The 121,896-nt window shown below is 39.3% G+C and overlaps 1 protein-coding gene, 1 long non-coding RNA gene and 1 pseudogene across 2 annotated transcripts; 2 read left to right on the top strand and 1 right to left on the bottom strand.

Annotated features, from left to right (window-relative positions):
- Positions 1-304: 304 nt before the first annotated feature.
- Positions 305-68,360, top strand: LOC119544322. Its single transcript, XR_005218816.1, has 6 exons — positions 305-346; positions 1,293-1,378; positions 21,904-22,014; positions 45,324-45,515; positions 67,080-67,245; positions 68,216-68,360. It is a non-coding gene; the product is annotated as an uncharacterized LOC119544322 (long non-coding RNA).
- On the bottom strand, positions 7,966-8,639 carry LOC119544320 (annotated as a pseudogene).
- Positions 68,361-91,433: 23,073 nt separating the features above from the next.
- On the top strand, positions 91,434-96,781 carry SCG2 (secretogranin II). Its single transcript, XM_037849703.1, has 2 exons — positions 91,434-91,589; positions 94,473-96,781. The coding sequence occupies exon 2, from the start codon at positions 94,487-94,489 to the stop codon at positions 96,344-96,346; it is 1,860 nt and encodes a 619-aa protein (XP_037705631.1). The 5' UTR covers positions 91,434-91,589; positions 94,473-94,486; the 3' UTR covers positions 96,347-96,781.
- The last annotated feature ends 25,115 nt before the right edge of the window (positions 96,782-121,896 follow it).

Here is a 121,896-nt window from a genome sequence, read left to right as displayed (position 1 = left end):
ATTTTACTGAAATCTCTGAGGAGAGAAGCATGAACTTATATAAGCCAAATCACAGTAGTGATAAAATGATGGGTATTTCTGTGTGTGTTTACGTTTCTTTATTTCTTAAAGTGTTATGTTGACCTTTTTAGGTTCTAAAGAATTGGGGTAGCTGGTGGTAGATACCTGAAACTGTCAAACTACAACCCAGAACCCATGAATCTCGAAGACAATTGTATAAAAATGGAGCTTATGAGGGGTGACAATGGGATTGGGAAAGCCATAAGGACCACACTCCACTTTGTCTAGTTTATGGATGGACGAGTAGAAAAATAGGGGAAGGAAACAAACAAACAAACAGACAAAGGTACCCAGTGTTCTTTTTTACTTCAATTGCTCTTTTTCACTTTAATTATTATTCTTGTTATTTTTGTGTGTGTGCTAACGAAGGTATCAGGGATTGATTTAGGTGATGAATGTACAACTATGTAATGGTACTGTGAACAATTGAATGTACGATTTGTTTTGTATGACTGCGTGGTATGTGAATATATCTCAATAAAATGAAGATAAAAAAAGTGTTATATTGAATGCATACTACTTTTGTAATTAAGTAAATTAATTGTATACAAGAAAAATTATGGAAACCTAATTGCTCTGCAACATTTGTATATCAGTTTTGATTCTAACAATGGATTGGATATGGCTGCATGTGCACAAAGGCAATACAGATTCAAACAGTATGTTTGGGAAGAGAAGGTGAAATGTTTTGAGAAACCTGAGACAATTTATGATCAATTTCTAAATCATATGGTGCAGATAACAGTTGCTATAGCAATCTAGGGAAGGGATCTAATATATACTTATTCCAGTAACAGGCAATCTTTAACTCTTGCTGCCCTGAATTTTTCCAATTTATTTATCTGATGCTGCTCCCATCATCTCCTTCCACTGCTGCAGCTATTTCTTTAAATGTTTGAGCAGCTGGCTTGTCAGTTTCTTCTGGCTTAAATTTAAGTCTGAATTGTCCCTTACCAATTAGGATTACTACATAATGTTGGAAGAGAGTGACTGATGAGTACAGAAAAATTACAGATAAATGTGATGCTTTTAAGGGCAGGGTTTTCTGATGTAGTTTCTAGAAAAACTCTCCATCAATAAGTAGAATCTTCCTTTATAACCTATAAATGGCTGTATAGTGTACTAGCTGAGAGCACAGACTCTGAGCTAGGCTTTGAATGTTCTCTAGCTGTGTAATATCAGCAATTTGCTTAACCTCTGTGTCTGATCTGTTTATTTCAACTGTAAAACAGATATTAACAGTAGCGTCATCGTGTGGTTGTAATGAAGATGAAATGAGTCATATACGCAGAGTGCTTTGCACAGTGCCTGGCACATGGTAAGTTGTTCCCTGAACACTAGCTACTATACATGGGTGCTTTATTAAATGCTTCTACCTTTTGGGGTTGCTTCTTCACCATGTAATTGAGTTCCTACATATAGAAGCTGTTTGTTCATGGTAAACAGTACTCGTAGTTCCATTCTGGGAGATCTCAAAAGATAATTTGGTAAACTAAGCTACAAAATAGCCTTGGGAACACTCCTGTCAGCCTGACTCTGGGTGGCAGCTGAGGATATTCCCAGCTTCCAAGCCAGTTTCTCAGTCCTATCCAGTCTATGGGGCTTGTTGTCATGCATATACTTGTTGGACTAACGTGGGATGAATGTCAAGTCATATACAGCAGAAAACCTATCATGGGGTAAAAGAATTACATGTTTTAGTGAGAACAAGAACTGAATGAGCAGAGACAACTAAACCATTTGTCTCACAAAATGGTTTGACTTGCTAATAAGATTTGCTAGGTTATGCGTCATTTTGAGGGGATATCATAAAACTCAGAAATCTGAAGTACTTCTTTCACTTGCTTGTCATGTAGACAGACGAATGGAAAGGGATCTAAAAAACAAAGAGAAAATAATTGTAGGATTAGAAAATATCTTCTCACTATCTTCATGTCTTACTTTGCTTTATAAAGAAGTATGTATTCATCATGGATATGCCTCCAAGTGTTTCGTATATATAAGAGAACAAAATGTAACAGAAATTTAAGACCATCATTACCTTTGACAAGGAGATTTTGATATTTTACATTTATTGGACAAAAGTGCTAAACATTTTGTAGACTCTGAGCTTGCATATTTTATGATGTTGGGTGTTGCATTGTTTCCATGATTGGCTTTTTCAAATAGTGTAATTTCCTCTTAATACATATGGATTCATATGCCTCACAGAGAGAGTGCAAAGATTATTTTACTGCATTCATGACTTTCCTGATTTTAATGTTTCATGATCAATGCAGATGTTTATTTGAAAGAAACAGAAGAATATCAAAACATCTTGGCTTTTGAGAGAGAGCTTCACTATTAGGTTGGATACAAAATCATGGGATCCAGAAATGTGTTTTCCAAATTATGTTGGAAAATAAAGATCTTAACAACAGAAATAGTTTTCAGTAACTTTACTTCCCAATGTTCAAACTGCATGTCAGCTAAATACACCATCATATGACTCATTTCCTTCAGTTAGTCACTGAGTCACAGCTCATCTTTGCTCATTAAGATCTACGCAAATGGTCTCAGGATGAACTCTGAAGTACCTTGCGTTCTTTTTATCCAGCTTGAGAAGTTTCTTAGTTTATTCCCTTTTTCTTTCAAATATATATTAAGTGACATTGATGGGCAGCAACATGAAATATCATTAAATGTTGACTAGACGGTTCAGATGGTACAAATTCTTTTTCCTCATTTCCTTTCTTGTAAACTTTTTCTCTTTTAGACTATCTCTAGCCTTCATATTACCCCTCTCCCTCCAACACAATCTAAGTAAACTAATCTTGTTGGTTGGAACCCATTAGAGATTTGTCCATGCCTGAGATCAAGTCTTAAAATTGAATCAAAAATTCATATCCATTCTCATATTCCTTTTTCTCACATTCACCAGTTATTTCTCTTTAGTTACCTGACAATTACTCTACCTACCTTTTGGATTCAGTATCTGCACAAATAATGTCTCCTCTGTCGTGTCCTAATGCCCTACCACCAGCAAGAAGTCTAGTTGTTGAGATGAGACGATAAAGCCATTTCTAAGAGGACATTGTTGCTGTATTGAAAATACAGAGGAAGAAGTCTGAGATGCAGATGACTTGAATTTCCTCTTGTAATCTTTGTGAGCAGTCTTTACCATCTGAGTGACTCTCCATTTTGTCTATTGGAAAGAAGGAAACTTTAGAGAAAATTTGGGTTTAATGTCTAGGAAAGAGTAGAAACAATGTGTACTGGATTTTATGGAATTGGGAACCTCAGAAGAAGCTCAAAATAGATTGGAACATATTTTCCAAAAGTATTTGTTCTTTTTCTGAATGAACACAAAACTGCCTTCTTAATCAGAATGAATGCCTTTTGGGGGCAAGAAACAGCCTTTTTAAAAGGATAAGCTTTGGGTCCAATATAGCTTCCCGCTTGGCTTGTTCCAAGAGTTTGTACAAGGTCTTTTTGAAGAATACACCCCACAGTTTCTTTTTCTTTAAAACAGAGATGACGTTAGTTAGAGAACATTTAAAATCTTTGACTGACAAACGAAACATAGGGTGGAAAGATCAGGGTAAGTAATCGTTTTTCTTGATCACATTCTACAAATGTGGTGTCTTTTCAACCATGACTTTATAAAGAATAACATATTAACTCAACAGGTAAAGCTAAGGTTAGAACATGCTAGAAAAAACCAAGGCTGCATCATAGAGAGAAGATAGTTATGGGGGTGGGGCTTGTTTTTTATACATATGCTATCCCTTCCACCAAGGACACAGATCCCCTGCCCCCCTGCCCCATCCCAAGGATTGTTCCTCCTGAAGTTTATAATTTATTTGTGTCTTAGATGACAATGTGGGCACATAAGGAAATGAGATCTCAACTCTGCCTGTATCAAGAGAACAGTGGGAATCTGTACTCCCAAATGCAGAGAGGAAACAAAGTCCTTGGCTTCCTTCTCCAAATTGTCCCTGTAAGCTGATGTTTCAAGGAGATTACTTCTTTAGCCTGCCCCAGGTGGTTGCTGAGGCCATACGCCTTGGCAGACAACTCCTATCATCTTGCTATGAGTATTTCCTTTAGCTTTGTGAAATACATTGATTTTTCTCAGTCCTTAGAAAAACTCATCTCCCAGCTCCCTCAAAGTGATCCCAATATTGATGTGAAAATGATTTGTTTATTTCTAAACCCCAGGGGTCAGATCACAGATCATGGTGTTCTCTAGCCTGAATCATCAAATGAAAGGTAAACGCATTACCTGTTCCTTAATGAAGAGCAAGGGTATGAGATTTCCCAGAAGTTCCTGTGATTCAGGAGAAATAAATGAAAAGGATGGCTTTATGGAACAGTATTAATTCAATTGATCTTTTCTTCTGGTAATTACAAGGCCTCAATCTCATTTGGGTTCAGCATTTTCAATGAAGGAAGATCAGTCTCTATGGAGAATCATTTCATTTAAATAGATGAGCTAATAACTTGTACTAATGAAAAGCATCTTTTATCTATGGGAATTACACTTTTCATTTAGTTAGCTTTTTTTAAAAAAGCTTGCTATACTCTCAAAAGCATCTGATGTCTCAAAATGCTTTTGAGGATGGCACCCATTTTAAGACTGGGAACCAAAAAAGGAAATTTGGAAAACTTTTTATTAAGTGGTGACAGATCTGGCATAGACAGTGATATAATGTTAGGGCTATGAATGTATAATTAAAATAAACTGAATCCTATCACAGTCTTTAAAAAAAGTCTATTTCCTCTTTGTGATACATTGCCATTACTCAATGATGATGTCATTCACCATTTTGCATTTGGGGATTCTAAGAATAACTCTAAAAAGCAAAGGGAGTTCATGATTATAATAAAATTTCATAATAAGAAAGAGACTAAAATAGACTAAGATTTTAATCTTTTTTTTTCTTTTGAACAGATAAATGTAAAACATGATCAAAACACATGCACAGAACTGCTACACATAATTATGGTATCCATGTGTTTGTCAAGATCTGAAAATATTTGAACATATCCAAAAGTTTCAGCCCTTTGGAAAGCATTTGTTCATTGCAGAAATTCAGTTTGACTGTTAGCCAGGGTCACTTATCAGAAGCAGGTGGAGTAAGCAATCTGTGGATGAACTAATGTGACTTGAAATAGAAACACTGGAAAACTAAACCATTCTTGCCTTGTGCTAAAGTAGCAGTTAAAGCTCATTTATGTTAGATGGAAACATTCTGTCAGAAGCAAAGAAGGAGCTCAAATTTTTGTCAAGCTGTAAGTTCTTTCTGATTAGGTGAAATGAAATCTCAGTGACCATAGGGCTGGGTAACTGCCTAGCTATTGTTCTATTGACTTAAATGTAGACTGGAGTAGAGGAGGGTGTAGGATTTCCTTACTTTATTGCGTTGCTGTTCACAACATAGAGGTGGTTTTTCAAGCTGCTCTCTATGATCTGGGGTTATTAACCTAACTGCTCATCAGACACTTGGGAGACTTCTAAAAACAGATGTCTGGGCCCCACCCAGATCTATTGTATATCAATTTTGGTGGGCAGAGTCTGGCATCCATAATTTTGAAAATCTCCAATGATTATTCAGAAGGGAGGCTAAAGTTAAGAATTTATACACTGGGATTCTATGGATGGATATGGGTGGAGGCCTACTACCCTTTCCCCATTGTCTTCAGTTGGAGAACAGCTAAGTCTACATCTTTTTACATATTGAGTTTTCTTGTGTGAGGGGTTAAAATCATTGATGTGAAGGGGTTCACCGCTTTCCCACTCCCCTGTTCCCTGCATAGCTTCTTCTCGCTCCTCTCACTCTCTTAGGAAAGAGAGGAGACAAAGTATGAGAAGGTAGAGCACTGTGGAGAGGAAAGAAGGACTCAAGGGACCTAGATGGTGGGGCCAAGTGACATGGATGAGACAATTCTTTATTTTTGATGGGGGGCAGGGATGAACGTTGGAAGCGGAGGTGAAGATTGGGGTACAAGAGTTTACATATTAGTCTTTATGGACTAACTCTTTCACAATATTAAATGTTTGAAAGGGAATAAAAATTGAGACTTCTAACTGGGTCATGCTTCTTTAAATGTAATTCCTCTCTGCAGTGGATTCTTGGGGAGAGAGGGCTATCAGGTTGGAATGCAGAAAGCATTTGTGGGCTTCTTAACAATGACGTCAAGGACCCAGGGTCTTTCCATCACTCCACTCCATCAGCCTTAGAGCACTGGCCTTTTATCTTTATTCTTGGCCCTCCATAGTCACAAGATGGTGTCACATCCAGGTTCAAGGTAGGGAGAAGGGGGAAGGTGTAAGCCAGGAGCAAGTAGCTTGCACAAACCCTTTTTATGAAGAATAAAGTTTCCCAGTCCCACTAGCAAGTAGGTTCCCTTTTGACCCATTGGTTTTGGATAAGACCTGGGGTTTACCTTGTCAATAACCCTCTCAGGTGATTCTGATGCAGGAGGTCTGTGGACCACACATCCCACACATGAAGAAATACTCTTAATAAGAGACAGGCTAACGTCAGTTCAGTGATTCTCAAACTGACTGAATGTTAGAATCATTAGGGAAGCTTTTTTTTTTTTTTTGCACAAATTAATGTTCATTCAACCTTTGTGTCATATTCCTGGATCCTTCACCAACGTTACATGAAGGAAAAAACAAAAGCAAAACAAAATGAATAACTGAAATCAGAATCACTAATGTTATCAAGTAGGGAAACAAATAAATTAAAATCTTGCAGCCATCAGCAAAAGTACAGCAGAGACAATGCTGTAAAAAGAAACAAAGAAAATTGCTGGAAAACTGTATTCATCATTGTGCCAGTTTGAATGTATTATGTCCCCCAAATGCCATTATCTTTGATGCAATCTTGTGGGGCAGACATTTTAGTGCTGATAGATTGGAATTCTTTGAGTGTTTCCATGGACTGTGCCCCACCCAACTGTAGGTGATAACTCTGATTAGATATTTCCATGGAGGCGTGGCCCCACCCGTTCAGGGTGGGCCTTGATCAGTGGGGCTATATAACTGAGCCAACAGGCAGAGGGAACTCAGTGCAGCAGTGAGTGATGTTTGAAGAGGAGATATAGCCAAGAGGGACACTTTGAAGAATGCCCAGGAGCTGAGAGAGGAGCTTCAGCTTACAGAGACATTTTGGAGATGGCCTTTGAAAGCAGACTCTCACTTTGGAGAAGCTAAGAGAGGACAAATGCCCCAAGAGCAACTAAGAGTGACATTTTTGAGGAGCTGCAGCCTAGAGAGGAACGCCCTGGGAGAAAGCCATTTTGAAGCCAGAACTTGGAGCCGGCCATGTGCCTTCCCAGCTAACAGAGGTTTTCCAGACACCATTGGTTATCCTCCAGTTAAGGTACTCGACTGTTGATGCGTTACCTTGGACACTTTATGGCCTTAACACTGTAACTTTGTAACCAAATAACCCCCCTTTTATAAAAGCCAGTCCATCGCTGGTGTTTTGCGTTCCAGCAGCATTAGCAAACTAGAATAATCATATTCTTCCAAACCAGCAAAATATGCTCCTGCATACAAAGGAACATTGAATTTTTTTTTCCTTTAGGTATAGAAATGCAAGTTCTTTTTTGAATATTGTGGATGGGTAAATGTGTTTGTAATGTAATTCTACTAAGCTATTACAGAGTGGGCCAAGAACACATTTATGGATTCTGGGGACGATGTGTACTGTAATTGATTGGGATAGTGGGTATGCTAGACAAAATTAAAAAAAATAATAATATATGAACACAGATGTACCGGACAAAGGCAAATGAGACTCTTCTTATATCTTAGCAACATTTAGATGGAAATCAAATTTAAATGCAGTCCACTCTGCTTTTGAAGAGGCTTTGGTTCAGCTCCCAAATCTCAATTGCTTGACGCTGTCTCCTATGAGAATACTCAGAAGGTGTCTTCCTAAACAACAAACCTATTTTTAGTGGTGGAGCCACTCTTAGTAGCTGTGTCTGCATGGAACTGATAACCAATCACTATCTTTGGAGGAAGTCCTAACCTTTCCTTGTGTACCCTCCCTATATGTATAACAGCTTCTCTTTTTCACATTCAGTAGTCCATATTGCTAGCTTATCACCTTTAGTTCTAACATTAATAAGGGCTCCACATACATCATCACTGTAGTCATCAAAAGATTCCTCAATAAGGTGCAGCGCTCTAGCCAAAAGCGATCGAGGTCACTTTGTGTCTGCTGTTTGTTCAATGTAATTAGCCATCGTCCTCCTCTTTTGTTTTTTTCATCTTCCCACATAGGCTCAATACCATCCTTAAAAAGTGAGTAGTCACAGCCAGGCATTAAATTACTAGACAACTGGATATGGTGTACAGAGCCCAAAAGTCTTCAACAGTATCAAACTTAGGGATCAGTTGAAGGTTTGCTTGCCAAGTTTTGCTTTTATCATTTTTAAAAAACCAAAGCTCCCATCTGTTCTGTAGTGGATGTTTAATACAGTGTTCTGGGTTAGCAACCTCCTGATTAGATTGTTTTCTCTTCTTCTGTAGGTGGGGGATTAGGAGTTGGGGTGGTTTCCGGTTCCACAGTTGCCATCTTAGATTGATTGAGGGAAGGTTTTTAAAAATTTCAAAGCAATGCTTTTGCATGGACCTTTTCCCCAGTAATTAAATTAGAAAATCTGGGGTTGAGAGATCAGCATCATTTAAAATTCCCCAAGTTGATTCTAATATGCAATCAGGGTTGTGAATCATTGAACTTAAAGACTCCATAGACAGACAAGTTTCTTGCACAAATACTGAAGTTAGGAGGAGCTGGGGTTGCAGGAAGTAGGCACCACTTTCCATGATGGTTCTTGGAAAACTTTGAAAGGAGTGGATATGGAGGAAAGAGCAAAACAGGTGGCAACCTTAGATAAAGTAAATAGTAACTGACATACAAGACATAAATGATGAAAAGTGAGGCATCTCACAACAACCCAGTCTTTCAGGTTATTCAATACTGGTTTTAAATCCAATACTGGTTTTAAATTCTAGTTTTAGATGTGAGCTTTTATTTATGTATTTATTTATTTTGAGATGCAAGCCTCTAAATATGGATTTAAAAATATCATTTACTATAGTTTGTCAATAGAGTACAAGTTTATTAATATTTATGTGGATGTTGTAATTAAGGGTTAATTTTATTTAGATAAAAGAAATCTTGTTAGAAGTGGCAGTCTCTGGAATCCTCTGCAGCCATATTTCTAGAGATAAACTTCCCTATTGGCAGCAATGCCACCTAGTATAGACTAGATTAAGCTTCAAAAAACACTGGCTTCTTGGGATCTGAAAAGGCTCTAGAATTCAGAGGCACATTTAGCAGATTAAATATGACAATTGCAAATTCTTTAGAGTAAACCTGAGGGCATTCTGCTGATAGATATAGAATTTAAAGTATTTGTATAACTACCTAAGACCCTAGGCTGGCATTCTGGAACAAGTGCCTTCGATTGTGAGACTTGTTGCCTGTGCAGACAAAATGCCAGCCACAATGCTAAGAAATGTGGTTATTTTGTGCCTGTTATCAAACCAGCTCCATCGGGATGCATATTCCCAAGGAAAGAACACCTTTTTGGGTATTGCTAGTTCCAGCTTCCTGGCAAGAAACAAAGAATGAAAAAGTTACTACATGAGAAGAAACTCAAAGAAGAGGTTAAAATTCCATTCCACAAATACTGACAAGGCCTCAACTATGTGTAAGGTAACATTCATGAAGAGAATGTGAAGATGCATATGAAACAAATGCTACCTTCAGGAGAAAAACACACACGGCAAATGATGAGGAAACACAGAAATGTTTTAAAAAACATGACACATTTGAAAGTCATTCAAGGACGCTGTAAATTCAGAGAAGAGTGTGCTGGTTTGTATATACTATGTCCCCCAGAAAAAGCCACATTCTTTAATGCAGTCTTGTGGGGGTAGACGTATTAGTGTGGATTAGTTTGGAATCTATTGGTTCAGTATTCCCGTGGAGGTGTGGCCACTCCCATTCAGCGTGGGCCTTGATTAGTTTACTAGAGTCTTATATAAGCTCAGACATAAGGAGCTCATTGCTGTAGCTGAGACAGACATTTTGAAGATGGCCGTTGGAAGCTGATGCAGACATTTTGGGGAAGGCCATTTGGAAACATAACCTGGGAGCAAGCATACGCCAGCCATGTGCCTTCCCACCCAACAGAGGTTTTCCAGACATCCTTGGCCATCCTCCAGTGAAGGTACAGGATTGTTGATGCATTACTTTGGATACTTTATGGCCTTAAGACTGTAACTGTGTAACCAAATAAACCTTTTATAAAAAAGCCAATCCATTTCTGGTGTTTTGCATTCTGGCAGCATTAGCAAACTAGAATAGAGAGGAACTGACATTCTACCATAAAGTTTGGGGGAATTTTTAAAGTAAAGTGCTGGTTTTTGATGTAAGAATTGAGGCGATATATTGATTTGATAGGCATTTAGGAGACAGACAGGCCTGGTGGGAGAGAGCAGCAAAAACAAAGACATTGAGGCAAGGCTTAGATTCGCTTCTCAGCTGCTAAAACAAATACTGTACAAGGGATTGGCTTTAACAACAGAAATTTATTGGCTCATAGTTTTGAGGCTAAGAGAAGTCCAAAATCAAGGCCATCAGCAAGACACTGTTTGCTTCTTGAAGACGGTGGTGTTCTGGGGCTGGTTCCCAGCAATCTGTGGTCCTTGGTTTTTCTGTCACATGGCAGTGCACGTCTTCTCCTTTCTCTTCTGGTTCCGTTGACTTTTGGCTTCTTCCCATGGTTTTCTCCCTCTATGTCTGAAAATCATTCTGCTTATAAAGGATTCCAGTAATCTGAATTAAAACCCAACCTGATTCAGTAGTGCCACACCTTAACTGAAATAACATCCTCAAAGGGTCCTATTTGCAATGGGTCTACATCCAACAGAATGTGAGCTAAGACCAAGAACATGTCCAAAAGGGTAACAATTCAATCCACCACAGGCATGTTCTGGTAATAAAGGTAGGTAGCTGAGACATATGGTTAATGTGTGTGTGCCAGTTTGAATGTATTATGTCTCCCAAATGCCATTATCTTTGATGTAATCTTGTGTGGGCAGACCTATCAGTGTTAGATTGTAATTCTTTGAGTGTTTACATGGAATGTGCCCCACTCAACTTTGGGTGATAACTCTGATGAGATCATTTCCATGGAGGTGTGGCCCCACCCATTCAGGGTGGGTCTTGATCAGTGGAGCCATATAAATGAGCTGACGGGCAGAGGGAGCTCAGTGCCGCTGAGAGTGAACTTTTGAAGAGGAGCTACAGCCAAGAGGGACACTTCAAAGACAGCACAGGAGCTGCAGATGAGAGACAGTTTGAAGATGGCCATTGAAAGCAGACTCTTGCTCCAGAGATGCTAAGAGAGGACAAATACCCCAAGTGCAATTAAGAGTGACATTTTTGAGGAACTGCAGCCTAGAGAGGAACGTCCTGGGAGAAAGCCATTCTGAAACCAGAACTTTGGAGCAGACACCAGCCACGTGCCTTCCCAGCTAACAGAGGTTTTCTGGGCACCACTGGCCATCCTCCAGTGAAGGTACCCAATTGTTGATGACTTACCTTGGACACTTTGTGGCCTTAAGGCTGTAACTTTGTAACCAAATAAACTTCCTTTTATAAAAGCCAATCCATCTCTGGTGTTTTGCATTCCAGCGGCATTAGCAAACTAGAACAGTGTGTCCATGGGGGAAAGGTAAAGAATGGCCAGAAAGGTTATGTTTTGGGAATATTGTTAAGGGCCTTCAATGATTTGTTAATGATTATGGACTTTTTTCTTTGATTACTGAGGAGCTGTTGAATGTTTCCAGTTGGGGGGAAGTCAGAGGCTTAGAGCTATCTTTTTCTTTTCTTTTTTTTTTTTTTTATTAAATCTACAAGAAAGGTTTTTTGGAGAAAAATATCTGAGGACATGTTCATGTAGCCCAGTGTTTGGAAACTAACAAACCCCCTTAAGGCTGTAAATGATATAGACTTATTTCTGCCAGTCAATCATATGGAATACCCACATGCTGTTGTCTCATATCTCATCTTTAGCAAATGCCACTGTGCTACTTTGTAGGGAAGTATTTCCTAACAGACCCACTGTCTCTTGATTGTATCAGAAATTAATTATGCAAATATTGCAGATTCCTGGCTTCCTGCATATAGTTAGCAAATGTACAGAACAATTGGTCAGCATTGAAGTTTAAAAGGAGGGTACATATCTGGAGAACTGGAAGGAATATTTCTGTTTGTGATATACCTCATCTATAAAATCAGGGTAATGATACAGAAGAATCTGTCACATAATTTTGTTGTGAAGATTAAATGAGATGTTGTATGTAATATGCTTAAAGAGTGCTCAGTAACTGTTAGATTTTATTACGGGTAGAACTGGTGGAGCTGGGATTCAAATTCCTATTTCCTTGACTCCAAATTCTGTGTTCTTTCTACCCCTCCACTCTATTTCCCAAGTGCTGCTGCCCTGCAACAATCACAGGCTTTATGCTTCTTCACTCTTAGTTGTTTCTTTTCATGGCATTATCTCTGGACACATGTCATGGCAGTGTCTTTCCATGTAGACCCCTCATCCATAACAATGACAACACTCAAGGGCTTGGCATCAGAGAGTAGCACTGGGAGCTGCCAGCATGATAAACAAGCTGGTGGTGGCTGCTTGTGTCTGGCACAATTGCTGTATTGATGGATCTGAGCTGAACCGACTGCTCTCTGGGGAGGCTGGAATTCCCAGACAGCGGCAGCTCTTGCAGATTGCACATTGCTGCAGAAGGCATATTCTTGCAATTCTCTGAAAGAGGCTTTTTCTTATGGTATCTTAAGAAAATCTCATCCTCATGAGTGCTATTAACAAATTATGGCTGGAAAATAAAAACAACTGGGCATCTGATTAAGAGTGTAACAACATCTGGCAAGAGGTTTATTGCTGCCAAGGACTCTTCTTGCTTGCCTCTGCAAGTGATATTTGTAAGTAGAAGATCTTTGCTTGGCATCCTTGCAGATGGTTGATTGCTTAGGAGTTTGATATGCACAGTGACTGAAGTTCATAAGGAAGGCTGTAGCTAGGAGTTGCTTTACTTACAAACAAAGCACTCATCAACTGAGTTTCCATGTCAGTCAGAAGATGCTAGGTTATATAGCAGTAACAAACATTCCCCAAATATTCATGGCTTATTACAACAAAGGTTTATTTCTCACTCTCACTTGGGAGAACTTCAGGGAATTTAGAGTTCTTCTTCCTCTTAGTTTCACCTATTTTTTATTATCTACAGAGTGACAATCACAAGACTAATACTTCATATATTCTTTAATCTCAAATGACTCTGTGAGGTTGGTATTATCTCCTTTTTGCAGATATGAAAATTTAAGCTCAAGTTCAATGAGTAAGTTGAAGACGGGATTTTGGATCCAGGTTTTTCTAATGCTAAAACCTGATATTTAAACTACTACATTATGCTGCATTTTTAAACATAACTTTAAGATGTTTAAGTAAGTGTTTATCACCAATGACCCTGAGTAGTCCTGGAGGATGATTCTCATTATGCTGCAAAAAGAAGGAAACTTCAGGAATCACTAACCTTGGCCTTCACTCCTCTTCCAGCTCTGTTGCCTTTAGGCCCTGCTGTCAGTTAAAGTTGAAAAACCCTTGGGGAGGGGCAAGGTTGAAACTGCATCTCTGCTGATGATTTTGCCCAGAGAGAATGCCTAGAATTGAAGGTTGAATTTGAGAGCATTATGGACTTGCTGATTAAACTCCAACTGCAGCCTTAGCTGTGCATGAATAAACTGTTGCCCTTATAGTATCTTCAGATCTAGATTTCTAAGAAGGCAATTAGCTTAATTAGTTGAGTAATGAATAATGTTAACCTTTATAATATCATTATAGAGCCCACAATGCCTGTTTACTTCTCTCCTCCAATTTCATATGCCATTTGAAATTGAGATGGATGTGGTGTCTTCATAACCCAAAACAACTACTTAGTTAGGCAGGGGTAGGGGACTGAAAAATAATGCCAAATTGGTGGATCAAAGGCAAAAATAGCTGATGGATTATTTAAATCTTTTATATTTCAAATATGTCTGTTCCAGAATTGTGGCAAGATTCATTAAAAGTCAAGATGATATACTTTGATTTTTTCCTGAAAAGCCATTGGATGGTTGTAGTTTGGTTTACCAAAAGTTGATTTGATTGTGTCATTTTCACTGCTTATAAGTCAGAGTTTTCAAATTAGGTTTCTGTTAGTTTTTGAAAGTTGGGGACTTTTTATTTTAAAATCATTATTATTTTATTATTTTTAGTTTTCTTTTGGGCCCTTTTAAATGCTGCAGATCCCCTCCTCCATGCTGAAAATCTGTATTTTAATCTACTCCTTGGGTCACTTTTATGAAAGCAATATAACCCTCATGCATAAGCCACCACCTTCTTTAAGTTAATGACTCCAAAACAGTTGGCAAATATCACTATTTAGGTCTTAGAATGTTGCCTATAGAAGTTGGGTTACTTAGATTTGTCCAGTCTTAAAATAATTCTCCTTCATCAAAGCAAAAGGACTGCTTTTTAAAAAATTAAGTAATTTAATTAATTTATGTTTCCAAAAATCTCTAAAGTTGATTTTCCAGTAAAAGTGACCCATTGTGCCCTAAAATGCAAAAACTAGTCACTCTACAGCAAACTAACAGGTTAATGAAGTAACTGTTAACTTCAGGAAGTGAGACTTTCACCCAAAAGATACGAACCTTATTTGGTGACTACATACAATGAATAGAGTGGGACTTCAGACAGTTTTACATAACCTACCCAGCAATTTAGCAGGCACTTTTGTCTAAGACTTGACAAAATCACTGTTCTCTGCCTTTTTGATATTTTTCTGTATCAGAAGCAGTTCACACCCATAGCTTCCCTAATCCTTTGAAGGAACCCAGAGAACATTCTTCAATCATTGGTTTAATGTTTCAGAAGCACAGTAAGTCACTTCCTAAGATGTGGATTGACTTATGTGATTTAATTATCTTTAAAATTCTACAGCTAACACCAAAATAATTTAATGATTGTTAGAACCTGTATTAATCAGGGTTCTCCAGGGAAACAGAACCAATGGGATATGTATGTATGTATATGTGTGTGCGTGTGTTGTGTGTGTGTGTGTGTGTGTGTGTGTGTGTGTGTATATATATATATAAGATTTATTATAGGGATTGGCTCATGGAACCATGGGCATTGGCAAGCCCAAATTCTATAGGGCAGACAGCAAGCTGGGAACTCCATTGAAGTTTTCAATGAATTTCCCAGGAAAGGCTGGCCGGCTGAAAGAGATAGAAAATCTTTCTGACTGCCAAAATCATCAATTCTCCCTTTAAGGCCATCTACTGGTTGGATGAGACTTCTCTCATTGATGATAGCAGTCTCCTTTGTTGATTGCAGAGATAATCAGCCATAAATGCTATCAACTGACTGATGATTAAAATGCAGGAAATATCCTCATAGTAACAATCAGGCCAGTGCTTGCTTGACCAAATGATTGGGCATGATAACCTAGCCAAGTTGATACATGAATTTAGCCATCACAGAACCCCTGTTAATTTACATTGGCAACTTAGTGAATATATATATGTGTAAATAAATAATATAGTATAAATGATACAATATAAATAATATAATATAGTGATATAACATATCATATATATCCATATCTATACTTTTATATCAATACATCTTTATATTAATTTCATATAATTTTTATAGCAAAATTATATATTTATAATAAATATATATTTTTATAATACAATATTTGATAATATATTACTACAATTCTTACACTAAATCCTTAGAGAATGGTATGTGTCAAATATAATATTATGTTGTCCCCAAATTAGAAATGTTATGGTTCATAAGATCATTTGGAAGTCAGTTACTTGGAACAATGCATTATTTCTGATATTTTTTATTAATTCTTATTGTATTAAATATATGTACTTTATATCATAAGAATAATAACATGTAATAATATTGTGTTTTTATATATAATATATAATTTGTTATAATATGTTATTATTTTATAACATAGTTAGCCAGGGTTAGCCCACATATCTATTTATGTTTCTGAAATACTTTATATTTGGCAGCAGCATTTTTTCATTACTTTTCATTTCTGCGACCTGGTTGCACAATTAAGCTATAAGCTAAATACGCTTTGAAGGTCTCATTGAGATACACAACTAATAGTTTCTACACTACATTTCATAATGAAAAATGTCCTGTCATCAAAGGAAATGTGGTGGCTTAGGAACTACTTCTGGAGGGGAATTCTAGAGATTTCAACTAAGGGAGTCCCCACTGGGGCATGGTCTCACCGTTTGTTGATGCTGATGTTTAAAAGCCCTGTCCTTTTACACAAGGGAGAATCTGCCTTGATAGAACTATTAATGGTGATAATAATAAAATCAAGAATAATATTTACTAAGTGCTTATTACATGCAGACACTATGCTAAGATCTTAAAATATATTATTTTACTCAATAATCAGCCAATCTTTGATGATTGTGCTGGTTTGGATGTATTATGACCTCCAAAATGCCATTATCTTTGATGCAGTCTTGGCGGGGCTTGGAAACGTATTGATGCTGATTGGGTTGGAGACTTTTGATTGGATATTTCCATGGAGATGTGATCACTCAACTGTGGGTGAGATTTCTCACTGGATAATTTCCATGGAGGTGTGGCCCTGCACATTCAGCATGGGTATTGATTAGTTTACTGGAGCACTATATAAGCTCAGACAGAAGGAGCAAGCTTGCTACAGGCAAGAGGGACACTTTGAAGAATGCACAGGAGTTGAGAGAGGAGCTGCAGATGAGAGACAGTTTGAAGAGGGCCGTTGAAAGCAGACTCTTGCTCCAACGATGCTAAGAGAGGAAAAACACCCCAAGAGCAACTAAGAGTGACATTTTGAGGAGCTGAAGCCTAGAGAGGAACATCCTGGGAGAAAGCCGTTTTGAAACCAGAACTTTGGAGCAGACACCAGTCATGTGCCTTCCCAGCTAACAGAGGTTTTCCAGACACCATTGGCCATCCTCCAGTGAAGGTACCTGACTGTTGATGACTTACCTTGAATACTTTATGGCCTTAAGACTATAACTTTGTAACCAAATAAACCTCCTTTATAAAAGCTGATCCATTTCTGGTGTTTTGCATTCCGGCAGCATTAGCAAACTGGAACAATGATGGAGAAAACTGAGACTTTGGGAGGTTAAGTGACTTCCCAAGGTCATCAAGCAAAGCCAGTACTTGATCCAACCTGTTTCAGTCAGTAGCTTAAGTGCTTCTCCATTGTGCTCTAATGTTTGCTTATACTATACTACTATTTTTTAAAAAGTTATACTTTATGCATTTTGTAGAAAAAATAGTAAAAATTTAAGACTAGGAGGACAAAATCTCACATTACCATTCAAAGATAACTACTGTTAATGTTTTTTATACATACCTTTTAAGAGTGTTCTCAACCTATATGGAAATATATAATATAAATGTGAAATTATAATATGAATAATGATATTACATTCTCATTACAAGAGTCTAATACTGTATAATTATAATATAATTCTAAATATGTAATTATAATATAAATATATACATATCTAATATCTATAAAAATATATATTAGAAAATTAGCATCAGAATATGCATATAATCTGTACCTACTTTTCTTTGCTAATAATAGACTATGGTCACATCTCCTTGTCAATAAATATAGACAGATATCTGTATTGTTACTGGATGTTAGTTCTATTGTACATATAAACCATTTATTTAACCCTATTCCAATTATTTAACATACAGGTTCTATTATTTCTATAAAATTACTTTGATAAACATTCTATATATTTACTTTGTTAATGTCTCCAATTATTTCCTTTGGTCTAAATGTGTAAGAATTTTTCAGGATTTTGACACAAGTTCCTAAATTGGCCTGCAGACGACTATAACAGAGTAAACTCCCAATAGTGTTGTGTGAGAATGCCTGTATCCCCTGTTGAGAGATGAATCGTACTGTACACAAGACATGTTCAAATCTTAATCCATATTTCTGTGGGTGGGAACCCATTTGTAAATAGAAACTTTGAAGAGGTATTATTAGTTAAGGCACAGACTCATTTGTGAATAGGATCTTTGAGGATCCTATTTAAATAAGGCCAAATTAAATCAGGGTGGGCCTTAGCACACATGGCTGGAGTCCTTAGAAGCAAAAGAAATTCAGGCACAGCCAGGAAAGTGAAAGCCAGGAGTCAATAGAACCTGTTGGTGATTATCTAGTAGCAATCTCCTGACAACTTAAAGTATTTAATTACTAGTAGATCTCTTCTTAGTTTGTTGTTTATCAGGAAGTTCTGAACTGTTGCATAGTGACAGTCAAATCTGAAAAATCTCACACTGACATAGCTGAATGGCTGATTGGTCTTTAGAAATGACAGTTTGGGGATTAATTAGAAATAAAAACAGCATATCACTTCACATCTAAAGCTGGGAATGCTCCATCTAAACTTCCTTCTCTGATAATTGAAATGTGATTTGTAACCCCAGTTGATTTGGTTTGGTTTGTTTGTTTTTGTCAGAGATGTTATCTCCAGAAGATTTTCATCAATGCAAATTATTGTTACTTGCAGATATTAACTTTTATGTTACAGCATTTTAATGAGGGAAGGGAAACAAACCATAACATCTTTATTTTGTGGATAAAACAAATTCTCTTCAAAAATATTAAAAGTTGTACGTGTGGCTCCTTGATTTAGAAAAATACTAGGTGTCCAACCCAGATTAGCCCCAAGACCAAAGAACATGCCTGGCACGGAGTTACCCATGAGTTTAATTAGGGACTTACACACTGGAGACAAATCTTCCCAATTGCGGCAGGTTGGGAGAGTAAAGTCAGCATTCCACAGAGAGAGAGAGAGAGAGGCGTGCCAAGGGGGCACCTTAGCACCTTACAAAGGTTTGTGACAGCAGAGTGTCTCACGAGATTTGGTTACAAAAAGGTCTCGTGAGGTTTGGTTACAATAGGATCTTGCGAGATTTGGTTATGATAAAGTCTCCTGTGATTTGGTTGCTAACAGTGATTAGGGGAGGGAAGTTTTAATGCTCCCCCCTGGGGGGAGGGGCCTGCTGCCTAGTCATGTAGGTGGCTGAGTGTATCTCATAATGGGGGCCCTGGGTCCTCACAATGCACCCCCATGCAGCAGGTTGCAGGATAAGAGACAATGGAACACCAGTGGCCCTCCTACACAGAAATAACAACTCCACATTGATAGAAAATGTTTGAACATGTGTCCTGGGTATATACCAAGGTTGGGGTGTCAATGATAACATCTGGAGAGGATGGCATGGGGAAAGGTGAATGGAAGAGGCTATGACAGTAGCATATACCATTTTATTTCTTAAAAAAGGAGAGAAATCTGAAGAAAATTTGGCTAAATATAAATGTGCTAAAGCTGGGCTATAGTTCGGGTGGGTATTTATTGAATATCCTAGTATACTACTTTCTGAATGTTTGTATTTATAAATTTTATATTAAAAACAAAAGCATTCAATTAAATTTTCTGTGTTTGTAACACTGTTCAAATGAAAGTGCTAAAATGGTGAGTTTGGTCTCTCCTAATTTTGTATTATGATGACTTTCTTAAAATTAATTTCCTAAAGTATCCTCAAATATGTACCCCCACTGAGTAGGATACCAGATGTAACAGTTCTAGTTTAATCTAGGAATATATGACTATAAATTTGGGATGCATTATGATAATAAAAGTACAGTTGAAGACTGCACGTAATCACAATTATGTCAGAAAGGCTGTGCATTTGAACCATTCAATCCACAAACCTGAACATTTAACCTTTAGTATTGAAAAGAATAGTTAGAAAAGAAATTCTAAATAATTTAAGGATAAGATTGAAAGTTAAATATCTGGAGTCAAATTACCCATGTTCCAAAGTGGGTTCTATTACATTTACTCCCTTCATAGCCATAGGCAATTTACATTTTCATATGGGAACTCTGTAAGTTCCACTCAATTCTTCTGTAAATCTATAAATGCTCTAAAAAATAGAATCTTCTAATTTAAAACCATTAAAAAAAATTACAGTTTCCTTTTAGCAGTCACTGCTAATAGACCCAACTCTGCTTTTTTCATGTATATTTTTCTTAGGGCACTTCATGCTCTTAGTGTAATTGTGTTAAACTCTAATTGTGGTGACCTAGGGACAGGTTTCTTTTCCATATTGAAAGTAAGTTATTGCACGTAGCTGCCTACACAACCGGGACAGAAGTTAAAGGTCACCAGGCCTCCTCAGGGAAGAACATATGTATAGATGGTATTGTAAACCACTTATCTTATAAAGCACTGAAACTCCCCTCCCCTGATCACTGTTGATAACAAATCTCCAGATCCTGTTAAAACTCTGTCCTCATATACTATGGAATGTCTTTGTCCTAAACCCTTTTAAGCTGCCTCTTTGCACACCCACCTTCATTGAGTGCTACTTCCATTCCCAAATGGCCGCCACCAGGAAGAATCTTCTCCTGTTAGTAAGTCCTAATAAACCCATGTCTGACTATGTCTACCGTGTTCTTTGGTCTTGGGGCTGTGCTGATCTGAGCCCCTCAAGAGCTGGGTTGGAACACTAATGCTCCATCTTTGTTAGCATATCGTTTTCCTTCATTTTTATTTATATAAATTTATTTTCTGATGCATCTTTGTCTGGTGCATATACCCACTGTTTTTAATACATTTTAACAATATTTTGCCAATCTTAAGTGAAGAATTGTGGTTAACAAGTAATCAATAGTTAATTATTGATGAAACCCACACAATTTTTATTTTGTACAAATTTTCAGGAAATCTGACATGGTTTATTTGTGATTGTTATCTTTTTAGATGACATGAATGTATGGTCATGAATGTTCTTAATGTTTGGTTGGATAAAAAAATACTTTTCATACAGACCTTGTAATCTCTGTGAATTAAAGTGAGTAATTACTAAATCTACATACCCTTGTTCTCTAGGAGTTATAGGTGGAAGAGAAAAATCCATCTTCACATTCATTGTGGACCAAAGCCTCTGCCAATTCTCCATTTTTGTTTTGCATTTTTGAAAATACCATTTAAAAATTTGCATATATGAACATTTATGCTCTTTGTTGGCAATTGGAATACTGAATGAATTTAGCATTAATGATTTTTTTCTTTGCCTTGATCAAGGTAGCTCAGTTACATAGGATATATTTTTATGCACCTAACAAGAACGCAAGGCAAACTCAGCTGCCTCTTAACAATGAGGGTGAACTCAGATAAAAATATTTTCATAGGCTTTGTTTTTTTATTTTTTTCTTCAGATTTTATAAAAATTTAAAATATTGTATATTTTGTATACTATTATGTTTTGAAAGACAAGAAGTGTAAGGGTTATTAAATGTATCCACAAACAAACAAAAAAATATAGAGCAGCAATTAAGAGCCTTTCCAAGCTCATTGACAGGGAAGTTACAGAGAGCTGTTAAGATGTCATCACCAGATCTCACTCACCCTCCCCCCTTTTTCTATTGCATGCCATTCTACAACCTCTTGAAGATATTAAGTCTAATGAAAAGGCCAGCCATATCTTAAACCCAGAAACTGGGAACAAGGTTCTCCAGATGCTTATCAGAACAGGAATTCTCAGTGTCAGGGCCCCCTCCCCCAAGATGGATAACAACTACGCTCAACTTGTTTAAATTTGTCTGTCTTCTCTGATGCAACTTAGGGTGTGCAGAGCTGTCATCTATCGACCCCAGTCCTGGAGCAGTTTGGGCCACCCTGAAAGACGAGCCCTGATAGGATTTCTTCCCCTGTTCCTTTGGACTCTTTATTCTGTGTAAGTAACAAAGAGGTTATTTCCCCTTTCTGGACTCTTTATACTGTGCAAGTAATAAAGACATCATTTTCTGGAAGTTTCTATTGTGCCCTGAGCATATGTTTCCATGACATATCATTAGAGCAACTGCTCCACACACTGGGAAACAAATTAGGAGTATTTTATCAATTAGCATTGCAAGATCTCTTGCTTTTGAGACTCCCTGTAGCAGAGTTAATGTTTAGATTATTGAAAATTCAGTGGTGGTTAATAAGGCAATTTTAAGTACTTTCTCATTTCCTGACTGCATCAGATTTTCTTTAGGCAGTTTTTCAGTTATTCTAGCTGTTTTCTTTTTTAAATTGGTTTTCTAATTTCATTGCAATTTCAAGTGAGTATTTTAGCACCTTAACTCATTTTTTTTTGCAATTATGCCACAGGCTACCAATTGATATTTTCATATTCCCAAACCAAAATGTTAGGAGCAGAAAGACTAAATTCCCCTCATTTCTTAAAAATCAAATTCCCCAGTCTCTTTCGTGGCCCTACTCTCAACTGCAAGGAAAATACAGATTCTCTAATTTCATTCATTTCTTTTAACAAATGTATTCTTGATAGAAATTGCCTTCATAATTTACAAACAGTTGTTCATCTCATACTGTTTGAGAAGCATATGAAATGTACACAGAGAATGCAGAAGTTTCTAAGGCAAGGTCTGGCTCTTAAAGAGATCACAGCCAATTGGAGCAGACAGTCACATAAACAAACATTGACAGTGCAACTATATAAGGAGGAAAACGGAGCTGCTAGAACAAAGACTTGGCTGTATGCCTTTAGCCTGGAAGGGGAGTCTCTGGAAAAGTCTACTAGGGAAATAAGATCTGAGGCAAGACTTAAAGAAAGTGAAGGAGTTTGTCAAGCAAAAGAGACCAAGGGTAGGTGGAGAAAAGGGAACTGTGTGTGTTATAAAATCAATTATTTATTTAAAGTGTCTTCCTAAGTCCATGGACTGCACTAAGAGACATTCCATGACCCAGATAATCCTACTCATCATGAATCATTGCTCACCATTAGTTATCTTTGCTTTTATCAATTAATTTCCCCCTTTGCCACTTTTCCTTTTTCATGCCTATAGCAGCAAGTACTTTACATAAGAGCTCTTTAAAATGCTTTTCCCCATGCATTTCAGATTTTGCCATGTGACTTTTTGCAATTAAAACATATCCTGATGTCTCCTGTAGATTGGAAAAGGAAAGGCTCTGTGCTACTTTACTTTTACAGCCCCAGGACCTGCATCATCTCCTTCTCTTTTCTCATTGTTTCAGGCCCCATTTCTTGGAATACTATGATGTTCTTATTTGGGTTATATAACTACCTTGAATGCCTGCTCATTTGAGTATGTGGTCTGTGATCCCCAAGTCTCCTGGCTTAGTTATAGCATCCCCAAACCAAGCAATGAGCTTTCATGTTTAAACATGTGTTTTTCCCCTTTTCCTACATAATTCCTTTTTGGAGAGCTTTTCTCTCTCAGTTGCTGGGGTTACACTCATCCAATTCAACATTTAAGTTTATTCTGTTTGACTTGCCAATCCTTGATAGTGCCGGCAGGTCTTCTTTGTTATTTAGAGGTTTGTTTTGGTTTGGTAAATCTCTTAGAATGCAATATACCAAAAATGGACTGGCTTTTAACAATGTGGATTTATTAGCTTGTAAGTTTACAATCCTAAGGATTTGAAAATGTCCAAATTAAGGCATCAACGGGATGATACCTTCTCTGAAGAAAGGTTGCTGGCATCCGGGACACCTCTGTCACATGGGAAGGCAAATGATCTGCTGGTCCTTCTCCCCCAGGTTTCATTACTTCTAGCTTCTGGCTTCAGTGGCTTCCTCTATCAGCTTCTATGGATGTGTCCTTTTCTGTCATCTTCTCTGGTTTTGTTTTTGTTTGTTTGTTTGTTTGTTTTTCTGTGCGCTTCTCTGGGTTTTCTGTGTGGCTTTTATCCTCTTATGAAGGACTTCAGTCCTTCAACTGAAATAACCTAATCAAAATGTCCCACTTATAATAGGTCTGCACCCTCAGGAATGGATTAAAAGAAAACTGCTTTTCCTGGGGTACATAATAACTTCAAACTACCACAGGGTTATATCGTGTCTTCCTGTCTAAGTCACTCAACTTCTTCTTTTAAAGAAATGTAATTCCATTTCCGTAACATACAGAGCTGAGAATTCTGCGTCAATCTCTGCCAGTTGTACAGCAACAGGGATGAAGGGCTTCTGATGGTTTTCAGAGAACATGAAATGATTAGTTGCATGTTTTCTCCAAATTGTGCCCTTTTCCCCACTAGTCTCAGAATCATCTTGTCATTTTTGTTACCCTTCCTTGCATAAGACAGAGAGATGAAATATTCAATTTTCTCCTTTATTCAGTTAGGATTCTATCATTTTATAGATGATGCACCTAAAGATGAGTGGGCTATATGACTTATTTAATGCATCACATCTTGCATAAAGTAAGCAAGTGGTGACCTTGGGAATGATACTTAACCTTCCTTGCATCAGTTTCTTTGTCAATAACATAGGATTAATAATAGTAGCTACTTCATAGTCATTCAGTCTAAAATGGCTATGGCTATCTGAAAAATCCCGAGGGTTCTCTGGGATTTTCTCACACTGTTCCAAAAGTATTGGGGGAATTTTGTCTTGTAAGACCAACTTATTAATCTATAGTGCTTTAGAAGGAGTGGTTAGATCACACTGGATTATCCGGTGTCCAAGAGGATCCTCTAATAGGTTGCTTAAAATTAAAAAAAAAAAAAATGTTAATTAGCTGAGTGTTTTAAATTGTGCTAATTTTTGTTAAGAGAGTAACTTAAACATTTAATCAATCCCAGAATGGGTTTTGTTATTAAAGTCATTGGTAGTGTGTACACTTTTACTAAAGGGAAAGGCCTAGCACACTATTTGAGCACAGGAGACACTCAATTTATGTTGAACTAAAGAGGAGACTTCATGAAAAGTCACCAACTTCACTGCACATTGTAGAAACATTGCTCAATGGGAGAATCTAGCCCAGAGCTATGCATCTATTACCCACTCAGCATGGGTTGATTACATGATGGATTTGTGTTTGGGTCTTAAATCAGTCATACAAATGTTGTCTGTGACAGCTCTTATCTCCCTCATTTATGTCCAGGATGGATATCTTGTTTACTCCTGCATTTCCATTTGACTCAGACATTTTAAAGTGGGCACCAAAGGTATGTTCAAGTCAAAACATGGGGTGTTTAAAAAATCTAAAAGTATATTCAGGTCCACTACTAATTTTCTACTGAGATTAAGATCAATATTCGTAGCAGAGTTGTGACAGATTTTTTGGGGTGATTCAATATAAAGTTTTCAACATCTGTGCTATGCTTAGATCTTTCAAAGTGACCTATTTTTCATTTTGTGTATGTGATGTGCCTTATATTTTAAGACTTAGAGGATATGATTATGAAAGACATTCTTTCATGACTAATTGCAAATGCCATCTACCTAGTGTGAAAAGCCAGGCTATAGAAAGCATTTTTATTCCCTAATACTTTAGAACACATCCTTTAGAGCAATCTCAGATTTGATTAAAAGAGGGCAAAGTCCTGTAACTTCCAAGGAGAAAGCTGAAGTATTAATCAATTTTGTAGTCTTTGTTCAGACATTCAACTCATCTTATGACCTTCTTACTGTATCTGTTGCTATGTGGATAATAGCCTCTGGCTCAGAAGGTCAATAGTTAAGTTCTATCATAATCAATTCCAATAGCCCATTTAAGTAAACATTGAGCAGTTTGTTTTTGACTGATTGCAAACTTCTCCAAGAATTCTTAAAACACCAATCCAATATCTCATTTCCTTATCTGTTTTCCCAGCCCTGGCTCAGACCTTGATTGTCAAGCAGCTGGACCATTGCATTGATCTGCTAAATAATTCTAGGATTTATCTCTTAGGCTAGAATCGCCTGATATGCCCTACAATATAATAGGTGCTTTGTCTCATTCACCACCATATGTCCAGTACCTGGAATAGTACTGGTACATTGTTAACATTCAAACATGGTTTTTTTTTTTTTTTTTGAGTGAAATGATATCTGATTATGTTGTCCCCCTATTTATGAAAAGGAAAAAGTAAACACCAAACAAATGTTTTCCTATTGCATTTACAGAATTAAGCTTGCAATCCTTTGTTCAGCATTCAGGACCCATCCTGATCTAATTCCAATCTAACTATTTAGTCTCATTTCCCATCTGTCTTGTACTCCAGTCCACCCCACTTATACTCCTTTATCCTTATCTAGGGGCTTTCTGTTCCACAAACATGCTCTCCTTCTGCTTTGATCCTTCCTTAAACCCTTCTTATCACCTGAGATATCTTTAATCAAAATCCACAAATCAAGTTCTGCCCACCTTTCAAAGGTCAGCCCAGTAGAATCTACTTCAGAAAATCCCCCCAGCTACCATCTGAATCTGTTATCTAATTCTGTGTTCCACATACCTCTTCTGGAATTTTTGCCTTATCACATGCCTACACATCTACATGTGACTCTCTTCCCACAAGGTTGTAAGTTCCACATTTTTTGCATCTCTGCTCCTGACTTCCTGGCTCAGAAATGAGAACACCAGAGTTTCTCAGATAAATGTTGAGTACACTCTCCCACCAACCTGCCTAAAATGCTGTCCATTAAATTCAGATCTTAAGGGGCTTTTGGAGATAATGAATTTAATTAGAACAAGGCACTAAATTTTTTAGATCACCTGGGAGGGTTACCATAGTAATTCATCAATAAATCACTTGGGATTTGACAGTTTGATTAAGAAATTATGCATCTCAAGACACTCATATATAAGCCAAACCTTACACAATATATATAATATATAGCAGAGGTTCTCAATACCAGCTGATTATCAAAATCACCTGAGTTATTTAAAAAATCTAGCTTCCTGCATGTTCTGATTTGGTAGGTCTAGGAACAGGACCAGGGAAATATTTGTAAAAAACTCTCCTGGTGATTCTAATACCGGCCTGATTTGGCACCTATCAGGCCACAGGATTTGATTAAGGGAGAAGTTCTGATTAAGATGCAGATGAGAAAAATGTAAGAAAATTGGGTACATTGGGTGCAAGGAAACAGGCAGAAGGCAAACCAAAGGAAAGATGAAGGGAAATTCAAGTACTGAATCGCCCAGGCAGTGGGAGGTGCTGAGATTCCACTGTGAGCAAAGGCTCTGCTCTAACTAATGTTGCTTGATAAGGGAGACAAATGGTCCAGGTCCTAGAATGGGAGAAATACAGGGTGCTTTAGAGTACATGTGTGCATGTGCAGGGTTTTGGAAAGGGAAGGCTTCCAGAGAAAGAGGGACCTAAGGGGAGATGTGAAGTAAGGCTAAGTATGGGTCAGAGACTGGGAGACCATTAAAAGAGTCAAGTGAGACTGGGAGATCATTAAAAATATGGTAAACTTGGGAAACAAATTCAGAAACGTTGGAAGGTGGGAGTAGGCAGGGAGGGGCAAGCGAGGAAGGGGATGTGAGAACTGCTCAGAATGACGTTTTAAGATGAGCATTCTCACTACAAAGTGGAGAACGAATTGGAAAGGGCTCTGTGACAGTCATCTAGGTGAGAGATAATGACCTAAAGCAGTATGGTGGCAGTGATGATGGAAAGGGGAGAGAGAGAGTCAGGAGGTAGATTGTAGGAGATTTGGAACTGGTCAAAGAGTAAGAGAAGTCGGGGATGCACCCCATGTCTCTGGCCTGGACAATTGCCTAAGCAGGTTTCCCATTATCTAAGTTCAAGAGCACAGAAGGATGAGCACGCTGGGAAAAGGGAGGGTAGATGATCATTTTAAGTTTTGATTTCTTGGGTTCGAGTGGCCTGTGGGACTTCAAGTTCAGTTATTGAATATCCAATTGGATAAAAAGTCCTAACTCCCAGAAGAGATTCTGTCCAGACAAGTGGGCTTGAAATTAATAATAAAAACTGCAATCTGAAAGTTTATTATACATAGGGATTGTTTTAAGTGCTTTATATTTATCTCTTTCCTCACAACAACCCTAGGAGGTAGAAACTATTATTATCCCTATCATCCAAATGTGGTGTTTTGGTTTGCTAAAGCTGCCAAAATGCAATACACCAGAAATGGACTGGCTTTTAACAATGGGGATTTATTAGCTTATAAACTTACAGTTCTGAGGCAGTTAAAATGTGAAAATCAAGGCATCATCAGGTAATACCTGGAATCCTCTGTCACATGGCAAGGCTCATGGTGAAGTCTGCTGAGCCTTCTCTCCTGGGTTTTGTTGTTTTTAGCTTCCGGCTGCTCCATCTGTGGTTTGCTTTCTGAGCTACTATATGTGTCTTTCTCTCTCGGCTTCTGTGTCCTCTCTGTCTTCTCTGTGTTTCTGTTTTTCATCCTTTTATAAAGGACTCCAGTAAGAGGATTAAGACCCACCTGGGGCATGCCCCAACTGAAATAACCTAATCAAAAGGTCCCACCTACAATAGGTTTACACACTCAGGAATGGATTAGCTTTAAGAACATGATTTTTTGGGGGGTTCATTCAGTGTAAACCATTACATGTGGAAACTGAGGAATTAAGTAGCTTGCCAAGGAATATAGCTGGTGGTTAGTGGTAAAATCTGGAATAAATCCAGGTAGTTTCATTCTGCAGTACACTTATCTCCTTAACACCCACATGGTCATTGAAGTCGTGAGAGTAGAGATCACTCAGGAAGTTTGTAAGTCTGCGGGTAGCTGAGCTTGTGCCTCAGCTTGCCAGGCCTGGGCCAGGGGACCTGATCACCCCCTGGGGAGGGTAGTAGGTACGGGCGTGAGTGCCCTCTGCAGCCCCCCCGAGCCTGAGGAGCGAGGTCAAGGCAGCTCCCTTTTCCTCACCCAAAATGCCACTGGCAGGGGAGGCTTGCCGGAGGAAACCGCCTTTCTCCCAACTGCCCTTTCCCCACTTCCTTATCTTACCCACATACTCCCTTGTGCCAAGGCCACTCCTGCCACCGCCAGTGCGCATGCACCGTGGCCAAAACAACCCCCGCCCGTTGCAACGGCTCCTGCGTCCTCTCAGAACCAATCCTAGCCCCTCTCCCTTCAATATTGCCATTTAAGGCTGCTTCACCTCCTTTCCAGCCCTGCCCTTCTTACCAGCCTATATAACCTGTAATCACCCCTGAATAAATCTCTTTGGCGCATACTCCTACTGGATGAAGAGTGTTTTTTGTCCTTATCGCCGCCCTCCACACCTTGCACGCCTCTCGCCGAGGACCCTGGCCACGTCCTCCGCCTCGCCCTCGCCTCCGGGAAAGAGCCCCCGCCGCCGGTACCCTTTAAGCAGCCCCGAGAGCTGAGGGCTCGGCTACCGGCCGCCACTCCCCCTAGAAGCAGTAACCCCGACCGCAACTGGTGCCCCGTGTGAGGAAACGTCCCACACGACAGTTTGGCAGGTCGCCCGCTCGCCCGGACGCCCCTCCAGCTTCCCATTTCCTCGCCTGCAAGGTAAGGGCCGCCTCTCCCTCGCCGCTTCCGGAGCCGTGGGAGGTTCCTTGCTCCGAAGCCGCTCCTCCCTTCCCCCACGCTCTCTTCATCCAGTAGGAACTCCTCCCTTCCCCCACGCTCTCTTCGTCCTCTTGTATGCGCACTTCTATGACCCCCGTTCCTCCTAACACTCTCCCTCTTCCCCTCCATTACTTTGCTGTAGTTCTTTGTATCTTTCTTTCCTCATTTGGCACCGTGTGCCTCTTTGCAACCGCCCTCCCTGACTGCTCCCGTTGTCAAAGGGCACTGCTTTCTGCTCTCGCCGTCTCCTTCGGCCTTGCAGCCACAGTTTATCTCATTCTCTCTGCTCGGTAAACAACTCCTCCTCCTCCTCCCCGCCAGCCGGGCCGGCCCGGCTCGGGAACAACTCCCCCTCCTCTCCCCTCAGCTATGGGTAATCGTATATCTACATGTCAGGCACCTCAAGTTCGTGCTCTAGCGGGTCTCCTAGACACGCATCGCTGTAAAGTGTCTGTCCGGCAGCTGCAAATATACTGGGATCTCCTGCTGCCCTTTAACCCATGGCTCACCACTTGCCATCTTTGGGACCCTGTTACTTATGATCGTCTTATTGATCGAGTCACTAACGCCATGGAACATGAGAGCAAGCGTTTCCCTCCCGGCTTGCTCCCCACCTTAATAACCATCCGCTCCTGCCTTCAAGGCTCCCTCCCCCCTGATAGAGGCCCCGTTAAATCCAAGGAGGCACTATCAACCCAGCCAACAGATTCAGATAGCGATATTAATTCAAATCATGACTCGGACACGGAGTCCTTAGTCGAGCAGATTAACAACGCGCTCGAGGTGACTCCCAAAAAGCAAAATAACACTGCGCCACGCCAAGATGGCGAACTTCCTCCTTCTTCTTCCATCGAGGGGAGGAAATGCTCCGGCGATGACATCAGCCCTAAGCTGGGCCGGAAACCGCATACGCTTTACCCCGCCCTTCCACAGGGCGGAGCTAGTCCACCATCTTGTGCCTTGGGCCCCGCCCTTTCACAGGGCGGGGCTGATCCACCATCTTGTGTCTTAGCCACGCCTACCGCGCCGCCATCTTGCGACGCTTGGGGCCTCCCACTCCCGCCTCTCCCTCCGGCGAGCTCCCCTTCGGAGCCGCTACCGGCAGCTGCCGCCGTTCCTCCCACCCTGCCGACTAACAACCCCTGGCTGCCTTCAGCACCTCAAGGCAACCCTTGGGGCAACGCTCCCCCTACCCCCACTCCCGCGCCAAGTCCTCTGCAAGCGCGTCCTCCTTTCTCTCGTGCTTTTCGCTGCTTTCCTCTTAACCTTGCCCCCACCCCACAGAGGCCGCATGACTGGTATCCCATTGACTTAGATACTATCAAGCAGCTTCGCAGGGCCGTCAGGGAGGACGGGTTAGGTAGCCCATACGCTTCCCAAATACTGCAGGATCTCGGCATGGACTATTGCATCCCCCAAGACTGGGCCTCGCTTGCCCGTTCCATTCTTAACCCCGGTCAGTTTGTTGACTGGCGTGCTCACTTCCAGGCAGAAGCAGCTAAGCAAAGTGAGCAAGATGCAGCCATTGAAGTCTATCATCACCCCGAAGCCTACTTAGGCACGGGAGCGTTTATAAATGCATCTGCCTATATTAATGTACCTGTCACCTTTTGGCCTATCCTTTGGGGAATCGCCTTGCGAGCATTTGCCAATTGCTCTGCCTGTCGGCCTAATAAATTCACCAAGCTCTTCCAGGAGCCGAGTAAGCCTTTCGCCACCTTTGTCTCCAGAGTCAAAGAAACCTGCGCCAGAAAGGTAAGTAACCCCCAGGCCCAATATTACATGTGCCCATCCTCAAATCCTGAAAAATCGTACTGTAATTCCCCCAACAAGTACTACTGTGCATACTGGGGGTATGAAACATTAGCCACTAATTGGAAGCCTCCTGTTCCTGATCATTACCTTACCCTAAAGTGGGCCCCTACAAGGTGCAAACTCCCTACAGTTAACTGGCTCGGCCAAGAAAGTAAGGGATCCTGCACACATCTTAATCTTACAGTGCAGCTCCCCACTGATCCCTCCTGGTTACTCGGTCAAACTTGAGGCTTCAGAATCTATGAGAAAGGAACCGACCGAGGATCACTTATTCTAATAAAAAAGGAGGCTGCAAACCAACCAGGCCAAAATACTGCATTAAAAACACCCTCTGGCATAGGTCCCAACCAAGTCCTTAACCCCCTTTTTCCACAGCCCTCCAGCCGCACTTCAAGTACAAGCAGCGCATCCGGAGGCCGCACCTCAGCTACAAACAACGCATCGCCAACCCCACCACCCCAGCTTCCTCTGCCCCCTTCTCGTTATTCCTCTCCCCTCCTCAGCCTCATCCAAGCCGCCTTTGCCTCAGTGAACTCCTCCAACCCCAATTTTACCTCCTCTTGCTGGCTCTGCCTCTCCACCTCTTCCTCACTGTACGAGCCCGTTGCCTCCAACCTCTCCTTTTCAGAAAGCACAGAAAACAGCCCCTCGGAATGCAATTGGAATACCTCTGCCGTCCCCCTGACCTTTCATTCAGTCTCCTATACGGGAAAGTGCGTCCGCCCTCGCTCCAGTAACTCTCCCGACCTCACTGCCTGTGCCAGCTACTCATCTCCTAGCAGCTCGGCAAAATTTCTCATTCCTCATAATTCCTCCCAATGGCTCTGCTCCTCTACAGGACTTACCCCCTGTCTCAGCACAAATATCATCAGCGAATATAAAGAAACTTGCCTCCTAATTGTCCTTATCCCTAGGGTCTTATACCACAGCGAAGAAGACTTCTTCCTCCGCCTGGAAAGAACTGCAGCTCCTACCCCACTGCAAAAGCGAGAGCCCATCACCGTCCTCACAATTGCCTCCCTCCTAGGTCTTGCCGGCGCTGGCACCGGAATCGCTGCACTAGCCAGTCAAGGCTCCGCCCTAACTCACCTCAGGGCGGCTGTTGACGAGGACATTCGCCACCTACAAAACGCTATTTACCATCTAAAAAATTCTGTCAATTCCCTCTCTGAAGTCGTGCTCCAAAACCGCCGAGGTCTTGACCTTCTCCTCCTCAAAGAAGGAGGCCTCTGCGCCGCCCTAGGAGAAGAGTGCTATGTATATGCCAATTCCACAGGTCTCGTCGAGGACAGCCTGAAAAGGGTCCGAGAAGGACTGGAAAAGCGTAAAAGAGATCGTGAAGCCACCAGTTATTGGTCCAGTTTTTTCACTCCCATCCTCCCATACATCCTTCCTTTTCTTGGCCCCCTATTAATAATTATTCTAGCTCTCATCTTAGGACCCTGCCTCATCCGCAAAATTGTCCAGCTTGTAATGAAACAAACGAATGCCATTTTTTCCTCGTTCGTGCAAATCCAGTATCAGCAACTCGCCACCTCTGACGCCCCCCACTCCAAGATGACAGCCAACCCTCCGCGACCTCAACGCCACCGGTCGACTCGCCGACCGCGAGGCCCTTCTCAATCACCTGAACATCGCTCTCGCCTCGAGTTCCAGCTTCTCTGAACCCCTGAACTTTAAACCCCTGAACTTTAAACCCCTCACCTTCGCCCAACCCGCTGCAGCGAAGCCATTGTCAAGCGCCCGGGCACCACACCAACACTGAGCTCCAGCCTCGCTGAGCCACCGTCAACCCCTTTTTCCCTTCCCTTACCTCCCCCTTCCCTCACCCTTAGCGGCCTCTCCGGTAAAGCCTCTTCCTCTAATTAGAAAAGAAAGGGGAATTGCGGGTAGCTGAGCTTGTGCCTCAGCTTGCCAGGCCTGGGCCAGGGGACCTGATCACCCCCTGGGGAGGGTAGTAGGTACGGGCGTGAGTGCCCTCTGCAGCCCCCCCGAGCCTGAGGAGCGAGGTCAAGGCAGCTCCCTTTTCCTCACCCAAAATGCCACTGGCAGGGGAGGCTTGCCGGAGGAAACCGCCTTTCTCCCAACTGCCCTTTCCCCACTTCCTTATCTTACCCACATACTCCCTTGTGCCAAGGCCACTCCTGCCACCGCCAGTGCGCATGCACCGTGGCCAAAACAACCCCCGCCCGTTGCAACGGCTCCTGCGTCCTCTCAGAACCAATCCTAGCCCCTCTCCCTTCAATATTGCCATTTAAGGCTGCTTCACCTCCTTTCCAGCCCTGCCCTTCTTACCAGCCTATATAACCTGTAATCACCCCTGAATAAATCTCTTTGGCGCATACTCCTACTGGATGAAGAGTGTTTTTTGTCCTTATCGCCGCCCTCCACACCTTGCACGCCTCTCGCCGAGGACCCTGGCCACGTCCTCCGCCTCGCCCTCGCCTCCGGGAAAGAGCCCCCGCCGCCGGTACCCTTTAAGCAGCCCCGAGAGCTGAGGGCTCGGCTACCGGCCGCCACTCCCCCTAGAAGCAGTAACCCCGACCGCATAAGTCTGTACGTAGTAAGATGAAAAGAGGGTCTTGAACAGTGAATAATGGAGGTGGGTGTCAGATTTCAGTGGTTTGAGGTGTGAATGGAGTTTTTTTTTGTTTTTTTGTTTTTTTGTTTTTTGCTGTGAATGGGGAGAACAGAGATGGGAGGGGGGGATGGAGATATGCAGTAAAGGGAGAGATTTTTCTGTTTCCTTATTTTTATTGGGTAGATTTGAGCATGTTGATGGACTTACATGTTGTTATAATTAAGCTGCAGAGAAGGGGAGTTTGAAAATAGAATAGAGACGCACATACAGGAAGAAGGATCCTAGGGAAGAGAGAAAGGACAGGATCCATAATAGAGGTGAAAGGACTTATATTTAGGATGAGGGGCAACTTTTCCATTGCCACAGGAAGGAAGGAGAAACAACTTGTGGCAGATGGAATATATTTGTAGAGATGGTTTAGAAAATTGATGAGCTCTTCTCTGATAACATTTACTTTCCCTGCAAGGTAGGAGATGAGACAATTTTCATGGAGTGAGGAGGAGAAGTAGGCATCAGGGGATGAAGCAACATGGAGATTTAAAATATCCCCTCTGGGGAATGGAATAGAAGACCTGGCTGGGTGAACGGTCTGGAGAGATTAGGGTCCTAACTGTCAAATTGTCATTAGTGAGTTTCTTAGTTTCCTAAGACTGCTACAACAAAGTACCACACTGGGTGGCTTAAGACAACAGAAAATTTATTTTCTCACAATTCTAGAGGCTGGAAGTATGAAATCAAGGTGTTGGAAGGGCCATTCTTCCTGTGAAACATGTGGAGGAGAATCCTCCTTTGCCTCTCCCAGGCTTTTGGTGGTTTTTGGCAATCTTGTGTGTTCTTTGGCTTGTAGATATATCTCCCTCCATCTTCACTTGGTTTTCTCCTCCTGTTTGTCTGTGTCTCCTCTCCCTTTCTTATAAGGACACCACTCATGTTGGATTGAGGGTCCACACTACTCCAGTATGACCTCATTTTAACTTAATTCCATTTGCAATGACCCTGTTTCTATATAAGGTCACATTCCCAGGTACTGACGGTTAGGACTCAACGTATCTTTCCAGGGACATGATTCAATCTTTAACAGTGAGCATCCCTCATAGATGCTGTCTGATTTTGCCATTATCTCCAGCAGAGTCCAGTGGCCAGGCTATAGAAGAGGTGGATAATTGGATTGACTAAGATTCCAACATGGTTGATTGCTTATGTCATACTCACCAGCCTTCTCCCTTCCTCCTTCCCAAGGACACTGTTTTTGGTGAAGCGCCCACTTTCCTCAGATTAGCCATGTTCTTCAAGGGAGGCTGGACCATCGAAGCCAACCATGAGGGTCTCCTTACCAATGACTGGTTTGGGGAAGGGCATGAGCATGTGATGCATTTGTAGGCAGTTAGGGATAGGGAATTGTTTCCTTCCTTCTAACAAGAGGCAGAAGGAAATTATGGCACCCCCCCCGTTTTTTTTTTTTTTTTTTTTTTAGGTTGTTTTCTGAGTTTTATTGATTCATTTTCCCACTACAGTCCATATCGCAGTGAATATACTCAGAGCATTTTTGGTCCTCAATGAGTACATGGAAGTAAATATTTAAAAGTGAAAATGCCAGGAAGAAGGGTATTCAATTTTGATAGATTTTTGTTAGATGATGTGCCAAAATTTGCAGCATATTACATTTCCAAAATGATGCCCGCCCCCACATAATCTCATTATCTGGATTTATGTCTATAGCTCATTACTTTATTTGTATTTCTTTTGCCCTTTGCATGTTTGTTTCCCTCTCTCTGTTTAGACCTTCTTTTTTAGTTTAATTATTTATTCTAAGTGTTTTTTAACTTTTAATAATTTTATAGTTATATACTATATTTTAATTTTTTAAAAGAAACATAAACAAGCACACTTCATTAACTTATCAAATCTAAAGTTAATATATTTACCTTCTGAGAAGAAAGTGACCTTCAGTTAAGTAACTGCAAATGTTCCATCCTGATTTTTAAGCTAATTTTGTATTATTTTGTTTCTGAAACCCAATGACCCATTACTGACATTGTCTTACACATCCAATTTAGATTCCCTGCATACTTTGCACTTTCTTTATCATTTAGGGTCGCTGTCCTTCTTTCTGAAGTTTATCTCTCTGTGTTTCCTTTACCCGGAAAAGGGGATAATTTGGGGGAGGGTCCATTCCAAGATCAACATCACTTTGGGAGGGGTGACTAAGCAGAGATGGTGGGATTAGTGGAGAAAGTTTTCATCCCCTCCATAGCAGGCACCAGCCCCCCCCCCCTTTTTTTTTTTTTTAACCTTAGGGTGCTATCCTGCCTACAGGTGATGCTTGGTGAGTTAACTAAAGCCAAGGTGACATGTAGGGATGTAGGCTTGAAACATGGAAAGAACTTGGAGCTTGATAACATAATTGAACCAGCTGCCTTGTTGTTATGTGAGATAATTGGCTTTCCTAATTGTTTATGCTATCTTGAGTAGGTGTTTTGTTATTTCAAGCTGCAAGCATTCTCCTTGATACATCAGATGAACATGTTGGAACAACAGTGGCACAAAAGACATTGAGGATATTAGCTAGTTCCTGCTTGAGGATATGGATCCTGCAATATAAGATGGAGGGAGAAGGAAATGATGACAGGAGAGGGCTGATGTGTACAGAAAGTAGAGGGCTCTTGACACGGACATCACAAAGAAGTCAAAGAAGAAATGTTTGGGGAGTAACTGATGAGGAAGTTGGAAGAAACTAGAGAGAGGGGAAGGTCTGAACTTATTTAGATACATTGGGATTTTCCTAATGTCATTTTTAAAAAACAATTTTATTGAGATATATATATATTCAAATACCATACAATCATACAAAGTGTACAATCAATGGCTTTAAGAATAATCACAGAGTTGTGCATTCATCACCACAATAAATTTTAGAACAATTTCATTACTCCAGAAAGAAAAACCCCATATCCCTTAGCAGTTACCTCTCAATCCCTCTATGCTTCCCCAGCCCTACATAACCACTAATCTAATTCTGTCTTTATAGATTTATTAATATTTACATTTCATATCCATGGAATCATACAATGTCTAGTACTTTGTGTTTGGTTTCTGTCACTTAGCATAATGTTTTTTTAATTATTATTTTTTTTTAGAGAAGTATGTTTACAGAAAAGTCATGTAAAAAATAAATGTTCCCTTTGAATAGGAAGTGAGATATGGTAGGTCTGTATAGGTTAGAGTGAAATAGCAACATATACCAAAGTAATTTGGGCAGAGAATAAAAATATATATTTGGGCCCCCTCTGAGGAGCTAGGGAAGGATGCAGAGGTGTTGGACTTCCTCACCTGGTTTGTTGCTGATGTTCTCACAAACACTGGGGACTGATGACTTGACATGCTGAGCCTTCTGTCTTGGGGCTTGCCCATATGAGGCTCCTTACTGCAAAGGAGACGCTAAGCCTGTTTATAATTGTGCCTAAGAGTCTCCCCCTGAGTACCTCTTTGTTGCTCAGATGTGGCCCCCTCTCTCTAACTAAGCCACCTTGGCAGGTGAACTCACTGCCCTCCTCCTTACGTGGGACCTGACTCCCAGGGGTGTAAATCTCCCTGGCAATGCAGGATATGACTCCCGGGGATGAATCTGAACCCGCCATCGTGGGATTGAGAACATCTTCTTGACCAAAAGGGGGATGCGAAATGAAAAGAAATAAAGCTTCAGTGGCTGAGAGATTTCAAGTGGAGTCAAGAGGTCACTCTGGTGGACATTCTTACACACTATATAGATAACACTTTTTAGGTTTTAATGTATTGGAATAGCTAGAAGTAAATACCTGAAACTACCAAATTCCAACCGAGTAGCCTTGACTCTTGAAGACGATTGTATAACAATGTAGCTTACAAGGGGTGATGTGACTGTGATTGTAAAAACCTTGTGGATCACACTCCCTTTATCCAGTGTATGGATGGATGAGTAGAAAAACGGGGACAAAAACTAAATGAAAAATAGGGTAGGATGTGGGGGATGATTTGGGTCTTCTTTTTTATTTTTTTTTTTTATTCTTATTTTGATTCTTTCTGGTACAAGGAAAATGTTCAAAAATAGATTGGGATGATGAAATGCATAACTGTATGATGGTACTGTGAACAGTTGATTGTACACCATGGATGACTGTGTGGTATGTGAATATATCTCAATAAAACTGAATTAGGAAAAAAAAGGCAGTGCAGTGTCACGGGACAATATGCTTGAGTAACCATCTGGCCCTGATCCAGACTGAACTTGCAGCCATGACCTCATTTATATCGTGTTCTAGCCAAATCAGTGATAGAGGCTTTCATTCCTTACATGCCCTCATTCCTTCTATTCAATCATCCCTTACTGAGTGCTGCAAGGTACTAACCTGGGAACAAAGAGATAAAAATTATCATCCTTCTCCCCTCTGAGTTTTCACAGGTTAATAGGTGAGAGAGAAAACTGAACAGAAGTTTCCACACCATGCATCGTGAGAAGTACAATGACAAAGTAAGCACAGACTACTAAGAGAGTACAGACCAGGGGCACGTACATGATTTTCTCACTCTAGGACAGGAACAGTGTTTCACGTGCTAACTTTGATAAACATTCACATTTCATGTCCCTCCCACAAAAAGAGTCCCAGCCCCATAAGCGCATTCCTCCACTGATAATTGCAATAGTTCTTTTTTCCTACCAGCATCTACTTTTCATAATTCAAGTTAAAAAACAGTCTTTTCTTCCCAATAAAAAAATGTTGATCATATTGAAAAAAAAAAAAACGTTCCCATATACCTTCCTATTTTTGACACTTTGCATTAGTGTTGTACCTTTGTTACAGTTGATGAAAGAATATGAAAATATTACTGTTAACTATGGTCCATAGATTACATTAAATGTATTTTTCCCATATACCACCCTATTATTAATACCTTGTAATGTGTTGTTCATGAAAGAACATTCTTACACTTGTACTATTAACCACAGTCCATCAACTACAACAGGGCCCACTTTGTTATATGGTCCCATATTTTATCTTTTAACTTTCCTTCTAGTAATATACATCACCCAAAACTTCCTCTTTCAACCACATTCACAAACGTAATTGAGCACTGTTAATTATACTCACAATATGTGCTACCATCACCACTAACCATTTCCAAACATTTGCAATCAACCTAAATAGAAATTCTTCACAAATTAAGCACCAGCTCCCCATTCTCTTAATGATATTTAGTCTTCCAATCCATGAACATGGCATGTCTTTCCATTTATTTAGGTCTTATTTGATTTCTTTTAGCAACATTTTGTAGTTTTCTGTTTACAAGTCCTTTACATTCTTAGTTAAATTTATTCCTAGATATTTGATTCTTTTAGTTGCTATTATAAATAGAATTTTTTTCTTGATTTCCTCCTCAGATTATTCATTACTAGTGTTTAGAAACACTACTGATTTTTAAAAATATTTTGATTGTGAAATATATCATATATACATAAAAGTGATAAATTTCAAAGTACAACTTAACAAGTAGTTATAGAGCAAATTTCAAAGTATAGTATGGGTTACAGTTCCACACTTTCAGGTATTTCCTTCTGGCTGCTCTGATACCCTAGAAACTGAAAAGAAATATCTATATACTGATTCAGTAGTCATAACCATTTGTTGAATCCTAACTTCTCTGTTACAATTCCTTCCTCTCATTTGATCATTCTCTCAATCTTCAGGGATATTTGGGTGATGATCATTCTAACTTCTTCATGTTGAAAAGGGATGTTGATGTTATGGGGTAGGGGAATGCAACTGGTTGATGTCCTGGGAGAGATTGGTACCTCTAAGTTTCAGGATTTATCTGGCATAGGAGCGGTCTGGAGGTTTTGTGTCTGAAAAATAAACTTAATAAGTAAAACTTTTATAGAGTCTTAGAGCCCTGGGTTTTCTTTAGGATTTTCAGGAATACTGTTGGTTGGGGCTTGGCATAGCATGGAAGTTTGTAATATCTGGCTGAAGCTTGCATATAATTAACCTCCAGAATGACCTCTCAACTCTATCTGAAATCTTGTAGCCACTGAAACCTTATTTTGTTACATTTCTTTTCCCCCTTTTGGTCAAAAAGGCATTGTCAATGCCACGATGCTATCCCATGATGCTAGGGCCAGGCTCATCCCTGGGAGTCATGTCCCATGTTGCCAGGGAGACTTATACCCTTGAAAGCCATGTCCCACAAAGTGGGAAGGTAATGACTTTGAAACACTACTAATTTTTGTATGTTGATCTTGTATCCTGCCACTTTGCTGAACTTGTTTATTAGTTCTAGCAAATTTTTTTTGTAGACTTTTTGGGACTTTCTATATATAGACTCATGTTATCTGCAAATAGTGCAAGTTTTACTCCTTCCTTTCGAATTTGGATTTATTTCTTTTTCTTGCTTAACTGGTCTAGACAGAACTTCCAGCACAATTTGAATAACAGTGGTGACAGTGGGCATCCTTGTCTTGTTCCAGATCTTAGAGGGAAAGCTTTCAGTTTTTCACCATTGAGTATGATGTTAGCTGTGGGTTTTTCATCTATGCCCTTTATCATGTTGAGGAAGCTTCCTTCTATCCCTATTTTAAAAAGGCATTTTATTGAGAAAGAATGCTGGGTTTTGTCAAATGCTTTTTCTGCATCAATTGAAGTGATCATGGTTTTTTCCCCTCCTTGATTTATTTTTTTAAATTTGTTTTTATTGAGATATATTCACATACCATGCAGTCATACAAAGCCTACATTCAATTGTTCACAGTACCATTATATAGTTGTGCATTCATCACCAAAATTAATTTTTGAACATTTTCATTACCACACACACAAAAATAATAATAAAAATTAAAGTGAAAAAGACCAATTAAAGTAAAAAAGAACACTGGGTGCCTTTTGGTTTTTTTTGCCCCAATTTTTCTACTCATTCATCCATACGTTGGACAAAGGAGAGTGTGGTCCATATGGCTTTCCCAATCACATTGTCACCCCTCATAAGCTACATTTTTATGCAGTCATCTTCAAGATTCATGGATTCTGGGTTGTAGTTTGATAGTTTCAGGTATTTACTTCTAGCTATTCCAATTCATTAGAACCTAAACAGGGCTGTCTATATTGTGCGTAAGAGTGCCCACCAGAGTGAACTCTCAGCTCCTTTTGGAATCTCTCAGCCACTGAAACTTATTTCATTTCCCCTTGATTTATTAATGTGTATATTACATTAATTGATTTACTTGTGTTGAATCACCCTTGCATACCTGGGATAAAACACTTGATCATGTGTGTCATTCTTTTAACGTGATGTTGGATTCAATTTGCAAGTATTTTATTCTCTAACAGTGTCATTTTTGAGAATCCATTTGGTTTCCTATTTTGATAACTGTGAGTGTCTCTACAAAGGAATTAATATAGAGTCCTGACAGTACAACTGGGACAGATGAGAGTATCCTGTCACCTTTCAGATGCTTTGGAAGTAAAGAAGAAAAACGGTATGTTTCAGAGGACATTTGTGGTGTTTTGTGTCTAGTGAGGAGATTCACTTTTAATAGGTGGCTGAAAATTGTGTTTTTTTCTCCATCCATGCTCAATGCCAATTGGAGAAGATGATAATCATCAAGCCTCACTAATGTCCACACTCATGCATTTAATATTCCAGGCTTTTCCACATATGCCATTGTTGGAAAACAGAATAGTTGCTGTGAAGCAGAGCATTTTTATTTGAGTATTTACTTTTAATGGACAATTTTTTGCTATGGCATTCATAGCATAAGTGCCTGATTGCCACTGTCTTACCCATTTCTTCCAATGATGCCATTTTTATAACAGGTTATTCTTCTGGAGACAGGGCCTAATATTTTATTCATGCTTTACGTGAAACAAGGAGTGCTGAGTTCACAGAGAAGCTTTGCTTATGATTTTCTCTGTTCTTTATTAGAAAAGTTATGAGTTTGCAGAACAATCATGCATAAGATACAGGATTCCTGTATGTCCTGGTTTGAATAAGTTATATACAGATTAGTTTGTTTCCATGGAGATGTGACCTCACCGATTCAAGGTGGGTCTTAATTGTCTTTTCTGGAGTCCTTTTAGAGAGAATAAAAGGCAGAGACATTTTGGAGAGAGCTCAGAGAAGCTAAGATATATAATCCAGAGTTTGCCCCTGGGAGAAGCTAAAAGAGAAGCTAAGAGAGAGAAGCTAAGACAGAAGCCCAGAGACATTTTGAAGAAAGCCACAGAAACCAGAAGCTAAACCTGGTAGAGGACCAGCAGACATTGGCCACGTGCCTCCCCATGTGACAGAGGAACCCTGGATGCCATTGACCTTTCTTCAGAGAAGGTATCATCCTCTTGATGCCTTAATTGGGATGTTTTCATGGTCTTAGAACTGTAAATTTTTGAACTAATAACCTCCTATTGTAAAAGCCAATCCATTTCAGGTATATTGCATCTGGCAGCTTTAGCAATTCAAAACACCATACACCATCCCACCACCAATACCTTGCAATGGTGTGGATCATTTGTTACAACTGATGATAGCACTTTTTAATAATTGTACTATTAACTAAAATCCATGGTTTAACTTAGGGTTCACTGTTTGTGTAGTGTAGTTCAATGGATTTTAAAAAAATTTTTGTTCTGTTACCATATATACAATCTAACATTTCCCCTTTTAATCATATTTAGATATATATTTCAGTCCTGTTTAATGCATTCACAATGTTATGCTACCTTCACCACCACCCATTACCAAAATATTTCCATCATTTCAAATAGTAATCCTGTACATTTTAAACTTTAATTTCTCATTCCCTATGTCCCCCTCCCCTGTCCCCTGATAACCTATATTCTAGATTATGACTCTATGAGTTTGCTTATTCTAATTGCTTCAAATTGTTTCAAATCAGTGAGACCTTACAGTATTTGTCCTTTTGTTTCTGGCTTATTTCGCTCAACATGATGTCTTTATCCTTGTTGATGCACCCATCAGGACTTCATTCTTTTTTTATAGCTGAAAAATATTCCATTGAGTGTATGTACCACATTTTGTTTATCCATTCATTGGTTGATGGACACTTGGTTTGCTTCCACCTTCGGGCAATTGTGAATAATGCTGTTATGAACATCAGTGTGAAAATATCTGTTTGAACCCCTGCTTTTAATTCTTTTGGGTATATACCTAGTAGTGGGATTGTCAGGTCATATGGTAGTTCTATACTTAGCTCTCTGAGGAACTAACATACTGTCTTCCAGAGTGGCTGCACCATTTTACATTCCCACCAGCAATGAATGAGTGTCCCTATTTCTCTGCATCCTTTCCAACACCAGTTATTTTGTTTTTTAAATAGCAGTCATTCTAATGGGTGTGAAATGGTGCGTCACTGTGGTTTTTGATTTGCATTTCCCTGATGGCTAATAATGTTGATAATCTTTTCATGTGCTTTCTGGCCATTTGTATATCTTCTTTGGAGAGATGTCTGTTCAAGACATGGGGAATTCAATTCTACCATGTGCCTAGAAGGCAGAAAGCCAGAAATATTTAGTGAACAGAACCGATAATCTCCACAGAAGCAATGCACACTCATTGAAGAAAATTTGGAAAAGATTAAAAAAAGAGGTAAAAACAAATGTTGCCTACAGTTTAATTTCAGTAACAAGAAGGACTGACTAGAAAAGAAACCCTTCTCACTATAAATAACTGAAATGCTGGTTCAATTATGATAAACACTTTTATTTGCACTTGAAAGAAGGGAGCCCTCAAAGATTAAGAGGAAATTTGAGGCCAAAGGGGAAGCTTGGGGAGAAACTGATTTCCTAGGATATAGGTCCTAGAGGCTGGGGCTGGGATGTAACACCTACTGGAGAACAGGAAGAAAGGCTTAAAGGGGGAATTGAGATGGGGTTCATCTAAGAAAAGAGGACAGAAAATCTTTGCCCACTGACTTGGAGAAGTGGCAGGAAACTAGCTGTCCATCTGGAGGAGAGTTTCCTGTGACAAATTGAAACTCTAATCCTGTACTACAGGCTGCTGTGTAATCTGGCATTAATACCCACTTAGATCAGGATTCTAAGCAGAGAAATTAACATAAAAATTGATCTAAGTCATAAAAGAATTCTGGGTCCCCAAAAGAATATATTACAAATGATTCTTTAAGGAGCCTGGCATAATTACTGAGGGAAATCACTTGAAATTCTATCATCCAAAAACAAAATTGAATCAAGTGTTGGTAAAACTGACTCTAGTCAATTTTCTACATACAGATTTTTTTTTACATGGTTTCAACCCTAGAACTTTGAATCATGAAACACAGGATTTTCTGCAACAAAATTTTTGAGTCACTGAACATAGTTGAAATCCTGCAGTAAACATTTTTTCCCTGATTGCAGCACTTTCTTCTGACATAGCAAAAGTCTTGTTTCCTCTTTCTACCTAAGAAATGTGGCTCTCGGCTGTCAAAAAGAAAAAAGAAATTCACACCCAAAGAGGAATTTAGAGAAGGATCGAGAGAGAAAACCTGACTCAGTAAGAATCTGCAGAGCTTCTGCTGGCTCCAATCGCTCGGTTGATTTAAGCAGGTATTTCTCTCAGCAAAGGGATTTCTCTTTAACTCAACACTCGCCACATCCGAGTCTCCTGATTTCCGGCTTCACATCTAATTAGATTGGAAGATAGATATTTCTCCAGATTATCTTGTGGATATTTGTTGAAGGGATTATAAATCTGGAGGTTGTTTGGATGTGCTCAGTGACATACTTCTGTTTGTCCTGGAAGGAGTCAGAATGGACGGCCTGGGGGCAGGATGAGTGGGCATGAATGATGCGGCTATTGAGTAGCTCAGTCTCTCTTTGGAATTCTTCGTAGTTACATATGTGACCTTAGTCATAATGCATGATGTTTCCTTGAGCAGGGTGCATGAGGTCTACCCTCTGGCAATGATAAATCTATTTACACCAGGTGTGGATGGTTTGGGGGAAGCCAGCCACTCATGTCTTCCCCACAGGTTCTAGTCAGTTGAGGACAGACACAAAAGCCAAGTGGGGATTGAAAGATAGCATCTAGTTTTCAATGAAAAAAGCTGGTCGGAAGAATTCTACAGAGCATCCTCTCCCTTAAAACTAGGCCTCCAGACTCCTAACCTCTGACTTTCCCACTTAGTTGCAAAAGAAGAGATTAGAACAGAGAGCGAGCTGATTATTAGGCTGTGTCCACTAATTCTGCGTATTGCCTTGTGGCACACATTTCTATGCTCATCAGTATTTTTCCCATTCCTCTGCCACTTCCTCAACACATGGAAGATCATATTTCTTAACCTTCTTTGCAGCTTGGGTGAACCATGCAACTAGCTCTGGCCAATGGGCTGCAGCAGTGACTGTTGGGCTGAAGCATTGAGGGCACAATTCTTTACGCTCCCTGGCTGGAGTCCAGGACACCAGATTGAATCTACCTAGAATGCTGAGCCACCACCTGGAAAACAGTAACCCTGGAGACAGTCCCAGACCCAAAGCAGACTTTGGTGAGTAAGAAGTAAACTTTGGTTGCGTTAAACCACTGGGATTTTGGTGCTAATTTTTACTACAGCCACATGAAAGCTTATCCTAACTGATATGTGCATGAGACTAGAAGTGCTAATACCTATCTTTCCTTGCACTGTTGTCCAAGAGGGCAAAAGGATGAAAAAGAGAGTGATTTTCAGTGCAGACACCCTCTTGTTTACATGGTCCAATGAATGCCAGACTCTCAAATCATATCGGTTATTTGTCCCAAAGAGAAAGAGCAAGTGGGGAGGTGGCAAATGGGCAGAGGAGCATTAATACAATGTTGTTCCCTTTGGGGAAGCAAATCAGAAATCCTGAGGTGAATATTGTGCTATTCCACCCTTGGGTATGAGGGTTTGTATCACCTCACCAAGCAAGCCACCGAGATTGGCAGAGGTGCTAACCAAGGGTGAAGGGAATCTACAATGGGTGGTGGAGGTGGGGGATGAGAGGATCTGTTATGACATCTGATCAAATGCAACAGCAGGAACTATAGTTTGTCTCACTAACCCTTCTAAATTCCCCAGGAGATAAGAGCAGTCCGAATCTTGGAGAAGCTGTTTCCAGAAGTATCAAACTTACTATACCAAATGAGTCTGAGTGGCACAAGGGGTCAATTCTGAGGTGCTCCACCCAAATCCCCATTTTAGGACTAATGCACCCGTTCCCCAGCAGATTGGAATTTCGGCTGCTTACAACTCACAATTGTGTCTGTCACGAGGAATTGCTCTCAGCTGTAGGTAACTGCCTTGCCCAAAGCTATGCCCTTTCTCAGCAAGATGGCCCATCATCAATGCTTGGCTGTTGTGGGAATACAAAGTCCCGGCCCCTTTGTCTCAATCTGGGACAAGCCTGACTGTCTGCCTGGCTCCAGAGCTCCCATAGGATAGGCTGAGGCCTCAGGTGCAATTGCTTTGCAGGTCAGCTCCTCTCCCTGTCTATTCCTGACCTCCCCACTTCTTACAGGTCTATCTCCTGAGAATCCCAATAAACCTTCTGCACACCTTTCTCCATCTCAACATGTGGTCCCAGGGAAACCAACCTAAGGAGACTTCCCTCTGTGAAAAGTTTAAAGGGAGAGTTCATGTTGCCTTCCAATACTAGGATTCCCTATATACAGAGAACTTAGGGAAGGAAATAAACATATATGATGAAGACCTAACATTTTCTCTGCACCAAGCTAGATTATGTTTTTCATGTTATTTGCACATCCTGGTATAGAAACTGAGCTTAAGGAGTGACTTGCCCAAAGTCATTCCTTGACTGACTGAAACTGTCCCTATTTTTCTTTTCTCTGTTGTGAGAAGTTTTTTCCAGAAGAAAATGTGTTGTATTCAAAATCTCATCAATATGGCCCTGAAAGAAATGAGATTCCCCAGTTCCAAAATAGCCTTTCATTTCAAAACCTCTGATAACTGGAATAGGGCATGGAGTATTCTGTTTTCTCAACTTTAATTTGTTACTCAATCTTCTTCTAGTGCATGTGGGTAACTGTATGAGCCCACTCTCCTGCTTTAATTTAGTATAGTATAATAATTCAAATTAAGTCTTTGGTGATTCAGAACCTTATCTCAACATAATTGTTTGTTTTCCATGCAACAATCCTGTAAATATAGAATGTATAGGAAATTGAGATGAATATGTACTGATTGCAAGTTATTCCCTGAAATTTATTATGAAGAAATCTTTAATGTCACTTCTTAGCTGTGTTACTTTCCCTTAAATATAGCATTTGCAAAACAAAACAAGATAAAACTTGGTTAATGGAAGGTTCTAATTAGTTATGGTCTAGTTAATTGATGTTTTACTGAACAGACTAAAAACATTCTAAATGACATGTCATTAGATGACTTGGGATAAATAAAGAAACAAAACAGAAAATTCCTGAGCATTTAAGAAAAAAAACAGCTGACTGGAGGTGTCAGTATGGGTTACCCTTTTTTTTTAATGTACAGATTCATTTTTAACCTCCTAATTGCAGATGTCTGGTTAGTCTGTTTTCACTGAAGTACAATTTTAGTGCATTTCTCTCTTATTAGTAATTTTGCTTGCTTTTCTTTTTTATTGATCATTACCAGTTTCCTTTGGACACATGTAAGGCTGGTCATTTTCAATGCAAAAAGTGTTATATCACTCCCTGGTAAGCTCACATTGTTTTACGTTCAGGATTTACCTTCAGAATTTTCCATTGGGAGTTGCCTGTAGTGTTCCCACAAAGGAAAAACAAGACCTAAGAAAATGACAGATGTTATCATTGTTGAGGGAAAGCATCGACTCTATTAATGTTTAATAGATCCCCAAGTCCATGGAAACAGGAAGTTTACACTAAACTTCAAATACTTCGCATTTCTTACAGGAAAGAAAGAAATCAAGGATTTTTATTGACCATTCAGCCTATGCAAAAGGTGAAATAACACTGACAAAAGATTGATAAGAAGAAATTTGTAGGATATAACTTGTTTGAAAAAAAAAGTAAAATTAAATACAAAAAGATCAACTCTGGGTGCCTTTTGTTCCTATTGCAAGTAATTTGGACTACCCCACTTGATTTATCTTCAGTAGTCTGTTTCTCATTTCATTTTAGGGATCTCTTCTGAGAATTTCTGGACCTTCTTGGTAGAACTTTTCTAGACCAAGTCTCCAACAATAGCACAGGAGCTGAAAACTGCAGGCCCTTAGGGCAGTCCTCTGGGCCATTTTGTTAGGTCACCACTGAAAGGTGAATGTTTGAATTAGGGTTATATCACTAATGATCTTTCTGGTTATTTTTATTATTCTACTCATGTCAGAGGTGAGACATTCTCTTAAAGTTACTGCTTCAAAAATAGGAAATACTAGAAATAGAACCAGCTGATCTTACACGGAGCTAAATACCAAGTCTTGCCTTTAGCATTGGTTAGGGAAACGTTTCTTCATATTGGGCATAAAATTTCCTTAAGAAAATGATGTAAAGAAAATAATATAATAGGTAAGACTGTTTTTTTTTTTTTTCTGTTTTTGATAATGAATATATTTTTCTGGTTTTCTGAGGAAACGGGTGAGACTGAAGTCTACTGAGAGAATTGCCTTGAAAATCCAGTGTACTTGTTGACTTGATAAGCCTCTTTCTAGGGATGTTGCCTTATCCTGTAGACATGTGAAGGATTAGTGAATGCCCTGTGGGTTTTTTGTTTGTTTGTTTTTTAAAGATATATCCCTTCCCTAGGGCAAAACTGAAATCCTCTTATTTCCAGGATGCTACATTAAGATAGGAAATGTGGGATGAAGTTGGGAAGTGCCAATGAAGTCTTTAGAGCCTGAGGTCCTTGCTACTTCTGGAGCAGAAGCTATGCTCCTTCCCCCACCAAAAGCTGGGCCAAGCAGGTCACATAACTCCAGGCAGACCAATTGCGGTTAACGAGATTCATCCCGGGAATTGGTTTGTGTTATTTATCAGGAAGCGGCTAGGACCCAAGAGTTAAAAGAGGGACCTCAGAACTCTGAAAAAACCACACTTGAAGCTGTTCCATTATGTGAACTAACACATTCCTTCTTTGCTAAAGCTGTTAGACTTGGGTTTATGTCTTTGTAACCAACTTTGGCAGATACCCTGTACTTAACAGGTATTCAGATAAATGTTTTAAAAGTAAACGTATAGTGACCTGGATTTAGAAACCTACCCATTTGCACTTGCAAACAGCTGGATGAGCTCTGTTCCAACCAGAGAGTAATTTGAACTACTGTTATCAGCCTTGACTTGAGATAAGGAGAATAGATAAAGCTGTTTCTAGGTGCATGCTGTAGTAGGAATACATTCAGGCCTGCTGTGCAAACAACTTAAAAGTCCTGAAGGTGCAGCAACAAAGACCACTTTTTTTTTTTTGAACGGCTTCCTGGTTTGAACTCTATGAAGTGCACAAAAATAAATAAATGTGTTTGCAATTAAAATATTATACTAGACTTTTAAAATCCTTGCTTATATTTAAAGAACTACAAGATTATAAACTGTGAACCAGTCAAGTAAAATGGAAATAGATAAGTTTTTATTTTAAATAAATGATTTCATATATTGAGTCAATTATTCTAACCCAAACTTCTATTTTTACCTGTGTTAGTTATTTAGATTGTTGCTGTCAATCTCTATGTCACTCTTTTATTCAGAGAGGCTAGAAAATTTTAAAAATGATATTGCCCTGACTCCCTTGCAGCAAGGATTATAGAAACAAATTATATTCAGTCAAGTGATGACCTTTCATGAGATCTGAAAGGCAGAAGGATGGGGGGTGTTGTATTTCAACAGATTGTAGATGGAGAATTAGGCTCTATCAGAAATGAATGTTAGCAGTGACTGGATTCCACATTCCACTGCCTGGTCACTAGCTTCATGGCTGGAAGTGGCTTTGAAATTAGCAACAATGGTGATAGCTGTAGCAACTTCCTGACCTCTGGGTCACCTATACAATGGTGCAAACTTGGAACGAAAGTCCATCAGCCCTTAAATTGATTTTGTAACCATTTAATTCTCTGTATTAAATTCTGTCTGACTGAAATACCTCTAGAGATTTCTGTCTTTTGCATTGAATCATGACTGATAGCAACCATCATGTTAGGTTCCTAACCTGTGCACTATTAAATGCAATGTCCTTAATTTGTCATTCCTACTTTGGATTCTTAATGTTACCAGCACTTGCCTAACCATTGAAATCATGATCAGGAATGTATAACCCTGCTATCTACAGAATATATTGAGAAGGCCCTTTAGTCTGTCTGTTCACCATTACTGGTTTTCATTCACTCCACAAATTCTTTTTGAAGGTCTACTCTGGGTCAGGCATTTTCTAGGGGTTGGAAATGCAGTGATGAACAAGATAGAGAATAATCTTTGGCCTCTTAAAGCTTATATTCTCATGGGAAGACCCCCTGAGAAAGTAATTGGAACTGTGATAATAATAATAGCTAATATTTATTACAAATACCCCACAAGAGATTCTGATGTAATTGGTACACATACCAAACTTTAAAATACACTGAACTTGAACTTAATATGCTCCATCTAAACTCCAATCTGCAGGTAAGAGTGGATGTAGAACCAGAAGGCTCTACATAGCCTCCTCCAAACTGAGCAATGGAATTGAGAAATATATGGCTGGGATATTTGAGAGAGGAAGGAATTTTCTCTCTCTCTCTTTTTCCTTAATGCAGAAGGAAGGATTTCTCTGGTGAACATTTCTAAATGTCTGTCTTCAAAATACTCTCCCCATGGTCTCCATATTGCAAACATTTTTTTCTTTATTTTGTGTTTAAGTAGCTAATTTCTCATTCATTGGCAAACTGTCACCTTTAATTTGAAGGAGTGGATAAAATATATATTTTTAAAAAATACATATTTGCAAGCAGTAACCCACCTTCAGTTGACTAAAGTAGGGTTACCCAGCTGATTCTCATGTTAAATGTTAGTAATGTTTAATTTTTTTTTTTATTTTCTAAATAAAAATAGGTAAATAGAGTTTCTAATATTTTCTTCCCACTCTGATTATCTCGTGAACCCCCTTGGATGTGTCTGTTCCTTTTTGGAAATCCATAGCCCTTAACCTTAAACATGATAATATATGACTTTTATTCATTACCTCCTTTCTTAGTAATCTTAACTTCCCACCTCCAAATATCACTGTTGCCCCCACACATATTTATTCAGCAAATATATATGAAGGGCCCACTCTATGTTAGGCACAGTTCTAGGGACTGGGGACACAATACCAAACAAAAGGAAATTCCTGTTTTCCTAGAGCTTGCATTCTGGTGGGGGTGTGGTGGGGGCAGACCATAAATAAATAAAAAATGTGTAATATTTCAGGTAAAGGCTATGGAGAAAAATAAAACAGGGTGAAAGGAATGCAGAGTGCTGGAGCTGGCTGGCATTGAAGCAATTAGGACTCTTTTCAAGTTAGTGTCCAGTTATGTCACATTGGCCATGGTGGAGTGTTTGGGGCACAGAAATGAGCAAATCCTCCAAATCAGGGATTTTCTTTTCTCTGCAAGCTGATAGTTAATCATTTACCAGCAACATGCCTGGGTGAGAGTGAATGGTTCTATTTTATATATGGAACTAGGGAAAGCCTCATTAGGGAGAGATTGAAGGAAATGAGGGAGTGGCCCATTTGGATATCAGGGATCATGAAGAAGAGGGAACAACAAACTCTTTGATAGTATAACCAGTGGAGGAAAGCCAGTGTAACTGGAGCAAGGTGAAATGAGGGAGAACAGTAGGAGAAAGGCGGGAGAATAAGGGGGACAACGCTGGGGTCTTGTGGGCCATACTGAGGAGTTTGGTGTTTTGCAGCAGGAATTGGCTAGAGGTAAAGAGCGCAGTCTTCTTTTAGAATAAGTGCTCTCCAGTTTGCCACAGTCCCTGCAATTCATACTAGTATTTCGCCAAGACCATCTACTTCAGTGATTTAAGTTTGCTATCCAGACCCTCTAGGCATGTGTGTTTGTGACCCTATGCAATAGCATTTATTTCTTGCAATATTATAGCACATGCTTTATTCTGCCTTGTGTTGTACTTTATTTTTTAAATCCAGGGAAGGTATCTCCTTAACTGAACTAAAGCAAGGCCTGTTTTTTTTGTCCTCCTTAGTACCTGGGACAATGTTTTTCATGTAGTAAGTGCTCAATATATGTTTGTTGAATGAAATAATAGTAAGACTGCATTTATACTGCTATTTTCTCTGGGGGTGCTAACCAATTTTGCAAACAACCTTGTGAATCCAGCAAAGAACATTTCATACACCAGGAAAAGGACAAGTCTGTTGATTTATAATAAAGGTAAACAACAATGTCTCTTTGGAAGGGTGACCATCAGAGCATGCTATCTGCCATATTCAGCTAAAGGAAACATCACTACTGAGCTATTGGCAGATGGAAAACCTGAGAACTCTGTCACCAATTATCTTCTGTTTATTGAAATCCTTGTTTTTCTCCAGAATTCTGAGTCTAAACCTATGGTTCAGGTTTCTTTAGCGTATATAGTATACATATTTAACCTATTACAGTCTACTTTCAAATGATATTATAACAGTTCACATATAGTATAAGAATCTTACAATAATATAATTCTGTTTCTCCCTTTCTGAGCTCTGTGCTGTATTATATTTTACTTTTACAAATGTTATAAACTCCATTCTATATTGTTAATATATTTGTTAAACAATTGTCTTTTAAAGAGATTTGCATAATTAGAAAACACTTACCTATTTATACATGAAGTTACCTTTAATGGGTCTCTTTGTTCTTTTATGTAGATCATATTTCCATCCACTATTGTTTTCTTTCTGCCTGAGGACTTCTTTTAACATTTCTTGTAGTGAGGGTCTGCTGTTGAAAAATGATTTCAGTTTTCGCATTTCTTAAAAAAATTTTTTTTGCCTTTGCTTTTTTTTTTTTTTTAATCTTCATTTTATTGAGATATATTCATATACCACGCAGTCATACAAAACAAATCGTACTTTCGATTGTTCACAGTACCATTACATAGTTGTACATTCATCACCCAAATCAATCCCTGACACCTTCATTAGCACACACACAAGAATAACAAGAATAATAATTAGAGTGAAAAAGAGCAATTGAAGTAAAAAAGAACACTGGGTACCTTTGTCTGTTTGTTTCCTTCCCCTATTTTTCTACTCATCCATCCATAAACTAGACAAAGTGGAGTGTGGTCCTTATGGCTTTCCCAATCCCATTGTCACCCCTCATAAGCTACATTTTTATACAACTGTCTTCGAGATTCATGGGTTCTGGGTTGTAGTTTGATAGTTTCAGGTATCCACCACCAGCTACCCCAATTCTTTAGAACCTAAAAAGGGTTGTCTAAAGTGTGCGTAAGAGTGCCCACCAGAGTGACCTCTTGGCTCCTTTTGGATTCTCTCTGCCACTGAAGCTTATTTCATTTCCTTTCACATCCCCCTTTTGGTCAAGAAGATGTTCTCCGTCCCACGATGCCGGGTCTACATTCCTCCCCGGGAGTCATATTCCACGTTGCCAGGGAGATTCACTCCCCTGGGTGTCTGATCCCACGTAGGGGGGAGGGCAGTGATTTCACCTTTCAAGTTGGCTTAGCTAGAGAGACAGGGCCACATCTGAGCAACAAAGAGGCATTCGGGAGGAGGCTCTTAGGCACAACCATAGGGAGGCCTAGCCTCTCCTTTGCAGCAACCGTCTTCCCAATGGTAAAACCTGTGGTAGAGGGCTGAACCCATCAAATCACCAGTCCCCTATGTCTGTGGTCATGTTAGCAACCATGGAGGTGGGGTAGGCGAATACCCCTGCATTCTCCACAGGCTCCTCAAGGGGGCACTACATCTTTTTTTTTTTTTTCCTTGTTTTTTTTTTTTTTTTTTTTTTAACTTTCCCTTCTTTTTTAAATCAACTGTATGAAAAAAAAGTTAAAAAGAAAACAAACATACAATAAAAGAACATTTCAAAGAGACCATAACAAGGGAGTAAGAAAAAGACAACTAACCTAAGATAACTGCTTAACTTCCAACATGTTCCTACTTTACCCCAAGAAAGTTACCTAATATAGCAACATTTCTGTGAACTTGCTCCTACTATATCCATCAGAAATTAACAGACCATAGTCATTCCTGGGCATCCCCAGAACGTTAAATAGCTTATCTGTTCTTCTTGGATTATTGTTCCCCCTTCCTTAATTGCTCTCTATTGCTAGTTCCCCTACATTCTACATTATAAGCCATTTGTTTTACATTTTTCAAAGTTCACATTAGTGGTAGCATATAATATTTCTCTTTTTGTGCCTGGCTTATTTCGCTCAGCATTATGTCTTCAAGGTTCATCCATGTTGTCATATGTTTCACGAGATCGTTCCTTCTTACTGCCGCGTAGTATTCCATCGTGTGTATATACCACATTTTATTTATCCACTCATCTGTTGAAGGACATTTGGGTTGTTTCCATCTCTTGGCAATTGTGAATAATGCTGCTATGAACATTGGCGTGCAGATATCTGTTAGTGTCACTGCTTTCCGACCTTCCGGGTATATACCGAGAAGTGCAATCGCTGGATCGAATGGTAGCTCTATATCTAGTTTTCTAAGGAACTGCCAGACTGACTTCCAGAGTGGCTGAACCATTATACAGTCCCACCAACAGTGAATAAGAGTCTCAATTTCTCCACATCCCCTCCAGCATTTGTAGTTTTCTGTTTGTTTAATGGCAGCCATTCTAACTGGTGTTAGATGGTATCTCATTGTGGTCTTAATTTGCATCCCTCTAATAGCTAGTGAAGCTGAACATTTTTTCATGTGTTTCTTGGCCATTTGTATTTCCTCTTCAGAGAACTGTCTTTTCATATCTTTTGCCCATTTTATAATTGGGCCGACTGTACTATTGTCATTGAGTTGTAGGATTTCTTTATATATGCAAGATATCAGTCTTTTGTCAGATACATGGTTTCCAAAAATTTTTTCCCATTGAGTTGGCTGCCTCTTTACCTTTTTGAGAAATTCCTTTGAGGTGCAGAAACTTCTAAGCTTGAGGAGTTCCCATTTATCTATTTTCTCTTTTGTTGCTTGTGCTTTGGGTGTAAAGTCTAGGAAGTGGCCGCCTAATACAAGGTCTTGAAGATGTTTTCCTACATTATCTTCTAGGAGTTTTATGGTACTTTCTTTTATATTGAGATCTTTGGTCCATTTTGAGTTAATTTTTGTGTAGGGGGTGAGGTAGGGGTCCTCTTTCATTCTTTTGGATATGGATATCCAACTCTCCCAGCCCCATTTGTTGAAAAGACCATTATGACTCAGTTCAGTGACTTTGGGGGCCTTATCAAAGATCAGTCGGCCATAGATCTGAGGGTCTATCTCCGAATTCTCAATTTGATTCCATTGATCTATATGTCTATCTTTGTGCCAGTACCATGCTGTTTTGGCAACTGTGGCTTTATAATAAGCTTCAAAGTCAGGGAGTGTAAGTCCTCCCACTTCGTTTTTCTTTTTTAGAGTGTCTTTAGCAATTCGAGGCATCTTCCCTTTCCAAATAAATTTAATAACTAGCTTTTCCAAGTCTGCAAAGTAGGTTGTTGGAATTTTGATTGGGATTGCATTGAATCTGTAGATGAGTTTGGGTAGAATTGACATCTTAATGACATTTAGTCTTCCTATCCATGAACATGGAATATTTTTCCATCTTTTAAGGTCCCCTTCTATTTCTTTTAGTAGAGTTATGTAGTTTTTTTTGTATAGGTCTTTTACATCTTTGGTTAATTTATTCCTAGGTACTTGATTTTTTTAGTTGCTATTGAAAATGGTATCTTCTTCCTGAGTGTCTCTTCAGTTTGTTCATTTCTAGCATATAGAAACATTACGGACTTACGTGCATTAACCTTGTATCCCGCTACTTTGCTAAATTTGTTTATTAGCTCTAGTAGCTGTATCGTCGATTTCTCAGGGGTTTCTAGATATAAGATCATATCATCTACAAACAATGACAGTTTTACTTCTTCTTTTCCAATTTGGATGCCTTTTATTTCTTTGTCTTGCCGGATTGCCCTGGCTAGCACTTCCAGCACAATGTTGAATAACAGTGGTGACAGCGGGCATCCTTGTCTTGTTCCTGATCTTAGAGGGAAGGCTTTCAGTCTCTCACCATTGAGTACTATGCTGGCTGTGGGTTTTTCATATATGCTCTTTATCATGTTGAGGAAGTTTCCCTCAATTCCTACCTTTTGAAGTGTTTTTATCAAAAACGGATGTTGGATTTTGTCAAATGCTTTTTCAGCATCTATTGAGATGATCAATTGATTTTTCCCTTTTGACTTGTTAATGTGTTGTAATACATTGATTGATTTTCTTATGTTGAACCATCCTTGCATGCCTGGAATAAACCCCACTTGGTCATGGTGTATGATTTTTTTAATGTGTCTTTGGATTCAATTTGCAAGTATTTTGTTGAGGATTTTTGCATCTGTATTCATTAGGGATATTGGCCGGTAGTTTTCCTTTTTTGTAACATCTTTGCCTGGTTTTGGTATTAGATTGATGTTAGCTTCATAAAATGAGTTAGGTAGTGTACCATTTTCTTCAATGTTTTGAAAGAGTTTGAGTAAGATTGGTGTCAGTTCTTTCTGGAAAGTTTGGTAGAATTCCCCTGTGAAGCCATCTGGCCCTGGGCATTTATTTGTGGGAAGATTTTTGATGACTGATTGGATCTCTTTGCTTGTGATGGGTTGGTTGAGGTCTTCTATTTCTTCTCTGGTCAGTCTAGGTTGTTCATATGTTTCCAGGAAATTGTCCATTTCCTCTACATTATCCAGTTTGTTGCCATACAGTTGTTCATAGTATCCTCTTATAATTTTTTTAATTTCTTCAGGATCTGCAGTTATGTCACCTTTTTCATTCATTATTTTGTTTATATGGGTCTTCTCTCGTTTTGATTTTGTCAGTCTAGCTAGGGGCTTGTCAATCTTGTTGATCTTCTCAAAGAACCAACTTTTGGTGATATTTATCCTCTCTATTGTTTTTTTGTTCTCTATGTCATTTATTTCTGCTTTAATCCTTGTTATTTCTTTTCTTCTACTTGGTTTAGGATTGGTTTGCTGTTCATTTTCTAGCTTCTTCAGTTGATCCATTAGTTCTTTGATTTTGGCTCTTTCTTCCTTTTTAATATATGCGTTTAGTGCTATAAATTTCCCCCTTAGCACTGCTTTTGCTGCATCCCATAGGTTTTGGTATGTTGTGTTCTCATTTTCATTCGTCTCTATATATTTAGCAATTTCTCTTGCTATTTCTTCTTTAACCCACTGATTGTTTAGGAGTGTGTTGTTTAACCTCCAGGTATTTGTGAATTTTCTAAGTCTCTGATGGTTATTGACTTCTAATTGTATTCCATTGTGGTCAGAGAATGTGCTTTGAATAATTTCAATCTTTTTAAATTTATTGAGGCTTGTTTTATGTCCCAGCATATGATCTATTCTGGAGAAAGTTCCATGAGCACTAGAAAAGTATGTGTATCCTGGTGATTTGGGATGTAATGTCCTGTATATGTCTGTTAAATCTAATTCATTTATCAGATTGTTTAGGTTTTCAATTTCCTTATTGGTCTTCTGTCTGGTTGATCTATCTATAGGAGAGAGTGATGTGTTGAAGTCTCCCACAATTATTGTGGAAACATCAATTGCTTCCTTTAGTTTTGCCAGTGTTTCTCTCATGTATTTTGTGGCACCTTGGTTGGGTGCATAGACATTTACGATTGTTATTTCTTCTTGCTGAATTGCCCCTTTTATTAGTACGTAGTGGCCTTCTTTGTCTCTCAAAACATCCCTGCATTTGAAGTCTATTTTATCTGAGATTAATATTGCTACCCCTGCTTTCTTTTGGCTGTAGCTTGCATGAAATATTTTTTTCCATCCTTTCACTTTCAGTTTCTTTGTGTCCCTGTGTCTAAGATGAGTCTCTTGTATGCAACATATTGATGGTTCATTTTTTTTGATCTATTCTGTGATTCTTTATCTTTTAATTGGGGAGTTTAATCCATTTACATTCAACGTTATAACCGTGAAGGCATTTCTTGAATCAGCCATCTTATCCTTTGGTTTATGTTTGTCATAATTTTTCCCCTCTGTCTATTAATATCCTTTATTGTACCCATACCGAATCTCTTTAGTACTGAACCTTTCTTCAAGTCTCTCTGTCCTTTCTTTGTTTCTCTGTCTGTAGGGCTCCCTTGAGTATCTCCAGTAGGGCAGGTCTCTTGTTAGCAAATTCTCTCAGCATTTGTTTGTCTGTGAAAAATTTAAGCTCTCCCTCAAATCTGAAGGAGAGCTTTGCTGGATAAAGTATTCTTGGCTGGAAATTTTTCTCACTCGGAATTTTAAATATATCATGCCACTGTCTTCTTGCCTCCATGGTGGCTGCTGAGTAGTCACTACTTAGTCTTATGCTGTTTCCTTTGTATGTGGTGAATTGCTTTTCTCTTGCTGCTTTCAGAACTTGCTCCTTCTCTTCTGTGTTTGATAGTGTGATCAGTATATGTCTCGGAGTGGGTTTATTTGGATTTATTCTATTTGGAGTTCGCTGAGCATTTATGATTTGTGTATTTATGTTGTTTAGAAGATTTGGGAAGTTTTCCCCAACAATTTCTTTGAATACTCTTCCTAGACCTTTACCCTTTTCTTCCCCTTCTGGCACACCAATGAGTCTTATATTTGGACGTTTCATATAATCTATCATATCCCTGAGGTCCATTTCGATTTTTTCAATTTTTTTCCCCATTCTTTCTTTTATGTTTTCATTTTCCATTCTGTCATCTTCGAGGTCACTGATTCGTTGTTCAACTTCCTCTAGTCTTGTACTATGAGTGTCCAGAATCTTTTTAATTTGGTCAACAGTTTCTTTAATTTCCATAAGATCATCCATTTTTTTATTTAGTCTTGCAATGTCTTCTTTATGCTCTTCTAGGGTCTTCTTGATTTCCTTTATCTCCCATACTATGGTCTCATTGTTCATCTTTAGTTCTTTGAGTAGCTGCTCTAGGTGCTGTGTCTCTTCTGGTATTTTGATTTGGGTGCTTGGGCTTGGGTTATCCATATCGTCTGGTTTTTTCATATGCTTTATAATTTTCTGTTGTTTTTGGCCTCGTGGCATTTGCTGAACTTGATAGGGTTCTTTTAGGATTTGTAGACCAATTGAAGTCCTTATCTCTAATTTATCAGATCTACAGCTTCGTGGAGTACACTTTCTCTAACTAACCAGCAGGTGGCGTCCACGAGCCACTTGTTCTCCACAAGCCAGTTCTCCCCTGCTTAGCCTTTTTGGTGAGTGGGGGAGTGAGTCTTGTGGGGTCCAATTGGTGTACCAAGCTTGCGTGTGTAGTTGGTGTTGCCTGCCCTGTATGTGGGGCGTGTTTCTGGGCAGTCAGGGAGGGGGGGGGGTGGCTCTAACAATCAAATCTCCCTAGTGATCCTAGAGTTTTAAAGCTGCTGCAATAGTCTAATCCTTCAGTTCAGTCCTGCCACAGTTTGTCTCTGCCACTGACCCACAAGTCCTTGGTATTGGCGTATGGCTCCTGAGACTTGCAAGTGGGCCCCTCTTCCAGGCCGTGCACCCCGGGTCCTCTGTTGAGGGATGACTGTGCTATGTCACAGGTGAGTGCCGTCCCCCCAGGGCAGTTCTGGGCTGGTGGGCTGTGTAGGGAGGCTCCCAGTCTGCTGAAATGATGGCTGAATGGGGCTTTGTTAATTCACACTGCTCTACCTTCCCAACTCTGGGACTATCAGCTGAGGTTGCAGGGAAGGCTAATGTCCACGCCCAGTTTTGTGGTGTGTGCCTGTTATTTGAAGCACTTCCGTCACACTGGGTTGTCTGGGGCAGTTCTGGGCTATGGGGCTGGCGATGGGCAGGAGTGTTTCCTGTCCACCAGGATGATGGCTGTGAGCGGACACCCCCCTTTTCTTGGGAAGTTGTGGTGTTTAGTGAATTTTCTCAGCCACTGGATTATTGCGTTTTGTCTCAGAGCTCTCCTAGTTCTGCTCTTGACTTGACCTGCCCAAATAGTAAGTCTTTGAAGTTTTCTGTATTGGGCTTCTTAGAGTAATTGTTTTAGAAAAAGAAAAAAGGATTAAAAAAAAAAAAAAAAAACAACAAAAAAACGGGCCCTCCTTGGAGATCTAATGGGTTATTGAAATGCTAAGAGACAAAGCAACCAGGGCCATTAAGGAAAGGTCCACAGGGCAGAGAGATCAGCTTTTCTTCGGGATTTGCATATGCGCCTCAGGGCCCTTCCCCTTTCTATGTTCACCAGAACTCCAAAAATCCTCTGCTTTTATTTTGGAGTTTTTTGTGTTGTTTTTTTTCTATGCCTGTCTCCTCTCTGCTGGGCTGGCTGCTCTCAGATTCTCTGGTGTCTGGTCTCAGTCTATCTATGGTTGGAGTCTGTATCAGTAGAATTAGTTTCCGATAAGAGCAGCCACTGCAGTTCTCCCTTCTCCTTCCCGGAGCTGACAGCCCCTCCTCCCCCGGGACTGAGCCTGGCAGGGAGGGGCGCGGGTCCCCTGGCCGCAAAAACTTACAGATTTCGCAGATCTCAGCAGTTCCACGTTTTCATGAGTGTTGTATGAAGTATGCCCAAAGTCAGATTGCTCTGTGGTGTCCAGTCCACGCAGTTCCTTGCTTTCTACCTACTTTCCTGGAGGAGTAACTAAAACATACAGCTCACCAGTCTGCCATCTTGCCCCGCCTCTTGCCTTTGCTTTTGAAAGATATTTTTGTTGTGTATAGAATTTTAGGTTGGCAATTGTTTTATCTTTAAAGAATTTGCCCTACTGTCTTCTAGCTTGAAATATTTCCAGAGAGAAATCTGCTGTCATCCTTATCATTGTTTCTCTGTATATAATGGCATCAGTACTTTGGGCTGCTTTTAAGATTTTCTTTATTACTGATTTTGAGCAATTTCACTGTGATGTACCTTCATTTAGTATTCTTTGTATTTCCCATGCTTTATATTTCTTGACTCATTGGGCTGTTTTGATCTCTGGGTTTATAGTTTAATCAAATATGGAAACAAATTTCAAGTATTTTTCTGTCTCTTTGCCTCCTTGGGACCTCCAATTATCTACATTAGGATATTTGGAGCTTTCCCACAACTTACTGATGCTTTGTTCCTTTTTAAATAATTATCTTTCCTCTCTGTGTATCTCTTTGGATAGTTTATATTGCTATGTCTTCAAGTTCACTGATCTTTTCTTCTGCAATGCTAACTTGTCATTAATCCCTTACAGTGTATCTTTCATCTCACACATTGTAGTTTTCATTTCTAGAAGTTAGATTTGAGTCTATGTTTTTTCTATCTTCCATGTCTCTACTTAATGTTTTGAACACATGGAATATTCCATGGAACACAGTTATAACTGTATTAATAGTTATATTAATAACTTTTAATTTCATTGCCTATTAATTCTAACACTTGTGTTAGTTCTGATTGATTGATTTCCTTCTAATCATGGGTCATCTTTTTCTGTTTCTTTACATGCCTGTTAATTCTTTTATTGTGTGCTATATATTATGAATTTTATCTTGTTACATGCTGGGTTTTATTTGTCATTGTTGCCCTGATCTTTTTTTTTTTTTTTGTATTTTATAAATATGCTTGAGTTTTATTCTGGAATATATGGTTAAGTTACTTGGAAACAGTTTGATTCTTTCAGGTCTTGATTTTAAGATTCATCAGGTGGGACAGAGCAGTGCTCTCTAAGGTTAATTATTTTCTACTATTGAGGTAAGACCTTTCACGTGCTCTACCTAATGCCCCATAAATTGTGAGGATTGTGTCTGACTGGTGGGAATAGCACTATTTGTAGTTCTGTGTGACTGAAGGGCATTGCTAACTTTTATCCTTTTGGATGTTCTTTCACTGGGCTTGGATACCTTCCTCATGTGTGTGTGCTCATCATTACTCTGCTGACTGCTCAAGGAGACCCTTTACATTCTCCAGAGTTTTCTCTGTGTGTAGCTCTCTCCTTTCCTCTACTTTATCCTGTACCTTGGTTTCTCCTGACTCTCAACTCCATCTCTTCAACTCAGGAAATCTGCTAGGCTCTGCCTGCATTTCTCCTCCCTGTGCCATGGCTTGGGAACTGTTTCAAACAGTAAGCTAGGGCCATCACAGGGCTCATATATATTGTTTTGTGTCTCTCAGAGATCATTATGCTTTTATCCTGATGCCTGATGTTCTGCAAACCATTGTTTAATATATTTTGTCCATTTTTTTTTGTTGCTTCCAAATTTGATCTCTATTGTATCTGGGCTTGGAACAGAAGTTCTCATGGATCATGTTTCTAATATCTCATTGGATAATGAGAGTATTTATCCATATTGTGTGTATGTGCACGTGGACACACATGTGTTACTTATGCTAGAGGGCAGACTGAAGGAGTGAAGAGAGAAAAGCGGGAAGGAGGAATGCTGTTCCCCCCAAAAATAGATATGGAGCCTGATAATCACTTTTTTGTAAGGACTCGTTATTTTCAGCCTAGCACCAAATGATAAAAGCTGTTCTGGTATTTCTGTATTTACCATCAAGATGATGGTGAAAATAATAGAAATTATTGAACATTCATTATTCACTAGTGCTTTATATCCAATAACTTTCTTCATAGTTATATAAATCATATGAAGCAAAAACTATTGTTACCCCCACTTAACAGATGAAGAAACGGAGGCATTAAGAGATTAAGAACATTTTCCAAGATCATTGAGTCTATAAATGTTAGAATTGAGATTCAAACACAGACAGTTATGTTCCAGTAACCAGATTATTAACATCTATGCTATACTGGTAACCACGATGCTATTTCAAGGATTAAACTAAGGCTAAATCTCTTAGCTTTGAATAAAGCTTGTTTGTTTTGGAAAGGACTGTAGCCCCAGAGCCAAAGGCTGAATTCAAGTTCTAAGTTCCTTAACTTCTCTAGCCTCTATTTTCCTTTTCTCTAAGATCAGGGTGGGAGGGTAGGATAAAGTTGCATCTTCTAATGAGCCTTTCTACTTTGAAGTTCTATATTTGCGTTTTCTTCTTCTCTTTCTCCCCCTCCTCCTCCTTCTTCATTTTCACCACTGTTGAATTAAGAATTTTGATTTTGAAATAAAGGAAAACCATCCACAAAACCATGCTGTTTGTGTCTCTGAACATTATGCTTGAAGTATGAATGGGAATGCTAAGACACTCATACCAGCTAAGTGGTATTAAGTGTGACAGACTGATTTTCTGGTGAATGCATATGGGCAACACAAGTAATCCAGCCAGTCTGTCATGAAAGAATGGATACAACAATTTCCAACTCTTGTCAGACTTTATAGAAGGGCATTTGAAGGAAGTTAATAACCACTTGATATGGAAAACAAGCAGCAGTTCTAGGGGGAACCAGTGTCAGGAAGTAACTTTATTCACTTACTGCCCTGGCAGGAGAGGGAATGAGGACTAGAGACTGGACATGCTTATGTACCCTGATCAAGGTTTTCATGCCATCCCACTAAGAACCTGGGATTTATCTCCAGAGCTGGGGAAGCAGGATGGAGCAGAGGCTCTGAAGTCAGCATTTGGGCTCAGGTCCTAGCTCCTACACTCACTATGTGTGAAAGGCTAGTTACTGACCTTTCTGGGTCTCAGTTTCCTCAGCTGCATGATGGAGGCCACATTTATACTTAGTACAAAGAGTTGTTGTGAAGATTGAGTATGACAGTTCAATAAAGGGCTTAGCTTAGTGCTGGCATATGTTAAGTGCTCAAGGAATATTAGCTGTTAATCAGGGGCGATATTTGATGTTTACCAAGTAGTAGGGAATGAGTCGAAAGCAATCTGAATTGACACTGACTGGAGGGATCTTCTGTGCCAGATATTGAGCCTTTGGTAAGTAGATGGTGGGCAGGGATCCTGGGAGTGGGAGGAAAAGCAGAGGGCCTTGGAAGGCTGGAGACAGCTGCTATTAACCAATTGGTATGCAAGTATTTCAGTATTTTAATAACTTGCATGACCATACCACTGAGCTTGGTAGTTATTCTGATGATGATTCGTGCAGAGGAGTATTATTTTGGAGACATGATTTTCTTTATCACATTAACTTCTTTATGCTGATGACTCATAAATTGACATCTCCAGTCCCCTTCTGCACTACTGCCTACTTGAGATCTCCATTTGGATGTCTATGGGCATCTCAAGCTTAACATTTCCAAAGCATAATTATTGATTCCCACCCAGAGATCCTACTCCTCTCCTAGTCTTTCCTGCCCAGTTAATGGTCCTGGGGACCCAGTAGGCATTGTGCATTGTTAGAAGAGGCTCAGTAAATGGATAAATGGACAATTATTGCTTCTCATGAACCCAGCACTAGCAGATGAAGCATGGAGTTGGAGCCAGGATTGCAGAGTAAATCTAGTGTGGCGGAGCCAGACAGAACTGGACTCAGTCCCAGCATTGCCATTTGCTAGTAGTGACCATGAGCAAGTCATCACACCTTCATGACCAAATCATTTTCCTGTCAAATGGGAAGAGTAACAACCTATTGCAGGATAACTGTGTGCATTTAAGTTAATATATGTGAAGGGGAAGATGCACAGTAGGCACTTGACAGGTGATGGTTCTCATATTTGTTATCACTACAGAGCCATTCAGATAAAAGATCTGGAAACTCCAGAACAGCTCAGCAGGCCAGGAAGTGAATTTTTTCTGTTGTCTCTTCCTCACTCACTCACCTACCATCTCTGACGTTGAACCTCTGCCCTTGTACTTAGTTCTTCTATGTTTGCTCAAAGCATCCTTCCTCCAATGCCTTTCCTCAGAACAGTTTCCAGTGTCTTAATTTCCTTACTTTTGATGTGGAACAGCTAATAATTCCCACTTACTAGGCTAAAGTGTTTAGAATGTTAATAACATTATCCAAAACTTGGAAATAAGCAAAAGAGATTACTGGGTGTTCTTTCCATGCAGTGCTCATGTTTCTAGTGACCACTTCCCAAGGATTATTTGATTTTTTTTAGTGGGTTATGGCTTTGTCTGACTTCCTATGTACTATTGATTAGGCAATTTTACAACTGTTAAATGTAGAGATGAATGTTCAGAAAACTGATAGCAAGGCAAATTATGTTTGTTTGAGGGCAAAGCAAATAATTTCTATCCAAAGTAAAGTTAACCCAAAATTATAGTTTATTGCCTAACGGGACATTTACCAGTTTCGTTATCTATTCGCAAAATTATTTCAGCTTTCTATTGATGGAATGACTGTAAGTATTTGTTCCTCAGATTCTCATTGAGCCAGTCTTAATATCTTACTGGTTCCCTCATTAAGTAATGTGTTGAATGGAATTTTTGACATGTGTTCATTTTGTATTTATATGAGAATTATGCTTTTAACTTTTTGATAATTGCACTATGTAATAGAAGCATCCAATAAAAGCTTTTGCCAAAATGTGTTTCCTGAGTGATAAGCATTATAAAAAAGAGCACTTGTAAATCCATGATTCCTTCCTGAATGATCTCTACCCTTTAATTTCTATAGCATGGTGCCTTTCATGTACCTTTGTAGGCATTTTAGAGATTCTCTTTTGGGTAGCACAGAATGAAAATCTGGGTCATTTGGGTATACTGTCTGCTAGGCAATTATGTAGATCAGCTGTTTTTTGACTTTTGAAAAATAATCTTTTCACCAATCATCTGCTTTCTTTACAGGGCAAATGAGCTGTTTTAGATTGAGCGTAAGGAAACAGGGCCATCTATTCACTGCCAATCTGCTAAAATGTTTAAAACAGATAAAATGTCTCCAGAGTAATTTGTGGCTGTTAAACTTTTTATTTCTCTAGCCTCACAAATTAATGGCAACAAATCAAATTTCAGTTACCCTTAAGGTGCCTTATTCTAGCCCAGCCAAGCCAAGAGATGTCTGTCATGATAAATTGCAGAGACAAATAGCACTCGGTGAGATGGTAAGTTATTATGATTTTAGGTGTTTTCTTTCCCCATTCTTGATTTATATATTTCTCCTATGTGTTGGGAAAGAAATAAATCCATGAGGTTAAGGTGGAATAGCCAATTCCTTAATGCTGCCTTTCATGTCTGGATTATTAAAAGTTTTTGGAGTTGAACTGTTGGCAGAGGGTAATTTATTAATCCTATATAAATTGCTTTCTTGTCTTTGCACACATATAACTGCAGTGACTTTTGGTGATTCATAATAAAATTCATTCCTCTCACTAGCATGTTTTGTTCCAGCACACGAGCATCATAACTGACCAGGTTCAGAGCCATTACTAGATCGATGGAAGTACATTCCTCATCATGCTGTTTCTCCTGTAATTTTAGGCATGATCTTTGCCTCAATGGAGGTCACATTCTAGAAGAGGGCACAGACATTAAACAAATAGCTAAGATTATGAGGAATGCTGTGGACAGGAAATTCAGAGGGCTATAAGAACCGAATGCAAGGGAATATGACCTGTTCTTTCAGGCTCAATGCTTCTCATATTTTCCCCTTATAATCGTTTCCTTTTTCCTCTTTTCTCTCACTCAGCTTCCCACACTGATTAATCACTCCTTATCCACACCTACTTAGCACTAGGCTAGCTGGGTGTTAGAATGTCCTGATCTTTGATGATTAATGAAAGAGAAACAAAGTCCATCAACACCCCAGGATGCCTACAGCTGGAGAAATGATGAATGATTGGGGGACAAAATGAATATAGTATATATTTACCAGTTAGGGAACTGAACTCCTTATGGTCCAGGTTTATTTGCAGCTGAGAAGGGAGCGATCACTGTGAACTGATGTCATAAAGAAGGAATTTGTGGGGGAGGTTGGGCATGAGCCAGGCAAATTAAAAATGGGTAGAGCATTGGTCCAGGAGGCCATCCAGGGTTGGAACAGTGTTTCATACAACAAACCCTTTTAGAATGCCTACTGTATGCCAGAAACTGGTTTAAATGCTTTAGAAATGCTGATTCATTTAATCCTCATAACAAGCCTCTGAAATAAGTGCTGTATTATCATGTGTATCTTACAGATGAGGAGATCTGAAGTATGGAGAGGCTAAGCAGCCCATTCAGGTGCTGCATCTGTGTTAAGCCAGGATACACAGTAAGACTCCACTGATGCTTTTAGTCTGTATGTCCTGCTGCCTCCCCAGCACCAACGCCATAAGGCAAGCCATTTGGGAAGGAAACTGAGGGGTGAGCACTCAGTTAAACTGTGGGTGTGTTGAGACAATGGGGCATCTAAGTGGCCATCTCAGGTTTCCATTTGGGCAGGTAGGCTGGGGTTTGTTTTGAGACCTGGAAGCTGGAGTTAGAGGTACAGAAGTGAGTCACCTGCCAAGAGGCCACAGGTGAAGCAAGGAATATCTTGCATCAAGAACAAATCTCTTAATTTTTCTAAAATGGGACACTTACCAAATTGTGCCTACTTGACAGCTGTTAGACTGAAAGTAGCTTTTCCATTGTCTTTAGTGGCATGTCCCTAATTGAGAGATTGCAAGTCAGAGTGAGGGAGAATGCAAAGATATTTGCAGTTGTGAAATGCACCCATGGAGCGATATGAGGTTCTATTGCATTACCATGTCCAATGCCGTCACCACGAGGATAGGCACTATTGATCAGGAAGGGGAAGGCTGGCTTTGAAGGGCAGCAAAGCTTCTGTTTTGGATAATTTTTTTTTGGTATTCTTTGATAGCAGGGGCTCAGGTTGTTAAAGGAAATGGTTTCAAGGCCTTTTTCAAAACCACTGCAAAAGAGTGCTGAACTGCTGCTATCATAATTCTGATTAACAATTCAAAACCTGATTTTGAATTATTCATGGTGTTTAAATAACTTATCAACATGAACAAAAGTGATGTGAAACTGTTGCAATTAGAAAAGCTTACTTAAAACTTGTAGACAAATATTCTTAATTAAGTAATATTGCCCACTGGAGATGGAGCTTCTGGGAACCAAAGAGGAATTGGAGAAGTGGCAGTTCAAGAGGGCCAAAAAAAGTGGGGGTGAGGGGGGAGGTAGGACACATTAGTGTAACCTCATGACTTTGGAATGCATGAGGAGGCATTAAGCAGGAGTCCTGGGAGGTCTACTATTGTCTTTGAAGAGCCAAGTTAATTAGCTAAAAAAAAAAAAAAAAAGAAAATTTAGAATAATAATGTACATTCAGTTTTCAGTTACTTGTTGGAAGACTAACAAGAATGGTGGGTGACGACTCCCAGGGGTGTAAATCTCCCTGGCAACGCAGGATATGACTGCCAGGGATGAATCTGGACCCGGCATCATGGGATTGAGAATATCTTCTTGACCAAAAGGGGGATGCAAAATGAGACGAAATAGTTTCAGTGGCTGAGAGATTCCAAATGGAGTCGAGAGGTCACTCTGGTGGACATTCTTATGCACGATATAGATAACACCTCTTAGGCTTTAATGTATTGGAATAGCTAGAAGTAAATACCTGAAACTACCAAACTCCAACCCAGCAGTCTGCACTCCTGAAGACAATTATATAATAATGTAGATTACAAGGGGTGACAGTGTGATTGTGAAGACCTTGTGGATCACACCCCCTTTATCTAGTGTATGGATGAGTGGAGGAACGGGGATAAAAACTAAAGGACAAATGGGGTGGGATGAGGGGATGATTTGGGTGTTCTTTTTTCACTTTTATTTTTTATTCTTGTTCTGGTTCTTTCTGATGTAAGGAAAATGTTCAGAGATAGATTGTGGTGATGAACGCATAACTATGTTATCATACTGTGGACAGTGGATTGTATATCATGGATGATTGTATGGTGCATGAATGTATTTCAATAAAACTGAATTTAATAAAAAAATAAACAAACAAAAAAGAATGGTGGGTGATGTATAAATAAACAAATGTAGCAGAAAAATTATTCAGCTAGATGCAAGAAAATTAGGCTAAGGAAGAGTGGATCTGAGGTCTCAAGCCTACTCAAGAGGTGGGTAACTGAGCATCTGAGGACCTGGAGAAACCCCAAGAATCTGTGGTTATAGTTCATAGGTGGCCCCTAAATTTCCTCTGGGAACCATTTTCTTATTCTCATATCCTCACAGATGAGGAAGAGGTTTAGGGTAGTTGAGAGAAGACTCCCTTAATAAACTTTTGTTCAAAAAACATAAATCATGTGCCACTGACATGGTTTGAGTCTCCAAAAGCAAATACTACTTAGTTCTTGGCTTTTAAAGAGCAGGTGCTTGGGGAGCACGGCTGAGGGACATAGTTCACTTAGGACCCAGATGGATAGAGGCTGAGGGTCTGAAGAGACTCAAGATTACCAGGACTGGGGAGCGCACATGGGTGGGATGCATAAGTCACAAACTACAACAGTTGGTGTTCTTGGTTTCAGCAACATATATCAATGCTGGTGAACTCAAGCAGCAGTTAATGGAAGGCTTTCTCATCATTGGAAGGCTGCTCCTTCAAGCAACCAAGGGCTAGAAAGTCAAGCTTTGCAAATGGGCAAAACGGGGGAATTTGGAAGGCCAGGTCAAGGCATGGGCACGTCATCATTTGAAGTTGTGTGGATAACCACCATTGGCACCTTTCCTGACAGACACTTGTCCCCATGCCACTTGTCCACATCCTTGAAAGCCTCTAACTCTTTCTGCTTCATTGAAACACCAAGATTCAAAGTGCTGAGTGGGAGTGTCTGATTGGGGCAGCCTTGGTCACATGACCAAAGCACTGATGCTGAGGAACACAGTTGAGGACTGTCTCCTCTTCTTTGTTTTGCAAAGTACCGTTCTCTCCCAAGCCTGCCTCCCAACTATTTAGGGATTCCCTCAAATAGGATGTTTGGATTCTGGGTGACCAACCTCTTCATCAGTACTCCTCCCTCTAGCCAAATGCCTTGCTCTTCAGCCATGTAGTATTAGGGGCAGATTTGTTTTCTGGGAGATACATTCAGTTTGCTAATTCTGCCTGAGTGCAAAACACCAGAAATGGATTGGCCTTTATTAAGGGTGTTTATTTGGTTATATAGTTACAGTCTTACGGCCATAAAGTGTCCAAGGTAAGGCATCAACAATTGGTTACCTTCACTGGAGGATGGCCAGTGGCATCCAGAAAACCTCTGTTAGCTGGGAAGGCACATGGCTGGCGTCTGCTCCAGAGTTCTGGTTTCAAAATAGCTTTCTCCCAGGATGTTCCTCTCTAGGCCACAGCTCCTGCTAATGTTACTCTCAGTTGCTCTTGGGGCGTTTTTCCTCTCTTAGCTTCTCTGGAGCAACATCTTTCAACAGTAGTCTTCAAACTGTCTCTCATCTGCAGCTCTTCTCTCAGCTCCTGTGCATTCTTCAAAGTGTCCCTCTTGGCTGTAGCAAGCTCGCTCCTTCTGTCTGAGCTTATATAGTGCTCCAGTGAACTAATCAAGGCCCACGCTGAATGGACGGGCCATGCCTCCATTCCATGCCATGGAAATTATCTAATCAGAGTTATCACCTACAGTTGGGTGGGTCACATCTCCATGGAAACACTCGATCAAAAGGTCACACCCTAAACAAAAAGATTAATCAGTCTTCCCCACAAGATTGCATCAAAGATAATGGCATTTTTGGGGTACATAATACATTCAAACTGGCATACCTTGTTTCTCTCCTGAACAAGTTTCCATTGCATTCTAGAGGAGATGAGAGGAAACACACTGTCCATGATACATCTTCACACCCAGGCATTTTGCTTCCCAACCAAAATTCCAGAATGAGTCCCTTAGCCTGAGCTAATTCTACAAAGATCTGCAGGGGAGCTAGACTGTGCCACTCCTACTCTTGCCTCTTGTTGCTGCTTTACAATGGGATTTTATGGGCTTACAGTTTTGAAGCCAGGAGAATTCCAAAATCTAGACATCTTGGTGATGCTCTCACCAAAGTCTGTAACATTCTGGTGCTGGCTGCTAGCCATTCTTGTAGTACCTTGGCTTAGATCCCTGCCTCATGCCATGTGGTGACATCCCCTCCTTTTCCTTCAGGATTCTATTAACCTCCAGCTTCTGGCTCCTCCCCATGTTTGTTTCTCTCATTTTACTGTAAGCAGCAAGGAGAAACCAGGCTGCACCTTCCTTACTTAACTTGGAAATATCCTCAGCTAAATATCCAAGTTCATTGCTTGTAAGTTCTGCCTTCCATCCAATATCAGAACACAATTTTCACCAAGTTCTCTGCCATGTTATAACAAGGATCACTTTTCTTCCAGTTTCTGATAACACATTCATTTCTTTCTAAAGCTTCACTAGACGTATCTTTAACATCCATGTTTCTACCAACAGTTTCTTCAAAGCAATCTAGACTTTTTATATCAAGCACCTCAAAATTCTTTCCAGCCTCTATCCATTACCCAATTTCAAAGCCTTTTCTACAGTTCAGGTACTATAATAGCAGCACCTCACTTTCTAGTACCACTTTCCAGTATACACGCACACACATACAAACACACATAATTAAGAGATTTATTACAGGAATTAGCTCATGTGGGGATTGGCAAGTCTGAATTCTGTATGGCAGGCTACAAGCTGGGAATTCCAATGAAGGTGAAGTTTTATTCCCCAAGAGAAGATGGCTGGCTGAAGAAAAAGCAGAAATTCTTCTTTCTGACTTCTGAAATCCTCAGTTCTTGCTTTAAAACATCCAACTGATTGGATGAAGGCAATCGCCTTTGTTGATTGTAAATGCAATCAACTGACTCATGATGTAAATCCATCCACTAAATGCTCTCTGACTCTTGCTCTTCTAACAGAGCAAGATTGTGAATTAACCAACTGTGCTGGTTTGTATATATTATGTCCCCCAGGAAAAAAGCCGTGTTCTTTGATGCAATCTTGTGGGGGCAGATATATTAGTGATGATTAAGTTGCAATGTTTGGATTAGGTTGTTTCCATGGAGATGCACACCACCCAGCTGTGGGTGATAACTCTGATTGGATAATATCCATGGATCTGTAGCCCCATCCACCCAGCATGGGCCTTGATTAATTTACTAGAGCACCACATAAGCTCAGACAGAAGGAGCCAGCTTGCTACAGCCTAGAGGGAAGCTGAGTGAGGAGCTGTAGCTGAGACAGACATTCTGAGGATGGCTGTTGGAAGCCGATGCAGACATTTTGGAGAACGCCATTTTGAAATGTAACCTGGGAGCAAGCAGACGCCAGCCACGTGCCTTCCCAGCTAATATAGGTTTTCCAGATGCCAATGGCCTTTCTCCAGTGAAGGTACCCTTTGTTGATGGATACTTTATGGCTTTGAGACTGTAACTGTGTAACCAAATAAACCGCCTTTTATAAAAGCCAGTCCATTTCTGGTGTTTTGCATTCTAGCAGCATTAGCAAACTGGAACACTGACCAAGTAACCTACCATCCAAATAAATAAACTCTTCTGCTAAAAAAAAATTAGCACAGAAAGAGTTTAGTCAACATGTGAGTTAATGAGTATGCCCATTGTCTGTTTAGCAAGAATGGCAAGTTCTACGTTGTATAAAACAAGATCAAATTAAAATTCTTGGTTAAGATATAAGCCACTTATAAATGGACATGTAAAGGAAAGCTTGAAACAAACAAACCAACAAACAAGCAGGGGAGAAAAAGAAAGGATAAATCCAAATACCTTTTGAGAGTGCTGGTCTATTGTTTAAACAGAAGACCCACCTGAATCTTAGGCTATACACTTTCTACTCTACTGGTGCCTGGGTTCACTAGTGCCTACTGGATCCATGCTATTAATGATGTATATATGTGTATATATAGATATCTCATAACATTAGTAAATTTGTAATTTTTAAAATTTAAAAGGTTTAAATTTCTATTATTCAAAGTCTCTACTTCTCGCCATTTTAAGACTGAGTTGCTTTGCTGACTTTCAAGGCCCTTCATTCCCCAACACTGTCCCACCTTATTTCTTACATCTCAAATATCTGCTCCAGTCAGGCACCTTCTTTATATCAAATACTAATTATTGCCTTGATGTTTTAGTCTCTATCATTTCCCTTCTCCAGATCTCCCTTCTTCCTGGACTGTTAAGTTCCAGTCCAAGTGTATGCAGCCTTTCTGCTTCCTGTTAAGCTATTGTTGGTTCATTTGTTCTTTGATTCCAGGTGGTATTCTAAACCTTCAAAGTGCTAAAATTTGGCACTTTTTGAAGTGTTCCAAACTTGGTACCAGTGAAAGTTCTTTGATTTCACGGACCTGGCCTCATACTCACTCCCTGAAACACCCTCAATGTTAGCCCCATATTGAGTACAGTCAACCTTCAACAGATGCCTGGCTGGAAGGATCTTTTTGGACTAAGCTTTGATCTTCTCCCAGATACCATGTAGGGGGATGAGCATGCTTGAAGAAGTTACTGTGGCATCTTTGAGACAGCTCTTAAGGATCAATATCTTGCTTACTTACCATGTACTCCAACTATAATGCAGTAAAATTAAACACTGTGAGGAGTCTGAATATTTTAGTACAAAATAAACCTGGGGTCAAAAGGAAATCATGAAGGAAATGAATAAATATCTAGACAAATGATAATGAAGGCACTAATGTCAAAATTTGTCAAGTACCTCTAAAAGAGTAATTAGAAAGAAATGTATAGCTTTGAATAAATTTATCGGGAATTAAGAAAGACAGAAAAATAAATGAGTTAAACTTATGGTATTGGAAAAAGAGCAGTGGAGCAAATTAAAAAAAAAGGAAAATAAATAATGAAAATAAATCAGTTATCCATGAAATGAGGATAAAGAACTACAGATAAAATTAACAAACTGAAAATTGGTTCTTTGAAAGTATTAATGCAAAAGAGACCTCTGGCAAAGAGAGACTAAGAAAAAAAGCAAAAACATGGAAAAAGATAAAATGCAGGACAAAAGAAGAGAAACAACTATAGATATCACAGAGATTTAAAAATAGTAAGATGTTATCTCATCTCTATCTAATTCATTTGATGAAGTAGATGGAGTTGATGAATTATTAGGAAAAAAACAAATGCCAAAATTGATGTTAAAAGAAATAGTGAAACTGATAGACCAGTAAATATTAAATAAATCGTGTCCATCATTACCTGTCCCCAACTTGGGCACAAATGGCTTCAGGGTAGCTCCACCAAACTTCAAGGAGCTTTAGATTCCTATTTTATGAAACTTCTTTCAGAAGAAAATGACAAAATCCACCCAGCCTATTTTAATAGGCTAGTATAATCTTGACTCCAAAACCAAGATAAGAAAAATAAAACAAATATAGATTCATTTCTGAATAAAATATTAACCAAATAATATCATATTTTAAACACATCATGATCAAGTAGGGATTTCCCCAAGATTAGAAGGATGATTCAACATAAAAAAATCTAATAATGAAATAACCCTTATTGACAGACTAAAAGGAGAAAAAACTTATAATTATTCTAATCAGTGCAAAGAAAGCGTTTCATAAGGTTGAAAATTTATGTATAATAAAAACTCTTTATAAACTAGAGATAGAAAGGAGATCCTTAACGTGATAAAAGTTACATTCAAAAAACCTATGGTAAATATTATAACTAATATAGAAACTATATGTGTGTTATGTTTAGATCAGGAAAAGGACAAAGACTTCTGTTGTCAGAGTACTGGAGGTCCTGGCCTAGGTAAAAGGAGTATAAGGATTTAGGAAAAGATACAATCACCTACTTAAATAAATGGAACTGTCTCAACCTACAAACTATTTGAACTAACAAAGAAATTTAATAAGTTTAAGAGTATGAGATTAAACTACAAATAGCAATAAGATTTTTCTATACTAGTGTTAAATATAATATAATAGAAGTTAATACCATTCCCAAGAGCAACAAAAACTATAAAGTATTTAGGAATTTACTTATACAAGAAATCATGAACTTTAAATCTCTAATAAAGACATTGAAAATTACATAATAAGTGAAAAGACATTTATTTGGATAGAATGACTTCATATTGGAAAGATATCAATTCTCACAAAATTAATCTGTAAATTCATTGGAATACCATTCAAAATTCCAGTTGGCTTTTCAAAGGAACTTGATAAGCTTTCTCTAAAATTTATTTGGGAGAAGGAAGATCCAAGAATATCTAAGTTAACATCAAAAAAATTAAGAGTGATTTCTAGCCTTTCTAGAAATCAAAATATCCTATTAAGCCATTGTAATTTAAAAATATGGTATATGTTCAAGAAGAGATACATGGACCAGTGGGATACAATGGAAAGTTGAGAGTAGCCCCATGAGTATATAGAACTTTGTATCCAACCAATGTGGAACCACAAATCAAAGGGGAAAGGACAGATGCTTTGGTAGATGGGATTGGGAAAAGTGGCTCACCAAATGGAGAAATATAAAATGGATTTCTACTAATAACACAACTAAAGGTGGCCCTTGTAGGGATTAAAGACCTAAATATAGATTTTAAAACTGTAAATTTAGTGGTAAAACATGTAGACTATCTTTGTGATCCAGGGGAAAAGAAAATATTTTTAAAGGAAACCCTGAATAAATATCTTAGGATAAAGACTAATCAGTCTAATAACATCCAAATTAAGGATTTCTGTTCAATGGTGGCCATTATAGCTAAAGTTAATAGATGGCAGAATGAGATAAAGTAGTTGCAATGCCTAAATCTGACAAGGGATTAATATACAGAGTATACAAGATAGCAACTCCAAAAGAAACATAGGCAAAGGATATGAAAAGACAATTTAACCAGAAGAGGAAAATTGAAAGGCCAACAAACATACGGAGGGTTGCTCAAGCTCAGTAGTAACCAGATAGGTGCAAATTAAAATAACAGATGTCACTTTACACATGTTAGTTTGGCAAAAATTAGGAAGCTGAAAATGCCAAGTGTTGGCAGGGATGGGAATATGGGAACAGAGGCACCCTCAAGGGCATTTGAAGAGCAATCTGGTACTTAGGAAACTACAAATATGCAAAGATGTAAAGGGACTTGCCCAGTGATGTCTTCTGCAGCATTGCTTGCAGTGATGGAAAGCTGGAAGCAATTTGGGGTATCCATCCCAGATAAAGTGTGGACAGATAAAGTGTGGGGCATTCAAACTGTGCACACTTAGCAACTTGGATAATTCCTAGAGGCATAATGATGAATTAAAAATGAAAGAAATGGAAGGAGATATCTAACACAGTACAATTTACAAAAATTAAAAATGCATGTAGAACAACAAAGCTTGTTTTGCAAGAATACAAACAAGCAAAAAGATACACATTAAACACAGTTTACTTTCCCATGAAGAGGAGGTAGGAATTGGGGATGGGATTGGAGAATGGGAATAAAAGGGAATTTTTAAAAACTTGCCTTCCGGGTGAGGTAAGCTTCTTAATTGGATTGGGGGGGAGTGACATTTGATGCGGTGCTCTCAGGCTGTCAATTAGGACATGCCAGGCGAGGTGTTTGGATGTGTCACCTCCCCGGATCCTCATCTCTGAGGCTGGAAATAGAATCTGGAGCTTGGGAGCTTGCCTCCCACAGATGGGGTCAGAGGGGCTAGATGCTGGGCTCCTAATTGGACACGCTCACGTTGGAGAGCAGAGCAGGGACCTGGAGCACAGTGTGCAGAATGTATGTTTAGCCTCTGTGACGCATTTTAAAGAGAAAGCGAGAAGGAACAGTGATCCTCGCACATCCTGTGATTAAGCCCTAGAGGGTGGCTATCAGTGCTGTTATTTTGTGGTTACAGCTCTGTCAACCATCACTCAGACTGTGTTTCTAAATACAATGGACATATTTCCTGAAACATCTCGCAATGTCCTCAGGTGTCCTGAGAGCACAGATACTTTCTTTCAGATAAATATTAAAAGTAAGGTCCTGACCATCACTTGTAACCATCTCTGTGGCAAGGTGGTATCCTCCCATTTCTTGCACCTTCACTCATTTATTGTTTTGCCATCTTCACATTGACTAGGTGGTGGAGATAATCATATAAAGTAAGTGGCCTCTTGAGGCACTCTCAGGGTGGGGCGTGTTAAATATTGACTTAGGTTGACTATCCATATCTCTCCAAGTACCCTTGAGCCTCCTATCAAGTCATGGATGCCTTTAATGTGCATCAGTGAGCCAACCTGCACTGGATTTGGGCTTCTCTCTCCAGTTGATGAGGTCTGGAGGTAGACTTTCTGCCACTCACCTAGCTTCCTTCTTGTCTTAGAGGAGCTCTGGGTACCCCGTACCAATGTATCAAGTCCTTTCCCATGCCTAGCTGGGCTGTTCTGGTCTGTAGAGCAGGTTTCCACCTCACTCTCCCTGTGTAATACTGCTCGTCCTCCTCTTGGGACTGGAATCATTTGTTCCTTTTTAGAACATCTCCCATGTGTAAGATGTTCGGGATACTTTTTTTTTTTTTTTTTTTTTCAGAAGGTTTACAGTCTAGTGGGAGAGACAGAAAACAGTCACAGGAATGACTGAGTAAGGTCCTAGAGAGTGAGGAATCCAGTTCACTGAGGATCTGTAAAAAAGGAACCTGCTTTAGGTTGGGTGTTAGGGATGGCTTCTCTTAGGAAATAACAAAATGGCATCTGCAGACTGAGTGGAACTTAATTAGGAAGGAGTCAAGAACCACACTCCATGCAGAGGAAATGGCATGTGCAAAGATCCTGGGGTGGTAGAAAGTCTTCAGTGATTGAGGAATAGAAAGCTAAGGTGCCAGTGGAAAGAAAGAGGTGGGGCTTAGGGGAAAGGCTGGGGCAGACCCTGCAGGGACTGATGGACAGTGTTAAGGCTTAGGATATTTATCGGAGAATAGGGGCTAGCCATTGAAGAGTTTTAAGCTGGATATGGCCCCAAACCCACCCCATCCCCACCTGCTTGGTTGGGCTCTCACACCTGACCTGGGTCTTAGCACAGTTCTCTCGGGGAATAGGTCCTCTTGCTATCCCTCTCTACTAGATCACCATCAAGACTGCCATGCTCCTGATTGGCAGTGTCACTGATCTCCCTCTACCTCACCCAGCACATGGAGCTTCCACTGATATCTGCCCAACCTTGCCTGGGTTTGCCCCTCTTGCAGCCAGGACTATCCCTCAATTCCTGTTCTAGAGCTCTGGTCTTCTTCTCTTAGCACCTGTAGCTGAGGTCCCAGAGAAGTGAGAGGCATTTGAATGCAGTTTTACTCTAGTTAAATTTGCAGAAAGTTGGAAGACTTGATGAAAAGTGGCCGCTCTGCCAGGAAGCACTCACTCCTCCCAAGACACCCCAGCTAATGAATGAGAGATTGGTATGCAGAGGAGCACACAGAGCTGGAACCAGGGAAGGCTTTTTTTTTTACCATTAAAAATGCACAAACAACAAATCAGCAAGGTTTTAATGCAATTAGATGCAAAACCTGATTTGGAGCAATTAGGTGTAAGGCAAATAGTTTCGAGTGTCCAATTGTGAAGTTGTGAGAGAACAAGTCCCTCAGCAATCCTGGGATCCAGTTTTCATTCTTGCAGTGTCGTGTTTAGAATACAGGAGGGACCCAAAATAATTGAAAAGGGTACTCAAACAAGTACATGTACACACAAGTTCACAGTAAAAAGCTGTGAACAGCCCACATGTCCATCAACAGACAAACAAAGTGTGCTGTCTGTGTACAGTGGAACACTGCTCAGCCATTAAAGCCATTAAAGGAATGATACATGCTGCAACGTGGATGAAGCACCAAAACACGTTAAGTGAAAACCCGAGACACAAAGGTCATATATTGTATGAGTCCCTTTTTGACCTAAAATGGCAATTTCATACAGTTCAACATAAAATATTCACTAACCTACAGGTTGGTTGTCAAGATACAGTAATTGAAAAGTTCCTGGCACAAAGCAAGCACTGAAAAACATTAGTTGTCATAATTGTAACGTACCCTGCATTTTCCTATTTTGCCTTTTCTTACCCAAGATTTCCTGAAAAGTTGGTAGCCCAGTTGTCCTATTGTGGCTACTTGATAAAAGCCATGAGATTTCAATTCCAAGATCCAAAGACCAGGACACCCCGATAAAATCAAAGACCTTGGTCCCTGATTAGAATTTGGTCCTTCTCTTGTTCTTAAAATTATTTTAGTCTAATTTGTTTCTTTGGGTTCAGGGGACATATCAAAAACCAACCCCTGGAACATGAAGTTTCCTCTGGAGAAGCATAGGGTGGGAGAGAGACTCTGAACCCAGACATAAAGCTCCATGGCAGTTGCATGTCCCCTGGGTCACGTGCAGGGTCTGGGATCAGCCTGCTCACTGGGCAATTAGGGAAAACTCTCATAAAGACCCAGATTGGCTGGGAGGTTGAGATGAAGCAAATCCTTCTATTCTTCTCCTGGGCAGCTTCCATCCATTTTAGAAGCCCAAGTTCAAAGGTCCCTTGCTCTGTGTAATCTTCTCTGACCCTATCATGCAGAATTAACCATGGTCTCTCTCTGCCCACTGCTCTTTTTATTCCAGCACTTTGTATTATAGTGTTTACAGATGTTTTCTTCAAAGGGCTTTTCCCCTCTGGACTCTATGTGGGCAGCCCCTGAATCCTATTCACTTTGTGTCTTTGATGCCTAAAGCAATTCTTGGCACAAAGAGAAAATATCCAATAAACATTTGTTAATAATTAGAGTGGCTATATTTATTGAATGCTTATTGTTCTATTACAATTAACACTTAAGCCTATAAGGTTCCTATGATTATAATTTCTATTTTATATAAAGGAAACAGAGGCAGTAAGAAAACAAGTAATTTGCTCTTGGCTCCACAGCTAGTAAGTTGCAGAGGCAGGTTCCGAACCCAGGCAGCCTGGCGTCAGAGTTAGCATATTAACTCCCTCTTTTGTTTAATAGATGGATGATTAATGACTTTTGGCTAAGATGAAGAGTAATGAAGCATAGTTCAGAAGGAAGAAATTCACCATTGTAGGAGAAAAACAGAATTTTGTCTCTGGCCTTTGATTGCTATTTTAAAAAGACCCAAATCCAACTTCAGCTGGTGAGACAGACACAAACAATCTACAGATTTCAGAGTTGAGGTCAGAAAATAAATACCCAAAAGGGACTCTGACGTGTCTCCTTCGCTCAGAACACTCTAATTGGCTCAGCTGCTAAGATGGCTGGGAGCCTCTGTGAAGGCAGTCTTTTCAGGGTTTGCCGGTGAGACCGGATCCCCGGATCCTTTGAAATGAGGCTGCTGTGTCGTCGGCATCATCAGCGCCACGTAGTTCTCCCATCAGGAAAAGATGCAAAAGCATCATGACATTTAAGCCTTGTTTCTGAGTCTTCATTAGGACAGAGCCAGGAGATGAATGCAATGAACGGCTGCGACTCTCTGAATACATAATGCACAAGTTGCTTCTACCCTGCCCCTTCCCGCGGGGTTGTGCAGAGATACTGGTGACTAAAACTGTGAAGCCGTCTTGGAGCTGAGGAGGTGGCAGTGGGCCTCAAATGAGGTGTTTGCTTTCATTCAGATCCGCTGCGGATTCTCTGAGCCTCTCAGCTCCTGTGACCGTGACTCGCGTTCTATTCCCTATGGCCCCGTGTGTTTTGACTTTAAATGCCGCCCTTTGACACCCAGCGGTTCTGAAGTCAAGGCTCCCCTGGCTTGAGAAGGAACCTTGCTTCCAGCAGTTACGCAAATACTTCCAGCAGTTACGCAAATGCTTCTCTTCCTGATTCTAATTGAGGGGAGGTTGGAAATGAATTGCCTTGCAAAGGCTTCCAGAAATCAATTCTAATCACATCTGTATAAAGGACATTATTTTTTTAGGTTGGTTACACTTTTGAAATTCAGGTATTGCAGGATTTCAGTGAATTCCCGAGGACTGGAAGGCATATAATAATCGGGTCATACATCTGCAGAGTACCTCAAACTTTCCAGAGCATTTTTTCTACCACTATTAAATAATTGGATCCTTGCAGCAACTCTCTGAGGTCGTTATCCTAGGTAATATTACCCTCGTTTGGCAAATGAAGAAACCCAGGCCCTCGGAAGTTGAATAATTAGCCTAAAGCCACAGAGCTAGACAGAAGCCCAGTTTTCTAGCTTCTGCCATATCCTGCTGCCCACTGAATTTGTTCAAAGTGAGTTTTTAAAATTGAGAAACTTAGGATTTTTGGGGGGGAGTTATCGTACATAGCCTTTTTGAAGATAGGAAGAAGAGAAGGGAGATGTGAATGTATAATCACTAGCTCTTGACCCCAAAACGGGGATTAAGCCCCACTCAAGGTTGAACTTCAGTGCATCTCACTTACAAAATATTAGGTAATTTGCAATATCATTTTTGCTATCTCTAAGTATTATCTGTACTAGTACCATTTTTTTCTATGTAATGAGTCTCCTGTTAAAACTCAGGAAGAATGTTTATATCATTGTCTCAAATTGGAAAAATTTTTCATCTGGGTAAGTTGGAGGCAACCCAAACTATAAATACAGAAAATATTAATGAAGATGCTAAGCCTATAAAAACCTCTGAACCTAAAGTCTCCTCCTTTTTAATAAAAAGAATGATTTTCAAGTGTTAGAAAGGTATAAACAACATATTAGCTCCTAAGAGATTTTCTTCTTGTCTATGATCAGGATAGTTGTATAAGGAACACATTTCAGACTGTAATTCAATACTATTTAATGCCATGTCTATGCCTGTCTTAAAATCACTTCTAATAGTGCTTGTGGGTAATCTTTCCACACTTTGGGAAACATGATGCACCTGATTGACTCATTTGAACATAGGAGACCCCATGAGAAAGCAGAGCAAGATTCTCATTGCCAACCTGTCCAATCATCCTTCTCCTGGGACTCTGATTATAAGGTTATCGACATTCATGTTATGACATTATTCCAAATCAGTTGACTTCAATATTTGTATTGGTCAGGATAGGCTGGATTATGTATGGTAACAAACAGTCCCCCAAATCAATTGCTTTAAACAACTTTATTTCCTGCTTGTACTACGTGTCTCTGGAAAGTCTCTGGAAAGTGACTCTGCACATTGCTGTCATTCAGGCGTGAGCAGCCACCATCTCAAATCTTGCCCAAGGCCATGGTGAGAGAAAGTAAGCTCTGGAAGCTCTCACCCTGGCAACTGAGTTTGGCCAGGAAGTGATACATCATTCCACTCTCAGCTCATTGGTTACAGCTTGTCACATGAGTCCAATCACAAGAGTCTGGGAAGTGGAATCCTATCACAGGCCCAAAGGAAGAAGAACCAGAAAACATTTGGTGAATAGTACTAATAGCTACCAGTGTTACAGACTCACAAATCTGTTTATATCTCTGGAGCTGTCCCCCAAAAAGCACACTGTTTCATATATGCAAAAATTTGCAATCAATTTCGTGGGATTCAATGGACCCCAGGTTAAAAATTGCTGCTCTGATAAATGGGGTAACAGCATATAGAGGGTGAAATTAGTTAGGAAGGTTGCATTGAGGAGATAAATAAACTGAAAATTTTTATAAAAGAATCAAAATGGGTGAGAAGAAATACAAGACATTACTGGGGCAGTGAGGATGATCTAGATGAAGATAGGACTGGGAAGATTAAGTAAATCTGGTAAGGAGGTTTATGCACCTGGTACTGAAAACTCCAGCAGGCTATGACAGGAGAGGTATGAGGGGTGTAAAAATATCAGAAGACCTTGGACTGTAGAAAGTGAATCCATGTTGGTACCAGTTGAGCAAGGGAGACTCATGAGGGAGAAATGTTAGAAGATAATTTGCTATTTGGTATTAAAGGATTGAGCCCTATGGTTTGTCTTTTGTAGATAATTAATATAAATTGGCTGCTTGATTTTTTTCCAAACATGCCAGCCATTCAGTCAACAGAATTTACTGAGTGCTGGCTCAGATTAGAAGTGAAATGAGAGGAGCTCATCAATCAGAAGTCATTTCCCTTTAGGCGCCAACCCCTAACTTCCTGGAAGAAAAAGACCTTTATGGAAGGAGATTAGTGATAGACATTAAAGAGCCTGGGAAGAGATAAAAGGGAATGCAAAGACTCTGTGGAAAGAGATAAATCAGAAAGGAGGAACTGGGAAGTGTTGGCAAGGGGTTGTAAGAGAAAGGGAGTAGAGAGGGAAAGAGCAGGGATGAACAGAGCAGATAATGATTGCATGGTTTAATCTGAGGGTCAGAGATTGATAATATAGGCAAGTTGGGAAGGATGTAAAGAATTGGGAGGAAATGTGATCAGTTTACATTTTGATATGCTTATTTGTTAAAATAGCTTTTAGCATAGGTTTGGATGGCTTTTGAGTATAATGGTAAAAGAAACAAAACCAAACAAGGTCCTTGACCTCATGTCCTCCTGAGTACATCAAAGAGATTACGGTTAACTACTGTGAAGATAGTAATCTAAGAACCATTGTTTTAGTTTCCTGGTTTCTAAAGCAAATACCATGCAATGGGTTGGCTTAAACAATGGGAATTTACTGGCTCCTGGCTTTGAGTCTAGGAGAAGTCCAAATCAAGGCATCATCAAGAGGATGCTTTCTTCCTGAAGACTGGTGTTCTGGGGCTGGTTGCCTGTGATCCTTGGTGTTGGGCTCCTCTGTCACATGGCAATGCACATGCAGCCTTTCCTGTCTTCTCCGTCTCTTCTGGGTTCCATTTACTTTCAGCTCTGGTAGCTCCCTCTATGACTTCTTTCTCTCCCTGTGACCTTCCCTATAAAACCTTTGGTAATAGGATTAAGACCCATCCTGGGCCACACCTGATGTGAAGTAACTTTGTGAAAAGGTCCTATTTACAGGAGTTCACTCTCACAGGAATAGATTATGTTTAAGAACATGTTTTCCTGAGGTACATAGCTCCAAACCACCAGAATCTTACAAATAAATGCTACATTATAACTGCAGTAAGTGCTAATCAGGAGAGATACATGATTCCATGAGAGAATATTCTGGACAGATTTGACTGAGTCAGGGAAGTCAGAGAAGGTTCCCCTGAGGAAACAGTGGCTGAGGTTCTTTTGAAATAAGGGGCGGGTTGACTGGGCAAAATCAGGGATGAGGGGAGATTTCTAGGCCATGCAATTAGGATGAAGGATATCCACTCTAAATTAGACACTGTTTGAAAATCTTATATTAAATTAAGCCAAAGAGTGAACTTTGGGGCTTGGGACTCAGAATTATGACTCACAAAGAAAATTTAATAGAGCTGTTTCACTTTGGAAAAACAGTGGGGAGGCTTGATTTTGACGACAGGGGAAGAGGACTGAGGCTTGCGTGCTCCACATAGCCCTGGAGTGCAGAGCTGGGATCCATGGATGAAACTACAAAGGGTTCTATTCCAGCCCAGTACACAGGGAAAACCCCCTAAACCTGAGAACAGAGTTGTCCAAAGAAGACACAGGGAGCACTGAGAGGTCATGAGCTGGTTGTTCTTCACTGGAGACATTTAAGCATATCCTGGGAGGCCATTTATCAGGGATGTGATAGAGGATATGCAAGCAATGGGCTAGATTAAAATAGAGGACATTTTATATACCTTTCCAATCATATTTGCACTCAAGCAAACCTACCTGTATTTATGCAAGAACCAACTTAAAATGAAATCTTTGTGTGCTTAGGAAGAGGTACTTTTTACAAATATCAATGGGATTTCCATATCAGAAATAAATAATGGGCTAGTAAGCAAGTTTCAAGGAAAACTATATGAAAAGGTCAAGTGTATTTAAATTAATTTTTGTTTTAACTAAATGGACAATGCTGAATGAGCAAAATTTGAAAATGTAGGAAAATGAAAAACTAGTGTTTGATTACGTCATCTTAAAAAGGGCCTTTAAAACATGGGGATTCCATGTCTTTTGATGGAGATAGGGATAGACTTAATTCACTACAGTATTGGCATAACTTCTTTTCACTCAAGTAATTGATCTTTTAGATTTCTTATTGACAGTATGATAGATCAAAATTATCCTGGCACTGCTGCCTCCAGTTCCAAGTCCTATAGGCTGCCACACTGGGGTCATTTTATTTCCTTATATGTTGGAGGCTATTGGGGCAACTCTCTAAATTGTAGGATTGTAGTATGGTTAGGAATCATTCTACTAATGTATACTTCTGGGGACTTAGAACTCTTAAGCAATTCAGAGTTATTATGGAACTTCCACCTGGGGCTGGCCAAAGCAAAATGCTAAGTTGACTTCATTTTTTCATTGTACTTTCCCCAATGTCGGGGCTGCTATCCTCTATTCTAGAGCCTTTGTTCTGGGCTTTCTATTCTCCAAGTCCACCTGATAACCTTTCTCTCCAACTTGCCTTCTTATGCTGAGACTCAGTGATTCTCAAACTTCAGCATCCATCAGAATCACGTGGAGGGTTGTTAAAACAACTAATGGCTAAGACCCTTCACTGGAGTTTCTGATGCAATCAGTCATGGGCAGAGCCTGAGAATGTGTGTTTCTAACAAATTCTCAGGCGATGCTGATGTTGCTAATTGGGTACCACACTCTAAGAACGATGGCTGTAACATAGGCTTTGAATCACCCCACCCATAGCATACCTGTCCTGTGTCTTTTTTCTTCAAGGTCAAAGTACTGAGATGATTTATAAGCTAATTCCTGCTTAGGCATTAATAGCTTATTAATGAATTCCCCCTTAAATGGAACTCCCGGAGATCTCATAAAAATTCCAAGAAAAAAATGCCTATGATGTGCAATACAGACATAGTGGCTAGATTTGGGGGAGATGGTTTTGGGTTGGGGAAACTCCCCACCGCATATAATTTATGCAAATATACTACCTCCAGAAATAATATATTCATTTTACCTAAAAGCCCTCCAAAATCCCTGCAAAGGTTAAGTGAGCTGTGAAAAGTCATCTGGTGAGTCTGTAGGAGCCTTGGATGCAAATGCTAAACTAACCACTGTGAAGATGTTAAACTTTAACCTTGAAGACTCTTGGATTCCTCCTTCTGCTTAAAAGGAAGAGCAGGGGTATATAGGTGGGTGATTTCCAACCTGAAAATGTCCTTATTAAAATATTTTCATGTAAATACTGAATTGTGTATTTACAAAACAATTATGCTAGGAGAATCTGAAAGACTGAGACATTCAGCGCTGATTGAAGTAAAGAAACTTCTAGAACACAGTTGAACGTCCTTCTCCAAAAACCCATGAGGGAGCAGATGCTCAAACATGCATGGTACTAGATTAAGAAAATGGTTCTTGTTTTTTCCTCTAGGCATCAGATTGTTCTAGAATCTAAAGGAAATGGAAAACATAAATTTATTTGGTTTACGTTGTTCTCATAGAGGGCTTGTGAAAAAGATCATATTTTAATACCTAGTAGAAAAATGTAAAATAAATTCACAGCAGCTTTCCATTTCACTGAAAAAAGGCAGTGTCCAAGGCCACAGTGTGGTACATTGATATGCAGAGAAAAATGAAGTAGAAAGTATAAACCAATCCTGGAATGAAAAATGCTCACTTTCCTCTTTATGTGCTATCTCAAATTTTAACTCAAATACTAGAAAAATATTTTATAAAATAAGGGTAAGAGTAGAAAAATATAGAGTCTCCTATAGAGGAGGGAAGTTTTCCTTAAAAGAAAAATCTGAAGATAATTTGCTAGCAGTTCCTGTAGCTCAAGTAAATAAGGATAGGGTATTTGCATAAGGATACTTTCAGAAGATTAAAAAAAATTCCAAGATGGAGTGTGTGGAATTCTGGCAACAGGAATGGAAAGCTTTAATTCAATTCAGTGCAAAACATCTTTGGCCAGCGACTATGTCGACGAAGGTCCTGTGCTAGGCACCAGGGTACATTGAAAGCTAACAGAGCTCCTGCCTCCTAGAAGGTACGTGATTTTGTCTAGGAAACCAGGCAGTTGAAGTATTAAATAAAGTGTGCCTGTTAGTGATTTGTGTGTTCTCCAAACAGCAATTTGGCAGACCCAGCCTTTGCAAGGGAAGGGGAAAACACTTCTCTTTTCTTTGAGTAAGTTACAATAAAAGTCATCTTATGACAGGAACATTTGTCAGTAAATAAAGTATACTGTAACTAGAGGAAAGAAGTTATGTAAATGTTGGCAGCAAAGAATGAGTAAAGAGTAAGCAAGGAGGATAAAAAAGGAAGAAAGAAGGAAGGGAGTAAACAGGTGAAGAATGAACAATGAACAGTAGCCAAGACAGCGAGGGGCTGGGATATCACAGTGACACCCTCCCTGGCCACATTCAGGCAAATGCCGGAAGAGCTCAGGTCCTGAATGCCACAGATGGGACTCCTCCATGAGAGAGAAGGATGAGAGAGGGAGTTAGAGGCAGGGAAGAAGGAATTGAGAGAAAGGGGGTAAATAAAACACATTGGTCTCCCGGATCCTAATTGCTTTCATATCAACAGAAATGAAATGAGAAGTGTAATGGAGTGGAAGAGAGATAAGTTTCAAACTGAAAGATTACTAAGGTAGAAGATTGCTTGTACAAATGACAGAAAAGTCAAAATCACATCTAGATGAAATGTGGGATTGAATAACAGAGAACAAAAAGATTTAAGAATTTCCAATCACATAGAAACAAATTAGACCTTCCTAATTACTTGGATTTAAATTGTGAGTGATTAGCCTGAACTTAACAGTACCATGATGTGGAAGCAAGCTATTTAGTAAAAACCATTATCATACACAGTACATAATTATTTTGGAAATGTTCAAGATACAGAGCTTTGTTTCTTGGAGGCTATCATAGCTGGCAATTTAGACCTAACAGAGAATTAAAATTTTGTAAGGAATGCTTAGAATGATCTTATCTCAGACTCAGTGATAAAAAAGATTTATAGTTTATAGTTAGCATATTATACATGCTTGATGATATTTCAAAGTAACAGAAAGGTTGATTTCTGGCTATGTATATTGCATTTTCACTTTTTTTCCAAATAGATTTCTACTAGGGAAAACAGTTTCCTTTACAACAACCTATTGACAAGAACAACAAAAAAATTAATGGCTTGTAGAGGTGTATTAAATATAACACATTGAAAAATCAATAAAGCACCAGCAGTTGGTGAATAGAACTTTCCAAATTCAATAATCCCTTTCTCGTTTGAAAGACATTATAATATGCCCCATGTCATTAAGGAAGTGATTCTATCTAATGTCAACTCTTACTTTCCATCTGTACTGCCACAGACAGCATCCCAGGTCTACTGCATTTGGGAAGTGACCAGGAAAAGCCCTGAGACAACCCCTGAGAGTTTTATCAAAGTGACAGTATTCTAGACTCAAATCTTTTCCATATTAATTCCTGTACTTCTATCAACCATCAGAGTATCTGAATCTTTATTGTGGAAATACCTTTGGGAAGACTTACGTTCAAATCCTAGCTCTACTAGTTACCAGCTCAGAGAATAGCAACCAACTTTCTTAATTTCTTTGTGTCAATTTCTTCATTGGTAAAATGGAGATAAAATTCTCTATCAGCTATAGTTGTTGTGAGGGAGTTAGGTTACTGAGGCTCCAAGTACAGTGCTGGGAACATAATGACATTAAATAAATGATAAATATTTATCACAGTGTGATATAATCATCAGTAATTCAGTTACCCATGTATGGCTCATTGCTCTCCCCACACCTTGAGCCTGATGGAGACAGTCCATCCTAAAGGTTGCCTCCTGAGATCTTACCTCTATTTGGAGTCTTTGAATGGGGTTTTGATTGTCTTTTGTATGAATAAAGACATTCCCAGAGAAGAAAGTCAACTTTGTAGCCTCAGAAGAACCACAGCTACTGATCCTTGGTGAAGAACTTCAGATCCAAATGAGTGGACTAGCCTAACCAAGACTGACTTCCTTGAGAGTCTCTGAGGCTGAATCAGCTCAATCCTTTAAAAATAGTCTTGACCAACTTTTCAAGTAAACTCACAGTCCTCCCCTCTACGTGGGACATGACACCCGGGGATGATCCTGACCCTGGCATCGTGGAAATGAGAAAGCCTTCTTAGACCAAAAGGGGAAAGAGGAATGAAACAAAATAGAGTTTTAATGTCTGAGAGATTTCAAATGGAGTCAAGAAGTCATTCTGGAGGTTATTCTTCTGCCTTCTATAGATAACCCTTTGTAGTTTTTAGTGTATTGGATAGCCAGAAGGAAATACCTGAAACTGTTGAACTGTAATCCAGTAGCCTTGATTCTTGAAAATAATTGTATAACTATATAGCTCTTAAGGTGTTACTATGTGATTACAAAAGCTTTGTGACAGGCACTCCCTTTATCCAGTGTATGGACAGATGAATAAGAAAACAAAGACAAATAAATAATGGGGGGGAGGGGGGTTAAGGGTATGAGATGTTGTGGGTGTTCTTTTTTATTTTTATTCTTATTTTAATTTTTTTGGAGTAATGAAAGTGTTCAAAAATTGTGATGAATGCACAACTATATGATAATACTGTGAACCATTGTACACTTTGGATTATTATCTCTTATGAATATATAGTGAATATATCTCAATAAAATTGCATTAAAAAGAAATTAATGAAATAGAGAATCGAAAAACAATGTAGAAAATCAATGAAACAAAAATCTGGTTCTTTAAAAATGATCAATAAAAATTAATCAATCAAGTTAGCTAGATTGACCAAGGGGAGAAAAATAGGTTTGAGAAGTTTTCTGAGGCTATGTTGACACTGGTTCATTCAACTGGCCAACCAGAAATGCTGGACAACAAATTAGGTCACACTCAAAGCTGCCAACCAGGCCTTTGTCAAGATTTAAGACATTATCAATCGTGTGTGTAAAACTAACAAGGGAATCAGCAGGTGTTGAGATAGCACTTGAGAAATGGAAGATGTTTACTCAGGTTTCTTTAACTCAGCACTTGACCATGCTCTAAAATCCCATTATGAGGCCATATTGGATGAATGAGCCATTTGAGTCGAGTCTGAGTCTGTATGAGTCCAAAGTCAATCCACAGATGATGGTCTCCCACTAGTTTAGGAAAACCAGATACATTCACTAGGAGAGAAAACAGGGAGAATCGAGGACCCCTTTTCCCAAGATTTTCCCTCCAAGATTTTAACTAATCTCTATTTCCTTAATTCAAGAGTACTGTGATTTACCTAGCACAGTTAGAAATCATTGTAAGAAAACCTGATAATCAGCTCAGGCTTCTTTTTTCAGAAGGCTTTATTTAAATCTCCAGGTTGATCTCAGTGGCTATCTGCAATGTTCCCAAAACACCAGTAGTTTATCTTTCTTAGTGATTGCCAATTTATGTCAAAACAATCAGTTGATTTGTTTGTCATCCCTAGTAGACTAAGGACTCTTCAAAGGCAAAAGACTGTATATCTTTCATCTTTGTATCAGCAGCATTTAGCAATATATCTGGCACTTAGTAAGTATTACAACTTATTGAACGGAGTCTGTATTTACAAAATGGATAAATCAGTGGCTCATTATTCTTTTAATAGAGATGTAACGGATCTCTTATATAGTAAGCTTCTTTTGCATACATACAGCATACTTCAACATATACTGCTTTTAAGGGACTCATCTCTTTAATAAAATAAAGTTAAAATTTCAGACCTATATAAATTATTAAAATATATAACCAGGTTACCTGGCAAGGCACAACCAAGATCATGAATTACAAATCTGAGAGGTTGAGAGTTAAGTAACATATTATTCTCTAGGTTGGACATGTTCATGGATCATCTGATTTACAAAGAAGATGAAAATATATCTAGTACAACTTCCTCTTGATTGCACATGAATTCCAATTACATATGTATTATGTTTCTCTTAGTCGAAAGACTTGCTTTTTCTTAATAGATGAAATTGTTTTCATTAGCACTCAACTTTGCAGCTTCCCATTTTGTAATGAGATATTGTAGAAGATACCAATAGATTCATACAGAACTATCAACCAATGAACCCCAATCTTATGAATGAATATTTCAAAAATTATGCTGAAGCTCTAAAGCAAAATTCCATGTCATTAGGGCCTTATGGTTGATTCTCGTATTAAAAAAAGACAATTATTTTTTTTCAAATAAAATATTTTAATTTAGAATTTGGCTCGTGGTTGTGATATGACATACCGATTTTCACATTCAAAATGTGTCTTCACATTCATCTTAGAATATAACAGGGAATAATGTAATTTGTGGGCAAAGAAGAAAAAAAAAGGCCTTGTCTGTAAAGCTTTATTATCACAACAACAACAACAACAACAACAACAAAATAAACTCTTATAACAAGACACCAGAACGTGGATGAGATTATCTTTCAATTAGCAGTTTGTCTGACAGATTTCTTTCTCACTAAAGGAAATAGTGCACAGCATTTAACTAGAAAAAGAAAACTGCAATTTTCGCCACCAAAAGACAGGTGGCGTTAGCATGCAAGATATTTACAAAATATATATAAATAAATATATAAAGTGATTATTTTCTCTTGGGTTCTTTGAAAAAGCTCGCTCTTCCTCGGGTTTGTGGCTGAGCCCGGTGACGTCAGTGTGGCAGTGCGGAGTCAGGCGCGGCGGCTCCCTATAAACCGAGGAGCTGTCCGGGTGCTGAAACGGCCCGAGAAGCTCGCCCGGCGGATCCGGAGGACCATGCTGTGGATCTTCTCAGCCATCTAAAAAAAGAGGTAAGGCTGCTTTTCTCTTCGATTTACTTGAAAGTTCTAAATTGAATTTTGTTCCCTTAATTCTTAGCTGAGAAGAAAAAGATCGTCTGGCAAGCTAATATCCAGAGAATAACTGGATAGCAACCTGCTGCTCATCAGCCAATGTAAGAACACTGTATATAATAGGACCAAATCTATAATTTGTACACTTGCTATTGGATATTTATTAACAAGAATGCTATTTGGATAATTATATTGAAAAAGAGTGAAAACGTTAACGATTTTAGTGTCGATGCACATAAAAATGTGAAGTTAACCAAGACGTTTTATTTCTTTCCTTAATTTGTTGTTTGTTCTCCTAAGAATCAGATACAAAGCTAGGGAATATAATTTATATGCTTAATATTCTTAACAGCAGGCTTCTAATGACTCAAAGGCTGTTAAACACGTTAGTCATAGAGGCAACCAATTTTGGAATTAGTTTTTTCCTTTGATATTTGCCTTACAAGAGCTCAAAATTAACTAACTTCATAAAATTATTTTCTGAATTGGTATATCCTGAAAAGATTTGCACTATTATTTTCTAATTTTGGTCCAAGAAAGTACTTAGAATGATCCTGAACATAGGCTGATTCCTATTTCCAGAGGGAAATGTCTTTATGTTGGGTTATACTGTGGAATATGATCATAAATTAGATAAATTATAATTTTGAACACATTGATGAAAATATTCATAACTGTATAACAATTATTGTTTTTATTATTATGCTTTGATTGAAAGAGGCTGTCCAGTCTTTTGCTCAAGATTTTGAGTGGGACCAGAATTCTTTATCTATATATCCTAACTAGTTGGATTGCTCAAATTTAATATATCCATCTGCATTTGTCAACACTCCAGTCTAATGTCAATGGAAATGATATTTAATTTTAATAATAGGTATGAAAGGAGAGACTAATTTCTAGTTATTTGAGTTTGAGAAAATTAAATCTGAAATCAAATCCTATGGAGGATATTAAAGCTGTTGAAACCATCTCTACCACTTAAAGAGCTGCTACCCAGAAAACAAATCTCTTGAGTCATACTCTAATGATGTATCTATGTTGTCCAAAGCGAATGTGAATACATGACCAAGGGGTAGCACTTGTTAGGCTGCTGTTTAAACAACTGCAATGAGCATTCTGCTTCAACTCTCCAGCAAAGCCCAACTCTCAGATAATGATTTGAAAGACAGGCACATAACCCCTGTTTTAAGAATATCCTAGGATAATGATTTCAAAGAAAAAAAGTTCAAAAAGGTTTTTATAAAATTGCATTTCAAATGTCAGATGTTAATTACTGATTCCCAAAGTTAAATCAATCCTGAAGTAATATGAAGAAGAATGTTTAATTGCTTTAATTTAAACCCAAAATTTATAAACAAAATGGCTTATAGTAAATATATTAGAATTATTCTCCCAAATGCCTTTAGAATTTTTTCTTTCAGTAAATTAAGCATTCTAATCAATGGGGGTCATTTTAATAAACACCTCCTTGTTAAAAATTTTTAAAAATTGAAAACATTACTTAATCACCAATATGGTCCACTGAACAATGATATTTTCTACAATTGATCTCTTGGCTAACAGACAATTGTACTCATATAGCCTAGCTTACCTATCATCACAAAAGCATGATCTGGAAATGATATCATGATCAAACTTGGAAATTTCTTTTACATTCATTTCACTTGTAAAAATATTGGAAGTATTAAAATAGCTTTTCAACATTAGCAATATCAGATGCAGAAATGTAAAAATCTAATCCCCTTGCTAATTCATGTGAGGTTACAAGAACTAGAGAAAACAATGAATGAAGATTTTTAAGTAGGAAGAATTTAACATGTCGTCTGTGTTTATCTAAATTGAGAGTTACATAGTGCTTATTTTAAGATTTTCTAACAGTATGAGTCATTCAAGATTTCACAGGTCCACACCAAAATAGACTAGCTGAATCTGAACAATCACAAGTTCAGAAATAGACTAGTTAAGAAAACTTATGTTCTCTCTACAGCATCTGTTATTATTTACTATATAATCTTGAGAGCTGTTGGAAAATATAACCACAATTACATTTTGTAAAACAGTCACAATAAAAGTATTAAAATTAATACAGAGTACAGAGATTTTAAAACACAGTTTTAATTTATTATTTTAGTATGTTTATATGGAAAGAGGTTTCATTGATTTAGCCTAGCTGGGTCTTAAGGAGACACATGATTGGGGGTTACTATGGTATAGACTTTCCAGAATTGATAGTTGGATTTGGCATCAGAGAGAGAACAAGTTATTTCTGAAAAAGGTATGTGAATGGAATTCATCTACAAGCTAATTCAGTATTACTGACACTAACATGCTGTATTACCTCACAATATGTGTTAATGTCACTGCTGCTGTGTTTCTACCACAAAATTGGAAATTTTGACACATTAAAGAAATGGTCGTGTGTGCACGTGTGTGCGTGCATGTTTTAAATTAAGCCAACCAATTATTTTGCCAATGACCTCAACAGGAATGCTATACAAGATAACTAAAACTCATCTTGGAAAATGTAATAAAAATAAACTACATGGCTTTATGTGAAAATAAAATTTGAGAAACATCATAACAGTGTTTTTGTTATTGTTTCAACTAACAGAATGCTATCCAAGTTTGATGCAAATGTGTAACAATTTTACTAAAGATTCTTCTGGTAACTTTTAGCAATCAGGTAGGCATATTTATGAGTTTTAAGAAGAGGTATCTTAAATTTAGTATGAAATAATGTTGTTTTTTTTTTTTTTACCTCAATAGTTCATTATTTGCTTTTGCTATAGATGTCTTCTAGTCTATTTAATTTAGGTTAACTCATCTTTTTTATGCTTTAAGGAAATCCTTCAAACATGGCAGAAGCTAAAACCCACCGACTTGGAGTTGCCCTGTCTCTCATCCCTTTAATTTTCTTCATCTCCTGTGCCAAAGCAGCTTCATTTCAGCATAACCAGCTGCTTCAGAAGGAACCAGATCCCAGATCAGAAAATGTCCAGAGGTTTCCCAGTCCCGAAATGTTCAGGGCTTTGGAGTACATAGAAAAGCTCCGGCAACAAGCTCACAAAGAGGAAAGCAGCCCAGACTATAATCCCTCCCAAGGTGTCTCTGCTCCCCTTCAGCAAAAAGAAAATGGTGATGAAAGTCACTTGCCAGAAATTTCAAGGGATTCCCTGAGTGAAGATGAGTGGCTGAGGATAATACTTGAAGCATTGAGACAGGCTGAAAATGAGCCTCAATCTGCACCAAAAGAAAACAAGCCTTATGCCTTGAATTCAGAAAAGAACTTTCCACTGGACATGCCTGATGATTATGAAGCTCAACAGTGGCCAGAGAGAAAGCTGAAGCACATGCGATTCCCCCCTATGTATGAAGAGAATTCCAGGGACAATCCCTTTAAGCGTACAAATGAGATAGTGGAGGAGCAATACACTCCTCAAAGCCTTGCTACACTGGAATCTGTCTTTCAAGAGCTGGGGAAACTGACAGGACCAAACAACCAGAAGCGTGCAAAGGTTGATGATGAGCAAAAACTTTATTCAGATGATGAAGATGATATCTACAAGGCCAATAACATTGCCTATGAAGATGTGGTTGGGGGAGAAGATTGGAACCCAGTAGAGGAGAAAATAGAGAGTCAAACCCAGGAAGAGGTGAGAGACAGCAAAGAGAATGTAGAAAAAAGTGAACAGATCAATGACGAGATGAAGCGTTCAGGGCCTCTGGGTGTCCAGGATGAAGATTTCCGGAAAGAGAAGAAAGATCCATTCTCAGATGATGTCTCCAAAGTAGTTACCTATTTGAAAAGGTTAGTGAATGCTGCAGCAAGTGGGAGGTCACAGAATGGGCAAAATGGGGAGAGGGCAACCAGGCTTTTTGAGAAACCACTTGATTCTCAGTCTATTTATCAGTTGATTGAAATCTCAAGGAATTTACAGATACCTCCTGAAGACTTAATTGACATGCTCAAAACTGGTGAGAAGCCAAGTGGGTCAGTTGAACCTGAGCAGGAGCTTGACCTTCCAGCTGACCTAGATGACATCTCAGAGGTTGACTTGGACCGCCCAGACCTGTACCAAAATAAGATGCTCTCCAAGAGTGGCTACCCCAAAACACCTGGTCGTGGTATGACAGAAGGTCTACCAGAAGGACTCAGTGTTGAGGACATTTTAAATCTTTTAGGGATGGAGAGTGTAGCCAGTCAGAAGCCTCCATATTTTCCCAATCAATATAACCAAGAGAAGGTTCTGCCAAGGCTCCCATATGGTCCTGGAAGATCTAGGGCAAACCAGTTTTCCAAAGCTGCCTGGATGCCGGAGGCTGAAAACAGACAAATGGCATATGAAAACCTGAATGACAAGGATCAAGAATTAGGAGAGTACTTGGCCAGGATGTTAGTTAAATACCCTGAGATCATTAATTCAAACCAGATGAAGCGAGTTCCCAATCAAAGTTCATCTGAAGATGAAGCACAGGAAGAGGACCAAATCGAGCAGGCCATCAAAGAGCATTTGAATCAAGGCAGCTCTCAAGAGACTGACAAACTGGCCATAGTAAGCAAAAAGCTCCCTGTGGGGCTCCTGAAGAATAGCGATATGCCAAATAAGCAGTACTTGGATGAAGATGTGTTAATGAAAGTGCTGGAATACCTCAACCAAGAAAAAGCAGAAAAGGGAAGGGAGCATCTTGCTAAGAGAGCAATGGAAAATATGTAAACAGCTTTCATTAATTGCCCTAGTTTTGCTCCTCCCACCCTAAACAAACCCCAATGTTTCTCTTTATTGTGTTGACTCCTTTCCTGTTTACATTGTAGTATCTTTAAATGATGTACAGGCAGATGGATCCAGGTCACTGGGGCGTCTGCTTCACTTACTCTGAGCTCTTCTCTTGTGTATGGATACGTGTAAATGTTATGACTTCTGGATAAAAAATTACTCATGTACCTTATTCCAAGAAAGAAATCTATGATAGTGTTTAACTGTGTATCTAATGGCTGTGGCATTGTTGATGCTCACATGTGATAAAGAGTGTTTGATAACTCTCTTGAAGTTTTTAATATTTATTGAATTATTTTGTTACTGTCTGTAGTGTTTTGTGGAGTACTGGAGCAAAAAATAAAGCATCATAATTATATAGTTTTATTTATAAGGCCCTTTCTATTGTGTGTTTTATTGTTGTTTAATAAATGTTATTTCTGGACAACCTTGGGCTCTTCACTATGGAAAACCAGAGGTAATGACTATAGAACAAGCAGGATGGAGCCCAAAAAGAAAAACTGTTCCCTTCCACAGTCAATTCAGGTAAGAAATCATAACTTTTAAGTATGTGTTCATGCTACAGGCTCATAGAATTTAGCACCCTGTAACATACCATTATTTAATGCCTGCCTATGACTTTTGTCCTGTGTATGATTTCTGGTATAAGCATTTGGTGTAATATTTATATCTTTTACCCTTGATTCATATAAATAAAAGACCAGTAAGTCTCCTACACCCATAACCAGCCTTTTAGAAAAAAGCTGTGTGCAGGACAATGAGAACAAACTCCTGACCTGGAAGCAATTTGCCAATTCCCAGCTCACTGTTGGCCCCTGAAGACAAGGTTACTGTCTCTTTTGTATGATTGGAGAGGGGACTAGAGGACCCCAAACTGGCAGTTAGATGAGTGGGCAAAACCACAGTGGAAACAGACAAGCTGCCCTCTCTCCTGCCCTAGTGCCAGAGAGAATCCTGAGTGGGCTGGGGAGTGCCTAATTGTTACAGTGTGCATCACTGCAGCATCCTAACATGCCAGCGGGGAAGCAACAACGACGACAAAAACAGCAGCAAGAAAATGTGTACAATAACAAAACAGTTATAGTAATAACAAATAAAGAAGGAAATCAATAACAGTGTTTATGGGAGCTTATTGTGCACTAGGCACTATGCTAGGCACTTTGCATACTTTATGTCATTTGGTCCACTCTATATCACTGTAAAGGGGGACTCTTATTATCCCTCTTTTACATCAGAGAAAACAAAACTCAGAAAGATTAACTTTCCTATGTTCACCCAGCATTATGAAATGCCAAAGCCCTTGTTCTTCACCACTCCCTGGGAAGGGCCCCTCCAGATGACGTGTGGGACAATAGGGGTGGGATACTGGGAGGCTCAAGAGGCCTCAGTATGGATCATTTCCAAGGGAGAGCACCAAAGTGTGTGCACATGTGTTGGGGGGAGGGTGGTCCCTGAACTGTCAGAAGGCAGTGGGAAGAACTGCATGTGTTGGGGAAAACACTGAAGACAGGTTTTCCTACTTCATAATTTGCCCAGATTCTGTTCTGTTCATTTATCAAAACAACTTCATGAAATTCTTACACTGGAAGGTGGAAGGGATCTGAGAGGTGATTGTCTCTATACAGTATCTAACAAGTGATTTTTACTTGAATGTTTCCAAGACAGGGAGTGTCTACCTCACAAGGATTACTCTGAATAGAACACTATGAGGTGCCCAGTCTGCAGCAGGAGCTTTCCCACGGGTTGTCATAATTAATTCTCCCCGTACCCCTCTGAGATAGATGTTATTTGTACCTCTGGAAGCTCAGAGAGCTGAAACAAACTGTCAAACGTCATATAGCTGGTTGGTCAAACACAACTATTAGATGTGCTCCCTTCCATGTGGGCTGATGCATTATCTTGATGGAGCCAGATATGAGGGAAGGCCTGGAAACAATTTGGGGCTTCTACAAAGTGCTTAGCATAGTGCCTAGTGCACAATTCAAGTGGAGAAACCCAGGATATCTATGAAGTTAAAAGCGTTGGGTTGATATTTATGTGCCATGCATTGAAGGTGTCCACATATATCTTCCACCCTTTGCAAATTCTCTTCAGTTTTCTATATCATATAGTAAGCCACTCCAAGGACCTTAAGTTAACCCTGTGACTATTTCCTTGCTAGTGCTAAGCAGAAATGGCAATGGGCACATTCATTATCCAGTGAAAACATGGCCTTGGTTGAGATATTTAAATATTTTGCTGAGAGGTTAGGAAATGAGAGCGAACTAGCTGACATGATACCGTTGATGAGGAGCCAGGCTGGGATATGTACACAGAGCAGTGGGACGCCAAATCCTGGACTCTTTCTGCTACACCATGCTGCTTTTTTTTTCAAGTCTCAGTTGGATTTGGAATTTCATGATTCTCTAGCAGTGACATTTCAGACATCAGTATTGGCAGGTGGGGAGATAATTTAATTTGGGACATATATTCTGTACCTGAGTTCCTTCAGACATCAATTGGCAAGCATCTTTGCTGCTTTGCTATACCACCATATCTTCAGCTATTGAGTCATCAGACTTATTTCTGAACCAAATATTTTTTTTTTCATACATGTTTTAGTACTTTGTTTCCTAGCATAAGAAATAAATCCCTGAGTACCATTCAAGTTTGTGGATGACAAGATGTTCAGGATTAGGCAACACTGCCCTGCTCCCTGCCCAAAGACCTCCTTTAGCTGAAGTCAGGGAGTAACTTGAACTCTCCAAGCAGATCTGCCATTCTGTAGGCTTCCATTGGCAGAGGAAAGAAACCATTTTTACACTAAGACTGCACCTCTCTCAGGAGTCCATGCTTCTGTTGACCAAGAAACAGGAAAATGAGCTGTAATGCAAAATAAAATGTTTACTTGGTGTCTTAGAACTGCAATGCAGGGAACACAGATTCAGGTACCTACCCAAATTGTGTCCCCAGTTGAGGCTGCCAGGCTAGGGTGTTTAAGGGGAAAAAGAAGAAGGAGGAGGAGGAGGGGTTAGCTAGGGGATTTTTTGAAATAAGTTTGTTTTCTCAGAAAGGGAGGCTTATTCTGTAATTTTTAAAGTTTTGCTTCCAATGGTGGTTTTGAGGGCTTTTCTGCATGCACAGCTCTTCAACTCCATTTTAATCTCTTAGCCTAAATTACTTTATTTTGCTTCATTTCCTTTCATACCTCCAAGAGAAGGAATCAGGTAGGAAGCCAGCACTCTGCATGCTATTGACAAGACTAAACCTTATGCCAACACTTCCCTCTCAACTGTCACAGTTTTCCCAACCCATCTACTTGGAGACAACTGAGATTAATCTGCTCATACCCTTTATAAGACTTCCAACAATCCCTCATCTTCTGCACCCAAATCCCTCTATAGTTTGTATATTACCTTTTTTTAAAATTTACTTTTATTTTACTTATTTATCTATTGTTAACAGTTTTATTCACACACCACACAATCCATCCTAATTGTACAATCAATGGCTTCTGGTATAATCACATAGTAATGCATTCACTACCACATCTATATAAGAACATTCCCATTTCTTCCAAAAAAGAAGGAAACAAAAAATCCCATACCCTTCCCTTGTGTTCCCCTATTATTGACATTTAGTTTTGGTATGGTGTCTTTTTTTTTTGAGACATGAGCTTTTATTATAGGGTTTACCTACAGGGTGGGGAAGTCAAGCCACATTGCCCTGAAATCAAGAGCTTCTCTGAATGGATTCAGGAGCTGCTCTGAATGGCAGCCAGTTCAGAGCACAATGTGGAAATACTCTGTGCTTTGGGGGGCTGAATAAGTCGGTTATAAGGGCTCAACATTCCAATGGGTATGAGAGCATAAGGCAGGGAGCAGGGGTTGTGCAACGTAGGGAGGGATTGATTGTAATCAACAGGGAGAAGGGGAGGATTATAGAGATAACAGTATCTCATGGAGTCTCAAGGAGGAGGTAGTTTTGGGTATAGATTACAGTTAGCATCTGATATTACAAGAATAGGTCCTAGGTCAAGCAAATTAATGTGTGCAGTTTTCAAGACACTTGGGGTCCAGGGGCTCCCACATTCCACTCCCATGCAGCAATTTGCATTGACCATGGGACAGACATTGCATCCATAATCCACAACAACAATACAGTGAACAGCAGAGTACAAGTAAACAAGTACGTAGTACATATGGACAGTAATCCCTATGGCATCATGGCCAAGTTAAAGAATTATACCATTTGGGCAAAGGATTATCAGATAAATGTTCACTACGATCTGGCATGTGATCAAGAGCTTGTGTTACATTTGGTGAGTTATCAGGTACATATACACAACATTGAATATTAATTAAAGCGCAGGTACACCTGGGGCTAAAATAGCTAAAGGATAAAACTATAAAACTACCAAGCAGTCTACTTTATTCTATAGCTAGTGTTTTGTTTCTTTGTTTTTGTTTGTTTACCATTTCCTAACTTTGTCCACAGAAATAAATTTCCCTTTCTGCAAACTTTCTGCAACTTTCTATAACCATCCAGGTTTTTGTCCTACATTTTCTCTTTTCCATTCTGAAACAACCAATCATTTAGGACAAAACTACTTTCCTTATCCTTTTTGTACAAAACATTCTTTATATCTCTTATACTTAAGTAACCAAAATAAGTTTGAAAACCGTTTTCAAGCAGACATCCTACAGCATACAATTACCACTAAAACTAAAACTTGTTAGAATAATGCTAAATACAACACTTTAGTTAACAAGAATTAATAGCACATGTAGGAACAATAGATCATTAGTGTATAGAAGAGTTCCAGGTGAGGGTTTTTTTTTTAATGCCCTACTTTCTGCTCATGCTGGGCACTCTTTGGGGTCAGATCTACAGTTAGTTTGGGGTTGCAAAGTTATGCATACAGTTCCCTGGGGGATGGGAGCCCCAGATGGGGAATACAAATAAACTCTGGTGCAGTAAATACCCCATGGGCTTAGGATTCTCAACCAGCTTGGCTGCATAAGCCAGAACCAGAGCCAATTGAACTTTTTCCCCCTGATTTCTAGTGTTTGTGGCACAGGCAAGAGCACATAATTATCACTGCCTCACTGTGGCTTGAAGGCAGCTGGCCCACTTTCTTTGAATTTGTAAGGACTGTCTGGGCCCCGCGGTTACCATTTCCACAGGGCAGGTGCCACTGCTTTGGGTCTGGAGTTAATGCTGGTACAGTCGTCAAGCCCATTGTTGTAAGGAGTTTCTATCATCCTTTAAGAGCGCAGGTAACCCTCTCACATGTGTTCTCAATAAATTTTCTGCCTTCTTCCTCTATGCTGTGCTGTGCCCTTGTATGCTTTCTGCGGCATGGCCACGAACCTGGAAGCAGAGTCCGGTAACAATGGATCCCTAAGTGGGAGGGATTCTATGCTGGGCTGTTGGCTACCCATTCTTCTTTAAAGTTGCAGGGTATTAAGCTGTGGGTCCATCATTCCAGAGTGAACCGACGCTGTACAAACTGGAGCCCCGGCGGTGGCAGGAGTAAAGGTCTCGCCGGCATCGGGATCCATTCAGCAGCCGGGAAGCCTCTCGCAGAGCAGCGGTAGCAGTGTCTCCCTGGTGCGCTCCCCGCCATCGCCCAGGGCAGGGCCCATGGTGGGTGACACCCAGGGTGCCCAGTTTCGGAAATCTGGTGTCTCTTTTACAATTAATGAAAGAATATTACAATGTTACTGTTAACTATAGACCTTAGTTTGTGTTAATTGTATTTTTCCCATATACCATACTGTTATTAACACCTTGTAATAGTGACATACATTTGTTCTTGTTCATGTAAAAACTTTCTTATATTTGTACAATTAACCACCACTATCGTCTACTCTAGTTTTCACTAAGTAATACAGTCCCAGTTTTTATCCTCTAGCCTTCCTTCTGGTGACATCCCCGGCCCTAATCGTCCTCTTTCAGCCATACTCACACTCAACTTTCTTAATTATACTTACAATATTGTGTTATCTTCACACTGTATTGTATCACCCTTTTTGACCCTAACTCCTACTCCTTCCCATTTCTATAATCTTTCTCATTATGCCCTTTGACACTCAAGGGCAGCCATCAGCAACCATCTTCTGAAAACATTCTCATCACCTTCTTACTCTCTACCTCTCTCCTGAGATTGCTGCTTCCCTTATAGCCCTCTTCCTTATTTCCTTTTGTTGCTTACTGTCCACTTTTATTCCCTCTTTCCTAGAAATTCCAACTTTGAACCCCATGCCATCATCCACTACCTAATTACTAACCACCCTGTTGTTGTCATGTACTGTCCCAGGTCACTGCTCCTGATGCATCAAAAATAAGCTCCTGCTGCTCCTGTCTTAATATTTTGTTGATGTCAATATCCATGAAGATGTTCGCTCTAAAGCCATACACTCACATGGGGATGCCTTTGATCTATTCCTTACTAATAACTGCAACTTACCCTAGACCTCAATTCCAAACATCTTACTCTAACATCCACCTTCTATATTTCCAGGGTACTTCCTCTAGTGCCCCAGTTCCAATAACTCCTCCACCCCACCAAAAAATGTAATATACGTATCCTACCATCTTTCCTGTCTCTCTCATCCTCTTGATTCCTCACCACCCATCTTGTCAAGCAAAAATTCCTAATTTCACCCAGGCTAATCTTAAATGACTAATGGTCAATCATCAGAATCCCTCACTTGTAAAGATTCTTCAACTCTCTTCCCTCTCTCATGTTACAGTATAATCTCTTTGCTAAACAACAACTCTAGGTAAGTCAAATTCTCTACCTACTCTTTCACTCCCACAACTGAATATGGCAGGAGCAAAACATACAACCACAATATTTCACTTTAAATTTATGCTCATTGACCTCAAGTTGCCCATAATGCTGCCCTGAAATCCTGATATACCCCTAATCATTCAGTCTCTAAATCCTTAGACAATAATATCACACATTTCCCTCTGTCCGCAAATACAGAACACTGCCTCCACAATCAGCACTCTCAGATGATTATCTTGCTTCCTGTTTCACTGAGAAAAATGAAGTAACCCAAGGAGAACTTCTGCAAGCCTCCATTTCACCTTTTCCCTCCGGCCTGCATTTGTGGTGACATACACTACTGTCCCATTGTTCCTGTGGCCTGTGGGTGTCTGGTCTGTGCTCCCATCTGTATTAACCCCTCCACTTGTGCACTCAATCCTGCCCTTCTTGAATGCTGGAGGACATTGCTTCTGTCACTCTCCCCCAATTTCCCCTCTGAACATGTCCATCAGCATACGGATAGGCTGCTATTTCTTCCATCCGCAAAACCAACAACCCAAACAAAACCTGACCACATTTTCTCCTACAACTGCTGCTCCATTTCTCTTCTTTCCTTTACAGAAACACTCCTAAAAGAGTTGCATGTACTTGCTTATCCAAACTCTCCGCTCCCTTTCTTGAAGCCCATTCAGCCAGGCTTTTGCTTCCACCACTCTGCAGAAATGGTTCTTATCAAGATCAGCAATGACCTCCATCTTGCCAAAACCAGTAATCAGCTCTAAGTACTCCTCTTATTTGACTTGGCAGCATTTGACAATGTCAAAAGCTTTTTACCTTTAAACATTGTCTTTCCAGGCCACTGCACATGCCAGAGTCTCCTTCTGTCTCGTGGGCTACTCTTTCTCAGTCTTCTTTGCTGGTCCATTTTTTTTTTTTTTAATTTCCTTGACCTCTAGACATTGGAGAATAGAGTCCAAGTGATGGACCCCTTCTCTTTTCTTTTTTTAGTTTTATAAACACTCCCCCTTCCCTGCTCCCCTCATTTCTTCCCTCCCTCAGTAATCTCTAGTCTGCTTTCTATCTCTGCAAATTGCTATTTCCAGTCATTCAAGTGATATATGATTTGTGTCATGTCTTGCTTATTTCAAGTATAATGTTTTCAAGGTTCCAAGCATGTTTTCAAGGTTCTTCAATATATTGTAGCCTATGTCATCATAATTTCATTTTTCTTATGGCTGAATAATATTCCATTGTGTGTATATACCACATTTTGTTTATCCATTCATTTGTTGATGGATGCTTGAGTTGTTTCCAGTTTTTGACTATTGTGAATAATGCTACAATGAACAGTGGTGTACAAGTATCTGTTTGCGACACTGTTTTCACTCTCTTTGGGTATATACCTAGAAAGGGATTGCTGGGTGTGCTGGTTTGGATGTATTATGTCCCCCAAAATGCCATTATCTTTGATGAAGTCGTGTGTGGGCAGGAAATGTATTGGTGTTGATTGGGTTGGAGACTTTTGATTGGATGTTTCCATGGAGATGTGATCACTAAACTATGGGCGAGATCTTTCATTGGATAATTTCCATAGATGTGTGGCCCTACCCATTCAGCATGGGCCTTGATTAGTTTACTAGAGCACTGTATAAGCTCAGACAGAAGGAACCAGCTTGATACAGCCAAGAGGGACACTTGGAAGAATGCACCTGGGAGAAAGCCACTTTGAAACCAGAACTCTGGAACAGACGCCAGCCACATACCTTTCCAGCTAACAGAGGTTTTCCGGATGCCATTGGTCATCCTCCAGTGAAGGTACCCAATTGTTAATGACTTCCCTTGGACAATTTACGGCCTTCAGACTGTAACTTTGTAACCAAATAAACCCCCTTTATAAAAGCCAATCTGTTTCTGGTATTTTGCTTAACGGCAGCATTAGCAAATTAGAACACTGGGTCAAATGGTAATTCTATATTTAACTTTTTGAGGACTTGCCATATTGCCTTCCACAGTGACTGCAGCATTTTCATTCCCATCAACAATGCACTAGAGTTTTAATTTCTCTATATCCTCTCCAACACTTGTTATTTTCTGATTTTTTTTAAAAAAATAATAGCCATCCTCCTGGGTATGAAGTGGTATCGCACTGTGATTTTAATTTGCATATTTCTAATGGCTAATGATGTTGAGCATCTTTTCATGTATTTATTGGTCGTTTGTATATCTTCTTTGGAGGAATGTCTATTTTAGTCTTTGGCCCATTTTTTAATTGGGTTGTCTTTTTATTGTTGAGTTATAGGAGTTATTTATATATTCTGGATATTAAACACTTATCTGATATATGGTTTGAAACTATTTTCTCCCATTCTGTAGGTTGTCTTTTCATTTTCTTGATAATTTCCTTTGGTGCACAAAAGCTTTAAGTTTTGACAAAATCAAATTTATCTATTGTTTTTTGTTGGTGGTGCTTGTGCTTTTGGTATCATATCTAAGAATCCATTTCTAAATCCCAGGTTTTGAAAATTTTCTCCTATGTTATTTTCTAAGAACTGTATCTATTTTAGCTCTTATATTTAGCAACTTGATCCATTTTGAGTTGATTTTCATATATGGTATGAGGTAGAGGCCTAATTTTATTCTTCTGCACGTGAATGGCCAGTTTCCCAAATAGCGTTTTTTAAAGAGACTATTCTTTCCCCATTTTATGTACTTAACACCCTTGTCAAATATCAATTTGCCATACAAAGGGTAATGGTCAAAACTGTGTTTTAAACCTTCAACCTCCATGTGAGAACAGGGAAGAGATGTTTATTTGGTGCAGGATCTATATTTTCTAAACAATATAACTTCTACAGTTAGTTTGTTTGAACACCATAATTACATGGAACTTTGAATAGGAAGTGAGATATGGTAGGTTTGTATAGGTTACAGTGAAATAGTGACACATGCCAAAGTAATTTGGGCAAAGAATAAAAATATATATTCAGGGCCCCCCTGATGAACTGGGGGAAAATGCAGAAGTGTTGGGCTTCCTCACCTGGATTGTTGCTGATGTTCTCACAAGCATTGAAGACTGAAGGTTTAGTATGCTGAGCCCTCTATCTTGGGGCTTTCCCTTATGAAGCTCATTACTGCAGAAGAGAGGCTAAACCTGCTTGTAATTGTGCCTAAGAGTCTTTCCCTGAGTACCTCTTTGTTGCTCAGATGTGGACCTCTCTCCCTCTAGCTAAGTCACCTCGGCAGGTTAACTCACCGCCCTCCCTGCTACATGGGACCTGACTCCCAGGGGTGTAAATCTGCCTGGCAATGCAGGATATGTCTCCTGGGGATAACTCTGGACCTGGCATCATGGGATTGAGAACATCTTCTTGACCAAAGTGAGGGATGTGAAATGAAATAAAGTTTCACTGGATGAGTGATTTCAAATGGAGTTGAGAGGTCACTCTGGTGGACATTCTTATGCACTATATAGATAACCCTTTTTAGGATTTAATGTATTGGAATAGCCTAAATAGAAGTAAATGCCTGAAACTATCAAACTCCAATCCAGTAGCCTTGATTCTTGAAGACAATTGCATAACAATGTAGCTTACAATGGGTGACAGTGTGATTGTGAAAACCTTGTGGACCGCACTCCCTTTATCCAGTGTATGGATGGATGAGTAGAAAATAGGGACAAAAAACTAAATGAAAAATGGGATGGGATGGGGGGGGTGATTTGGGTGTTCTTTTTGACTTTTATTTTTTATTCTTATTCTTTCTGGTGTAAGGAAAATGTTCAAAAATAGATTGGGGTGATGAATGCATATCTATATGATGGTACTGTGAACAGTTGATTGTACACCATGGATGATTGTATGGTATGTGAATATATCTCAATAAAACTGAATTTAATTGAAAAAAATCAACTGGCCATAGATGTGTGGCTCTATTTCTGGACTTCAGTTCTGTTCCACTGATCTATCTTTGTGCCAGTGCCTCACTGTTTTGATTACTGTTACTTTGTAGTACAATTTAAATTGAAAGGTGTGAGTACTCCAACCCTGTTCTTCTTTACAAAGATTGTTTTGGCTATTCAGGGTCCCCTTCTCTTTTTTATCCACACTCTTTTCTTAGATTTTCCCATTCAGGACTCATGGCATTTACCATCAGCTATCAGCTGACAATTCCCAAATCTGTATGCCCAGCCCAGACCTTTCCCTGAACTTCATACTTACAAATTCAGCTTTCAAAGTGACATCCTTAGAAAGGGCATGCAATTCTATTGGTCATCTTCAAATGTAACATGTCCAAAGTAAAACTACTTTGCTTCTCTTGACAACAAAACCCTGATCCTCTGATAGACTTTTCCACTCTGTTGCTCAGACCAAAATCCATGGTTTTGTCTGGACTCCTCCTTTTCTCTTATAGCCCATTTGTAAGTTGGTATCAAATTTTGTTCCCAACCTTAAAATATATCTACAGTTTGTCTTCTCACCACCTCCACTGTTACCACTGTGCTCCAAACCACCATCATCTCTTGTTGGGTTACTGGAATATCTTCCTACTGGTTTTCCCTGCTTCCACTCTCTCCTTTCTCTATATTCTAAACACATCAGTCAGTACAATCTAACTATAACCCAGATCAGATGATACCAAAGAGTGAAAGCCAAAACTATTGCTATGATCTGTAATGGTGTATATGATCTTCCTCCTGTTATCTCTTTGAACTCATTTTCTACGGTACTCTCCATTCGTCCCTCCTTTCTAGATGCACTGGCCTCCTCACCATTACTTGAATATGCCAAGCCTACTCCCAACTCAAGTCTTTTGGATTTTCTGTATCCTCTTTGGGGAATGTTATTTCTCCAAATAATTGCATGATTTTCTCTCTCCTCTCCTTCAAATATAAAATTCTCAGTGAGGTCTTTCTTTGCCACTCTTTCTAAAATGTCCTCACACACATTTCCTATCCACTTTCCTTGCTTTAATTATCTCCTTAGCACTCTGTGCCAGCTTGTATATATTATGTCCTCTAGAAAAAGCCATATTCTTTAATGCAATCTTGTGGGGGCAGATTTATTTATCTTTCTGATTAGGGTGTGACCTCTTGATTGAGTGTTTCCATGGAGATATGACTCATCCAACGGTGGGTAACACCCTTGATTAGATTATTGCCATGGAGGTCTTGCCCTGTCCATTCCATGTAGGTCTTAATTAAACTGCCGGAGCCCTATAAGAGCTTGGCAGAAGGAGTTCAGTGCTGCAACTGAGAGAGACATTTTGGATATGGCCGTTGAAAGTAGACTTTTGCTAGCCCAGGGCTTGCCTGGGAGAAACTAAGAGAACACCCCCAGTTGCTTAGAGAGAAACATCCTGGGAGAAAGCCATTTTGAAACCAGAACCCTAGAGCAGAGCCAGTCATGTGCCTTCCCAGCGGACAGAGGTTTTCTGGATGCCATTGGCTGTTCTTCAGTGAAAGTACCCTACTGTTGATGCCTTAGTTTGGACACTTTTATGGCTTTAGGACTGTAGCTGTGTAACCAAATAAACCCCTTTTATAAAAGCCAATCCATTTCTGGTATTTCGCATAATGGCAGCATTAGCAAACCAGTACACACTCACTATATCTAACATATGAAGTTTACAATTTTATCTAATTTATTGTCTAGTCCTCCGAATGTAATCTCCCTCTTTTTTAGTCATTGCTATAATGTTTGTTTTAGTACTGCTCCAATACTGGGTTATTGGAATATCTTCCTACTGGTTTTCCCTGTTTCCACTCTCTCCTGTCTCTAGATCAGTAACTAGAACATAGAAAGTGCTCAGAAAACAGTTATTGATCAAATGAATGAATTGAGAATGAGAGAATGAGGGACAAAAAGGAGATAAAACAGAAAGAATGGAAATTGACTTTGTATCTAACAAAGTAAAACAAGATAAACCCTTGTTGAATGAACAAACTTGATGAGTATCTTAGTTTGCCAGGCTGCCATGACAAATACCACACAATGTGTTGTCTTAAACAGCAGTAATTATTGTTCTCACAGTTTTGGAGGCTAGAAGTCTTGTCCCTCCTAGGGCTGATAGTGTCTGGTGCTGGCTTGCCACAATTTTGGGGGTTTCTTGGCTTGAATCCCTTCTCTCTGTTATCACATCATGATGGCTTCTCCTTTCTCCTCTGAGTTCCTGCTGACTTCCTGCTTCTGGTTTTCTTTTTATAAGGCTTCCACTAATCCAGATTGTGCTGGTTTGGCTATATTACATTCCCCCAAAAGCCATATTCTTCAATACAATCTTGTGGGGACAGATTTATTAGGCTTTTGATTAGGGTGGAAACTTTTGTTTGAGTGTTTCCATGGAGATGTGACTCACCCAACTGTGGGTGATACTTTGGATTAGATTATTTCTATGGAGGTGTGTCCTCACCCCTTCAGGGTGGGTTTTGATTTGTTCACTGGAGTCTTTAAGAGAGAAGCTAAGACCAGATGCTTTCTGACACTAAGAAAGTTGGAAATGTGGATAGAAAGACGTCTGGAGATGTTAAGCTAAGAGATGAAGCCCAGAGTTTTCCCTGGAGAAGCTAAGAGAGACCCAGAGACATTTTGAAGAATGCCATTTTGAAACACAACCCAGGAGCAAAGGAACCACAGATGCTAACCACATGTCATCCCAGCTGACAGAGGTGTTCCGGACACCACTGGCCGTTCTTCAGTGAAGGTATCATCTTACTGATGCCTTAGTTTGGACATTTTCATGGCCTTAGGTCTATAAATTTGTAACCTAATAAATTGCCTTTATAAAAGCCAATCCATTTCTGTTATTTTGCATAATGGCAGCTCTAGCAAACCAGAACACAGATTAAGACCCATTCTCATTCAGCTTGGTCACACTTTAGCTAAAAATAACACCCTCAAAAAGTCTTATTTACAATGGGTTCACACCCACAGGGGCATGGATTAAGATTAAGAACATGTCTTAACTGGTTTACATAACTCAGTATACCACAATGAGCATCAATGTTATTATATCAGTAAAGATTTGATAGGACTCATTTTAAATTTTCACAGAATGAAAATAATGGGAGAAATAAAATTGTTGATTCAGATTTCAATATCCTTATCTACTAAGTATTCCATCTTTCATCTTTACTTAATGGAAATAAAGAAGTGGCATTGGAACTCACATCTTTACCAAAGAAGGAAGGGGACACATGGGAGCTGTCTACTTATGGCAACTGGACCTAGTTATTTTTCAATAAACTAGATAACTATATAACTAGAATTATAGTTATTTTGCCCCATAGAAGAAAAAGATTACTGTCATTATAAATGCTACAGAGATTAGTCACATGCTGATATATGCTATGCCAGCCTGGATATGTAGCTGCTGTGGCTAACAGTATTTATGCCGTGGCTATTATTCCTGACAGTAGGAAGTCTTGTTGGCTTTAATCAGTATACTTCTGCAGGTGAAAAGATCCAGGGATTGAAAAGCTAGCCGAGTTTTCCTGGTGAGTTTAAGCATTTCAATTTAGAACAAAGATGATAATTTGTCTGCAAGTGTTGAGACAGTGTCTACCTTCTAGAGAGCTTATTATAGCAATCATTAGCAATTTTTTCTGGAGGTTCAAAGCCACATGTGTATTTATACTTAATTTCTGTGTCATTTACATATGTCTACATCCACTGTGTTTTATAATTTCAAGACATTTTCATGTAAAAATGTATTGTTGGTATCCTTGAAGTTTGTTATTTCACCAGATTTTTTTTCCCTGATGCCCTTTTATTGGATTATGATCATTGACAATGACTTAGGACATCAAAGGGAATAGTGGATTGTGGAGTAGAAGAATTGGAAGAAGAAATCAGGCTATAAATTCTATGCTAAGATAGAATGCAATAGCCATATTAGTATACTTCCTGTTGCTCCAGCATGTTTTTATGACAATGTTTTTGCTTCCTTGCCTATTGGCCTTTTCCTTCTTTACCTACTATCAACATCCTACTCATCCTTCAGGGCTTAGCTCACATGCTGTCATGGCCAAGATTGCACTAATTGACACTTCTCCTCAGCTTTCACAGTGGATTTCTTCCACCTTTGTTGCAATATTTACTTCTTTCTCTCTTGCTTTATAACTTGATTAGACATGTTGACCTGTCTCTCTCCCTCATTAGATTATAAGCCCTTTGAATCAGATACCAACCCTGAATATTCTCTTGCCCACAGCTATGTCTCTTTCAGGTGAGCTGCTCACTACACGTGTGTTGAATAAATGAGCAGGTGTTGTCCATCACACCTTCTTTGCTGTTTTGTGTATTACAGAGCCTGTGCATGGGCTCTCGGTAACCCCAGCTCAGTTTAAGAGATGTGAATGAAGGGCTTACTATGCACTTGATAAAGACATCTGAGTGGTTCTTTGACTTTGGTGTTTGCAAAACATCCCAGAAGGATGCCTTTATTTATTCTTCAAAGAGTATATAATTTCATAGTAGGCTTAGTTTGAGTTTGAACCCTAGACTAGATATCCTGTACTGCATTCCCTTTTAACTGATAATTTTCTATTCCTGAAATCGAGAAACGTTCAGGAATTTGCTGTTTTCAACAATTAATGCTTCACATATGTCTTACTAGGTGATATCAGACAATCATAGAACAATTTAGCCTTTCAATGTTGGTTGGCATGTCAGTTCCTGCATCACAGCTCAAAGAGCATTCGAAATTCAATTCCAGCATCAAACCTGATGCTTTGGAACACTGAGTTGGGGAAGGGGCTTTTGGTACAATAAAAAAGACCAAGGAAAAAATCCTGGCTTTGCTGCTTGGACAGGCACTTATTCTAGCAGGGTCTTAATGGAGGTTACTCCTACCTTGTAGGGCTGTTACGAGGATTTATTAATAATGTGTGTGAAGTGGCTTTACAGTGCCTGGAACAACGTGGGTACAGAATATAAGGTAAAATTGCCCAATCAGTTAATCAACGAATTTAACTGCCCATCTACAGGGTGTAAATCTTTGCATTAGGCATTACATAGGGAGAGGGATATAAGGGATGCATAATGTATTTCCACACAAATAGACCACGTTTTCTCCATTACCAACAAGATTATTTCTCATGCTGCAGCTATTTTGAAATAGGGGTTTTTGATGGAGCAATAATTCCTGATTCCATCTGTCATGGAGCCCAATTTAATTGGGGCCATTTCACAGGAATTGGAATGTTCAGAAGTCTGTGGATGGTATGAACCAATACTTCAGGGTTATTTTAAGCTTAAAATCCCATTTATGCCAAAATAACCCATATGGGCATGGGAAACTGAGGAGCTCAAGTTTCAATTTAATATGATTGTCATGTCCACTTACTTCCCAAATTCCAATTTTTTTGATGCATTTGCAATAAGATAATGATGACTTTTAATTTTGTTTGTCCTCTACTTCTCATAGGTTTTTAGATGTGTAACTCCTACAGAGTTAACATGAATCCTTAATAACTATGGTGTTTTAAAAATGCAACATAGATTTTAAAAGAAACAAAATCCTTCGTTCTTGATCTTCTCATTCATAGGCGTTACACAGTAAACTGAACAGAAAAAAAATCAAGCATAAACTGAACCAACAGGTTGCTATGGTAGCAGGAGAGCCAGGATTATGGCATTGAACCGTTCTGCAATGTGAAATCAGTGTAATGCAGGTGGTGCTTCAAAATTCATGAGACTTGTGGAAGCGATTTTGTGCTTTAACCTCCAAGCTTGCTGCATCTTTATGGAAATGAAAACAAGAAGACAGTGCCAACCTGAGCCTCTTTAGTGGTTTAGCAGCTTTTCCAGAGTGGTGGTTGGAGTAAGCCATGATCTGTTCTTTTTATTTATTGAGCTTAAGATTTTATACTGATAAGACTATTGAAGGAAAGGTATATGCAACAAAAATGAATGAGAAGGGTTTCTACTTTTATGCACTAACTATATTTCTATTCATTTCCAGCCAGAGTTAAACTAAAGTTTTAATTAGAAAAAAGGGTGTATGTTTAAATACATTAAAATTGTATTTTAACTACAACTATTGGAGCATAGAAGTCAGTGTAAAAAGTTCGTTTTGAGTATATTATGTGAAAAATACCTTCTTAACACATAGGATTATATATGTAAAATGTATGATATAACTTATATAATATGTGTGAATATATTATGAATTATGCATAGTTAATTATGCAAACATGAATAATAGATTCACATGCTTGAATATAATTGCATATATTCATGCATATATTTCCGTATATTATCTTATGCATTAGGAAGGCATTTTTCAGATAACATGCAGACCTCTCAGTTGTACTCCACATATGCTAATCTTATATTAACATATCATTTAGTCTACATATTTAAAACCTTCATAAGTTTTATAAATGTTAATATCACTTAAAATGACCCATTGGTTCTATTTCTGTGGAGAACTCTAGTATAGGGAATAATCTCCAGAAAAAAAAAAAAAGGAGCAAGCCGGACTGTGTAGGGGAAGCTGTGAGACTGAGATACACACCTGACAAAGTTGTTGCCAGCCCAATGGAATGTTCCAGAGCAAAGCTTCCTTGATGTAGTGGTCCTGTGTTGGGCAGAAATGGTGGACCCTGTACCACCTCACTCAGGCATTGGCAAAAGGTCAACCCAAGAAGAGTGTGATCTTGGTTATCGCTCCTTTACCCAAACATTAGTCAGGACCACCCAAGAAGCATGTGGCCCCAGCTTGATAGCTGAGGCAGAGCTTGAAGCTGCTAACAGCTGGAGGCTTTCAGCTAATCCCTTGCAGCTGGGCAGTGAATTCTTTCTTGAAGGAGGTCTGAGAGGGGTGCCTCCATGTCTGTCACACCAAGAGCCTGGAGGGAGATGACGATATTGCGGAAGAGGACCTCAACTCTTCCCTGGGGTTCCTAGGACACATAAACCTTCTCACAACCCCTTATTTTATAAACCAGGCACCACTTTAAGCAATAAATGCAGAAGGGTTGGGAGATTATCGACGAGACCTAGTATTTTTAACAAATGGAAGACTATTTCCTAAAGAGACTTGTTAAATTATTGTACTGGACCTTAGTTTAATTTGTTTATCTGCTAATCTGGCAGTGAAAACTCAGGAGAAAGACTACATTGGTTTATAGGTAAAATAAAGACATTATATTTTGTGTACAAGTAGCAGTTGAATTTTGTGACACCGTTATGAGTTTTATTACTACTGATAGATTCTTTGTGTGTTGCCCACAAATGACTACAAAGAACACTGTTGCCATGATTTTGCACAAAATGCTTCCAGGAGATTGTTATTCTTAAGGTTTTATATGTTTTAACTTTTTAATTTTGATGCTGGGGTTGTGGGAGAGAGAAAATGTTGCTTCTTCTTTTCCCCCAATAGTGTGTTCCTTCCCTTGCCTGTACATTGTAAATCAAAAGTCCTTACAGTGCAAGTGTGTTGGATGGCAACTCTCACCTGAGGATTTCAAAGTAATGCAATATATTGATTGCATGTTACAGATTGTAGCTCATGAATTCTTACTGCATCCCAGGATGCAGAAACAGACAGTCTGGATGACTTCTCTGTAATGGATGCAAAAAGCTGAAGCCCAAGAATCATGGGACTAGGTCAAGGCACAGGAGAAATAACAGCAGGATATTGGAGCTGAAGCCAGGAAAATGGGAGCTTAGAGTTCTACTTCATTCATTCATTCATTCATTCATTTTCATTTGCCATTTAAATCATTCCTTATTGGTTACTTACAAGTGTAGGACACTTACTGCTAAGATTTCAAAGATAAATAAAACCTACAATTTTGTCCTTGATGAGCTCACAGTCTAGTGGGGGCAATTGCCTTATAAAAAGTGTTTATTTGGACAGAAACTACAAAAATAGATCCATGTATAAGCTACTAGGGGAGCAGGAGGAGTGAGACATTTGGGGGACAGTCTGTGGAACAGCATGAACTTGCCTGCTCTGTGCTGTTGATATAGAAACCTGCTATGGACAAACAAAACAACAAAATAAAACACATCAAATCAAAACAAAGTAAAACAAAAAGACTCCAAGCAGAACTAGGCTGTAGGCAGCTTGTGTTCAAACTGTCCAGGCACTCTTTGGTGATCTCCCCCACCCTTACCCATCTTGAAATTTCCTTCATCCTCTTTGAAGTTCCTGGGGCTATGCCAAAAACCTGGGAATCGGGGTCCTGAAATAATGAGGAGCCGTGTCAGCCCAGAGGCTGGTCCTGCTTTCGTCAGGCACTTTGGGAGGATGATGGATGGGCAGGGGGCAGCTGAATTGCTGCCCGCAGACCTTAACTCTCTCCAGGCACTGGCCCAGTGCTTCTCAGTCTTCAGTGTGCACAAGAATCACCTGAAGATCTTATTAATATTAGATTCTGGTTCCATAGGTCAAGATTGTGCATTTCTAACAAGCTCCCAGGTGAGGATGATGTGGCTGGTCCAAGTTCTCACTCTGAGTAGCAAGGACCCAGGGATATATTATTTCTGGGTGGAGTGAGGGGGTACAGAATGTGCTCTGAAACCCTAATACTCCTGCTGACACTATATTTAGTCTGGGGGCGTTGAGACATAAATAGGTTTCCTTTGGCACCACTGGATTCCTATTTTCTGCTCTTTTTTCTTCCTGGGATCTCTTTCTGGCTTCCAGTGGTATCCAGTATCCTTCTATACTCACCTTTGCCCTTTTTCTAAAGAACAATGGGTAAGAAGACCTAGGTCCATGTCCTGGTCACAATTAATTGTGTGTCAGACAATTTTATATTGCTCCAGTCTGTTTCCTTATTTGCAAAAGCAGTCATCGACCAGATGGTATATAGAGTCTACCCAGTTCGGCACTAGATTATATGGCTCTGTGAAAGTCTTGTCCATGAACACTGTTGTCACTTTATACTGTGGTGTGGATAATGCAAACACATTTCCTCTCCAGAAGGACTGCACTGGATTTACACTTCTCTCTAATGGTGGAATGAAAGGTTCAGAAGCTCAAAAAAGGACAGCCCTAAACAGCAAATAGGACATGAATGAAGATGGATGCCCTTCTTAGGGTCCCTTACCTTTCAGCATAGAAGCTGCCTGTTCCTCCAAAAAGTGCAATTGGTAGTTGTGGACAGGAATAAGAAAAGAGGAGGCAACTCTTCTATTTATTGAGGAATAGCATCAACCAGGCTTCTTTCCCTTGAGACTGGTAAGGAGGCCACAGAGGTGGAGGTGCAAAGGTCCTGAGGGCACATATTCATGGATTTGAAGTGACATCCTGGCCATGTGGGATCACATCTGTTGATTGTAAAAGGAGCAAACAGGTGAGTCATGAAGTCTTCAATAGTGCAATGGGCAACAGGAGCACAGACTCATCTACAATAAAGTGAACAGGATTGCAGGATTGATTAATCCAGCCACACACCCTGCAAGTTAAACATGCTCTTTGTCCCCAATCTTCCTAACTCATTCTGATGAGGGATCACTGGGGACAAATAATTCTCTCAGAAAAGAGAAGAGTGAGTAGAGAACGGGTTAGCCAACCTTAACAGACATGAACTTAAGGGAAATAAATGAGGAGGAAGGTTTCCATTCTTTTCTCACCTTGTGCATCCACATCGGGAGGCTTGCCTCCAGGACAGTGGCTGTGCCTTATATGCACATGGGTGTAGCACATATTACAGCCTCAAATTATTTATATACATTGAAGGATTGACTGGAGTATCTTTGTGGTGACGGTTGATAATCTATGTAATCAAAGTGTGAGTCTAAAGACAAGGTGGCTGTAGCTGCTGGTAGAGTCTAAGTCTGAAAACTAGGAGTGAGTCTTCTCCCCATGGCTTTTGGGGCACTTTCTGCCTAGTTCTACTCTCTACCAGTGGGGCTGGAGTCCTTGGTCTATGCTTCTGGCTCAAGACTTGGCATTGGACTGTAGAGGGGCATGAAAGATAGGACCCTAAGTCCCAGCTTATGAGAGCAGGCCAGATTTAAGCTTATTACCCTGCTGTCCTATCTGTTTAGAATCTTCTTGGATTTTTCATTTTCAAATGAAGGGTTATAATTAGAGGTTGCATGTAAATAAGTTGGGATGGGTTCCGTGGAGCTTCACTGTGTACTTCCAACTTCTGCCATGATTACATAGTTTTGAAATTCCAGTACCAAGGACAGAGTTCCCACTTTAACATATGGTTAAATCCGAAAGGCATGTAGCAACAACTTATTTCTCTTTTTGCAACCCTTTCCAAATGCAAGGTAACTAACACTTTCCTTTTTTTAAAAAAAAAAACAAAACAAAACAGCATGAGGGATGGTTTCCAATAAAACATAGTACACTCAGATACAAGAAGTTAGGGGCAGATAGAACTTCTCAGTTTCAGGTAGTGGTGGAAGAAGTCTGAAGCTGTTGGTTGCCCTTGCCAGCTTCTGATGTGCTACCAAGTTATGCCACGCTCTTTGCCATGACCTGGGAGAGTCAGAAAACTGCCAGATGGCCAGTTGTTCCGGAGATGGGATCAGGGGGAAATCTGAGAAATTATAGGTTAGGTGAATATGAAATATGTGTGGGAAATAGAGACTAATCTATTCTGCTATAGAGTGCTTACAGAGTCATCTGAACTACTTTGCTATGGTAGTTTTATAATTTATTTTATGGTGTAAGTCAACAGCTATTTACTTATTTTATTGTCTGGTAATGCTTTTTTTAAAATTCCACAGACCTTTAAAACAGAAATGAGCTAAATAATGATGGGTCCAATTATCATTATGTCTAATAAAAATCAAGTGCTAAATTACTATTTCTCAAGAAAGCTGATGATGGACTTATAATTTTCTCAAAGTGTTGTCAACATTTGTCTTCCACCATGGGAACTGTTATAATAAAACTGACCATAAGAAAGCCAGAAGACACAAATCCGCTGAAGAAACCTCAGCATCTATTTCAAAATTAGTAATTATTTTGTGGAAACTGCTCAAAGGCAATGATTTAGTATGAGTAGCTATAGAAGGTTTAGTTACGTAAGAGAACTTTTCATTTAAACCAAATATGTGTTAATTTAATTTAACTCATTTTCCATTCCAAGTGAGAGCTGCTAATGCATTGGTTTCATTAGCAGAAGGAATTTGTCAAAAAAAAAAAAAAAAAAAAAAAATGCCAGTCCAGTATCAGAAGTACATATTTTGAGAGAAAATCAGTTAATACCAACATTTTTGTTGTTTCTGAAGTTTTTTTTCGTCTTCTGATGCCCATGTGTTTAAGCCTTTTGAAAAACACTTCCCTCATTGTTTTTACTGGTTTTTAAGGAGGGAACAAAGTTAAATGTATCAATTACCAGAGAGAGGAGGCATATGTTTGGAAATGGTACAAGATCACATCCATGTCATTCTGTTGATCAAAGCAAGTCACAAGGCCAGACCTGATTCAAGGGATGGGGAAACAAGCTCCATATTTTGGTGGAAGGAACTGCAAAGTCACATTGCAAAGGAAACTAGATTAAGGATGGCGATATTTGTGGCCATCTTAACAATGCACCATAGATCCTTCCTCCTGAAAGTTGTTCCTACAGATATTATAGATTCTCTATCCTAAATGTGTCTTTAGTTAATGTTCTCCCATGGCACTCCATACGTTAGGGAAGCCCTCACCATCGCTCACCTTAATAAAATTTTAACTATTCTCCTTGCCTCCATCTTGACCCATTCCAAACCATCCTCTCTATTTTACACCTAATCTGAGTATGCCATTCCACTGCTTAAATGTTTTTAATTGTTCCTCACAGCCCATGAAATAAAGTCCAGCTCCTCTCTGTGGCATCGTAAGGGGCTTCATGATCTCGTGCCCATCTGTTTCCAGCTTCTTTGCTGCCACTTTCCAAAATGCATCCTCAGGCTACAGACAACTGACCTACTCATAGCTCTCCAAATATGGTATGATTTCTTTTTCTATTGATTCTCTACAAATACTGTCTCTTTTACTAGGAAAACATTCCTAAGCATTCCCTATCCTATCACATTTCTGCATGGCAAACACTTATCCTTCAGTTGCACACATGTCAACCCCTTCAGGAAACCTTCTTGGAAGCTTTCCTACTAGATGACGAGTTCATGGAGGACAGGAATGAGTCTTGCACTTCTGTCGAGCCCTTGCACAGTGTCTGGCCTGTAGTATGTTTTTGCTGTGTTTTCCTCCATGTGGAAATGAAATTAAAATAAAATGTAATTACACAAAATATAGACAATTTAAATTAGGTTTGCTTTGAAGTATACCCACTCTCTCCCCTGTAATTAATTATTGTTTCTAGAAGTTCATTTAAAAATGTATCAAATGAGAAGATAATGCATTTTTTTCAATAAGGGAGATTATTACTTGTGTTTGTAAGTTAAGTAGCAGTTCAACTGTTCAAGTTTTATTCTACAACATTTAAAATTCAGGCCAGTTATTTGATTTGTGCACTGCAAGATTTCTCTTATGGAATAAAAAGCAGGCTGTGTAAAGATTATTTTTGATGGTAATCAGAAGGGATGAAAATTATCTTACATCCAATGTAAGAAAAAATAGTATTGCAGATATGTTGTTAAAAATTTAATTTTAAATCATGCAATATTTCAAAAAATGAAAACACATCACCTGGACTTAAATGATATCATTCTGTTATATGTGATTCACAACTACTTTAAAAAGTAATAAAACATTACAGATATACCTAAAAGCCCTCCTTCCATTCCATTCTCCTCATTCTCTCCTTAGAGGTATTGTTTATTCAAAGATAATTATTGGCCACCTATTATTTGACTATAGGAGTTTATAAGTGGTGAGAATAGCTGTAAGTCAGTCCCTGTCCTCATGAAATTTACAGTCTAGTTTCTGATTGTAAGTTCTACTGACCAAAGTGATGTATATTGTACCAATGTTTATATCTATAAATTTACCATATTTGCAGGTATTAGTAAATGATATTATATCATACATATATAAACTGTATAAATAAAATATGAAATATAATATAATATAAATTATATTAAATGACATCATATAAGTAATATCTTAACAGAGTATCTTTTTCCAACTTTTTCCCCTCCTTGTTATGTTTTAAGACTGTCCTTGTTCATTCATTTATATTATCTCATCAAATGCTTAGACCACAGGTTATTTATCCTTTACCCTACTGGTGAAAAGTAAGGTAGTTTTCACTGTTTTAATATCAGAAGTAGTGCATGAATCTCTTTGAATATGATTCTTTATGCACATAAATGAGTTTCTTTTGGATAGTTACATATAAATGAAATTGCAGGATCAAAATAAATGTGCAGGAGGGATTTCTGGGGAAGATGATGGAGTAGGGAGCTCCAGGACTCAGTCCTCCCACTGAAACAGCCATTAAACAGGCAAGAACCATGTAAAATAACTATTTTGAAATTCCATAAATCAGAAGAACACTGTACAGCAACCAGGGAAGAGTGGGAGGAAAAGGCTGATAAATTACAGTAAAGAACTGTAAATTGCTCTCTCCACGTGGCAGATACTGGCACCCATCCCCCACTCTCACAGCAGGCCACCTTGAGGTCCAGTCTGTGGCAAGCTCACTGGTGCAGAAAGGTACATAAAAACTCTCTTCACCAAGAATAGGGGTGGGCACAGCTAATCACTGATCATGGCTTTCAGTTAGCAAATTTGGTTTGCTGGAGGTACAGCCCTGAGGGCAGCCATTGCTTCTACACTCCCCAGATAGGGGTAGAGGCAGTGGAGATTTAAAGACACAGTGCTTCCTAAGGGCTGAAAGGGACAGTTAGCTGAAAGGCTATATTTGCTGGGCAGGCCAGGAAAGCTCAGCACCTGGGAGCTGTCAGAGATTTTGGTGCCCTTCCTCATCCTTTCCCCAGTGCAATTTGGAGCTGGTCTGCACTCCTTTTGTGGGTCCTTGCCCCTGTTTTGGCTGAGAAAGGCTAACTTGGCAATGTCCTCTCTGTTGTGCTCTTCTCCCAGAATTTGCCCTCCAGGCAAAATAGCTTGAGTCAATGAAAGGAGTATAAAAATCTATAAAGGCAGATTGGGAAAAAGTGTCAAATATCCAGGAGAAGAAGGTGTGTTTCCTGGGAAACAGAAAGGACAACTAAACTCCTGTAAACAGGGGAACTCAAAAAAAACTAACTAGCAAAAGCCCAGGTCAAGACAGAGGCCCAGAAAGACAGGGGAAACCCTGTACACTGCATTTACCTTGGGTAGACCCTGAGCTGAAGCTCAAGAAAATCTCTGTCTTATCATCAGCAGGTTACAAAACCAAGAAACATACATCCCAGAAAGGAAATCCCAGAGTTTGTCTTTTAAAATACTAAAATGTACAGTGTGCAATGAGTGCAAGAGAAAAAGGAAATAAGAAATGATGACCCTTCCAAAGAAAGAGGATCAAAATACAGAAAACACCAACAAAGAAGACAAGAATGTGGACAAACTTAAAAAAGCCTTTAAAAATGATTCTAAAAATGCTCAAGGAGATGAAGTACAGAGAAAGAACTAAAGGATATCAGGAAAACAATGAAGGAACAATATGAGAGTCTAAGTAAAGAGAGAAATTTTAAAAAGGAACCAAACAGAACTACTGTAGATGAAGAAAACAATAATTGAAATGAAATATGCCTAGGAGGGTTTCAAGAGCAGATTGGAGCTGGCAGAAGAAAGAATTAGTGAACTTGAAGACAAGACACTTGAAATAAGTCAGGTTGAGGAGCAGAAAGAAAAAAGAAATTTTAAAAGT

Source organism: Choloepus didactylus, chromosome 9 (genome assembly GCF_015220235.1).
Source record: "Choloepus didactylus isolate mChoDid1 chromosome 9, mChoDid1.pri, whole genome shotgun sequence".
NCBI lineage: Eukaryota > Metazoa > Chordata > Mammalia > Pilosa > Megalonychidae > Choloepus > Choloepus didactylus.
The sequence above is the reverse complement of the archived record's forward strand: the minus strand, read 5'-3'. Positions and strand labels throughout refer to the sequence as shown.

Excerpts from the sequence above, each read along its gene's own strand:
- SCG2 (XM_037849703.1), top strand. The coding sequence starts at position 94,487 with ATGGCAGAAGCTAAAACCCACCGACTTGGAGTTGCCCTGTCTCTCATC.